This window comes from Uloborus diversus, chromosome 5 (genome assembly GCF_026930045.1).
Source record: "Uloborus diversus isolate 005 chromosome 5, Udiv.v.3.1, whole genome shotgun sequence".
NCBI lineage: Eukaryota > Metazoa > Arthropoda > Arachnida > Araneae > Uloboridae > Uloborus > Uloborus diversus.
The window spans coordinates 55,679,111-55,823,289 of record NC_072735.1 but is presented as its reverse complement, the minus strand read 5'-3'; the positions used below and the strand labels follow the sequence as shown (position 1 = coordinate 55,823,289).

The 144,179-nt window shown below is 32.4% G+C and overlaps 2 protein-coding genes across 2 annotated transcripts; one reads left to right on the top strand and one right to left on the bottom strand.

The window, feature by feature from the left end:
• Window positions 1-40,335: 40,335 nt before the first annotated feature.
• Window positions 40,336-109,420, bottom strand: LOC129222039 (CLK4-associating serine/arginine rich protein-like). Its single transcript, XM_054856455.1, has 20 exons — window positions 109,308-109,420; window positions 107,328-107,426; window positions 93,977-94,074; window positions 83,311-83,409; window positions 79,810-79,886; window positions 77,899-77,983; window positions 77,643-77,794; window positions 76,992-77,088; window positions 76,728-76,806; window positions 63,825-63,901; window positions 63,697-63,735; window positions 62,975-63,127; window positions 62,519-62,797; window positions 60,355-60,591; window positions 52,498-52,537; window positions 49,447-49,507; window positions 45,142-45,200; window positions 44,977-45,023; window positions 42,743-43,300; window positions 40,336-40,874 (listed from the first exon to the last, which is right to left on the bottom strand). Exons 2-20 carry the CDS (start codon window positions 107,424-107,426, stop codon window positions 40,799-40,801), a joined length of 2,412 nt encoding a protein of 803 aa, XP_054712430.1. The 5' UTR covers window positions 109,308-109,420; the 3' UTR covers window positions 40,336-40,798.
• Window positions 109,421-109,922: 502 nt separating this feature from the next.
• On the top strand, window positions 109,923-135,913 carry LOC129222934 (selenoprotein N-like). The gene is made up of 8 exons (XM_054857495.1): window positions 109,923-110,093; window positions 115,076-115,192; window positions 126,804-127,141; window positions 128,233-128,381; window positions 129,164-129,375; window positions 130,917-131,126; window positions 132,440-132,612; window positions 135,826-135,913. Exons 1-8 carry the CDS (start codon window positions 109,923-109,925, stop codon window positions 135,911-135,913), a joined length of 1,458 nt encoding a protein of 485 aa, XP_054713470.1.
• Window positions 135,914-144,179: the final 8,266 nt, after the last annotated feature.

Below are 144,179 nucleotides of genomic sequence, written 5' to 3'. Positions count from 1 at the left end.
GGAGTCATAGGGGAAAACGGCAGTCATATTTGGATTCAGGGAGTCATTTTACATAAAAATCAGCAAATATGGTCCAAAGCATTTTGAAGGTTTTTTGGAACTAATGTCATTTATTCCCCCCCCCCTCCATTAGCGACTTTTTCCTCTTGGCGCCAAGAAAGCGTCGCCAAGAAAACGATGTGTGACGACATATGTCATACATCGTTCTTAGCGATGCTTTTTTAGCGCCAACAGGAAAAATTCAGATAAAAAAAACATGATCAAAACACTTCAGAACACAATATATATAAAAACAACATAAAACCACAGCAAAAAAACATCGCGAATATTTGTTTCAAATATACCAGAAACTAGAAAGCTTTTGTACACAAAGAAAAATTACTAGAAGGTATTGTTTAAATTAACAAATTACTATCACAGCTCACCAAAGAAATATGGTCCAATAGAAATAAAAGCTATTTTCCAACATGCATTTCATCGAACAAAAACTTTTCTTATACTCTACTAAACAAGAGCAAAGCTATTTAATATGCGATGTTTAAAGCGGAAAACATCCCCAAAATATAACAATTTCAGCCCAAAAAAAAAAAACGCTTAGTTATTCAAATTTCGATGTATGAAAAGTAAAAATGTCTCGACAGAACATCGCAAACATAAACTATACAAAAATACCATGCATTAATTTGCCATCCAGAAATGCTTTCAAAATACATACCAAAAATATCTACTATATTTTACATAAAATAACACCTTCATATTTTTATAAAATGCTAGAGTCAACTTATTTTCAGAAATTCGTACCTAAAGGAGGCACATTTACAGAATATGCCTGAATAGTTCCTGGCATCAATAGGAATTAACTTTTTGAATAAAAAAACCGTACTATTTCTGTAAAAAAAAATTTACATGCACTAAATATAAATTTAAAAACTACAAGAAACCCTCAAGATTTTGTAATAACAAAGAATTTCGGAAGTGAGAGATTTTTTTTTTTTATACTCCTAAAAAAAGAAAAAGTTACGTTTTTATTGTATAAATCCTCACACTCAGGCTGAAACACAACCTATGAAACAATGGCTCCTTACAGAGCCAAGTTGGATTTTACTCTTAATTAACGCTAAAAAGTAAGCAAGTTGGAACAGATCTAAGATTGCCTTTGGGTTGCCAAACACAGGTTAGTTTCGCCAGGGATGCCATGCTTAAAAAATTGTCACCACATTGACGAGAAAAATATTTCAATTTCGTGCAAAAAATCGGATGCCGCCAAATGGGGGGGGGGATATCACATCTGGTCCAAAAAAAACCTATTGAAGTTTCTTTGGAATTTAAAACTTTTCATCAAATCATTAAATTAGATTTACAGTTGCTTTAAAACTCTATTTAGCGAGTGAAGCGGTTTTGACTGCAATTTGAAATATTTCGCCAAATAAACAAAGAAAGACATCAAGTTGATATGAGGTCAAATTGCATTTCCGATTACTTACAAACAACATAAGCTACTAGTTTCAAAAACGTTTTCAGAAATGCAAAATTTAAAAAGACTGAAATACGGATTATACTACACTGTTGAAACCAGCGGTGCCAGATGAATGCCCCTTTTCGCCTTAGGGTTCAAAGACGGAACCACAGGATGTAAAGGAGGTTAGAAAATATGGTTATGATGCCTTGGCACCTCAGTGGATGAAAGACGTTAATAAAGGTGCCAACAGTTTATGCAATAGCCAATAGCAGAATTGTTTCCCCCGTAAGGGTGCCTCGCTTGCGCATGCGCTTACAGCTTCGGTATTAGTTCAACCACTTTAATGGCGAATGGCGGACGAAGAAATTATAACGTAGTTATTGGTATTAAATTTTCACATTGAATAAAGAACGAAATTGGGTTTAAAATTAAACATTTCTTGGACAAATTCTGAAAATCATGCGAAAGTACAGGCATTTAATCATGATGTAACATTTAGGACTTTCCAACAGGCTAAGTGTTTTCAGAATTGTGTTTCAAAGTTAACTGACTACTACTTATTGTTCAGTTTACCGAAATAAACATTGTAATGTCTTGCTGTTTCCATGATGTTTAAAATATTTATCAGTACTTTCTTGAGTACTGAAAAAACAACATTTAATCAAAATGTTAAAATTAGCTGATATTTAAAAAACTAAGAATTTTTAGAAATTAAAATTTTTTAAACTCTAGAATTCCTTTTCTAAATAATAATATGGTGCCACTTATGAGTACGAGAGATCTCACAGATTTAAAAAGTTCATGACAACTCCCCGGATTTAATTTCTATATAATTATAAGCTTAGCTCTTGTACTTGGTTGCTTTTTTATGTGTAACATTTATTTACGCACGGTTTATTTACGTGTAATATTTTTTAAGTGTGAATATGTTTTCAGTAGAATATAGGTAACGAGAGAGTAACATCCTGGCCTCCGGACAATTCATAGTCTATACCAGGGGCTCCCAAACTGGTTTCGCGGCATCCTTGGGTACTGTAGGAGGAGACGACCAGAGCCGAATTTAACTCCACGCTGCCCCTAGGCAGATCTAAAATCAGCCGCCCCCCCCCCCTCAAAAAAGCATGCAAAATTTTCGTGTTTAAAAAAACGAAAAAAAATAGTGTTCCCGAAATTTAAACTGTCAAGCTTATGACGAAATGATGCCATTTTATATTCAGAGGTGCCCCGATTGGAGACCTTCCAAAAAATTCCTTTTTTTGGAAAATTTGGAGACGAAATTGCAACATTGATATTCTTTTTTAAACTTTTTAAAATTGTCTTTTTGATTATGCTTAACGTTCCTTCCTATTAGGTATAATAATGTTTGATATTCGTGCACGCTCGTATTTTATCATTCGACAAATAGAGAATTGTTTTCATCTATGGATTACCGATTTAAAATAATTTCCTCTGCGTTATTACGTTCACTCACTTTACGTTTCTTACCACTTCTCGTTGCTCGATGGTATTTCTCTTGTAAATTGTTACTGGATTACATTCCTAAAAGTCCGAAGATTCTGCTTTTGAAAACGGCCCCATTTGAAAAATATGTACCACTTTTTAAAAACTTTTTGAAGACTCCTTTTTGTTCATCGGTTTTTAACCAAGCATGTTTTCTTCATTTAAAATCATTCTTACTTTTTCGCTCGTCACATTTTCACTTGTCTCTCAGACTTAATACTATTAACAGAAGAGTTTTTAAATATTATTAATGTAGAAGAAAAAATACACGTCAATCACTGAAGAAACCATATTTGAATAAACTTTACTTTACCACTAAAAATCATAGTCAAGCTCCAATCTTGTTGGAGCTTTCTGGTCAAACACAATGACAGTTGCTTTTCTTCATTCGACACCGTTTTTTCGTCTTCACACTTATTGTTTTACACAAATCTGTTATCATGCTTCAAAAAAATTTAATTTTTATAAGATGAGTGAAAGTAAACATTATTAAAGTACAAGAAAAGGATGTCACTTTGGAAAATAAAAGAATGCTAGTAGTTCAGAATTTGCCGCCCTGAAATTTTTGCCGCCCAAGGCAGCTGCCTGCTGAAAAATTGGACCTTGCCATGATATCAATGTATGTGTATTACAACAAAAATATAATAGGGTGCCATGAGAAAATTCTAATTCTTCAAAGGATGCCGCGAATCAGAAAAGATTGCGAACCACTGGTCTATAAGCTTGATAAGAAATAAAATTGAAGCACTTTTCAAAGAGTTTCAAAGACTTATTTTATTATTTTGAAGGACTTCAGAACTATTAAACTTACTTTCAACACTTCATTTGCACTTTTCAGTATCCGATATTTTAATACTTGATTGTATAGCGTTACAGAATTGTTCTAACTTTGTAAGTAGCACCTATTTTAAGTCTAAGGTAAGTGTTCTCACTATATTTTCTTCTTTCAATTATACATGTAGCCAGGGGTGCGCACAGGAGGGAGGTTATGGCGCAAGTTCTGCTATAAAAATAGGGGAGGAATTTTTCAATTTTTTTTATTTATTTAAATTTATTTATTAATTTATATTAAATTCAAATCATTCATTTTATTTCAGTATATTTATTTGTTTATTTGTGTGTATGTGTTTGTATATGTCATTGGCGTAGCACAAAACTTTATGATAAAATGATAATAATAAAAATAATTAAAAATAAATAAATAAATAAATAAATATTTAAAACATAAAAATTAAAAAGAGGTCTGAAAATAAAAATAAAAAAAGGGCATAAGGGTTGAGAAAATGGAGAAGGGGATTAGCGCCATTGAAGTTGGGGGGAGGAAAGTACCCTGCATGTAGCGCAGAAAGCGAAAAAGTAATATTTTGTTTCTCGTGCTAAACAAATCGAAAGAATGTGGGAAAATTAAAACAAAAGCAAGCAATAAAGAACTTCCAAAATACTGAATTCGGGATTAAATAAATAGCCAGATGGGAAATATGTAAGTCACAGAAATTTATCTCAAGTAATATGTTATAGAAACGAGAGAACCGTGATTTTTACAATTTTGATGTAGGATATACTCGTAGTAAGATGCTGAATTTGACATATTTTGGAACCTTCCCCAACTTTATCCACTCCCGCATTTATTAAAAAAGTCAAATTCAATGTTTGTCTCCAAATTTTAAAGGTTTTCGAGCACTTGAAAATGAAATTTATTTTTTCAACTAGTACAATCCATTTTTTTAGGAACGAACCTTGCAATTTTCCGGGAGTTAGGAGCCCTCAATAAACAGAGGGAGGGGCTTATATACAGCTCACTTATTACATACCTATATGCAAAACAAGCTATAACTTGTTTTGCATATAGGTAAATCCAACACTGTCCTCTGTCCACCACTCAAACTCAGATCCCGACCCGAAAGCTCTGATAAACCCCGCTGTTTTCCCACATCATAAAATAGATTTCAAAAATCTTCTCAACTACATCGAAAAAGGGATTCTAAGATTTAACTTTATCAAAACCTTACAAAGTTTTTAAAAGATGTTGCTAAATAACTTAATTATGTAATTTCAAAAATTATAGGTGAATCAATCGCATCAAAATAATAAATTTTAATTATTTTATGTTCTATATAATCTAGTACGGCATCTTGTTCGATTTCAATATGTACGGTAAGCAACTTCAATCCCTTTCAAACATTATTTTAGAACACTTAGAATCACTAGAATGAAAGAATATTTTTTAAAGGAAAATACAAAGATAACATATTTGATTGAATTGTCAACGAACCAAAAGAAAAAAAAAAACTTGCTGATATTTTAAATGCGTAAAACGATTTTGATTTTGCGACAGAAGCTTTGGAAAGACAAGGGGAAAGAAAAATGTTTTATGTGATGATAAGGAAAACGTTGCAAAAAATTTTAGGCCGACCAAGGATGAAAAGGTAGTTTTTGATGAAACGTACAGTGCTTTTACTTTTTTTCAGAAAGAAATGTTTCAAAATTTCATAGTGTTATCATTTTTTTTTTAAATTTATTTACTTTCTAAAAGTAAAAAGCATTTATTTTATGTCGAATGAAGATTTACAACGTTTAGGAATTTAGGGGAATATTTACGAATAAAAATAAAAGGGGTCTGGAGGAGAGTTAGGTTAAACTCTTTTGCATCCAGGGTCAACGAACATAAAGGACTCAGAGAAATGTGAAGAGAACAGTTTGAAAGAAATGTACGTAACTGCATCTATAGCATTAATTACGTTAACATGACTCACATCCATAAATTAGTGATATAGTATAGAAAAAATGTTGAGGGATACGGACACTTGCACCAATACGAATATAGGTTTAAATGAAATTGAAAATCTGTGAGAATCTTGTGATAAAATTTGAAAAAAGAAAATGGGGGGACGTCAGCATGAAATAAAAACGTAGGCGGTTGCTTTCCCCCTGCGTTCTTCGTTGGCTCACTACAGTTGTAACAAACTATTTCAAAATCCAAAAGAGTTAAAAATCATTTAAAATCTATGTTCCTTCTGATAGGATTGAGCAACAGCAGTGTTTTGGTTAAAAGTGCCATTCTTGGAGTGAAGCGGCCATGAGGGGCTTAGGGGCTATAGTATTTCTCTTTGGGGAATGGGCACCTCTGTATCTAGTACGGTTGCTCAAAAAACAATAAAAATTTTATTCTGCATTAAAAAAATGAAAAACACCTTAATCTCAAATATTATGCTATTCAGGCCCCACCGCAACGGCTATGGCACATCAACATGTTCAAATATTCAAATGCTCTTCAGCATCCCCCAAGAAAAAGAGACTCCCCCGCCCCCCGAAATTCGACCAAAAACTTCCGAATTACCCCCTCTTCCCTTAAAAATTTCAATGGTGCGGACTTGGGCCTCCGTGGCTCTATGATAAAAGCTTCGCTAAGCCGGAGGTTGCGGGTTCGATTCCCGCCGGTGCCCTGGGTGTTATTTCCCCTCTCTATGTGCTGCAAATATTTCATGTGTTGTCTTATCTGTTAATAAAGAGTCCAACCTTTCGAGACAATGGCACTAATCTTTCCAAAGTAGTATATTGCGGACACAACGACAACAACAATGGTGCGGACTGCGGCAGGGTTCGAAATTATTATGTAAAAGTAGTCGTCATATGCAGTTAGCTTTTTTGAAGCTTAAAAAAAAGACGATTGAGATTACGATCGCCAAATTTTTTTTTTTTTTTTTTTTTTGTGAAATCGTGATCGTAAAGTTCAGTTGCAAAATACGACAAACAAGTTTACTTCGAAACGGGGGGAGGAGGCACAGACTCTGCAACCTTCTCCCTGAGGGCACCCCAACGTTAATGGTACATTAGTTTACTGGTATAATTTCTTATCCAAAAATACTTTTCTTTAAATGTTTTTACATAAGTACGTACAGGCTATTGAAAAGTTTCTTCAATGCACATGCATTTTTCTAAAAGTGGGTTCTGCTTCCTCAAAACAAAAAAAGATTTCTAAAAGTGGGTTCTGCTTCCTCAAAACAAAAAAAGATAAATGTAAGTTGTATTCGGGTTCTTTAAACTGGCAAAGTTTGGAGACCACAGGTATTGTTAAACCCGTTGTTAAACTTCTGAAAAGATGAATTTTAATACCTGCGTGGAATGGTTTCTTTTTCATTTCTGATCTCGAGAAAACTGGCTTTAAAAAGCACATGTATCGCCATCTGTTGGTGGAAAACTTAAATATTGAATTTTATCTTTAATATGTTAAGACAAAGTGCAAATTTGGTTTTATCGCTCGATTTCAAAATAAAATTAGCAGCAATATATGTAGAGAGAGTGTGTTATTTTTTGTACACATAAACGCATCCTTTTACTCAGAGAACTTGAATTACTTGAATTGTTACAAGTCAAAGTTTAATTTTTATTATGTCGGCAAATTATGTGTGGTTCATTGTTTCGGAAAATTTGTGCATCATAATTTTGAAACTTGAAAAGTTTAAGAAATGGTAACCTTCAAGAAATGGCAAACCCCCTGCACCGAAAGCCGACTTTTCAAAACTTCCGTGAAGCAAAAATTGAAATAAATATTACTCCCTATTCAGCAATTAAATTTTATGTTCCTTGTTGCTGATAGAAAAACACTAACAAATTTATTAACCATAAGTTCAATCTTGTGGCATCAGTCGATTCTGGAGGATTAATAAAGATATTTTATGTTTATCCGTTAATTTAAACAAATTAGATACATCACGTAACAGTAACTAGTTATTGTTAGTGTCAGCTGTTCTGAATCTGGAAAAAATTATTGACTGATTACGGGAGTTGGAATGAAGCGAACTGCAGTAGGACCTCGTTTATCTGACACTATGGTTGTCCATCACCCACTTCTTATACCAAAAATAGTACTGAAAATTTCCGTGAAAACGATATTATTTTCTTTTTTTTTTTATTATTTTTTTTAAATATTTAATAAGTCTTCACGTACCACTCTTAATATTTCGGTGTGCCACACTGTAGCACGCGTGTCGCGGGTTAGCCAACCCTGCTGTAAGACAAAAAAAAAGTTGCACTGGACACTACTACGAAAGAAAAGTAATTGATTTTTCTGGTTATAGCAAATTAATCAATTCCCAAATTCCATAAATATTAACGAAAAATGCAACTTTTTCACATTTCTCGTAAGATTTCATATATTTTTTGGCCAATTATTAAACAAGCAGTGACAATATGACTAAGGGTTCTTAACTTGTTTGACCCACATTTTAACTAAAACCATGATGCATTTGAAAAAATTTAGCTGTTACTTTTAAAGTACACGAAAATAATCTGAGAAAGGCTCTTGTTTGCTAAGGATGAAAGTTTTACATGATGGTAAGATACGTTCTCAATATATTGCCCTCTAATTTAACAACCTAAATATTTTTGTCTTTTGTAACGCTTTTGGCTCATAGGATTGAAAAATAGAAAAAAATGAATAAAAATCCCCACTTCAGCAGAAACGTGGGAGGGACAAGGGAACTGGAATTTACAAAAAAAAAAAAAAAATGTTGAAAAAAAAATTTCTTTTTTTTTTTTTAAATATTTTAGAGCGTTGCGCGATCTGGGGATGTTATCCGATTTCTTTCTTTAGTTGAGCAATCACGAATTGCTTATTGTTTTTACTTGACCCGTTGACTGACGTCCACGTCCGTCCGCATCCTTTGATTTATGTGTTTCTATACTTATAATACAAGCGTCCATGTGCCTCGGAATCGAATTATTTATGAACGATCTTCTCGACTTTACACAATCCTTTTTACGCGAGAGCAGGATACAGCACAAAACATCCAGCATACAGCCCCAGGCTGATGATCATTTGAGTTTTGACGTCTTGAATTCAAATTATGGTTGCGATAAAAGCCACTAAGAAACAAGAAACCCAACGACGCAACGAGTAGGGTCCTATCGCATTTCGTGATTGCGAAAAACATTATTTGAGAATTCAAGATCTCAAAATTCAAACTTTTTTCTTTTCGCCAATTTAGTTATCTCCCATCACAACGCTTCTGCTTTATAGTGACTCAAAATAAAAATTTCTTCCCACTCCCCTGTTACAGAGTTATCCACTCCTTTTCTTTCAAGGTTCTTATATCTTTCTTCAAAACCACGAGCTACTCCAGTCATGGTAGGGTCCTGGGCCTTAAGTTTTTCATGTGGACCCTCCCCTTCGCCTCTTTCTACACCGAAACATCATCACCCCATACTAACATGATATTTTAAGCAGTATTTGTTTTAGTATGAATTATAACAAGATGACTGCTGAACTGGTAATTCACAATTCAAGTATTTTTTATTATGACATTAAAAAAATGTCCAGTATCATATCAAAGGAAACTTTTGGTCGTAATATTATAGCAAAATGAAAAATAAAATAACCCATGCATGCCATTTTCAGCAGTTTATTTTATCGAGAAATTTAATACTTATGTTTCTTTATACAGTGGACGCCAGTTAATTCAATCAGCTGCTTTGATGCATCAAATTGTCAAAAATAGAATAAAATCCAGCTTTATTGAATTAGCCGCTCGGGGGTGATCGGTGAACACATCCCATGCTTGTAAACCTGAACTTAAGAGAATTTAAATGTGCAAATAAGTCGTAGTGTCTTTTACGTCACTTGCTTCGCTTGCCTGCTGTTGCTTTCGTTATTCTTATTTTGTTAGTTAAATGCATTTAATAATTTAAAAACAAGCTGCTTTTACGGCAAAATGCAGTGATCATAAGCCTTCTTCCAAAAACAGCATAAGAATCGTCGAATACCACATGACGAAGGCGGAGCTAAGAGACAGACAAGAGTTAGGCGTTGACCTCTTACGCCTAACGGCGCAAGTTCAAACCTGACTCCAGTTGGTTGATTTTCAAGCTGCAGAAGATCGAGTTTCCCTGACGTATGATTATGCGTCAGTAAAACGTTTTCTTGAGTATTCGTTTGACTTAAAATACTCTGAGAAAAAAATTCCTAGTGCAATTTCGCTTCGGAGAGGTCCCCGGTGGCTCCATCTGATGGGAAAACTTTAGCGTCAGAACTCTCGTCGTTATGGTTATTTGCAAATAGAGGTGTCCAATGAAAGAATAGATGCCAACTCTTGTGGTAGGTCTAGGTCTGCAAATGAAGAAAAAGTCTAATACGCAGCCCCAATATAACCAGTAAAAAAATACACAAAGATTTTTTTTTTTGACATTGCGCGGAAGTTTTTATCTGGAAGAAAACTTCTGGTAAAGACATTTCTTGCTAAGTTTTCTCACATCGAGGAGCAAAATATTTCAGCTTTCAGAAAGAATGACCGTTGGTTTCAAAGCTTGAAATATTTTTTATTGATTAACACTTAATACGTCCTTTTTACGTACGTGACTTCCCAAGAAAAAAATTCACCTTTTATTTAAGTAATTTGAATGCCTAAAGTTTAGATATCCATCGAAAGAAAACCAAAAACCGACTCCCAATTTCTTCCTATTAGAACTGTATTGATGAGAACACTTGAAGGGTGAAGTAATTCCAAATCAACTCGAACAATAAAAATCACCTATAAATTATTCATCTCAAATCACTGCCGCATAACTTATAATATTTACAAAATATTCTAGCATAAATTATGCCTTCTGGAATGTTCATTAAAAATTTCGCAAATTACCTATCGTAATTGAAATTCCGGAGGCGCGGCTCAATCGCATCGAACTTTCAGTCATAACAAGACAAAAATCTCACGCGCCGATTTCGCATGTCGTCAAAACTTTGGGCGGCAAAGAAGCCATTTAAATTCTTGCCATCTAGACTCGGCATTAGACTTCGTTGAGATTCTGAGGACGGAGGACCTTCCCGCAGAATGTCCTCCCGTGAGGACGTGGTTTTAAAAATGAATATCGAAGCAAAGGAAATGAGCTGGGACTCCGACCCGCTGGAATCGATATGCAAAGCAACTCTACTCGCTTCGTGTCTCGTGGGGGGCACGCGAGGGGTAGGGTTATTTTTCGATCTGTTTGATGCCCCCTCGGAAAGCAGAACGGCACCCCTTCTGCTTTGTTAAACCGCTTTGCTGTGTTTTGTGACCTGCGGATCATGTTTGGATTCGGTTTTGCGTCTTGTTTTCGCTTACACACTAGTTTTCTTCTTCTTTTTTTTTTACTTGTTCTCGCCGGCATCTTGGGACGTTTCGAGGGGGGGGGGCAAGTATTCCGGAGAGAAATATCAGAGCCTGCAAAAAGTTTCAAGTTTTAACCAGTAATAACTCACGCGGCGTCCTGAGTCTGAGTAACCCCTACGCCAGTCACTTAAAACCGTATACAGGGTGTCCTGAAGTAGACTGACTGTTTTCAAAGATTTATAACAGGAAAATGACTAGTGATAAAAAACAAATTCTTGCAGAACTTCGGGTAGTGAACCGTAAATCCCCCCCCCCCTCTCCCCCACACACCCGAGTTAAAATTTTAGTTCAAAAACGTTCCAATAGATGACGTTTGCACATAGTAAGGCCGTAAATCGAAGAAAAATAGAAAATTGCATCATAATTTTTTGAAAAATGTGTTTAATGAACAAAAACACATAACAACATTTTCAAAATGTCTGCCGTCGGCTGCAATCACTTGTCGCAACCGGAGGAAAAATCTGTGAATTTCAATTCATCTTTTTTTTTTTTTTTTTTTTTTTTTTGACTTACAGGCTTACTATCTGCAGCGCTATCTGTTAAAAAAAATTGACCTAAAATTTGGAACTCTGGAGGGGGGATTTACGGCCCACCACATCAGTTTTCTGCAAGAAATTTTTTTTTTAATCATTAACTGTTTTTCTGTTATTACTTTTAAAAGAAAAATTAGTCTATTTCGGTACACCCCTGTATTTTCAACCGATGTGAACCCGCACTTCAGTTTTCTTTCCAGAGCACCTGCCGTGTAGCTTTTATGAGTTGAAAACCCACTTTTTTTTTTTTTTTTTTTTTTTTTTTTTTTTTTTTTTTTTTTGGAGGCCTAATCCAAAAAGCTTAAATCTCTTGTGTTAAATGTGAACAATTTACTTGCAAGGTTCACTCCAATTATGTTAATTATGTTTGTGATTAATGCATGTAGAACTTAATATGAGTTTGCGGAAATTGTCCTTTCAGTGTTTTTTCTTTATTTTGTACCTTTTTTTTAATGTATCAAATATTTTTGGTAAACGTGATGGAGTAATGAATTTAAAGTCTTTTGTTGTTGTTGTTGTCTTGTGCCAGCTAAGCAGTCAATTTGGTGTGCGCTGCTTCACTTTTCCAACTGTACCGTAACTTGATGTTAAGTCCGACTTCCACAGTACACACATTCCAAAAGGATCCGTTTATGGGGGAGGCCACCATTCACAGCACAACAACAACTCATTCACACAAAGAGAGGAGACAACGAAAGGGGGCATTAAAAAATTTTGAAATTCCCACATTTCCCTGTGGTTAGTATGGAATCCAATGGGTTTCTTCAAATATCTCAACAACTCATTTCTGCCAATCTCTTTAACCTCCCAGGTCAGTATATGTGCTCTTTAGAAAGAAATTGTAAATAATAATAACTGCGATAGCTTGGAAATTGGTAGCTTTTTAGTTATAATTACACGTTGCGTCTTGATCATATCAACTCTGCAAAATATGCACATAGAAATAAATTTGACTAAACCATATGAATGCGTCTCAGTGTTGAATAGTTAGCTTTTAACAATCAACAAAGCAGTAAATTACTTTCCATAGTTTTCTTTATTTCGAGAAATAATTAATTTAAACATTAATTAGTTCTGAAGAAAAATGAAATTATTCCCGCCTAAGCGATTACGTTGAGGCTAACATTTTCCACTTATTTTAATGCAATTGCCTGTAAAACCTGCAAAAGTACAAATTTGTTTGTTTGTATAACATAAACATTTAAATGAGTTTTTTTTATACGTATTTTATTTCATACTTACTTGGTAATGACTTTTCCTTAAGGACCAGCTATTTTAGACCATAAAACTTCAAACTTACCTTGAATATTGTAAAGTTAGCTTTTTTTTTTATCTGACACATTTTATTTTTTCATGCACATTCAGTTCAAAATAAATTTGGTTTGAAAAAAAAAAAAAATTTGAATTCTGTCTTCATCGCATGATTCCCCACGCACTTTATTCAAATCACCATAAGTAAACAATATCAACTTTACATGATGCACCACCTAGTGACAATGTTTTTAATCAGGTAGTACACCAAGCACACTTACGAGGTTTTGTTGCCAAAATTGTCACCAATTTAATCGCCAAGTAATTTTCCAAGTTCCTATTTGAATTCTGTAAAAGTCGTTTTTTTGCCAGTAAAGTGTCAATGCAGAGAAAACAATCTGACTTCGTCGCACTATTTTCCTCCCGAAAGTGTTAAATTGCTGACTGCCAAGAATGTTTGAAACAAAGTTTGAAAAAGAAGAGATCAAAAACTTTTAAATAATTTCTGGAAATAATATCAAATTCTGGTTATGAATAGAATAATATTATAATTGAGAATGCTTATTTGTGGTATATCAAATACAAATCGCAGTTTTGGATTTATTTATTATAAAATCAACGAATTTTTTTCACTTTATTTGTACACACAAAGGATTCAATTTTTAATTAATAAACATGTTTTTTTATTAAAAGATGTAGGTTTAGGTACTTACCCTTGACGCAGCTTTTTTTTTTTTTTTTTTTTTCGGAACATCATTTTTTTAATTAGAAAAATCTAACTTTAAACTTCAAAATAGCAACTTTTTAATACTAGGTAGTCGCTTTTCTTAACCCGTAACATCAATAGAGCATTGAGTTAAACATTTGAAACAGGAAATTATTACGAGGATGGTTTCAATAAGTTTATCTAAAGTGAAAAAAAAAAATGATTCGGGGCCAAATTTACGTCCAAGTCACAAATTTAGTGACAAATCTAGTCCCCGAGAAATTCTCATTGTTCTTATATGAATTCTGTAAAAGAGATTTCTTTGCCAGCGCAATGTTAATGCAGAGAAAACAACCTGGCTGCGACAAGCCTATCTCTGTATTTAACAAATCGTATTTATTAATTAAAAATTAAGCTCCTGGCGGCGCAATTAAGAGAAAAAAAATCGTTGGTTTACAAATTTTATAATTCCAAAACTACGTTCCTCTGTTTTGTTAATAAATATTTTTAAATTTTATTTTTTGCGAACGATTTATTTCATTTTTTTTCCAATTTATAATTTAACTACTATTGACATAAGGTGTTTAGAAAAATGCCTAAATAGTATTAAAAAGTTGTACAGTCGAATTCACTTACAGTGAACCCTGTTTTTAACGTGAACTCGGATTTAGTGAAGAGATCAAACAGATTTGATTGTTACAATGTTAAGTCTATGGGGGAAAAACTCGCTTTTAGCCAGCAAACCCCGCTTAATGCGAGCAAGATTTTTGTAATTCATAAAGCGTCTGTTGGTTTCTTTCTCAGAAAAGAATATTCTGTATTTTGAAAAATTCCATTAACATTATGAATTTAATCGAAAGTACGAGAAGATATAAATCAAGATAACAAGTGACAACACGGCCCTTTTTTTGAAATTCGTGTAGTATAGGAGCATTTAAAAATTATATATTTATTGAAGAGAATGTTGTCCTTTCCGAGGTATACTTCCAAGCATATTGTAGCTGAAAGTCGAGAAAGAAAAAAAAAACATAAAGAGCGACCACCATAACGGCAAATGTGAAGAATTTTGAAGTTAAATAGCCCTCAACAACCGACATACTTGGCTTCTAAAGTGCAGAAAAAACTTCAAACTGTTTTGAAGCCACCGATGCAAATGACGATGTTTTCCGGACACCTCCTTCCTCAAAAACAATAACAAGAAAGAGACATTAAGACAGTTCAAATCAAATAGCCAACTTCTTTGGTTCTAGTGAGAAATATAAAAATAACAAAGAAGTACGTATAAATTTTCATGATTTTTTTTCACGATCCCGGTTTTTACGAGCACTTGAATATAATGAGCAAATATCGTGCCCCCTTACATTGTTCGTTATAAGCGGGTTCAACTGCTTTCGAAGTTAGATTTTTGAACTTAAAAAAAAAAGAAAAAGAAAAAAAGGCCAGTACTTTCATAAAAGGGCTCCGTCTCGAGCAAATACAAAAGTCTATCTGTTTGTATATGAAAAATTGCATTAATTAACTATAGTTGGGGCAAACCTAACTTTTCAGTGTTTTAATGCTGGGATTATAGGATCCACACCTTCATAATACTGGCAGATTAAGTTTGCGCCACATATAATTGGAACCCTTGGCGATGTAAATGGAGAGAAAACGTCGTTGACATTTAAACTAACCTTACAGCAATCGCGCACTTTATATCAGGCATTTAGTTTCAAAACAAATTCAATCCATGGATTTTCCAAACTGTTTTTATTTCATAACTAGCTACGTCACCCTAGAAAATAAAAGTTATGTATAGTGACACGTGATCAACAATCAGGCTTGAACAAAAAAACAAAATCTGTAAAATTTCCCGACAGATCGCGGAAAAATAACCAAAAAGGAAAAAAATTTAATCCCTCCGATTACAGGAAAAGCCTCAAAGAAAAAGCAAGAATTTTATTTGTTCACACTCGAGAAAAAAAGGGCAACAGATCTTTCTTCTCGATGATTTTGTTTACGCTAATTAAAACTGAGCTCGCAATAGACGATAAATTTCCAATTTAAAATTGATTTTCCTTACTTAAAAATGCTTATAACTTTTCTCTTGTTGATTTTACAGCCTTAGTAGTTTGAATAGTAAAAAGATGTATTTTTCGCGGGCTGTCGAATGAGACTCAAATCAAACCAATCAGATAATTATTTCGAGTAGAAAGAGCCATTTAATCTTATTTTCGGTTCATAAAACTAAAATACCAGCAGTTCTGTATTTGTTTGGTTTTTAAAGACCCCTATACGTTCCTTCTCGGGTGCCCAAGAACCTCCCTGCCAAATCTGGTCGAAATCTGACGTAAACTGGATTTGTGTAAGGAACATACTCGCGCATACATACACATATATTCTTTGTATTATTTATGAAGATTTCTTACTTTTTGGCTGATACTATCAAGCTGCAAAGTTATTTCGAACACATCCAGCTCAGCTAGGTCAAAAACTGCTGTCAAAAAAAGGGTTTCTTTTGTTTCTCCTGTAAAATGTTAAAAATTGAATCGAGCTGGTTTTGATACTGAACGCCTCACCTCAACATGAAGAGTCAAGTTTTTTTCCCAGATGCGATAATATGAATACTATTAGCTTGAATAAGGAAATTTCGAGAGTGAGTCGGAAAATAAGTTTTTCTTGGCGAATTTGGGCAGAGTTGCATATGAAAGTCAAACAATATAAGGAGGACATGAAAGATACGACGCAACTTTATTTGTCAACATAAATACCAAGCACGGTGAGACATTTGTTAAATCGCTTGATAAGCTTCAAAAAGCCCGCCAGGAAGACACAAGGTTTATGCACCCATACGAAGCTACACTGTACTGTGACAGCTTGTCGAACTTGTGGCCAAAAAAGTGGCTTGGACGTCTCAGGTTCGGCGGTTTGATGATGGATGACAATGCGATACTACACTCGGCAAAGGCAACGCAAAACCATATTGCAGATGTTCCCAAACTTCAGACCTCCGCGGACCCCCTCCGGAAAAATTACGAACTTCGCCCCCTCCCCCCACACCCACAAAAAAAATGATTTGACAAAGTTAAATCTATTTTTTTCTAATATATTTTTTAGCTTTTTTTCCTTTAAATTTATTAATTCATTGCTCTGTATATATTTCAGAGCTCTTGTCTGGTTTTCATTTCTTACGTTATTATTTTGAGTTATGGAAATAAAATTCTGTCTCAAATTCAATCAGGAATAAAAATGCTATCATTAAATTTATACAACAAGTTTACTAATAAAAATGAACTTTTGAAGTTAGTGCACTGTTAGCCTAGTTTAAGTGTATTAATTTTTCAAATAAGTTGTATTTTTATGCCGTATAAGGGTTTTAATCATTAACTATGGTTCGGGCAAACCTACCCTGGCAGGGTCATAATGCTGTGATTAGGAATGTGCTTTCTTTTTGAATTAAAATATCGTTGCTCGTCCTTCAATCTCAATTATATTTAACGTTTTATCTGAATAGCATCGCGGACTCCCCGGCATGGACCCCCACTGCCCCCCCCCAAAGTTTCCCAAGCTGTGGTCCGCGGACCACAGTTTGAGAAACTTTGCCATATTGCAATAGGAGCACCTTCACCATCCACCATGCAGTCCTGATCTCGCACCGAGTGACTTGCATCTGTTTCCGGCTTTGAAGAAGAATCTCATTGGAAGACTGTTTGGAAGCAATGCTGAGTCAAAATAAGCCATTAAACGCTTCTCCCACAGGCAAAGCCGTGAGTTTTTCGTGGATGACTTTCTGAAGCTTTTCAAGCGGTACAGTCGAATGTCTCAGTGTCCTTGGTGGAAGAAGAAAGTTATATATTTCCCTTAATGTCTAATTTTATTTTTTGAATTTCATGCACAACCCTGATCGCAGTCAACAGGGGAAACTTTTTTTCCGACTCCCCCTCGTATTTTACAACTAGGCGAGAGTTTAAAACTTATTATTTATACAAACCTCGGTCTAAAGATATAAGGTCGAATTCATCTGCAGTATATCTCCAAGATACGTGCCTTCGTGAAAGTTGAACAAGTCTCCTACACACGAGGTGGTTAGTTGAATCAACTTTTTAAAAAAAATGCCTGTGAATTAGTTGACAAACGTTTTTGTTGTGTTCACACGAGACAACTTAGTTCAATCAACTTTTTTCTACTAAGCCAAGTTCACTCGAGCAGCTGCTAAACGGCGCTGTTAAAACTGAATCGAGTTGACTCAAGTAATTTACTCGTGTGTAAAGCGAACGGCTTGGTAATGTCTCAATGACTTGAACCAACTAAAAAGTTGATTCAACCCATTAAGATGAAAATGTTACCAGCACCTGTGCCTGATGAGTTGACAGTCGTGTGAAGAATGCCGGGTGATTCTTTCAATTTTCAACCTGGTTACACACTCTGGTAACCCCCCATTCAAAGTTTGATTCAACTAAGTTTCCTCGTGTGAAGGAGGCGTAACTCCATAACTACAATTTGCATCTATTATATTTTATTATGGTACCCGCACGGCTTCGCTCGTAATAGAAAATTAAAAGGTCTTTTGGTTCGCCTGTGTATTTACAAATAATGTATGGTGAATTTTCTCGCCAATTGGCTTGTGCCCATGTTACGGTTCCACGTTATGATAATTTCGTAATTTATTCATCCATCTTATGAGAATTTTGTTCTTAAAATTGGAATAGAAAAAGAACCACATCGAATTTTTGAAAAATCGCTTCGAGGTGCACACCCCCATGCTACAAACTAACTTCGTGCCGAATTTCATGAAAATCGGCCGAACGGTCTAGGCGCTATGCGCGTCACAGAGATTCTGACAGAGATCCTGACAGACAGAGGGACTTTCAGCTTTATTGTTAGTAAATAAAAAGAAGATAAAGATATCAGATTTTCCACCAGAAAGTCTTCTATAATTAAAATAATTGTTATAGTTTTTCACTGAATAGGCTTTGACGGGTGTTGAATATTAATTTATGCGCAAATACATATTATTCCGTGATTTTTCATGAACTCGACTAATAGTCTAGCACATCTAATAAGTGGAAAGAAATTTACGGCTAGTGGTTATAATCCTTCTAAATGTCAGTATAAATGTAAAAAGTTTCGTTTTGAGCGATCTTTATGTTCTCATTATCAAAAAATTACCCATTATTTAAAGAGACTCAAACTTTCACTTCAAAAAATACTCGTTATTCAAACTTCATCACGGCTTATATGACTGTCTTATTGTAATAAACGCTATTCAACAGGTAGCCAAATTGCTTTCTTTGAAATAAAAGCTAAATATTTAGTACCAATAGGGAATATTCATGTTGTCTTAGAGAGAGGCGGGGGGAAAAAAAACATTCCTTTCATATCCTTTTTTTCAGAAGGAAGAAATTCCAAAGTAACATTTACTTACAACGCCAAAAGAACTGCAGGAAAAAAAATGCTACACACAGTCATTCTATCACTAAACTCGAGCTCCTTTTACACCAAACTTGGAGATTTTAACCCACCCCGTTCTATTTTTTTTCTCCGGAATTTCCGTTTTCTTCCCCCTTACCCTTCAGGGTGCGTCTCAGGAGCATCTCCGGTTTTGCATGCACGTTCTTTCATACCGGAAAAGGACTCCCTCTGTCGGCAGTCGCCTTCGTTATAAAACTAATTTCCCGAGGGAAATTAAGAGCAAGTGTATGTCTGTTACTACTTTTGCGACTCCAACCCTTCTTTGCCGTTTTCCCTCCCTTATTTTTGGCTATTTCATTTTATTTATGTATTTATTTTCTTTGATATAGTTCATATGTTCAAGAGGAGTATTTAATTTTACTTTACTCTTCGTCGTTGTTTTTTGCGATTATTACTGCCACGTATCTTTCCGTATTAGCAGATGCTTCAGTTTGCCGTCAGGTGTCGCTTTATGAGTTAGATTCCCGAAGGATCGGGGATATTTATGTATGCTTTTTGTTGTGTTCGAAATCTGTGAGGAAATTAAAGATGCAAGAGAAATTTCTCCACGAAAACGAGAAAATAAGAAAATCTGTAGCTCAAAAATACACTGCTAATGAGATAGGCAATTATCATGACAGCATCAACCGGAAAAAAATATATACATGATTTTTCTCTTTAAAGATACTGATTAGAAAAATCTTTAATCGCTGTTCAACATTTAACAAGACCTAAGCAATTTTCAAGCAAAACCAACATGAAAATCTTCGGAAATTTCAGACTTTATGCAGAAATATTAATTCAGAAAAGCCAACAATTATAAAGACGACAAGCGTCATTCATACACTTATTTTAATAGCAAATATCAGCAATAGTATTGTTCAGACAGTGCTCGGCTTTTTACTCTTTCATTGCAAGTGGTCAACATAGCGGTTCCAGCATTAAACTAACAATTTGGCATAAACAGTAAAAAATTTTGGAGCAAATTTACCACTGCGCAGTTTATGTACAGCAATAAGTTTTTCCAGAATCATATCCTATATTTAAATTCAATTTTAATAGCATTTCAACAACTCAAAGTGTTGTTGAGCTTATATGAATCGAATTCGTTATGTAGATAGTTGCTTCAGGGTATGGCACAGGCGCAACGTTTTTCTCAGTAAGCGTAACTGTTATTATGTCAAAGAGGAATAAGGGCAAGGATTCTAACGAAAAATGGTGCAATGATGGACCTTATTAATTTTTGGTGTAAACCACTGCAAGGGGTGGCACAATTGAACATTTTCATTGCTTATGTTGACCGATATGTGACAAGAGATACTAATGCAAGGGTTCAACAAAAACTGTTATACATTGTATCTCAACGGAAAGAGGTACTGATTCGTTTTGGATGCCAATTGCTCCAAAGGTGGCAGCACAATCATTTTATTTATTTATTTATTTTTTTATTTTTGAGCAATCACGACTGCTTATAGTATGATGGCTGATATTCTTTGATTTTATTTCTCTATGCTTTTAATGCAAACTCAGATCCACGGGCCTCTGTGAGCATCCCCTTCCCTTGGGCGGTTGCGTCCATGTGCCTCGTAATCGAATTATTTATAAACGATCTTTTCGACTTTATACAATCCTTTTAGCGCAAAAACAGTAAAAAGCATGAAACATCCAGCCCCTGGCTTTCATTTAAACTTTGACGTCTTGAACTCAAGTTATAGTTGCGGTAAAAGCCATTAGTTGATACAAGAAACCCAACGAGTAGGGTCCAATCGCAATTCGTGATTCCGAAATACAAATTCAAGATCTCAAAATTCAAACGTTTTCTTGTTCTCGTTACTTCGAACTGCTGTTCAGCTTCAGCTTCATATATAGCACTTTTATTTCATTTGAACTGCTGCCAAGACACGGAATTGCGCCAACTGGTTTGCGGTAACACATAAATTACAAAATCCGCGAAGACAATAAATCTCTCCAACCTGCATTGATGATGTCGTGTGATGATGTCGTGTCCATAGATTGTGCTAAATATTGTCGAAGGTCCGAAGGACCGCAGCCGCCAGCTTCGATGCCTCAGGACTGTAGAGGGTCTCCTGCAGCATTATCTCTGTCTGGTAGAAAGCCGAGTTTCAAGGATCGCTGCAGTAATGCTTGGGCATTCAAAGATGTGTCTTGGTGTGTGTGTGTGAGTTGGGTATCTGGGTAGATCTTGCAGTAAGAATAAGATCTTGTCCCGTCAAGAAATATTTTTATTCCCTTGTAATGCTCTGCTCTGAGTCGGGCGAGTGTGGTCGTGATGTCTCCAGGGAAGTGGAAGTCGGTTATCAAAGGTTTCTTTAAGCGCTGGTTTAGAAGTTTGCATCTCGCCACTGCGTTCGCATCTGCAAGTGTGATGGTTGGGAGAGGTTATTCAAGACCACGTGCCTCTTTGGACATGACGTCCGTACACTCATTCCCCTCAATGCCTACGTGTGCGGGTATCCACTACAACACGCAAGATTTCCTTTTGCAATGCATCTGATCGAGTAAGTTGTTTATAGTGGAGGGGTAGTGCTTGTCTCTCTATTTCGGATGGCCTCTAGGGCTGATTTAGAGTCTGAGAAGACAAATAGTCCCTCGACAAGATCCACAGCTTGAGAATTAGTTACGTAAAAAGTTATAGCTTCCTTGATCGCCAAGCGTTCGCTGGTGAAATTAGAGAAAATTAATCCTGTGTTAATTTTTTAAGATTGAATTTTTTCCGCTTGGAAGAGTGAAAAGGATGCCTGCTCCACCTCCATTGAGGAATTTGTCTGAAGAATCATTAGTAAAGGCAATAGCTAGGTTCTCTTGAGAAAGCTTTTCTATGGTTTCAAGACCCTTTTGTTTCTTTTGTAGAATTGGATCCTCTTTTTTCGAGCATGGTTGGAGCAAGTTCAGATGAATGGTCGTGTTAGGTGGTGGTATTCTTGGAAAAACAGGTTCCAGTAGGAAATCAAGGGATGAATGCTCCAGATTTGTCTGTCTCTGAATGTATCTATTTAACTGGAGAGTTGGTGAGCTTTTAAGCTTTGTTGAATTATTTCAGTTATTAAAGACTCTGCTTGAGATATCATCGTTGTTGTTGCTGCGAAGTCTATGTATGAATTTTTCAGTAGCAAGATTGCGTCTGCTTTCCAATGGTGGTAGACCGCTCTCTTGTTCCACCTTTTCACTGTTAGTTGAGGAGACGGCGCCTATTATAATTTTTGAGGGTCTATGTTGCACAGAATCTATTTGTTGTTTCGTAGTAGTTGAAGTCGGAGCCCAGATTGTATTAGAATACTCGAGTACGGGTCTGCTGAGAGAGCAGTATGCGTTCTTCAGGGTTCGAGATCTAAAACCCCATGTGGTTCCACATAGCTTCCTGAAAATATTTAATCTTCCAAGAGCTTTGTTTGCCGTATGTTCTACGTGTTTTGTAAAGCAAAGTTCTGGGTCCAAGATCACACCCAGATAAGTAGGAGAATCAGCTTTCTCGATTTTTTGGTCTTTGATGCTAATGTTTAAACTGAAGGTGCCTCTGTGTCGTCTATCAGTCGAGAAGGTGCATTAATTTGTTTTACTAGTGTTGATGGATAGTTTAAGGGCGTCTGCCCACGTAGCGATGCCTTCAGCGTTTCATCCGCATAGCATGCAATTTTTGTGTTAGGATGTATATTGGTGTGTATGGTATTCATGTAGATTAAGAAGAGGAGAGGACTCAAGACTGAGCCTTGCGGGACCCCTGCAATCATCCTGAGTGCTCTAGAAACCACAGCATGGAATTTTACAGGAAACTGTCTACCCCTTAGACAGTCATTAATCCAAATTAGCGCATTTCTTTTGATCCCAGTGCTATGGATAATATGGATCAATTTTGGCACCAAACCCGATCGAAAGTGGCTGAAAGGTCAAGAAACACCGCTACAGTTTTCCTGTGCGGTTTCCTCTTGTAGGCCATCTTTAACAGATTGGTATTGGCAGAAAAGTTGATCAACACTGCTGTGATTTGCACGATAGGCAGTTAGATAGAAATGCAGCTTGTTGTGTTCAATGAACCAGCCCATTACCCTGCATTCTATAATAAGAAAATATAAAATGCCAAGCAAAATGCCGAATCTTAGTACCGTAAAATCCCGTAATGCATCGCAGAACCGGTTATACCGCGGAAGTCATCATATCCCCCGATATTTTAAGGAATAGAAAAGTCCGTTTTCTTTCATTAAGTCGAAATTTTCCGTTTATAGTCTTGCATGCCAAACTTTTTTTTTTTTTTTTTTTTTTTTGTACAATATCTAAATCTGCAATCCCGGGTTCTACGAGGGTTGTAAATTAAAAAGAAACTGGCAGAAGAGCGGGCCTTCGCAAATAGGGTAGGAGGGCAATAGGGTAGGGTGAGGACAGGTTGTTGTGGAAGTGCATAATGCAAAAAACACTCAATCTAGTTAGAACGGTAGTTATTGTGTGGTCTTAAAGTGAAGATTTTTGTTTTCATAGATCTGAAGTATGTTAATTGGTGACAGCGGTAGGGGCTTAAAATTGAGGGTGCCCGTGACAAAAAAAAAAAAGCAACATAATGGTAGCAAGTAGGGATAGCAATACCGGACCAAGAATGCAACACCAGTATTCGGTATAGTTTAACGTGATATTGTAATACTGGTATTAATACCAGTTTTAGAAATTTCCCAAAAAACTTTCCAATATATGTTTCGTTGCCATATTTTATTATTTTGTGCAAAAAAAAAAAAAAAAAAAATGCGTTATTTACCTACAAATATAAAATGAAGGAACAAATATCATAACAAAAAATCAATAATAGCAAGGAATATAATGCATCTAATTGGAAGTCATTTTAGTGAACGAAATTCCTGCAGTTGAAAATATTCTTTCTGAATTCACGTGGACCGATGGTATTGTTAATAATGCGCGATACACCTCCTGTAGTCCCAGACGTCCTCCAACTTGCAAAAAGTCATTCACACACTTGCAAAAATCAATGAAAAAAATCCCAACCCTTCAGGCACCGTGGTATTGTTTTGGTATCTTATTTTAACTTTTACAGATTAAAAAACTATTCCTTTCCAGACTGTTACGACAGTTATAAAACACCCCCACATGGCCTAGAACTTGCGAAAAATCAACCAAAAAAAAAAACCTTCAGGTTCATTCAAAAGAACAAACATCAACTAAGAACCCATCCTCTGGGCAATTACAAAAAAAATCGAAAAACCAATCCTTGTAGCTAAATTGGAAATATTTGAGTTTCTTAGTTTAGCTCTTACGGAATGCAGAAATTGAACTCACTGACTGTTTGGACGGGTTAAACAGGTTACTCCCAAACTACCCTGAATTTTCGAAAAACCAACGAAAATACCCGTTGCATTTTGAGGTTAAGAAACAAAAATATTTCCAATTTGCCTAAAGGAAGCGTTTTTTGATGATTTTTTATTTTATTTTATTTTTTTATTTTGTGTGTGTGTGTAGGATGGGGTTTTTGGTTGATTTTTTGCAAATTCTAGGTCGTATGATGGTGTTTGATAACCGTCCAAGCAGTCTGGAAGTCTATTTCTTTGTTCTGAAAGTGCTAAAAAAGGCACTGAAATGATTTCCAGGAAAATAAATAATGGGTTTTTTGAATGATTTTTACAAATGCCTGAAAGTTTGGTTTTTTGGTTGATTTTTCGCAAGTTCGGGGAGAATTTTATTTCCGTCCCAAGTCTGAGAGTGCAATTTCTGCATTCTGTAAGAGCGAAACTGAGTAACTAAAATATTTCCAATTTGCCTAAAGCATGGGTTGATGATTTTTTTTTTCGTTAGTGAACAAAGGATGGATTTTTTGGTTGATTTTTCAGAGATTCAAGACCGTATGGGCGTGTTTTATAACCGTCCTAAAAGTCTGGGAGTGCTATTTCATTGTTCTGTAAGAGCTAAAATAAGACACTGAAATAATTCCAATGGGTTTTTTGATTGATTTTTTTCTACGTTCGGGGCAGTCTGGCAGTACTTTATGACCGTCCAAACAGTGAGATGCAAATTCTGTATTCTGTAATAAAAAGTAATTATTAAATAAGAACAAAAAACCCGACTGCGTAAAAACCAAAAGAACTAAAAAGAAAAATATATATACCCAGTAGTTTAGAATGTTATTAAGTACTACTGAATAACAGCGCCATTGAAATGGTTTTATAATCGATACACACATAAGACAATTCATAAATTCAAAAGCAGAATAGAAGGATCAACAGTTGAGGCCAATTCAAATTTTACGGGGTTCCTTGATTAGTCTAAAAGGAATGGGCCCCGACTGTTGATCCTTCTCTACTGCTTTTGAATTTATGTTTTGTCTTGTGTGTGTATCGATGATAAAACAATTTCAATGGTGTAGCTATGCAGTAGCACGTAATAACATTCCAAACTACTGGGTATATATATATATGTCTATACTTATATTATAAAAGGAGAGGGCGGATTTTTGTGTGTTTATACAGTGGCTCCCAAAAGTGTTCGTACACCTTGAAATTTTTTAGTAAAACTAAAATAACGCAAAACTGAATTCGAAAGTCCAATTTTTTTAAACATCATTCCTATGTCATTCTAAATATAACCCAGTAGTTTTTTTCAAAATATTGACGGATCTTTTTTTTTTCTTGAAATGGGTCAATAAAGGAAGAGACAGAAATAACACGCCACAAAAGTCATCGTACACTCAAATATTTTCGAATAAATTCATGATTAAAATTATAATCTGTCGTTTTTTTTATTATTTTAACATTGTGTTGACCTTTAAAAGTCAGTTGCTTTAGTCCAGTCAATAGATACATTTTACCTTGCAAAAAATGGGGTCAAAGATTTTTTTCTTTTACTTTGTACATATTGGTGCTGACATGGAAAAACCAAGTTATCCAACACGAAAGACCCCGGGAGAACTTTTGGGGGCCGAAAAACCACAAAAATTTATGACTTTTTTTGTTTTTTCCGAAATATCTCCGAAATGGTTCAACTTAGAAAAAAGTATTAAATGTAAAGTTTAAAGAACATTAAATTTCCTACAACTTTCGTATTTACAACTTTTTTGTAGCACAAATAGCAAGCTTGCAATAGCTCTTTGAAAATAGGCAGTTTTCTTCCACTCCGAAAAAAAAAAAGCTTTCACACCGAAAGCAAGGCGTCACAATTATTAGAACTTCAATAGAAATCTTAGTTTCAGAGAGTTTATCGACAGTTTGAGTTTCTTGCCCCCTCCCTCTCCCCACCGGACACACAGTAGCAATTCTGGCTGACAGATTAGTTCCCACTAGACTCCAAAAACAGACGATGTATTATGAAACTGAAATACATATATACACATTCATTTCAAGCACATACGACGATGCAATAATAAAAAAAACCCTTCTCCATTGCTCACGGACTAACATTTCTGGTCTGACAGAGGTAGTCTTCATCAGACTTCAATAACAGATGATATATTGCAGTTTGTAACTGGATTACACAATATATACATTCATTTGAGGCATATAATTCGTACATTCCAGTCTAATTATTGCAAACAAAGATGCGATTTTTAAATATTAATGTGAAGGAATGAATATTAGGCAGCTAATAAGCAAACCATCAACACAATCATACATCCTATGTTGATACAATAATAATAAACCTTCCCCCACCGCTCACAAACTAATATTTTTGGTCTGACAGAGGTAGTCTTCATCAGACTCGAAATAACATATGATTTATATTGCAGTTTGTAATTGAAATAATAATCTTCACATTCATTTAAAGCACATAATTCGTACCATCTATTCTATTACAAGCAAAAATGCGATATTTGAATATAAATGTGAATGAATAAATATTAGTGTGCTAATAAGCAAACAATAGACATAATAATGCATAAATGAAGGTACAATAGTAATACGTAATAAACACTTTGAAAAAATTCTGCAGACACTGACTTTTTGGGGCATGAAAAACCCGAAAGAATTACCTTTCAAAATGAAAATCCAACTGTAGAAGCTTAATACATACATCTAAATTACAGGGTGTTTCATTCGACCTTAAACCCTTAAAGCAAATAAAAAAAGGGCAACAAAATACGTTGTTTATCTTTTTCGAAGCCGTTTTGAAGGCCCAGGTTCTCCCGGTTCAGAATCTGTAGGGGATAGAAAGAAGCTGTAGTCCTTTAATTGTTAATCTCCTTGTTGGAATAATTCCAAAAACTCCTGGAACAAATCTTCTTCAGCAGTCTCATCCAAAGATGAAATTTCTGCAACATTTTCACAATTTGTGCTAATGCAGTGTTTGCAAGATCTGCCTTGCGACAAGAACAGGCTGCAGTACAATTTTTCTTGTAGGTACAAGAAACAATCTTCAAAAGAGTCTGAGGAGCTGAATCTCTTTTTGTGTCAACAGGCATTAGACCTTGGGTTCTGCGTTCCCAACCCCTTTTCTCTAGATCAATTATGTTGAGTAACCAACTTTGAATTTGGTGGTAGCACCGATATGAGTGATAACATCCAACATCGCACGTTGGAGGTAGCCCTGCAAGATTCTTTTTTATAAAAAGATTAAATCGCAAAGTATCTAAAGATAGGTTCAAATAATTTACGTCACCTGTGTATAATGTTTTCAAAATGTTTTCTCCAGCTGCAGCTACGGCATCATGATGACTGATTGGGTCCATATATATAATTCAATTGCTTCCTTAAATTCGGGAGTTTTTTTGACCATGCTGCACAACTTAATTTTGCCTTGGCCAAAGATTGCCAATGTCGTATCACACCCACTAAACGCGTGGATGAAAAGAATATTTCTGGGGATAAACTTAAAGGATTTAGTGGGAAAAAAACAAATCACAAGCATTCCCTCCTCTAGGTTTTGAAAAGAAAAAGTTGCTAAAAGGCTGTCCTAAAGCTGTCATCAGTACCAACACATCTATATCCTCTCGCCCACTGTAACAACCTTTTCAATTTCCTTCGCCTTTGAAAGAGTAATAAGTAAGTCAGCATCTTCTTGAGTCTGCCTGACTTCAATGCCACACTCTTCAAAATATGTCTCAAAGAAGTTGGATAAGACGATTCTTGTTGTTATAATTTGCCAGAAATCTTTCTTGAGGAATTTAATTAACATGTTAGGTTTAACCATTACTTCAAGGGAAGAGATTGATTGCTCATTAATATAGTATTTGTGACAGGCAGTGTGAATTGTCACTTCTTGTAAGTCCTTCGAAAAACGTTGACGTTCTACATTTTGCTCTGCGTATTTGAAGATTTTCTATTCCCTTCTGCTTCATAATCTTTATTTTGCATTCATTCAAACTGATTTTGCAAATAAAAAAAAAAATTGTAATACAGAACACACAGATTGATAAAACATACTCTCGCTCGAACTCAGAAGTGACCAACATGCGTAGCTATTAAGTCGATGCATTGCATTTGGAAAAAGAGGGGGGGGGGATAGAATGGGGGTGTTTTCTTTAGGTTAAAGGGAATGAAGGCATTTACCCTCAGCTGCGAAAGACAAATCATTTCCAATGTCTGACTGCCGCCACTTCTCCTTTTTTCCTCCGTTACCGATACGCCTTCACGCACTTTGCTGAGGGGTTCAGAAAAAGTGTGACTTTCAAGAAGTTGTAACTCGCTTGCTTTTCATGCTACAAAAATGTTGTAATGACAAAAGTTGAAGGAAATTTAATCCTCTTTAACATTTGTACTGGAAGTTTTTTTGTAATTTTAACCATTTTTGAGATATTTTGAAAATACTACAAAAAGTCACAAATTTTTGGGGGTTTTCGGCCCCCAAAACTTCTCCCGAGGTCTTTCGTGTTGGATAACTTGGTTTTTTCATATTGGCACTAGTACATACAAATTAGAAAAAAAAAATCTTTGACCCCATTTTTTGTAAGGTAAGCCCGTTTTTTTCTACCTATTGACTGGACTATTTATTTTTTTTGTTTATTTATTCCCTATATTTTGCTTATTACTTTAAAATGGCTGGTATTCGTGTAAAACAACAAACACCATTCGAAATTTGAATTTTTTCCTCATGTAGCGGTAAATTGGTTTGAAATGTCTCTAAATTAGTTAAATTATTCCATTCTATACTTACGTGCTTGATAAAATGCTTTAAAGAAAAGAATAGGACCGAAAACAAGGTAAGAAAGGGTCAACCGGCAAAGTTAACAAAGCGTGATCGGAGATTTATAGTTAAAAAATTTATGAAAAATACACATTTGAATGCACTAAAAGTTTCTACAGAACTTAATGAAACATTTTACATTTAATTTTCACGTAAAATTGTTCGCCAAGTTCTCTGATTAGCTGGATTAACATGGGACCTCTTCAAGCAGAAATTTACTTATTCGTGCGAAAAGCAGAAAGCTTACGCTTTTCGTCGCAAAATCAATGATAAATAAACTCAAAACGTTTTGGAATAATGTCTTACTTACAGATGAGAATTAATTCAACCTTTTTGGTTAAAATTTTGAACAATTGTAAATTGAAGAAAAAATAAGGAACTTTATCGTAAGAACTTAGTTGAATCAGTTAATCAGGACGGTGAAGGTGTTTTTGTGTGAGGGTGATGCATATCAGCATCAGGACTTGGTAGTTTGAAATTTTTTGATGAAATGATGAATCACGCTATTTATTTAAATATTTTAAAAAACAATTTTAAACTCTTAGCCAAAAATTTGGTTATCGGAAACAACTTTGTTTTTCATCAAGATCACGATAAGAAGCTCATGGTTTTCAACGGTTTGCGTCTAGTGCCCCGAAAATTGCCCTAAAGTTTAGAAAATATCCCCTCAATTTCATGATTTTAACCTAATGTAACATATTTAGAGATATCTGGAGGCTAGATTACGAAAATGCAGCTTTGAAACGAAAAGAGCTAGAAACTGTAAAACTCGAAGTGCGGTTGATTACTTACTCAGTAATTACACAAAACAAAAGAAAAAAAAAAACCATTGAAATCTATTCTCAGACATTCAAAAGCTGTTGTGGATGTTGAATGGTATTTTACTAAAAATTAACTCCCAGTAATCTATTATGCACATTATGTGTATTACACACATACACAGGTCTATATGCACACACACACGACTACATACGCACACACGTCTACACGGCTTGGGGGAAGGGGGCAGGTAGCCGTTTTTAAAAACATTTAAGATCCTGTTTCAACTCGTGATTACAAAACCCATAATTTGAATTCAAAATATATATTCAGTGTCTTTTTTTCTTTTCTTTTTTTTTTTGTTGATTTTTCGAAAGTTTGGGGACAGTCTGGAAGTATTTTCTTACCGTCCAAATAGTCTGGAACAGTCTGGGAGTGCATTTCCTGCATAGTATAAGGAGCTAAACTGATAAACTCATGTACTTTCAATTTGCCTATGGGTTTTTCGAATGGTTTTAGCCAACGCGTAAAGGATATGTTTTAAAAATGGTTTTTCGCAAGTTCGAAGACGTCTGAGAGTGTTATTTCTGCATTCTACGAAAACTAAACTGGTGGGATAAAGTATTTCCAATTTGCCTAAAGGATGGGTTTTTTTATTGGTTTTTGCAAATGCCTAAAGGATTTGTTCTTAAAATGGTTTTCCGCAAATTCGAGGACATTTGGGAGCATTTTATAATCGTCCACACAATATGGGGAGAGCTACTTCTGTATTCTGCAAGAGCTAAATTGATAGAATAACGTATTTCCTACTTGACTAAAAGACGTTTTTTTTTTGTTTTTTTTGCAAATGCCTAAAGGATTTGTTTTTAAAATGGTTTTCTGCAAGTTCGAAGATGTCTGCGAATATTTTATAATCTTTCAAACAGTCTGGGTGTGTAATTTCTGTATTGTGTAAGAGCTAAACTGACAGAATCAAGTATTTCTAATTTGACCAAAGGATGGGTTTTTTAATTTATTTATTTGTTTATTTTATTTTTTTGCAAATGCCTAAAGGATTTGCTTTTAAAATGGTTTTTCGCAAAGTTTGAGGACGTTTGGGAGTAATTTAATAATATTTAAGTTACTTCCTCCAAACTTTTTGCTTGGCAACTACATTATCATTCATTATTGTGTTGCTTGATTAAAAAACTAGAGAGCTCCTCCCTCTTTCTCACTGCCGCTCACCAACCCGTGAAGCATCTTATTATACCCCTAGCAATCTTATTTGTTTGAAAATATTTAAATTGCCTGTTAAGAAAAATCAGATTAAAACACACGTTACGAATGGAACAAAATAAAAATCGCACTCCTCTTCCAGTAGAAAATAAGTTTCAGTAAAGAGCTCATTAAAAAGAAAAAATATTAAAATCCCACTCCAACCCGAAAACAAAAAGACAGGGTTCGTACTCAATTTCAGAAATTAAATGAAGGTGTTTTGGAGGAGTTTTGAAGGAGTAAAATGATTTGAAGGAGTACATACTAATAAGCTGTCCTTAAATGTTGTCGCTTTTTTTTTTCAACATCTTTGACCCCCTACCCCCTTTGTCACAAAGTGTCACACTTCATCTTACTCCTCTTGTCACATGTCATTTTTATAAATATATTGTTATAATAACTGTATGATGTCACACCCTGTCACCTTCTCTCTTCCCCTTGTCACAATTTCGTGAACCAGTCTCCCCCTCAAGGCATGACATCACTTGTGGACGGCCCATTTTACAATATTATAACTGCCATTTGCTAAACAATTATGTTTTTAACATAATCACTTAATATAGTACATCTGCTTATGGATCTCATTAGAGAAATCGACTTTTGCAGCTGAGAGTGGGGTGGAAGGAAATGCAATAATCATAAAACTTGAAAAATAGTCAAGTCCCCATTTAAGCATGGTTTACTTCAATTATGAAATGTCTTAGTCATCTAAATAATATTTTCACCCCTTCATCACCCTTATACCTTCGCCCTTGTGACAAAGTTAAGTTGTCGATCAAAGTATGTATTTTAAGTTACTGTCATAGAGAAAGACTATGTAGTCTTCAACTAAAAAAGAAGGAGTTTTGAAGGAGTTCAAACCAAAATGAAGGAGTTCAAACCAAAATGAAGGAGTTTGAAGGGCCCTTCAAAAAACTTTCCCAAATGAAGGAGTATTGGAGGAGTTTTGAAGGAGCGTACGAACGATGAAAGAACATTTTTTTAAAGAAACGTTTGCTTCAAAAGGCGCCCCTCCCCTAGGGACCAAACTGATGTGTACCAAATTTTACAACTTAATGGGGGGGAGACCAGTTACAGGTCAGAAAAATCCACTTTTTTATGTCATAAAATGTTAGCAAAACTGTTTAAGAATATGTTGCCTAAATTTCGATTAGATCCAATGCTTGTTTTTCCCCGATACTTTTTTTTTTTCAAACGCGTTTTTCTCAAAACTTTTTTCCAAGTTGCAGTACTCTTTGAAGAATTAGAATCTTCTCACTGCACCCCAGTCTCTACCTACCCTGGTCTAAAACACTAAAATTTCAACCTTTTAAACTGGTTCCCCCCTTGAGTGCCTCCTGAACAAAGCAAAACGGAACGGCCATTTTGAACGTTTGAAAGTCTAGGAATATTTTACTATCCTTTAGCTCCGGGCTCGAATGAGCTTAAGACTTTTGCTAAATTTGAATCCCGTTTATCTTCTGCTCTAATTGAAACATTTAACCGGATGAGGAAAAAATAAAGCTCTTTCAAATGATATAAGACAGGGGTTCCAACTAGGAGCAACGGCACCTTATTTTTTATCCCTAAAGAAAACAATTTATGTGGAATTTTAGCTTACAAAAATGACTTAGAAAAAAAAAACTAGTTCAAAATAAATTTTTTAAAAGAAAAAAAACAGGTGCAAACAAACCCTTGAGGCTCAGTGTAATTTTGTACAAAACTTCAAGGTTCTTAGTGTAGGTGCTATAGAGGCCCTTGGACGTCGCTTTCCCCCCTCCCCCGACACAAACAGAATTTCACAATTTCTTTGACTTTTATTTATAGAGAAGATAAGCCTAGTCATTAAACACGTAAAGGTAAGAAGTGGGGTGATGCAGAGAAAAGCCATTAAACAGGACTAAAAGTTCCATTAAGATACAAAATAATTTGCGTGAATTAAAGCGAAAAAAAAAATAAAACGAGCAGGCAAATAAGCCATTGAATAACATAAAAAGTACCATTAAAATAATCCAAGTAAAATAAATAGTAAAAACTGCATTAAAATGAAAAATAAACATTTAAAAGAAATTAAGGTATTAAAAATAATTAAATTAATTAAACAAAACAAGAGACATTTGCGTAATTTTATTATAAATGTCATTTTAAAAGTTCTCTACACATAAAGCCATCTGAGTGAAGTAAACTAAATATAGAAAATTACAGACATTTGAGGTATTATGATCATAAAAACAGTAACTACAATTAGTTAACAAGTCACATTCAAACAATGTGTCCTTGAACTCCATTTAAACGCCAGTAGACTTTTGATTAACCAAGATTGGATTATATAGGACGCACCCTCCCCAAAAAAGGAAATGCAAGGAGTATTCTTGCAGAATGCAATGGAAAAGGTCTTTTTGTTGAACAGCAGAATACCCCAGGTGCTGGACCTTCGATTTTCTGAGCCGGGGCAAAAACTTGGAACTGTCACCCAAACTCATCATTTTTTCAAGTTTTCTGTGAAGGGGAAAAAAAAACAGAAATAGGGTAAATTTGCCATCCCTCAGAGGTCGCGGTATATTCTAATTCAAAATGAACCCCATTTCATGTCCAATTCAAAACACATGTTGTGCTTTTTTTTCAAAACTATTCCTAAAAATTTGCATAAGTAGGATTACCCAGGATATTCCATAATCCAAGTTGAGGCATTTCTTGACCATCCAGGTTAGTCAAGAGTCTACTGTATCATAAAGAATATTTAAGCAGTGCACAGAACTAATATCAAACAGAACTTGAATGTTAAATATTTATAAGATTTATCATAAAATCTGCCATTCTTTTGCTGGAAATCTCTAGAATTCAAACTAAAAAATGTCATCAGAAGATGTCTTCAAAACTATCAAACCAAAATCACCCTTTATTTGTTCCAATAAAAAATAAATAAAAAAAACAGCTTTGCACTTAATTACTTCTTTCAACTTTTCGACTTTTGTAATTAGAGCAGCACAGAACTTTTCAAAACAAAGAAAAGTTAAATAATAGTGAAAATTAATATTAGATACATCCAAAATATTTTCAAAAGTATATACATAAGACCATACAAGAAGTTTAACAGAAATAACTAATCTCCCATCCAAAGAAAAATAAAACTACAAGAACTCATTAGCAATTTTTCATGTTCAATTTACTTTTAATGCTTCAACATGCATAATACAAAAAAATATTGTTGAAAATACCTTCATAGCTACTATCTGAACAAAAAAAAAAAAAAAAATGTTACTTCACTCAAGCAAAATATTGTGCTATTTAAGATATTACAGAAAAATCAAGTATGGTTCATGTAGCTATGAATTACTTTTGCTTTGCTAGCAGCAGAAGGTCTCTCTTTAAGATTTGTATTTGTTGATAATCTAAGTGTATCAGGGCATATTTTAAGGAAATTTGACTGTGTGAGCAACTCCAACTTCCTCAGAAGGGGGGGGATTGTAAATGTGCAGTTTATGTTAGTTGAATAATCGTCAAAAAAAGAGTTGGGGTGTGAAAATTAGAATTAGGGAAATTATTGCTAATGGTCGTTTTGTTCGATAGGAAAACAGTGTAAAGAACATAAACGCTGTGACTCAGCGTTTAAAATAGTTCAAACAGTCACTGAGTTTTTGAATTTTTTAAATTTCATTCATTATAATGCAACCATTCCATCATAATACAACTGGTTAGGGGTAACGCTTTCATTTTTTTACAGAAAAATTAAAAATATATAGAAACACAAAACCGATGGAAAAATTTAGGAAAATGTAGATGGGCAATTTTATTTGACTGTGGGACCAATTTTATTTGACTGTGTGTGCAATTGCCCAAAAAAAAAAACCATTAAAATATGCCCTGAAGTGTATTGGACATCGTGTATGAGAGATTACATTATGTTAAAGGCTTAATACAAGATTGAAAAAACATGATATAACTAAGCATCGACTCAATTCCATTTAAGTTCTTAAAAAATATTACTTTTTGAATTAAAGAATTGCTTTAAAGAATAATGCTAACAACTTGAAATTCATCATCCATAAAGCGTTTAGTACAATTACAATTCCGCACCAAAAGTCTGTTTACTTTGATTGCAGGTACTGTCAGCCCGCTTAATCGGATAACAGATAAACGAATACCCCGCTCATACGAATACCCTGAATATAAACTATCAGAACCAAATATTTCAATATAGATCATTTTTTCTTGTTAGCTACTTTTACAGTTATATGATTCAGAAATAAAAAAAATTGCATTTGTTGGTGCACAGTCATAAGACTTTTTTTCTGACCAATGTTTAATATTTAATCAGGCATTTTTAACATCAATTAAAACTGTTAAATAAATATTTTTATGAATATAAAATAAAAAAGGAATATTATATTACTTTGTTATATTAATGATGTATTAATACATCATAAAAATATAGTACATAACTTTTTGGTTGTTTTCTTTACTAATAATAAAGCTGAAAGTCTCTCTGTCCGGAGGATGTCTGGATGTCTGTAGGATGTCTGTGACGCGCATAGCGCCTAAACCGTTTGGCTGATTTTCATGAAATTTGCACAAAGTTAGTATGTAGCATGGGGGTGTGCACCTCGAAGCGATTTTTCGAAAATTCGATGTGGTTCTTTTTCTATTCCAGTTTTAAGAACATTACGGAATTATCATGACATGGAATGGGAGAGCGAATGAACATAACCAATTGGCGAGAAATTCATCATCCATTATTTGTAAATATACAGGCGAACCAAATGACCTTTTAATTTTCTACTACGGGCAAAGCCGTGCGGGTACCACTAGTTAATAATAAATGAACAATATTACTAAGATTAATACACATTTTACACAAAATATCATATTTTAAAAAATAAATATTGAAAATATCAAAATATCATATTTTCAAAATAAATATTGGATATATATAGTGATATATATCGACTAATATATATCATGATATATATCGGCGAACCCTGGAAATAATATTCAAAAAAAATTTCAAAAGATTCATAGCAAGAAAATATTTTTAAGAAACAACTAAATATTTTAAGCTCTACAAACATGGGAATTGAAATTTAATAATTTTCTTTATCATTCATTAAAATGATACGAGGGGCGACCGAGGGGGACGCAAAAGAAACCGGACTAATAGCCCGCTGCCGATCCTAGATGTAGTAAAGTGTTCTGCAGCTAGATGGCTAAAATAGAGACTTCATAAAACAGCTGTGCAAGTGACATCAGTGTAGTTGATAACGTCTGATCAGTGTTGGTTTTCTCAAATGCTATTGCTTTCCACCTGCGAACTCATTATTGCAGAAATAAAACTTCATGCAAAGAGCTTGCATGAAATTTTGCTTCCTGCTTAAAGTCAGCAACAGAGTAGCTTACTCAATTTTGAAAACAATGAGCCGTACACAAATTTTCGAGTGGTTTGGGCGATTTAAACGTGGTGAGATATGTGCTGAAGATCATGCTCTTTCTGGGCGCCCTTCAACATCTCCAAATAATGAAAAATCCGTCAACAAAAAAAAAAAAAAAAACGAGAATAGTAATTTACAATTGACGAAATTTCAGGAGAAACAGGAGTGAGTTGGAACTCGTAAGGGCGATCAGGTGAGTGTTTTCTTCACCATGATAATGCTCCAGCACATTCAGCCTTCACTATTAACCGCTACTTGGCCTCTCAAGGGTAGCCAATAGTTCCTCGACTCAGTATTCGCCAAACGTAGGCCCCTGTGATCTTTTTCTGTTTCCGAGGATTAAAAAAATTCTGAAAGTGAAGTGTTTTGATGATGTTGATTCTGTCAAAACAGCTTCGCAGAGGGCACTGAATGTGATCAAAGTTGAAGAGCTTTAGAGGAGCTCCAAACAATGGTAAAAAGAATTGACAAGTGTATTGCTTCTAATGGTGAATACTTTGAAGGAGACTAAAGAAATTTTGTCAATAAATTGATAAATAAGTATTTACGAGCAAAAATTCCATTTTTTTTAATTTATTTTATTTATTTATTTATTTTTATTTATTTATTTATTTTTTTTTGGTTCCCCCTCGTACACTACTCCAAAACTTTTTAGGGCTATAAATCACCAATTTTTAAGTTACCTTGATACATTATAGGTACTTAGGATCAGCATGATTTCTTGTGCATTTCTAATGCATCTCAACTATTACCCTATGTTGATATTACTTTTCCTGCCATAAAGTTTATCTAACATAGGCCTTCTAGACCCAGGGAGAAAAAAATCAAAGTATTAAAAAAAAATTCAATGAGCCAAAGCAATTTCGAGATTTTTAGTACAGAAAGAAGCACAGAGCATGTGCAAGATCAAGTTGAGCTATACGCAGAATTCTTTATAAATCTAAAAGCTAGGATTTGGTTGAGCTGAAAAGAACTTTATAAATACCATCGAAGTTAAAGAAAACATTTACACAAAATAAACAAATTTTAGAATTTTTCAAAGCAGTCAACAAAAATATTTTCTTAGTGTGGCTTACAACAGGGGGTGGGTGGGGGGGGGGGGTGATTTAAAAATTAAATGAAACAAAAAAGTTCAAAAAATGGAGTGTTACGTTTTTTTTTCTTTAATAACAGTTGTAAAACTAAGATAAAGAGGTTTTAAATTCAGTTACATTACAATAATGTGTCATGTACTACTGTGTTACGAATACACTGAAACCTTGGGGTCTAGTCTTCGCATAGCTCCACGGCTGTAATTGGATAGAAGGAAATCATACTGTAGGAAATGGCTGATGTCATGCATTCCAGGTAAAATATTTTTCTACTACTTAACACCATAAACTAAAAAACATAGTCGCATGGGAACACGGAGCAGTTTTAATTTCAATTTACGGCTCCAAAGAGCCTAAACAGAAATGACTTAGCCAGTTTTTCAACCAATTTCAACTGACAGGAAGTTTGACTAATAAGTTAATAAGGCAAAACCAAGCGGTACCATTTGGAACCAGAAATTATCACACTAAAAACATATTTTCCCTTAAAAAATTTAAAATTATGAAATTTTGTTTGCACCTCGTATCCAATAGCTTTAAAAAAGTGAAAAATCAAGCCAACCAGTTAGCAGCATTTCAATACTATTTGGACTGAATCGTGTTTCACGTGACAAAGGAAAAAAATACAGGCCTTGCCAGGTCAATGGGGAATTCGCAGTTACTCCTAAAAATTTGGTGACATTTTCTATGATTACAGTGTAAAATTAAATTTCAAAATAACTTGATTAAAATCATTGAGCACGCAAAAAGTACCAAAAAAGTTTACGCAAGTTTTCATTCAGTCAAGCCTGATTCATTGTCCCAGATAGAATCTTGAGACAATGAAAAAATTAATTAAAAATATACTCACGACTAATAATGACACTGAATATTGCCTGAATACCATTGAGTTCACAAATAAGGTATACTGATTTTTTTTTTTTCAGAAAAAGATTAAACAGTGTTAAAAATTATTGCTTTTCTTTGAAAAGGTGCTATGCATTTGTGTACATTTAATTGCACTGACTTAATTGCACTGCTCGTCAATACTAACACTGCTGAACTTAAACAGCTTTCAAATAGAAGTCCCTATTTTTATCATTTAACCTTAAATAACAAGCACTCAGAAAAATCACTTAAAACGCACCTACATTGAATTTGTTGGTAGCCAAAGCTCAAAAAAGCTGATACAAGTTGTAGTCCATCAATAATGTTCAGATCAAAACTCACTTACACAGTCAATGCTCTTTTCGACAACCCATCTGTTATAGCGACCAATATATGAAGTCCCGTTTGCTATTCCATAGATGCAATGTTATTTTAACATCCATTAGAACATCCTAACTGAATTGTTTATTCCAAAGTAGCGTCCTAAATTAACTTTTTATTTTAATTTTCAAGACTATGTATTCAAAAACTAACATGCAAAACTATCTTATGTTTCTAAGGTAAAATATTTCCATTGAAAAGCATTTTTTGTTGATGAAAGAGCCAAAGAAATGTTGAGAACTGCAAAAAATATCAACGTTAAGATTTTTTTTTTAGAAAAAGTTTAAAAAGCGGAAAGCTTCTACAATATCTAAATACTAAAGAAAGAAATTAATATTTGAAAAAAATCTCAAGCAAAGCAGAAGCAGAGGATTATCTTTAAAGTAAAAAAAAAAAAACAATTTCTGTCAATTATTTTCTGTGTATTTTTTAGCTAAATGTATGGTTTTAAAGCTATGTGAAATTTAGTTTAATATTTATAAATTTGTAATCGCAATTATTCACCACTTTGTCAGTGTCTTCATCCTGTTTTAAAATAAAGCATAATTTGTAAAGCTATTCTAGTATTTTTAAAAACATATATCTCGTACACTTGTGTTATAGTGATCTCTTGTCAAGGCAACCAATTTTGAATTTATTAAAACAAAATGGGCCGTTATAATGAACTTTGTACATTTTGGGTACAACTGTTGATTACTTAGAATGGGGGGAATTCTTGTTACCCATGAAGAAGAAAAAAACACATGCTAATACATGAGTGTTTTAAATGAAATTGAAAAAGTTTTAGCTTCAAAGTAAATAATCACATTACATTTCAAAGACCCCAAATCATAATAATAACTGCATTTGACAACCTAAAAATGTTACAGCATTTTAAAAAGATTATCTGTAGAGAAAAAGCAGCGAATGGATGGAGGATAACAAAAATTCTTTGATGATATTTTGCCAGCATTGTTACTACCAAGTATAAAGAATAGCTTACAGAAGATCATAAAAATTGGGTTAAAATGCTACAGAAAATAGAAAAATTGAATTTTATTATCTTGCAGTATGTTTAGAAGAAAAAAGAAGGTTCTTCCATTAAAAAAGAGAGTTGACAGCAATTCAAACATAGAACTAAAAATAAATATATTAATTTACAATTCTGAAAAATAATTTAATTAGGAATACATTATGAAGAAATTAATAATTCTGATAAGTCTGTAAGATCTTTACATAAAAGTAGAGACTAAATAGTCATATTCTTAAATAGTCATATTCCATAGCATAGTCTTTATTACTCAGACACAATAGTAATTAATTGCTATATATGTGTGTGTATATAGCAATTACTTAAAATAAATTTAACGAAAACTCTACTAAATTGCTTCATCTGCATATTAAAATTTAAAAAAATAAAAAAGCAATTAAATGTTTACCAGCAAAAACTTTCTTTTATTGCATCAAAAATTCATTTCACTTTGAGAACTTTATCCTATTTACATCATAAAACTTATTGCAAATAGTATAATTAACGTAATTACATCACAAAATTTGATTTTTTTTTTTTCAAAAGTTTTTAAACTTAATATGGTGTCAAAGAGCTAGAAAACTACTACTGTATTTTTTAAAAACAAAGATATAAAATAATGCAAATTTTTATAAAATAAAAAGTTCAAATGAGTTAATGTTCTACTTTACACAAAACATTTGCATTTATTTTTTCATTTACTGTACTAATAAATAAAAAATTTAATTTTATCACATTATTCCATAAAATATGTCAATCAAAATGAACAAATAACACAAAAGTTTTGACAAAGGCCTAACTTGAAATATGATCAATTTTCAAAGAAACTTTTGTCATATTGAAACATGGTAGATTAAAGAGCACAAAGGGTTCCAAAAAAATCAATAATCAACAAGAGGTCGTGTTCCGTAAGACCTTGAGGTAGATCTTGATCTTGATCGAGAATGGTTAGATCTCCTGAAAGAAAATAAAATTCTTTAAAGAACATGGAAGTTCAACAACATTTTTGAAAATATTGTACATTTTTTTTCCATTTTTACAATTATCGTGGGAAATAAAAGAATTTGTAACACCTGTCAACCCCCTCCCCTCTAATACTAAAACATTTTTTTAAAAGGAGATTCAATAATTTTAATTCCAAAAATTAAACTGAATTTTTCATTTTTTTTCTTTACAGAAGATTGGCAAATCAGTCAGTAGAAAATAGACACAAAGAGGGGAAAAAATCTTTTAAGGACTTTTTATGTGTACAAGGTTTTAAAAAAATGAGTATTAGTAAACAAACTTTTATTGATTCAAGATAAGTAGTTTTAATCAAGATGGAAAATAATTCAGCTGTTAACCGTGGTTAAAATTCATGGTAGGCTGTTGAGATTCCTCTCAAAATTTCTCAGATCCCTCGATGAAAACTGTCAGAGTGGTAATACATAAAACTTGGAAAAGGGTTCGTTATGAACTGTTTTAGTAATTACATATTTACTTGAGAGCTTGCTTTTTTTATGGTTTAACTCATCATGTTCAAAAGTAAAAAAAAAACATTAATGTTATACAAGGAAAAGATAATTCTTTCTTCACAAGTTACCTTTGTTCTGGTTAGAGCTAACAGATTTAAACCTTGTAGTTTTCAATGCAAAACTCTAATGCTTTGACGGATAAGCTAAATGCCAATTAATGTACTTACAACTTAACAAATTAAAATTATTTTTCAGGTCTTGGAAGACAAAATTAACTCTTAGTATGCTTTAAGAATTTAATATATTCCAACAATTAACGAAAAATTCAATATAACTGAAGGTTAATCACCAATGATGAAAATTTCATAGATTCAAAACTAATCAGTATAAATCAAAGTTTTATTAAAGAAATAGGTATAAATATGAACTTGAACTTATGTTTATTTAAGACAAAATCTCCATTTTTTTCAAAAATGTCCCTTAACGATTTTCATCACTTTAGCGTCATCAACTTATATTACAAAACTAGTTCCTTTTAAAATTATAGGTACAATGAAACCATAATTCTTATTCAATGAAAATTCTTGCTATGTCGTTTTCAAACTTAAAGGTAATTATAACAATTTTGTTCTTTGTTTTTATCTTTAATGTTCTTCAAAATTCATTATGATTGTACATGTTATACATTATAAAAATTAATAAAAGAAGTAATGAAAAGCAATTGCAATTTAATGTTTACTTTTGTGGTACTTGAAGTCAACTCTTTTAGGGATCTTGAAAACCCTTTATTCATATTTTTGGTGTTTGTGATTTTTTAACTATTTTTTCCCAATATAATGAAGTTTTTTTTAAAGCAAATGTTAAGAAACATAGATTCTTGGAAAATTTACATTCTATAATCAATAGGGAAAAGCATTACTTTAATCATTTTTAATGAAAGGTAAAGTATAGATAAATCAATTATAATAAAAATTCAAATCCAATTAAAATTCAATACATCAGAAATAAAAATAGTAACAGAAAAAATGAGCAAATTTAATTTAAATTCTTTTTTACTTTTAAAAGCCACATAAATTAAACAATCATTAAAATGAATAGCAATATGAAAGAGGTTGAATGGATTATAGTGCATTATCAATATTATACATGACTCTGCAACTAAAATATTTGAAAATAAGAGTTTTCTAGCATTATCAGTTTCCGATCACAACAAAGTTTAGAAAGAATCAAACCAACTGTAAAAAAAAAAAAAAAAAAAAACTTTCAACATATGCTGAAGAAGTTTTTAGAGCAGGTGCATAGAGGATACAAACAGCTCATATCAGCAGTTACACTCAGTTGCATGGAAATGAATTCATCATGGCAGGTTACCTATAATGTCTTGATGATGAATATCTTCTACTAGGACTTCTTGATGGAGAACGTTTTCGAGGTGGACTACGACGATAATCTCTACTACCATAATGCCTTCTCTCAGGAGTTCGTCGATAATTCCTCTGAGGACTTCTAGAGTTTCTGCGATTAGGACTTCTAGAGTTTCGACGAGGAGGACTTCTAGAGTTTCTACGAGGAGGACTCCTAGAATTTCTACGAGGAGGACTCCTAGAGTTTCTTCGGAGTGGACTCCTACGGTTGACTTTTCGAACTGGAGAAAATTTTCGTCTATCATCTGGACTTCTTCTATTTGAGGAACGTTGTGGAGACTTTGTCCGACTTCTTTTACGACCCGTTGAAGAAGTTGTTCGAGAAGGACTGTGTTCTTGGCTGCTAGAATAGCTAGAATCACTGCCACTTGATGCTGTATCTTTTTTTCTTGATGTGGGTGGCCCATCAGATGCATGTGCACTATACTCTGGATTTCTAGTCCAAGTAGTATCACTATCCGAATCATAACCATAGCCACGCTGTCTGTGTCTTCTTTCTCGCTCCCTTGGTAAAAGAAATGGAAAAGTTTAAATGTTGAACACGAAATGCATATTATTAGAATAATAATTTCATTGTTTAGCAATAAAAGGGATACTTTTTCTACATATATATATTCTTTGTTCAACCATTACATTAAAACTTAAACATAAACTTTATTTCTTTGTTCTGTGTAATATTTAGTTAAGAAATGATGCAGGATTAACTTAACAGATTATTTTTACATAGCATGCATGTTATTGTAAAAAAAAAACTGAAAGCTTTTTTATGAATTTCATAAATGTGAAGATTGAAAATCGCAGAATTTGGCTAATTAGTGGAAATTGGCATAATTACTTTATTAATTCTAGAGAAACAAACCTTTTTAAAAAAAAAAAATATGAGTTTTTTTATCAACAGATTACAGTTCTGGAACTGCTTCCTCTTGATTTATTTTTATTATTAGTTGTTTAAATGGTTTGTAACTTTTTATGGGACATAAAAACTAAACTATATTTCCATACCAAAATGTTAATAAAAATAAAAAGATTAAATTTATTCTTGCGGTAAAGAAAATTTGAGAATTGTTGAGATGAAAAAAATTATATTCTTGCGAAATTGATTGCCCATTGAAAACAATCCATCAGGGTTGCCAACCTTGTATAAACAATTTGAGGAGCACCCGCGGAGATTTTGAGGAGCATTTCGAAATTTTGTAGAGCAGTGCGATATTTTGATCCCTTACTATTCATGGCCTATCTGAGAATGATTGAAAATCAGCTCATTAGGTCGCTGATATCTATTGAAGTTTTTCTGATATTCAATAGGATTTTTTTTTTTTTAAGTTGCCAAATCTATTGTCCAAGAAATTTTAAAAGTTATAAATAGCTATCTTTTGTGCATGAGCAGGGAGAAATTAATTGCTTTGAATGCTTATATTTCACAATATTTTGAAACCTTTTGTTTCAAATTTTAGTAAAATAATTCTCTTCTATGCTGTTAAGTTTTTTGAAAAGTTTAGTCAGCCAGGACGGAAAACTACGTGTGTTATAAGCCAAAAACCTGCGAAAAAAATTTACATTTTTGAAAGAACTGCTTCTAACTTTGAATATAAGTGATACTTGCACAAAAATGTATAAAATTACTGTACATAGTAAGTAAACTAATTGCTAAAATTTAGTTTCTTCTCAGCTGTTTAAAATAAAGGTTGATCAAAAAGCTTTTTGTTTCATCAATTGTTACGTGTCCCCTAAATGCATGGGTGATTTAATTTTCATTGAAACATGTCCACTAAAGCATACCTTTATGTGATAAAAGTCACACAACAATTGTTCCCTTATTTCTCGAGAAATTTTTTAAAATGTGAATTTGTTCAAGTGATTGAATTCTTTTTTGTCCGCCTCTGTATATATATCTGCAGGTTGTGGCATATTTTGGCCCCCTGAGTAAACATTAATGGCAGATATTATACTCTTTTTTTACCATTTTGTCAGTATTTTAAACAAACATTATGGTAGCTCCAAAATGAAAAAAAAAAAAAAAATCCAGTACATATCCAGCATTTCACGTGTTACCAACACCAGTAGACACCCTGCTAAGGCACAAAAATGTCTTACACGTAAAGTCCTATTTTCCTCCCAAGCGATCAGAAAAGACTTCATTCAACCATGTGTAAAAGTAATGATGGAATTCTAGAGATTTACCTTTGTCTTAGCTTAATTGCCATTTCCCTAAGCTCTTCTGCCCTGTCCTATTTGCAAGAGAAAGAAAACTTTTAAATAATAGAGCATTTCATATGTCTGAACTGTTACTTGAGAAGAAAAAAAAAAGAATGATATATCTGAAGTAGAAAAAGAATTTTCAAATACCTGTCGCTCTTGCAATTGTTTTTCAGTTTTTTCCATTTGAGCTTTTTTATCAGCTTTATCTGTACATTGGAAAGAAAAGTTTTGTTAATCTACCAGAAGTAAAATATCAATGACACAAACAAAAGACAAATTGAAATAATTTACTGAGCATGATACACAAAATGTCAATACATCCTTTAGAAAAGAATAATAAAAATTCAAGTATTTTAGTAAAGACTTTCCTGAAAACTTAAAAACATAATGAAATAATTTTAATCAATCACAAAATTCATAAAAGTAAGTATTAACTTAGTATATTTGGTTTAAAGTTTTTCACCTCTCTCCCACAAACTGTTTATTTTCTTAATTATTTACTCTTAATTACGAACTAGAAAAGCATTTCAGTAGGTGTTGAAATCAGCAAACTTTTAATATGATGGCAACAGATAATTTAAAATTATAGGATAATGTCTTGATGTGCAAATGTTTTAGACGAAAATGGTCTTAGAAACGAGACAAAGCATTTACATATAATATAAGTTCATGATTAGAGTCAGACATGGGTACTTTGGTTTCGGAATGCCATTCCGATCTTTTCTGGAAAAGTATACTTGCCTTTCACATCAAGTGCATCATAACTCAGAATTCAATTGGCGTTTTGATACTGAAAATGTTACGAATTCACCTCTGGAGTCAGATTATATGCACTAAAAGATCATTCAATATGAATGCAAAAATAAAGTAAGCAGGCTCGGATCTATAAATTTTGGGACCCCCTGAAACAAAATCTGTAGGGGGGGGCAGCAGGGTATATTTGTAATGCTAATAAGTCTTAGTGCTAGGTTTTTTCCCCAACAGGTTTTTTTTTTCCTATTTCTTGGGTTGTTGGGTCCTTTAATTATGTGCCCCCCCCCCTCACTATGGGGTATACAAGTATGCAGATCTAGGTAAAGAATACTAAAAGAAGTAAAGTAAGAATATTAAAAATATGCACTAGTTATTATTATCAAAAAATAAGAATTGATACATAATATATGACACAAGAGCTTGAAATATTTTTATTATTTAAAGACTCAATTTTTGCTGACTGTCTATGTTTCTTAAGCTTTTGTTCCTACTTTCTAGAACATTAAATTTTAAAACAATTTTTAAGTTCGTGAGGGGGTGCATCGAAAACCATGGCAGCTTGCATCAAAAGTTGTCTTAACCAGGGCTGTGGAGTCGGAGTGATTTTGGGGTAAAGGAGTCGGAGTCATTCGAAAACATGTCGACTTCGACTCCGGTTTTTTTATTTCTTTAATTTTCACTGACTCTCTGCATTTTTTAAAAAACTGACTACTAATAAGAAAATGCTTGTCATTGTGGCAACCAGCTGGCTTGATGGTTTATCGAGCTCTCTGTAACAGCTACCTATGCCGTCTCCTAGTTTGCTTATTTTTTAACTTGATTTAAGTGATAGCAACTGTCAGCAAACAGTTTTGTAGCCTAACATTTCCTAAGTAATCAATTTCAAAAAAAAAAATAATCCGATTAAATATAATTTTTTTTATAATCTAAAGACCTTATCTAAGAAAGCTTGGTTATCACTAAAAAGTTAAAAATAAAATCAGTACATGATTTCTTGGTTACAACACTCAATAATTGTAGTTAATCCTAAAATCTTATTATGGTTAATTCTAAAGCTGCCAATAAAACTAAAATGAAAAATTGAGCCAAGAAATGTAGCTATAGTAAAAGATATTCTTAGAAAGCTGTATAATGCCGCATTTTAGGTAAAATTTGCTCCAGACGTACATGTATCTGCCCTCTCCCCGCAATAGTGTAATATTTTCATTGAAATTTTTAAGATGCAATTTAAGATTTAGGGGGATATTATTGGGAAAAATTTTCAGAATTAAAGTATTTCAATTTTTATAAACTCTGAGAATAAGTTGAGGTGGTTCCCACCAGATGGGTATCACCCGGGAGGAGGGAGGACCGCCCCCTGCCAAGAAAAGTTTTTTGACTAAGCAACAAAAAAAAATCCCAGCCAAAAAGTTACAGCTTTCAAAAATTTAAAGCACAGGATTTGATCAACATCTGTTAGTTAAGCATTAAAGGGGAGCAAATTAATCCTATTCAATTATTTTTAAAAATGGGATTTTTAAGTAATCTAACTTCAGAAATCGCAACTGTTGGATAATTTAATTTTTAAATAGAATTTCTAACATTGTATAGCTACATCTTATATTTACAGTAAAATACAATGTGAAAATTTCATGAAAAGGAATTAATGTTTCAATCTCTGTTTAGAGGTTTCCCCCCCCCCCCCCCTTCCCATGAGGAAAGGGGATTTGGAAAAAGAGTCGGAGTCAGACATTTAGAAATCCAGGAGTCAAAGTCGGGAAATTTTTCTTCCGAATCCGCAGCCCTGGTCTTAAAAGGAGCAGAGTGCAGTAAAAACCTGAAAATGCCAGGGGGAAGGAGGGGAGGGGGGACACTTGTATGAGGCAATTTGACATATTGTTATACTAATTAAAAAACAGATGTTTATTTTATCCCTAATTGTTATACAACGGCTGAAGCTCACATAGCAGGAGGGGTGAAATCTAGCATATTTATTCCAGACCCATACTAGACTGATTGAAACTATTTCCAGTTTTCCACCAATCACTTTCAATTTCAACTAACTCCCCAGTCACTGGACTATATTGAGTTCATTGGGAGTTTTCAAAAGTGACCATATATGCAGGGAGTGAACTTATAAAGAGGTTTGGATGTACACTGCTTGACAATTGCTAAGGAACAATTACGTTTTTTGGAATAGTTAAGAATAGATAACGATTAAAGAAACAGAACGAAATATATAGTTAGTAGGAAGGATGTGCCTTTATTATAAGTACAAAATAATACAGATATTACTGCATCAATGAAGTAAAAATGTAAAAATAAAAAAATAATCCTACTTAGATGATTTTCATACAACACTAAAAAAAAAAGATCTTGGTCAGAATGATGGAGACATGAGTACTTTATATATGATGTATGATTACCAGGGACACTGATGCATAATTTACATCTGTTTTCCACTAAGTATTGAGGAGTGCTTGGGGAATGTTTTTCCACTCCTCTCTCAATGCGGATTTGAGTTCTTGTACTGTTCTGGGAAGGATGGTTCTTTGCGCAACACGTCTCCCAGGCAAGTTCAATTGAATTTAAGTCGGAAAAGTAAGCAGGCCACTGCATACGGAGAATGTTTTCACTTTGCAGTGTGTCTGACACTTCAATGCTCCAGCGTGGCCATGTATCGTCGTCCGTAAAGAGAAAGTCTAAACCTACAGCCCCCTAAAAAGCTGAACATGGTCCAGCATAGCATCTCTGCAATACATTTGTGATGCATTACTTTCTTATTCAACAATGTAAAGCGGTGTTCTGCGATTGTGCATGATGCCTGCCCGCACCATGACGCCTGGGACGTACCGATCACGTTCGCAAACAAATTTTGTGAATAACGTGTTTCCACGCTCTCTCCACAGTAGTTGGTGACCAGAATCACTTGTCACACTGAAACGAGATTCGTCAGAGAACATCACTCTAGACCAATTTTGATGATCCCACCAACATGTTCCTTACACCAGCAAAATCTCTCTTGACGATGGCGTGGTTGAACTTAGATGCAACATACGGGCTTCCGTGCATACAAACCGACATTATTTACTCGCCGTGAGATGGTTCTTGCAGAAACATGGGTACCGGTAGCGGTTGTTAGAATTGCAGCTATCTGTCCAAGAGTGAAATTTCTGTTCCTTTTTGCCACGAGGGCTACATAGCGAGCCTCTGAAGGTGTGGTGCTACTACCACAACCCCCGGCATGCTTTTGCAAAACATTTCCACCTTCAGTAGCCGTCTTTAATTGGGAGATGGCACTTTTTGATGCACCCATTGCAGCAGCCACAGTGGTGACACTTTGACCTGCTTCCAGTCGTCCAACCGCTCGTCCACGATCGTAGATACTCAAATAATGTCTTGCTGACTTTTTACTCTTAAGTATTTCAAGAACTAAACAGAATTTCAGAGAAAAACCTTTTTTAACATCCAGTAGTATTTTTGTTAAAAACCAAACTGCGTGAATTTTCGTGCGAATCTTGAGCGTGTATGCACTGTCTTTTATACAGATAAAGAACATCTGAACTTGAATTAATTTCCATTGGCCCGGTGGTTGAGGTGCAAATTTGTATAAATCACATGTTTCTTAGCAATTGTCAAGCAGTGTATAAACATACAATACACATTTCTGAATATGATACAACAATAAAAGAAAATAGTGATTTTAAACATATTTCTTACATTGTCTCTTTAGGGCCAGCTGCATTTTTCTTTTAAGGCGTTCTTGAGGTGTCATCTTTGCCTGAAAATTAAAGCAAAATTTAATATCCTTAATCTAAAATAAGAGATACTAAAATATTCTGATGAGAATAAAATACAAAAAAAAAAACCTTTAATGCTTATCACAAATTTTCTTTTCATGTGTTAACTTTCAACTATTGATCTATCATTTATTATACATTAAAATCAGTTCCAGTCGCAAAGCAAACTACGATGGGGAAATAATAGGTAATAGAACTTAGTAAATGGAGAAAGCGAATTTACTAAATCTAGCATTTATTTATCAGCATCATATTCTACAATAATATGAGTTCTACAATAATAGCAGTTAAAACCTCACTCGGAAAAAAATCCGGATGAATCATATGCAAAATTGTTTGGGCAGTGTGATTTTAAGTGAAAGATGCAATGATAGCTTACATGCTCAGTTAAAAGGTCCTACAATGAGTAATATTTTCCATGCTGATAATGTTTACCAGGGCTAAATTTGCATGGGAGCTCAAATGAGCTAAACTGCTGCACTTTTCTTTAATTTTATGTAAATTTTGAAATAGTACGAAAAGTTCAGCCCATTTAAGTCTAAAAATAAAATCAGAAATTTTGAGGCAGCGGAAAAAAAAAGTTATTTGTTTTTTTCTGGAAAAATTTATTTTACGCAAATAAAAATGTCATTTACTAGTTATATTTTCTTAGAAATTTTAAAATATTTTTGAAAACATAAATGTAATCTGTATTATTCTTCCTATTAAACAAATATGAACAAAAATTTTTAACCTATTGAAAAAATCAGCATGTATCTCTCATTGTTCAAAACACCAAAAAATTATCCAAATTATTATAAGCATCATTTAACTGTTATGTTCAAAGAAAATGTGATTTTTGAGAGTATTTTAGTGAATTTTTTTGACAGAAATTCTGTGCATATAATAATTTTTATTTGTTTATTATTATTATTTATAAATTAAGATTTTAAACAGAGAGCAACTTTTTTGATATTTTGGCGTTTCATGCATTTATACATGTGAGTGTACATAGATACACACCCTTTAGATGAAAATATACTAAATTTTTTTACTAAAACCTATCCACAAAGTAATAGTATTGATATATTAATGCTGTTATGTGTACACATGACAAGTTTTAGTTTAAAAAATATATATAACAGGAAATAATACTGTGGTGTACAGTGAAAAATTAAATTATCTTACAGCTTGTATTATCAAATTTGGTGTTATAATGTAGGATATTGAGCATAAAAAACATTTTTAACAGAAAAAAAAAAGCTCATTAGAATGTAAAAATCATAAATTTCAAAAAACTTCATTTTGGACCAGAAATATTAAAATTTTCAATTTTTCCCCCCGAGTAGAAATAAACCCTCTTTGGTTGGCAAAAAAAAAAAACGGTGTTTTCCCAAAATTTCTGGTTGTTTCCGACCGTTTCCATCGCTACAAAGGAGGTGCCTGTATTTCTTTTGCTACAAATTAAGCCCAGAGGTTCGTAGTAGAAATAAGTCATTTTTGACCGATATAGAAAGTGAAGCAGAGGAATAGTTTTTAAGTTAGATGCCGAAAAAATGATTGATTCAGAAGTATTCATAGTAATTGTGAATTGTTTATGATATGGTGTATGAATGAATTTTAAGTTCATTTTTTGCAAGTTAAATTTATTATTTATGCATCAAATAGCTATATTGTATTTCTGTACTTTTAGGTTACACATGTATTTACTATGTTAAATAAAATAGATTTTAAAAACCTCAGTTTTTCCAGCGTGCTGGAAAGGACCTGGCCATGATTATATAAAACCTGATGACCCCCCCCCCCTCAATTTTGTGGCTTGCCTACTATATTTGGGTTGCATTATCCTGCATTTTTAAACAATTTGGGGTAATACCATGTTCCCAGTTTAAAGTCCTAAGAATCATAAACATTGGTAGAACACCATTTATCATAACATAGCTGAATTCTGCGCAATGTTCTTCAAGATATTTTGTGGCGCATTGGGGATTTATATAAATTTTGTTGCAAAATATCTGCAAAAACATGGCGAAGAATTCAGCTGTGTTGCGACATGGGTGATGTTCTACCGGACCATTTTGATGTTCTACTATAGATGAAAATAAAGCGGAGACACAGTAAATGCTTTAGTTTTTCCTTTCTTATACAAATGTTATAACTAATACTGAAACAACTTTAGAGTACTTAAATAAGTTTTTATAGATCCAGCATACATAATTTTGAGAATACTAAAACTTGAAAATGTATTATGAAGCTACATTTAAAATATTTTACCCGGGAGATTCAAAGATTTTATTCGATAAACAAAAGGTTTTTTTTTTTTTAATTTAAAAAAACAGAAAAATCGTTGCACTTGAGAAAAGGTAAAAATTCATCAATAGAGCGGCTCAGCATTTATTGTTGGCACTTGTCCTTAGACAGACCCACTTTGAAACAGATAGAAAACAAAAGAAGCTCTCACTACTATATTTTACTTTTAGATTTGAACAATTTTCGAATTTTTAACTGTTCAAAAAACTTATTATCCCCTACAGGGAAATTTAAGGCAAATATAAATCCTCTCACCAAAAAGGCAAATTTGCTTCAAACTTGGTTTGAAAAAGCTCTTGATGAAGAACTTATACAGAAAAGATCTTTTTAATTTGAACATTTTTTTGTTCAATTTTGAACAGTTCAAAAACACTTGTACAAATAGTGTCTACAGGGAATTTTAAGGCAAATATAAATCCTGAAGTAAAGACACATTTCATGCTTTTGACTTTTTCGCCAAGGGTTAACAATGCTGAGTAGCACTACAGAGGGGAAAAAAATTAAAGCTGAATTATTATGTTTTAAATAATTATGAACATACATTTAAAAATATAGCTTGTGCCTAGCCATAAAAATTATTTCGTTTTTCTTCAAAAAAGGGAGGGGAACGAAACCATTTCAAACTAATATATATTACACTGACTAACAGGATGATTGATAATGAATTAAAGTTCTTACTGACTTTGGTAGCAGGAGCAGCTTTACCAGTAAGGGCTTGTAACCTGAAAAATCAAATGATATGATCACAATTTCATATTTGAAAATTTTTTAATGAATTTTAAATATTCTCAAAATTCTTACCAAAAACTAATCTACTACATAAGGATTTAGAAATTTAAATTGGGCACAGAAAATAAATGTACTAAGAGTAGAAGTCAAGAGAATATGTCATACAAGAGCAGAACATAACAACCTTAGCATTGCACTCAGAACTGTAAAAAGCATAGAGTAGTTTATTAGAGTGGCAACCACTGTTGAAAGGCAGAACAATCATGGAGCCATCTTCAGACTGTCACACTGAACGTAGTCTCCAATGCATTAGCATAGGATTAGCTATGATAGCTGTATTTTTCACAAAAATTTTTATTGATTTAGGTAGCAAATTATTGAATAAAGTGTTGAAAGGCTGAAAACCCATTTAAAATCATATCTGAATAAGACTGAAGCCATTTGAGTATAATTAACATTGTTTAAATATAATTTATAGTATTTACAAAGCAAGTGCATAAAATGATTCCTATTGATTAAAAGGAGGTTTTCGTTATGAAATGATCAAATGCTCTCAGAAATTTTGCAAATATTTTTGTAAAATAAGCCTCCATTACCTTGAATAGTAGGGCAATAAAAATATGTTTAATTTAAAAAATTCTAAGACATTTTTTACCTAATAACTTAAACAAAACAAGTTTTTATTGATATAACTCATACAGTCTGTCAGAATTTCTAAACAAAAGTAAAACAGTTGGTAAATAGGGCTAAATTCTAAGCCCGCCTAAATGTTTACAGTTTAATAAAACACCAACACGGGTGCAGAATATGTCTGATCCGGCGATCTAGGATCGGGGAAAATTTGAACATCTAGGGAATTTTGAATATTAATGAATATTAAATTACATCACAAGTCAATTTGTGGAGGGATTAACTCGAAATACTGAGACAAAACTAATATCAATTATCAAGCTTTGTATCCTATTATATTACCAATTACAGACAAAAATTACTTTTTTCACTTAATAAACAAAAACACGAAACATGAAACTATCAAGATACATTTAATGATACCAGAAAATTTGAGACAAACAAAAGAAATCAATTTCAGGTAGTATATATGGATGAACTACTTGCCAAATCGACTAACTTTATCAAATAAAAAGTAGAAAATAGTTATGAAGAAGATGGTGTTATCCATAGGAGTAAATAGGCCCTTGTGTTAACATTTTCTGCCATCACATGGTCAGAAATGTCCATGCCACCAAAACTGTAATATAAATTCACATGCTAAGTATTGATAAAGCACTATTAAAGCAGAAATCAGGCTTTTTTTTTGAAGTGGAGTTAATCGATACGGCAATTGAGGCATCCATGTACTCTTCCTGCAAATAATACAATAAAAATATACATAGCAATTAAATTAAGACATTTAGCTTCCTTTTTATAACTGAAAAAAAAGGAAAAAAACCTAAAGAACATTAGCACAAATAAAAGCTGAGTTTTTGATGAAATTCAAGATCATTTCAATTAAAAAAAAATCTAAAGTAAAACAATTAATTAACACACACACAATCTAACCACACACACACAAACATAAACAGGGTCTGCATTAAGCATTCACCGCCATGGCAAATACGATAAAACCATAAATTCAAAGAAAGAAACGATTTGGCAAAAATATTGGGGCACGGATAATAAATTTCCATAAACAAAATTCTGATCCTAAAAATTATCAGAAATTCTTCAAGAAGAAAATTCAGCCAAATTGGGAACACAATGCTTTAATAAGCATTGTTATCAAGTGCATGGGTGCAAGTTTGGTGATGTGTTCAAGACGGAAAATATTTTCAGCTCCCCCCCCCCCCCCCGCCCGCATGTGGGCTTAAAGAAAAATTTGTATGTATAAATGTTGCACATTTTAACAATGCAAGTTTTGGAATCTATTTGATTTAAATTTTAAGCCTTAAAATTGTAATATTTAAGTGTTTTGACATCATAATTCCAAAAAATCTAAAATCCGGCAATAAGGGGGGGGGGTCTGGGGGCTCTCCCCCAGAAATTTTTTCAAATTGAAGTCCAAAAAACGCTGTGGTAGGCCATTTTGGTAAAGTTCAGGGAAAGGAGGGGTACAGGGACTCTTACATCAATTATTTCAAACTGAGAGACCCAAAATCACAATATTGGGCAACCTTCAAAAAATATTAAAGAAAGGAGGGGGGGAGGGGACACTATGGGCTTTCCCGAAATCGAAGATTTAAAAAGGAAATTGTAATTTAAATTTCATAACGTTTATACGCTTTTTGAATGCACTATTGAAGGGATGGATTTCAGGAACCCTCCTTCAGCAATATTTCGAAATTGAAGTTTCAAAAACGCAAATTTTAGACGATGTTGGATAATGTAAGGAGTAAAAGCGTTTGCAGCACCCCATCATTAGTTTTTTGCCGATCCTAAATATTTTTGTTGCAGCAATAAAATCGCTTAGGACTTAAGATTTTCACTTTTGCAACATAAATCAGTTCTGATTCGAAAGTCTACCCAAGGTAGCGCCAACAAACTAGAAAAGAAGGAAAGGTGGGGGAAGGGTAAGGCCGACTAATGATAATGAACTGTCACCATTCCCACAGTCTTCATTTGAAAAAGAATTCTTTTATAAGATAGCAGGTGGTGAAATTAGCAATAAAAAATCGCTTCAGTGAAGTATATATATTTTTTAAATAAGGTACCCTTTCCAACATTCATTAATTGAAAAAGAAATAGGGGAACTGAATCCTAACTCCAGGCAGGGTTCCCGAATCGCATCCCTCTTAAGGCACTCAAATATAGCCTAAAGTGGCGCTTTAAATATTTCAGCATCAAAGATTTTTCGGAAGAGAACTCCCGAACCCCTTCCTCTGAGTTCACCACAAATGTCCTAAATTTCAATTTTTAAGGCTTCACTTTCTAAATTGTTTTGTAGGGAATAGCACCCCTCTTACCTATAAGCATTACTTATGACCGCCTAAAAATTTTAATACTTTAATTTTGGAAACTTTTTGAAAAAATCTTCCTACACCCTTCCCCCTTAAGTCATCCAAAGATAGCCCAAAACAAAGCTCTTAAAATTTTAGAAACTAAAATGTTTCGGGCTGGGGGTGCGGAATACCCCCCCCCCCCCTCTCATTGTGTTTACTAAACGCAGTGTAAGTTTTTGTTTAAGATTTATTTTTCTATTGAGAGAGCAACTCCCTTCCAAACATCGCCAAAGACAACCCAAAGTTTTAAGACTTCAATTTCGAAAATGTTTCGAGAAAGACCCCTGAATTCCCTAACTCTTAACTCACTCAAAAATAGTCAAAATAGCATTTCAATACTTCCGGAGAGAGAGACCCCCCCCCCCCCCCCCCCCGAAGTCTTTCCTCTAAGTTCATTAAATTTTACTAAAATTTGCGTTTTCCCCTTTTCATCACCGAAAATTTAAGAATTTAAATTCTGAAACGTATTGAGAGAAAGCCTTCGAATTCCCTCTTCTTAAGTCTTCCAAAGATTACCTAAAGCTGAGTTCTGAATATTTCAGCTTTGAATATTTTTTGGGAAAGGAGAACCCCGAACCCCAAGACGGTCCAAAGTTGCGCTTTTAAGACTCCAGTTTCGGAATTTCGCCTAAAGAGAGCCCCCTCCCTCCCTCTTGACATTGCCAAAGACAGCCTAAAAGATTTAAGACTTCAATTACAAACAGTTTTCGAAAGAGTGTCGCAAATGCCCTTCAACTTAAGTCATTTAAGTATAGCCTCAAATAGTTTTTAATACATCAGCTACAAAACATTTTCATGTTAGTACACCAAAACCATCTCTCATAAATTCACGAAAGATTGCCTAAATTAGTGTTTTTAAGACTCCAGTCTTCGATTCTTTTTAAAATCCACTTTTATACCATTAGAGACAGCCTAAAACTTTTTGACTTTTAAATTTTTAAGAGTTTGCACTGGAGAAATATCGAACCACTCCTAGCTTCAAAAATATTTTCAATTCAGTTTTTCGATATCTTATACTGTAACCCGTGAGTACCCCCCCCCCCCCCTAGATTGTCCAAGATATCAACGTTTTAAGACCTCAGTATCGTGGGTTAATTTGCGGACAGATTACCCTCTTTGCAAGAGCAGCGTTTTTTCGCAAACTCGTGCTGCCGTTATTTTTCTCCTTTCCTTTCTCTCCCTCCCCCCACCCATATTTCCATTCTAGCGAGTGTTCGAATCAATGACATTAGAATTTAGTGATTCCTCAAGCCATTGTCAAAAATGCAGGAACGGTTTGCCCATCGATGTTTCCAACCAGCTTGAAATCCCCCCCCCCCGAATATTTCCAAAATTCCCATTTTCATTAAAATCTTCAAAATCCTTGATAGTTTCTGTTTTACCTGGTATGTGGACGCCCTTTGCTGTGGCGAAAATATTTCATCTTGTCAGCAATTACTCTCAATCGGTGATGCAGATTCAACTCTTAAGACATTTTAAGAGCGTACATAATTTTCATTTATGCGTGTAAAGTTTGCAAAAAAAAAAAAAACACAAATGAAAAAAACGAAAGGATAATCGAAAATAGCATGAGAAAAGGCTAAATTTTCAATTAGCTTCGAAAAATCAGGGAGAATAGCGAGCAACTCCTCGGTCTGCAATGCAGCGAGTTGGAAATAAAGCTATACTTAAAAAAAGTCAAACAGCGCGAGCCGAAAAGCCACTCCTCCAAAAGCACGTTGCAAACAAAACAAGCACATGGCGGAAAACCGAGAGAATGTCGATGTAAATTCGTGGTTATGGAACGGTCTAGTAATATTAAAGCATATTTTTTAAACACTCAATTTTTCTTTTTTCATTCAAAATTAAAAGAAAGTCATTGAATTTCTTTCCGTCCCGACCTCCGTCTCGGAAATTTTGTCAAGACGGAAATCCGTCCTGAGACGGAAGGTCTTTCACCCATGATCAAGTGTCTTATTTGTCTTAAGTGTATGCTCTATGCTGCATTTCTTACACTGTATTGAAAATTACTACTTTGAGTTTTCTATAAAAAAAATCAACAGTAAACTTATTAAAATGATAAAATTTAACTAATTTGCTGGCTAGCAATATGAAATCCCTAGTCCAAGCATTGATAAAGATTATATAAAATTAAATAACAAGTTTTTACAATTAATGGCATCTACTGTGAAGATCAACGTAACTAACCAGCTTAATCACAACTCCCAACCCACTAATCCACAGTAGAACCATTTCTGCTCCACCTGATCAACTGAAATCTTTGATACTTGGATTTTTTTTTTTTTTTTTTGAATGATAACCAATGTATAATCATTGCCCTTGCTAAACAGATTAGCATATTAAAGATTCTTTAACAATATCTTTTCTGACATACTCTCCATATCATAACTTTCCATTAGAAAAGAATCACAACAGTTCCACTTGGCTACGAGGAATCAAAATTTATAAGTATAATGACAAACACATGATAATCCCAAATATTCATAAATCATGTAAATAAAAAAAAAACATGTATAGAACCAAGATACAAAAACTTAAAAACATGAAAATGTCAGAAAAGCATCTTTGTCACCTAATACAACCCTAATTCCCATTGAAGAAACTATTGGTGGAAAAACATGGCTCTATACACAAATATTCACTATTCTTGTTAAATTAGATAGTGTAAAACAAAAATATTAAATGAAGGGGAACATGAAAACTGTTAAGAAAAATAAATTCCATTTCTAATGGCGCAAGAAATCTTATGTATACAAAAAAAAAATCAAAAACAAACTATGCTCATCAAGTTCTATGAAAAATTATCAAACAAGCTCTGTGCCAAAATATGACTAAAATGAAAAACCAACATAAATAAAGCATAAAATCTCATGAAAATACATCATAAAGCTCATATGATAGCTCACAGTTATTTCTCATGATTTTCTGGTTGTGTAGCTCAGTTTTTTCTACTGATGAAGAGTCTATTGTAGCCTTGACATAGTTATATGCAGTATTTTCTTAAGAATTTGTGCTTTTATTAACATTGGTTTTCCACTTTAATCATATGCTCATCAAGGTTGATTGTCAAATTTCAATAATGGTTTTGTATCTAACTATACAGTTTTAAATACACAAAATTGTAGAAGAAACATTTTGAACATTAACCATCACGTGACAGTTATAACTAGGAGGACGGGGGGTTCAACATGTATTGTTTATGGAAAAGGCAAATGAATTGCAAGATTAATAAAGTTTATCTTAAATTAATTTAAGAACACTGAGAAGATGCACATCTATCAATCATCAAAATGACACTTGATAATAATCAGAGAAACTTATGAAAACAATGAGTTTTTTCAAAATGAACAAATCAGAAATTCGTTTTAAAAATTACAGGACATAATGAAAGATTAAATTGTATTTTATAATAAAACTTGGATTTAAACAGTATTTTTTATTTTTTGGCAGTAAACTTGAGTCTTTTGAGTCTTCAAAAAAAAAAAAAAAAAAGTGGAAAGTTTTCACTCTTTTTTTATGGGGGCAAAGTGAAAAATAAAACAATTTTTCTAATGAAATATTTTCTATTTGATTTATAAAAAAAAAAAACACATATTTTTGATCAAAAGAATCAGTAAATAAAAGGTTGAATGAATAAATGAAAAGATAATGAAACAGTAAATGAATAATTAAAGGAATAAATCAATATATATGAAGAAAAATAAATGAGCAAGTAAAAGAATGAATGGATTAGAAAACAAGTAAATTAATCAATACATAAGTGAATCATTAAACGAAGGAATGTAAACGAGTTAATTAATAAATGAAAATGTAAGTTACTTAGATTAAATGATTGAGTGAGAATATGAAACAAACTATTTCACTTTGCCCCATATGTACTTGACTAACTGTACAATTTATTTAAAATACAAATAAGCTTAATATTAACTAAATTAATATTGGATTGAATATTATGAGGCCTCAATAATTATTTAAAATGTTAATAACAAGAAACTTTATCATTTTATAATAATAGAAATAATTTTTGACTTACAACAAAATATTACAACATGAATATCATTTTTTTTTAAATTGTCTGTATTACCAAATGCTTAAATCTTCGACAGTATTTTTTTCCTGACCGCTGCATGTAGATATGGTACTACATGCAGTGGAATACCTTTATAACGTCGACCTGTATAACTCAATTCTCTATAAAGCACACAACTTTTCAGGCATAAACAATTAAGTTTTGCAGTTAAAAAAGGCACTTTATTCCACTTTGCAAACATAAAAATTCTTACACAAATTGAATTTTGAAAGTTTTCATCTTTCCATTCAAAGCTTTTAAAGGGAAGTTAGTGCTCACAGGGAGGGGGGGATGCCAGATTGCTCTAGAAAAAGCATCTGTTATGCAAATCATGAAACATGCAGAAGTGCAGAATAGTTCACTTGTGAAAAAGATTTATTTGTGAATGATGCATATGTATACTAAAATGCATAATTAATGCTGTAATACTCATTGTAATTAGAACTCATTCTGCAGAGAAAATATATAGATATTCTAAATATTATTTTCAAAATTTGGTAAATGATCTATATAGCGCAAAAACCTGTATAACGCAAAAGCTCAGATTCCAAAGTGTGCATTATAATGGTCTTTTACTGTAGTTAAAATCAGATAGGTGAAGCTAAAATCGGAGTAAATATTTCACTTTGCCCCATGTTCCCCTAGCATATTTTATATTAAAAAGTACAAAAAGAATTTTGTGACAATTTTAGAATTTAATTATTAATCATTAAAAATATTTCAAATTTATAAATTAAAAAGTTACCGAGGAACACTTGAAAAATTTGTTAAATTCATGCTGCTGCTGTTACTTTTTTCTTCTTCACTATCGTCCGAAACATCACTATTTGAACGAGATAAACTGTGGCGGTAATAAGACTTTACAGGAGGAGGGGGAAGCTCGGGAGATTTTTCAGAATTCATTTTAGTATTTGATTTAGATCGAGATCGAGATCTGGACTTGGTTTTTGCTCGACTCCGTGATTCAGAGTGTGACCTAGACCTGGAAATAAAAAGAAAAATTGAAAAGTTAATCATGTATACATATTACAGGATAAGAAATCTTAAAATGCTTTTGGACCAGTAAGCACTAAGATGTACTCGCCCACAAAGAATGACTGGCCACTTTAACATGAAATATGTTTTTTGTGCAACCTTAAACGTGTTTTTGCTCCAAAATTTTTTAACTTCAACTAACAATTTCAAGTTAGTATTAAAGATACTAAATTGATCTTGCAGTCCTGTAACTAAGATAAATTTATCAATGTGCAAATGCACAGAATTTAGGCAAGATTGCAAAAAAAAGGCAATAATTATTACTTGTTAATATTATAAAATGATGCAATTGATTTTGAACTGCTGCTGGATCCTGCAAACTATAGTTACTTTTCATTTGGTAGTGATCTGAACTAGTCCTTAGCAATCTCGAACCAGCAAACCACTAATGATTTGAAGCGCTATATTACATTACTGCTGGATTTGCTACCTCATATGGTGATGATGCCATATCTTTATGAAGTCTACCGGCCTCGCGAGAAAATTAAAAGATATTGACAAATTGGCAAAATATTTGGTATCAAATTTGGCGAACAAAATTGCTGAGTTAGGCAACATTTGGTCATCAGTCATGTGAACATCATCAAGGTTCCATGACACCCAACAGAAACAATTTTTAGCCAGACGGGCATATATGCATAGATATGGATGGACTTTAGGTAGATGATATAATTTCTTATGAAATGAGCTCATTTGAAACGATGGGAACAAATACGGGCGAAACTGATGGGCAAACAAATTTGTAGACAGTATTGAAATTTTGAAAATATGAATCACATTAAGAGTCTTCAAAGAAGCCAATGTAGTAAGATCATTTTTTAATACTTTCTGATTTTTGTAAATTGCATTGAATGCTTTGTAAAATCAAGTAAAATTCAACAATATGAAGCAAATGTTCATATTTTTAAGTGGCTAAAATTGAACTTTTTTTTTCCAAGCAAGTATATTTTGTATTTCTGGATTTTTTGATCTGACCAAGAGGTAACCAACAAACAAACGCACATACACACACTTTGCTTTGTTTATGTAGATGATAGAAAACCTGATGCCGCTTTTTGAAGGTTGTAAATAAATTCTTGTTAGTGAAGCTGTGGCAGAAAACTTTGCTACTGAGCATTCCAGTAAGCTCTGTCAGAGCCAAATTTAACACTAAGCCACCTCTAGACAGATATCTCTACAATGACCAGTAAGATAGCTAGTCTTCTCCTTCTACATTGTGCAAATGCTCAAATTATACAAGCTGGTTTGATCAATCCTTAATTAAACTTGGTTAACTACCAACTTTAGAAGCTTGAAGTATTTGAAAGCAAGCCACAGTGGTCGCTATTTCTCAAGCCAGGAATCTAAAGTATTTGAGTTTACAGAAAAATATAAGTGCAAATATGTAAGTTTATTAAGCGAAGAACATTGCTTCTTCAACTGCTATAACACATGCAGGTAAAAGAGATCTGAGAACACATATCAATAAAATAAAGTAGAACTAAGACAAATTTTGCTTCCATTATAAACCTTTGATGCTCACAGTTTTTTCAACAAAGCATAAACATACTTATTCTTGTATGACATTTTCTAGATAATTGGCGGGTTTTTTCTTCCCTCTTTTAACAGTCAATACTAAGTTTCAGTTAAAAACAGCCAGCTGGTCATAAATGAATCTTCAAAACAAGTCATAGTAAAAATAAGGTGCAAAAATGTCGATTTTACAATTTTCTATACAGCAGAAGTTTAATGCAAATGACAACTATTTCAAATGATGTGAGCAGTAAAAAAAGGACCAAAGCAAAAAGTATATAATTAGAAATTTCTAAATATTTAAAGTTTGTTCACAACATTGGAACAACGAACAAATAATTTTCAGTACATTAAATACATACCTTGACTTTGATCTTGACCTATTTCTACGTTTATTTTTACTGCTAGCCGATTTTCGGGGCAAAGAGGAAGACCTTGAAGATGAACGTGAAGAATGCCTTCGATGACGAGAATAACGTTTACGGTCTTTGGAGCTTTTTTTCTTCGAATGACCAGAAGATCGAGAAGATTCAGAAGAGACACTATATTTTGATGCATGGGAATCAGAGAAATGCTTTTCTTCATCTCCATTTTTAGAAGGAAGCTGCGGGCCAATAACTGAGCTTGAACCATCCTTTGTTCTAAATGAGGAACATAAACATATAAAACCTACACTACAGGCGGCCACCGAAAGTGGCTATTTTTAGTTCTAATTCTGAAACTAGCAATAATGTAAATTAATTAATTGATGCAAAAGGCATTTTTATCCAAGAAATTGTTATGTAAAACAAAATAAAAGTTATAAAAAGGAAACTTACTTTGAATTTTTCCCTCGTTTCACAATGACTGCAGTATTTACGTCAGTAGATTTACGATGTTCACCATCAGATACTTCATCGCCAAAACTTGTAATGAACATAATTTTCCCAGCATCAGGAGGAGAACGGGAACGAGATTTTGAAGTTGAATGTCTAGCAAAAATTAAAACAATACATCATCATGAGTTTTATAATCAAATTTAGTATTACTGAAAACTAAGGGCAAAATCTAAACTGTTAGATGATATTATTTCGGATGTTTTCACACTATTGCTACCAAAATGGAAATAAATGGATTAAGAACGTTTAACTAATGGCAGTAAGTAATAGTGGTTTTGATGAAATTTATCATCCATATAATGCTTAACTCTTGGACAGCTCAATCACAGGATGGTTCAAGAAACAGGTACAATATGCAATCTACCACAGTCAGAATTTTCTCCTGTGGTTTTGCTTTATAAAAAATTCTTCCTTCACATGTATGTACATTAACATATTGATTGGCAATATAGCTCAAAACCAAAAGCTCTAAGGGGATTTTAATCCTTAACTCCCCTGATGTGAACCAAACACAAGAAATCCATAACAGATATTGACTCAAACAGATAAGTAATTGCACTACAAATTACTAAATCTGAGCATGATAATTTTTATTGAAATATATTAAAAATAACTTTGTCAAAACAAAACTAACATACTGTAGTTCTTTAAATCTTACTAACCTCATAGGAGTATATGTGGGACTATCTCTGGCTGCATAGCTAGTATAAAATAGAGAAAAATTAATGTGTGTTTGAACAATAATGCATAGATTAATTATTTGCTTTTTAAATTGAAAAATAAAATTTACCTTGGGGGACTAGTAATTCTTCTACCAGCTAGTTTCTTCTCTCTTAACGCTCTTCTTTCTCTTCTTGATTTTCTACCCTGGAAGAATAAACAATAAGAGAATATTTAAAATATAAACAAATGTTTAGAAAGTGGTTAGCAATCGAATACATTTCTTAATAAATAATATTTTTTTAAAACACTGTGTGGTAGTTTAATGACTAAAAGGGCATGACCCTGATCAATTTAAAAACAAATTAATTGAAAAGAAAACAGTAGAAATTTCATTTTTCCCCCTCATAATAAATGCTCACGAAGTTATACAGTGGACACCGGTTAATTGAATCAGTGGTTAAGTGAATCAACCCCTTTAATGAATCAAATCATCAAAAACAGAACAAAATCCAGCTTTATTAAATCAGCCACTTTATTAAATCAGCCGCTTTGTGGAATCAAAACTGTTTGGAACAAACGTGATTCATATAGGCGACGGCCACTATACTAATAAAAAATGATGTGCCTACCGTATGAATATTTTGCACACTTATTAAATGATACTTCAATAACAGAAAAAGAAAAAAAATACTTCCAATTGAAATCTGAAAAGAAATCTTTTATGATTACAAATCTCTTATTCCATTTTGACTTCCGGAGATGGATTGAGAGATATGTTTTGGATTAAAATAGCTGGCAAAGTAAAATTTGATATGAATTTCGACTTATATAGAATTATCATTCAAAATTTTTAGGGACACATCTTTATTTTAAGAGACATTTTTAGGGACTGTTACCTCTTTTGTGAACTCATATCCTTTCATGCTTAAATATACAGTTAATATATATATATATATATATATATATATATATATATATATGTGTGTGTGTGTGTGTGTGTGTATGTGTGTGTGTGTATATATGTATATATATATATATATATATAGTCGAACCTTGTTATCATGACACCTTTGGGACTGTCAACAAAGTGTCTTCATAGCCGGAGTGACGTCATGACCGGAATAGTTTTAAAAATTCATAATTAAACATTAAACATTAGTTAACCATAAAATTAGATTTAATGGAGAAATTAATACTGTTTATTTCTTAATTAGTATTAACTAATGTAAATTTGAATTATTGGTGATTATAACAAAAATTATTCAAAAAAAAAACCCTTCACTTATTATTATTGTTATTATTATTTTTTTTTCAATTTTACAATACTTTCCAATGAAGTGTTTGATAAATTTTTGAATAACATTTGTCACACTCCTTCTGCCACGAAATTACCAGCAAGAAGGGAACCAATTCAAAACTCTTTTCACTTTTGTCCGCAATTTGATTAGATTTTGAATTAGCTAAGCCCCACCTTTCGAAGGTGAAAAAACCCTTTCTAATCCTTTTATCCACTTTAAGAGTTGTGTGTCCCGTTCAATCTAATGAGGAGCCCCTTATCTCTTTTTCCCTCATGGGAGAAGCTTGTTGTGACCACCTACAGCTTAACGTAGCTATGGTCTTTCTCTTCTCTTGCTGTTTTCCTCATCCAGTATTGCAATCCACCTGCTTTGAATTCCTTTCTATTGTCCCTTTACTCAAAATCTGAAACCTGTACTTTTCAGAACTTATCTACTCGCCCCCCACTATTCTCGAGGTGTCATGCCTGGTCAAATCTCTTGTCAGAGTCCGAAGTTCCTACAACAAACACTTCTAGATGTCTTCAATATTTTACTGAACATTTTTCAATTGCAAAAAAAAATTTGATCCAGTCTGCACATAAATAAACACAAACATTTTTGCAAAACTAGAAAAATTCACATAAAGCTGAAAATTGGTTCAGACATTTTAAAGATTTTTTTTTTTTTTTTTTGACCTTGGACCTTGCATAAAACTTTAAGTTCAAGTGGGATCGATAGGTACTTTTGACATTTCATTTATAATGATGTTTTTCAGGCCTATACTCATTTTCAGCTCACAAACACACAATACAGTTTTCTTTTTTCTTACATTTTGTTCATTTTGACTTTTGACCTGCATAAAATTTTTAGTTCCACTGGGATCAATGAGGATTTTTTGACAATTCATTTCAAATGATGCACTTAAGGTCTGTAGCAATTTTCAGCTCATTGCAATTTTTTTTTGACCTCGAATGTCTATTTTGACTGGGATATTATTTTTGAAGTTTTAACTGTAAAAATGATGCCAAAAAAAAAAAAAAAAAACTATAATTTCACTCAACATCTTATTTTGTCTGGAATTTCATATTTAAATTATCTTCCGAAAAATTATTATTTGTACTTTAAGTGTGAATTTTAGTACATTTTATAAAGTATTTAAAATAAATAACATGATTTTGCATTAAGCCATTGATGTAAACTTCTAATAACATAACATGCTTTTCCTGTAAAACAACACTATAAAAAATATTTTTTAAATACTGCTCTGTAATAGAAATGTTTTCCTAGGTTAGTATAATACATATTATGTACTTACCACAAAAATACTACTTTGCTAATGTGTGGTATAAAACTTACAGCATTAAACAAAACAAAAAAACCTTGATGCACATTATTAGCCAAAAGATTTTTGGAACATACATTGAACTTTTAAACCAAAAGACTAATAATAATAATTTTTATTATTATTATTACTTCATTTACTATTCAGAAATAAAATAAAATACACTAGATTCTTGTTAGACTGAAATTCAAGGTTCACAAAAATTATTTTTAAAGTTTTTATTCTAACACAAATCTTAAACTTTAGCACAAAATAAGAACAAATAAAGAAGAAAAACAGTTTCTAGAAGAAAAAAAAAAGAGAAATGCATATAGTTATTTTAAATCAACAGATGGGTATTATTATGAAATTAACTTGTCAGCATTTTTATGATAAAAAAAACATAATGGGAAAAAAATCAGTTTCAGCATTGAACAAGTTAACGTTTTTTTTCTGTAAACAATGGACATAAATAAATAAATAAATAAATAAAACGGATGATGCTGAAACATTTCTCAGAATGACTTATAAACAGCAATATCCAGAACTTCATATGCAGATTTTAGAATTATTTTTCTACTTGCTTTTAGAATGCAGCTCTTTCAAATTATTATCCAAGTCTTTTAAAAATATACACACACAAAAGAACATTTTAAAGTTAGGATGGTAAAGATAAAGAAGATGCAATTCACAGTAAAAGAAGGGTTTTTTTCTTTTTTTCATCCCTTAGTAAACATCAAGAATAGCTTCGGGAGTTTTTTTTTTCCCCTCCCCATAAAATTCCTTTTTTTAGTTACAATATTTTTATAACATAGCTCTAAAAAGCAAAAATGTTTGATATTACAGAAGAAAATAATAACTTTTTTTTATACAAGAAATTGAATAGGGTTACTCTAAGACATGGTTTAACAAAATTTGCAAGTTAGTGTTGCAAAAAACTATATGGGGAAAAAATTAGTGGAGGAGTTTCTCAGAAAAACCTAACCAAGGTAACCTGGTGAAAAATTTAATTGCAGTATATTCATTAAAAATTAGTGAATCTAAACTATTTTTTGAAACTACAACTAAGAGTCTCATCTTTGACTTTTGCTTTTATTTTATCTTCATTATTACTTTACTCAAGAGTAAAAAAATCAAGTCTAAACATGATTGGGAAACAATTATATTTTAAAAAATGTTTTTTTTTTGGGGGGGGGGAATAGTATTTAGACTGAAAACAGATAAATAGGGTATTGTCTGTTTACCAGGGGAAGGCACTTGGCTCTGCCTTCATCACGTGGTATCTGACAATTCCATTTCGCTATTTCGGAGGAAGGCTAATAATCATAGCATTTTGCCATAAAAGAAGCAGTTTTTAAAATTTAAGAATAACGGCTGCAGACAATAAGGTTCATACTCATTTTTAAAGGTGAAAATGAAGAACTTTTTAAGGACTCTCAAAAATTTTAAAGGATTCATCATAATTAGATAATTTTAGGTACAAAATTTCAAAGTTTTCCCGGGGGAGGGGGAGGGAGGGCTAAGTACTTGATACATATTATGCACAAATGCATAACATTGCTCCCAAAATACAGGGAGAGGTGCCATTTACTGAGATGCCCCATTATCAGTGAACTATGTTTTAAAATTTCATACATCACGTGGATGACAGTAGTCAGAGAGCAAAAAGGGGGAAATCAGGGGGGGGGAGCATTTTTAAAGTCAAGCAGAAAAGGGGTGAATTAAAAATAGGGGAAATAGTCCCTAGAGTCCATGACATTCCAAAATTTAACAAAAAACGACTAATTTACCAGTTTCAATGGTAATACAAAATTTTTCCCCTGCGAAATATGTTTGAAATAATTGGATAGTAATTAATACAACGCATGGCATATATTGTTCTTTAAGTATAGTTTTCATTTCTCAAATTTTAGTTATAAAAAGATCAGAAAAATGGGGATAACTAAAAAATTATTTGTACCTATATTAAAGCATTATTTTTTTAGTTTTTTTAGCATACAATATTGGAGTGAGAGGCAAATTTAAGGAAAAGATCTAAAATCTCTATTCTTCAAGATATTTAAACTATGGTTTTCTTATTATTGCTTTTCATTTGTTATTTTACTAAAATCTCATTTTGTACAAATTTGCTATAATGCACCATTTCTTTCAAGTTTGTTTATTTCTATATGAATTCAGATTTTGAAAGAGAGGCAATTTCTAACTCCCGAGTCCTCGAATAAAAGGGTTGGTTTAGCCAGAGTTCAATCTTAGCAGCATCACTCAACAATAGCAAGCTTTTATATTTTTTAGAGAAAAATATCTTTTTTTAACTAAAAACATTTTAATTTAAAGTATTAAAAATGAGAACGTAAATTGTAACGTTAGGTTTGTTAGCAAAGAAAAAATAACAGCAGAGTGAAAATTTTCCTTGTGTGGTAGAACATAGTTTTCATAGCGAAAATTGAAAATATATTAGTATAAAAATAATTGCTTATCCTTTTTCCTTGTATTAGAACTCGAAATTTGATTTTAAAAACTTCATAATACTATTTCAGGATCAAAAGAACTTAGAGTTGCTTCTTTTAATCATGAAATTCCAAAAAATTTTACAGGCTGTAAAGCCTAAACCATTGGAGATTCACCATAAATATTTTGAACGCTTCTTAAATACATAAAGAAAGTAACCATGCCAAGTTTCAATACAATCCGAGACTAGGAAATGGACCACATTTTTTTGACTGACTTTTGCATTTTTTCTAAAATAAATTTAAGGAATAAAAATACAATTGAAATTTTTACTAATAATAAAGCTGAAAGTCTCTGTGTTTGGATCTCTCTCTGTCTGTTTGTCAGGATCTCTGACGCCCATAGCGCCTAGACCGTTCGTCCGATTTTCATGAAATTTGGCACAAAATTAGTTTGTAGCGTGGGGATGTGCACATCGAAGCGATTTTTCGAAAATTCGATTTCATTCTTTTTCTATTCCAATTTTAAGAACTTTTTCTCGAGCAAAATTATCATTAGATGGACGAGTAAATTACCAAGTTACCATAACATGGAGCCGTAACACGGGCAAGCCAATTGGCGAGAAATTAACCATACATTATTTGTAAATATACAGGCGAACCAAAATACCTTTTAGTTTCCTACTACGGGTAAAGCCGTGCAGATACTACAAGTACTGAATAAAATAAGCAGATATAAAGTAGAATATGGTGAAAAAACCTTCCAACATAAAAAATGATCGAAATATTTACAGGATGCAAAGAGATTGAAATCTCAAACTAGGTTTGCAACTTTCGGTGAAACACATGTTTGACATCGTTGGCATGTTTCCAAACATAAGTTTTTGGCATATATAGCAGAGTATGAAGATTTGAGGGGGAGGAATAGAAAAAATAAGAAAATGGGGACTGAACTTAATACAGTTTTCAAAACGTTAAGGAAATTTTCAGAAAATTAAGGACTTTTTAAGGGTTTTTTTAGGGACCTTAATTTTGTTTGATGAAATTAAGGGTTTCTTAAGGGTTTTTTAAGGAAGTACAAACCTTGGACAAGCAAAACTAGTAATGTTGAGGACACTAAGAGTTTTTGCACATTTAAATGCGTGTCAAAATTAATCTTGTTTCAATCACAAGCACAGAAATGTGTTCATCTATCACCCTCTTGATTAAAAAAAAAATTTAAATTGACAAAATCTGCAGTTTTGTAATTTTATTGTGAATACACAAGAATTTATACAAAAAAAAATGCACACTCAAAACACTATCATTCGGGAGAAATGTAATTTTCTCTAACAAATTCCAAATTGTTCTGACAATTTGGTGAGAAAAATGCTGTTTTAGAATTTTAAAATATAACTGAAAACACATAATGAAGCATGGTGGTGTAAAAAGCAAGGCCTGGGGTTGTATATGCTACAATACAACCAGAAATTTCCAGTTAATTGGTGAAAAAATGAAAGCCCTGTCACAAATTGATGGATCGGGGCATAACTTGAGAAAACAGGGAAGAAAAGTGCGATTGGGAAAATATATTTATCCTTCACCCAGATTCAAATACTATAAAGCCAACAAATGACTTACATAATGCTCTCTACTGGAAGGCAGGAAATCTCACTACAATTTCACACAAATGACTTTTAAAATGTTTATGGCACTTTCTGGAGCAACAAGAAAAATTATAGCAACATGAAAAATATGCCTAAAGCAAATTTTTAGGGTGAAAAAAAACTAAAATTTTCAAAGAACTCTTAAATTTCAGCGGACAAAGATTTGTACTATATTTCCTGGGTTGTGGATAGATTCCATAAGTAACAGGTACTTGTTTCTAATTTTAGCAGTTTATTTTTGTGCATTTCATGATTAAACTAATGTCTGTTCATCTCACCTCACAGACATGTTGCAGACTGTTAAAAATAAGTCTGCTATGCAATTGATATAAAAAATCATTTAAAAAATTTATTTCTTACTTAAAAAAAACATTTATAAAAACTAGGTCATATTTTAAGTATAAATTACCTTAATTTCTCACGTCAACACATCTGTTAATATAACATTGAAGTAAAATATAATAAAAACAGAAAAGACTTGTGTGTGACTACTATTAAAAATTATAATAAATATACAAGAAGTAACAATTAGCATGTTGAAAAAAAAATCTAATTAACAATTCAATTAAATTCAGGGTTGGCAAAAGCAAATTTTGCCACAGGTGGAAAAAAAAAGCATAGAAAAACCATGGTTTTTCCCCCTGGCAAAAATAGGTTATTGCTAAATAGGCAAAAACTGAATTTCGACTTACAACTTACAGACGCAGTTTATTTCTATTCTTTTCTTCAGCAAGTTAATAAAAAGCATTAAATACACTTTGATAAAACTTAAATTTTGCTTTATTTGTTTTAGTTTAAAATAAATGCAATACTTAATTTGCTTTAAAAGTTAAATATTTTAAAAATATTTGTTTTAAATTTTTTCGAATTTATAGACAATATTTACAATTGTATTTATGACAGGAAAATAATTAACTCTTTCCATGATAAGGTTATTGATTGTCTTTTAGAACTAGAGATATACAAATCACTTTTCTGTCCTTCTTTACTTTCCTCAGATATTAATTCCTCAATAAATACTAGGGCCGACTCCAAGGGGCTTGAGCCCCCCCCCCCCCCAAAAAAAAAACGTGTGTGTGTGCTCTAGAGGAAGAGGACTGTACTTTATTTGAAGAGGAGTTTCTTTTTACTTGAGGAGCGTCAGTGACAATTGCAAAGTTCAAAGGAATATATTGACCTAAAGAAATTCACAATGTCAAAACAAAGAACCTATTTAACTTACTAAAAGACGTTCTCGTGCACCTAGACTTGCCCTTTCTGGATTTAAGAGGACTGTTATGACGGTGTCTTGGGCCAAATATGAGGCGGAAGTTAGATGAACTGAAGTTGGATTAAGATTTATAGTAACAAGCAATACATGTCCACTGCACTGCTTGAACCAGAAAACTTGTATACCAATTTTTAGAATCTTTTATCTTGAAAGCACCATTACACATTGTTACATATTGCTGGTTCATGCAAATTACACAAATAAGAAAATAAGCAAAATGACATGTTAAAAGTACAAACATCTGAAAATGTTTCTGTTCCCCCAGACCCCCTTTTAAGCGGGGGATTTGATACCTCCTTGACCTCCCTCGCTCCCCCCCCCCACAGCCTCTCAATAATTTTTGCATGTTGGCGCGGCACCCCTGCCAATAAAGAAAAAAAGGTATTCCTTCAGTGAGGAAGAAAAGAATCCTAATATTTCTCTAAATTATTCAAATACTTCTATCAAAATTGAATAGCTTAAAAATTTTAAAGCAATCATGGGTGGGGGGGGGGGGATCTAAACAATTTTACAAATTTTAATAAAGGGATTGATTTCAAAGAAAAATTTGTTGAAATATTAAAAGAATTGGACTTGATTATAGATTAATAAAATTAATAATTGAAATACTCATTTACAGTGTATTACTTATACCATTACTAAGAGAAAGGACAAAGGGAATATTTACTAATCTGGGCAGAAATTCAGAAAAAACAAAATCTTACTGAGGAGCTCTACTGAGGGTATACTAATGAAAAAGCTTATAGCACTAATTTTATTGAATGATAAAAATGATTTTTTAAAAAAGAAATTATTTTTCATGTTTCAATTTTTATATTTATACTTTAAGCTAAGAAAGTTCCCTTTTTGATTCACATATTAACAAAAGAAAAAGGCAAAAATCAAAGTATGTGAATTGACACCAATGCAAGTATCTCATGTGATCTCTAAGGAAGCATTTACTAAAATTTGGAACTAAACTGGACATTCCAAAAAAGACTTTGTTTTGATAATAATGAATACACTGAAACATTTTTGCAACATAAAATTGAGAAAATAAAATACTTGGGCAATTTGAGCTTGAAGAGATATATCATTATTATAACTACAGCAGTACCTCTATTAACCAAAGTGATTGGGATCAGACCTCTTAACACACTGCTTGACAATTGCTAAGGAACAACTGATTTATGCAAATTTGTACCTCAACCACCTGGCTAATGGAAATAAATTTAAGTTCAGCTGGCATGGTAGACCAAGACTCGTTATCTGTATAAAAGACAGTGCATACACGCTCAAAATTCGTACGAAAATTCACGCTGGTTGGTTTTAACAAAAATAGTGCTGGATGTTAAAAAAGGTTTTTCTCTGAAATTCTGTTTGGTTCTTGAAATACTTAAGAGTAAAATGTCAACAAGACATCATTTGAGTATCTATGACCGTGGACGAGCGATTGGACGACTGGAAGCAGGTCAAAGTGTCACCACTGTGGCTGCTGCAATGGGTGTATCAAAAAGTACCATCTCCCGATTAAAGACGGCCGCTGAAGGTGGAAATGTTTTGCAAAAGCATGCCGGGGTCGTGGTAGGAGCACCACACCTTCAGAGGATAGTTATGTAGCCCTGGTGGCAAAAAGGAACAGAAATTTCACTCTTGGACAGATAGCTGCAAATCTAACAACTGCTACCCGTACGCATATTTCTGCAAGAACCATCTCACAGTGAGTAAATAATGTCGGTTTGTATGCACGGAAGCCCGTACGTTGCAACCAAGTTCAACCACGCCATCGTCGAGAGAGATTACGTTGGTGTAAGGAACATGTTGGATCATCAAAATTGGTCTAGAATGATGTTCTCTGACGAATCTCGTTTCAGTGTGACAAGTGATTCTGGTCACCAACTACTGTGGAGAGATCTGAAAACACATTATGCACACAAATTTGTTTGAGAACGTGATCGGTACGGCCCAGACGTCATGGTGTGGGCAGGCATCATGCACAATCGCAGAACACCGCTTCACATTGTTGAATAAGAAAGTAATGCATCACAAATGTATTGCAGAGATGCTATGCTGGACCATGTTCAGCTTTTTAGGGGGCTGTAGGTTTAGACTTTCTCTTTACGGACGACGATACATGGCCACGCTGGAGCATTGAAGTGTCAGACACACTGCAAAGTGAAAACATTCTCTGTATGCAGTGGCCTGCTTACTTTCCCGACTTAAATCCAATTGAACTTGCTACCCGTACCCATGTTTCTGCAAGAACCATCTCACGGCGAGTAAATAATGTCGGTTTGTATGCACGGAAGCCCGTATGTTGCATCTAAGTTCAACCACGCCATCGTCGAGAGAGATTTTGCTGGTGTAAGGAACATGTTGGTGGGATCATCAAAATTGGTCTAGAGTGATGTTCTCTGACGAATCTCGTTTCAGTGTGACAAGTGATTCTGGTCACCAACTACTGTGGAGAGAGCGTGGAAACACGTTATTCACAAAATTTGTTTGCGAACGTGATCGGTACGTCCCAGGCGTCATGGTGTGGGCAGGCATCATGCACAATGGCAGAACACAGCTTAACATTTTTGAATAAGAAAGCGATACGTCGCGAATGTATTGCAGAGATGTTATGCTGGACCATGTTCATCTTTTTAGGGCAGCTGTCGGTCCAGATTTTCTCTTTACGGACGACGATACACGGCCACACTGGAGCATTGAAATGTCAGACACTCTACAAAGTGAAAACATTCTCTGTATGCAGTGGCCTGCTTACTTTCCCGACTTAAATCCAATTGAACTTGCCTGGAAGGCTCTTGGCAGACATGTTGCACGAAGAACCGTCCCTCCCAGAACAGCACAAGAACTCCAATCCACATTGAGAGAGGAGTGGGAAAACATCCCCCAAGCGCTCCTCAATAATTAGTGGGGAGTATGGAAAACAGATGTAAATTGTGCATCAGTGTCCCTGGTAATCATACATCATATTAAGGTACTCATGTCTCCATCAGTCTGACCTAGATCATTTTTTTGATGTTGTATGAAAATAATCTAAGTAGGATTATTTTTTTATTTTTAAGTTTTTACTTCATTAATGCAGTAATATCTATTATTTTGTACTTGTAATAAAGGCACCTCCTCCCTATTAACTATATATTTCATTCTGTTTCTTTAATCATTATCTATTCTTAACTATTCCAAAAAATGTAATTGTTCCTTAGCAATTGTCAAGCAGTGTATTTATTGTGTTATTAATGGTGTAGTTAACTTTACTTTTTGTTGTTTAAACATGACTACCTACACTGCATAGTTGAAGAAAAATAATTACTTAATAAAACAATATTCTACTTTGAACTAGCATTTAAAAAGCTAGAATGAATTAAAACTCCAAAAAGTTACTTTTTGGTCTATGTTTAAAACAAAGAAAGCATTTGAAATTATAGTTATCTAAAAATATAGTAAAAAAAGAAAACAATTTTAATGAACTGACGTTAAGCAAGGTTACAGTTAGCAGAACTTCAGACAATTGAAGTTTAACTGTAAGATAATTATACCAGTAGAGGTCAGTGCTTCAGTAGTGGCTAATTTAAGGTTTAAAATGCACTAGTAATAGTCAAAATGAAGTATATTTTTAAACTGTGAGTCTACAATATTAATTACATCTCTTGAAACTCAATGAGCGTTTTTTCGTTCAACTCTTCCTTAATCGTCCCATTTTCTAAAAATGCCAGAATTTCAATTTGTTCAATTTTTTATCCATTTTTTCCCAAACCTCAAATTTGATCCTGCAGTGGCCACTCCAAAATCTGAAAATTTTAGTAGTGCTCATCTGATGTTCTCCCAGCTAAAGAATTTACATTACTTACTTAAAATTCAAATAACTGATGAATAAAATTGATTCAACATGCTAGTTACATTAAGTAACAATAAAAATCACATTATTATTGTTCATTTCATTCTTTAAAGTATATCAGTAACCTTGAAGTGGCCACTACTGAAACACTGGTCACCACTGGTGTGTTTACTTTTTTATATGTTTCTAATTATAAAAAGGTAAAATAACTATTTTGTAGAAATAAAAAATCATAGAAAAATCTTAAGAATCAATCTTTCAAAAAGATAAATGAAATACACAACTGTTAACAACATTAAAACTTCAAAGCATAGAAACAATTGACATGATGGATACTGAAAGAACAGTTGAACTCACTTATAACGAGCTCCTGATTTAACAATTAACAAATACTCAAGTCTATCAAGGAAAACAAAAAGACTTAGCTGGAATCTAAGCAACTTAGCAAGTTGCTTACTTAGCAAGACACCATAAGCAAGATAGCATAACTTGCTTTCAACGAGCAAAGTTTGCTAAAAGCGAGCAATATTTCTTTGATTCATAAAATTTTAATTGACTTCAAGAACAGCTTCCCCTTTCTTAGAAATATACCTTTAACATTCTGAAGAAACCCAAAGTTAGTGATAAGTCATAAATACTAAGAACAAGTGACATTTTTTTCCCTTTAGTTTGTGGAGTAAGAAAGCCTTTGAAGATCATATACTTTGGGTTGCAGCCAGTGGTTTTTTTTTTTTTTTTTTTTTTGAGGATATTGTAGCTCCTATTCAAGGTTGACTAAAAAAATAATATAAGCAACAACAATGACGACCCTCAACACACTCAATGGTTTCAGGTATGCAGAAACATTTCGAAATTTTTTCGAAGCCAGAGGTGCAAATGATTCTTCTTGGACCATTCCTTGAAAACAACACAGAGGCAAAAGGATAGTCAACGTATATTAAGCAATTTCTTTGGTACTGTACAAGAAAACAAAGGAATTATGTACGAATTTTTATCATTTTTTCATGAACTCTTATTTTACAACCACTCAGTAGTAATGATCAAATATTGCAGTCTCTTGGTATTGCTCAAAAGCGAGTTCCAACTGCATAGCAAGCAAATGTCTGAAATTACCTTCAATCAAAACAATCTTTTCCTTTAAATGTCTAAACTAAATCTTAAAATGACTTATTATAAGTAATTTTCCTCTATAAATATGAAAAATGTTGTTGATTTTTTTCAATGTAAGTGATTAATAACTTACCGAATACATAGCCTTTTCTTCTTCTATTTCTCGTGCAAGTTTCAACTGCTCTGCTTCCTCTTTGTCCTGCAGTAGATATCTGTTGAAATGCCCCCAGCATTACTAACAACAAATAGCTCTAACAATAACACATAAAGACATTTTTCATCATCCAATGAATAGGAATGAAAATAACAGAAATTTAGGCTCAGGAAGGTGCCAAGTTCATTGGCAGTTATGGAAAAGAGGTAACCAGAACTTCTAAGAGTGGTTAAGATCTCTTACGTTATAAAATCATCATCTACCATCCCATATTTGATAGACTGTGAATTCATTTCAGCACACTGTGATGGCGTAAGCACACTCACATCAACAGTAACATCTGAAATGAGAAAAATTAATTTAGTAAATGAAAACTGCTACTATAGCATTTAATAATAATAAATAACATTGAAATTGGATTCATATTTTCTAAAGCATAAGGTTAGAGAAAGCTGTTATTTTTTCAAAACTACATATAGAGATTTCTTCACTAAAACTTACTACTTAGAATTTAGAAATAGTGTTGTTTGTCAAGAATTGTTCTTTATACACCAGTGGTTAAAAACCTTAACTACGCTGTTAAAAAACTTCGAATTTTTGCTTCATAAATGCTCAGCTTTATTACAGAATTATCTTTGCGGATGGTACAATGGTAAGCCATTAAGTTGCCATGTTTTTACAAACTTGTCACGTGGAATATTTATCTAACTTAGATTACATTTCCAAAAATTTAATTAGATAAAAATTTCAAAAGAAAAATTCAAAAAACATTAATGAACAAAAATTGATGTAAAAATTGCACCGAAAATAATTATTCTAATTTTTTTACAAACTGAAAACATAACTCTTCGATCCACACTGCAGAGAATAAAAGAAATATTCATTTTTACTCGCCTAAATCAATATCGCTTAAATCTTCTTCCTTTTCTTCTTCATTTTCCTCTTCATCTTCCTCAGCATCAATACTTTTTACATTATTAAGGTGGGGTGGAGATTCTGTACTGTCTTCATAAACATAACCTATTGCAGCTTTTTTGTCCATCAATCTGAGTGATTAAAAAATAATTATTATTATTATTGAAATAATGACTAGTTCCACCAATGCTTACATGTGAAGCATGTTTCTCTTTTAAATTTAAAACAAACTCACTTTTTCTTTTCCTCTTCATAACCTGGTTTAAAAATTCCAAATCTTTCTTCCATGAATATCTGATGCAGAAATTTGTCTTCATTTACTGTAATACAATAACAATTAATCACACAAATAGAAGTAAAAAACTTAGTGTATTAAACATTTAAATATGAATTTTAAGAAGTTGCTGTTCATTCTATTGCAATCAGGAACTAAAGAAAAAATGCCAAAGGTTCGACGGGACTACTAGCTGAAAAGTAGCAACAACATTTTAGCTTAGAAAAATTGCAAATACAAGTCCATATTTTAAATAATCAGAAGATACAGATACATCCAATTTACTGATATTCTTCAACCTTTGTAGCAAATGCTTTCTTTATTTTATTAACATTTTTGGAAATTCAGAAAAAAATAGAGTTTTTATAATCTTTGAGAGTTTGGGAGATTGAAACTAACAAAAACAATACATAAGAATATGGCAAACTAGTAAAAACCCTGTTCATTACTTGCATTAATATGATAAAGTTACTTTTTAAATTTACTGTGAAAATGTTCCCCATAATATAATTAGGGACACTCTAAACTCAAACATGGAGGTAAAAAAAATCCTGGGAAAGAAGTTCTCTAATTTAGCTCCAAAATATTCTGATTTTATAATCATAACTTTCATACAAATCTAAAATAGAAGCATTAAATTAATATAGCATACCTGCCATTTTTGCATGAAATACCAGCAGTATATTTTAGTTCGAAAAATAGTAGATTCTTATATCAAAAAACAGGAGGAAATACAGTGAGATTTAAATTCAAAATACTTTGAGTTTTTTTTTTTTAAATTAAATTCTATTTAGTTCAATATTTAATTTCAGGACACTTGAAAATGTCCATTAAATATTTCTGAATTAAAGTTAAAATGAAAATAAACACTAATTTTATTTAAAAATCTCTTAACACAGCTTAAATTGAAAATAAAAAAAAAGCAAATTTCAAACACAAATGCAAAAATATCTCATTTTTTACCAACTGTATGAAATAAGAACTTAAGTCTGAATAATTAACGACACCATCGTTGAACTTTTGAGCAAATTAAAAAACTACTGAAAAGAAAATAATCAGATTTGGGGTAATGTTTGCAATTTTTTATCATTTTTAGACAAGCTTAATCTCAAGGGTTTGTTGCAATTTTTAAAAATAATTTTAAATGTTTAGCAAATTTTATTTTAAAAAAGAAACTGCTTCTTTCATGTATGAATGAAAAGGAATTTCAGGGAGGAAAACTACAGAGGTTTGGCGATTGCATACTATAATTTTTAGTGATGTTTCGAGAAATTTTTATAATACTCTGATAATTATCAAAAAAGAAATTAAAATTCCACGGAGAATTCTCTGATTTCTTGGTTGTGTTAGCAGCCTGTTAAACTCTTGAGAGAAACTGGCAATTTTACTGGACGGATATCAAGCATGAATGCATATGTACATACATATAACTAATGAGAACACGCATTTAAAAAAAAAGCAACACTATATCCAAATTTACTGACAGTATTTGTCGAATAAGGAATTTTTTGGGGGGTCAGTGCTCTCCCATCAAGGCCTCCCTAAATATTATTCATATTTATTAGTTTTTAAAAATTCAAGTATATGACGCTAACATTTTAAAAATTTCCTAACAGTGTATAGTAAGACTATTATGGAACAGTTTTCCACAAACAACTAAACACTAACCTAGGTTTTTTTTTTTTTTTTTAACAGTGTAAATTTCACAATAAGCAAAAACATTTATGTACCTTTTATAAGGCATTTTTTTTGAAAACAATCATTAAAAGAAATTCATCAATTACTGATAAAATATTTAAATAACAAAATTAAATGCTACATAGGTAAACCAATGGTATTGGTACAGTAAATCACAAAAATGCACCGACTTACCACTTAAAAAGTCATTCTGCACTAAAGTTCGATAACTTTCATATGAAGTTTTTCTATCATCATCTTCATTAAGCACCCTAAAGAAAAAAGGTAACATTTTCATGTATCAAAACATTTTTTATACATTACTATTAATGATAACATAGTATAAAAATTGTGATAATGTACAGGCTACTGATTCCAAACACTAAAAATTACAACTGAAACATTGTCAAATCTATTTTCAACCTAATTTTTTTTAGTATTGTAATTTTTAGAAAAGTTTCTTATTTTTCTACTAAATAAAAATACTGTTTCAGGGTGTGAACCTGAAATCGACAAATAACCGTAATTAAATAAAATATAAAAACACATTCGATAATGATTAATAGTTCAAATTTCTACTTTACAGCAGGCATGAGAGCGAGCAAAGAGCAAAAAAAAAAAAAAAAAAAAGAAAATCCAGTTGACTCAAAAATCATGCAGAATTACATCCGAACACAAATTTTTAAAATGTTCAGAAAAATAATTTAAATTTTCAAAGCTTCAACAAAATATTAAGGCTGATTAAACAATTTTAAGGATATTGCCAAATTTTTACCACAATATGGTAATTACGCTTCAAATATTTAGAAAAGAATTTTAATATATTGCTCTTAAAACATAGTACAGTAAACTAAAAGTTATTTGCGGAATACTGTGGAATACTAACCGCGGATAAGCCACAAATTAGGTTAAAACGAAGCTAGTTTCTGCAACAGCTTAAAAAGATCAAAAACGCATACATTGAAACGATAGTTAAAACGACAACAATGTATGTAAGAAACGCATGTAAAAGCAAGAAAAGGATCGCTCTCTATTTCAAATGGATTACACACAAACGCAAGCACATCAAGCAAGCAGATTAACTGCAAAAACTCAAGCTAGGTTACACCAAAAACGCAAAGGGAGGGGAGAGGAATTTTTTTCAAGACAGGTTTAGTCGCTCATTTATGCACACAAGTAAGGTACATTTAAAAATCAGTGAGTACGGTATGGCTAAAAATCAGTAAATAGTGAAGATCTGAAGCAGTAAGTAATGTAGCTCTACAAATTAGCTTTCAACCAGTCAGGTTTCGGTGATCTTAAAAGGGTGATATCATTGGAAGGAAGAGGAAAGCAATGGGAATATCTACAAAAAAAAAAAAAAAAAAAAGCACTTAATAAGTTAAATGAGATTTTTTCTTTTAAGGCCACAGATAATCGAGAGTTTATTGTACTCTAATGTCCTTCAAGTTTTGATGCTAAAAAGGAGCCAGAAAATGCCCAACACACATAAAGTACAAGTAGAATCGACTAATTTAGCATGTGCATAAATGTGGTACTTTTACAGAAATTCTAAGAAAAGAAATTATATTCAAAACAGTGAGACAATTCAATTAGAAATATTTAAAATTCTAGACCATGCATTATTTTTATTTATTTATTTATTTTAGTTCCCAAAATTTGAATTCATTTTCGGCTTTTAGTGAAAATTGCTACTTTCTGAAAAGGAAACAAGTTTTAACCAATAGATGAATTGTGGATCACTGTTGGAGTGAGAAGCAAATTAAAAGGAAAAAAATCTCAACTGCTACCTTATTTTCATCAAGATGCTTGACTATTTTATTTTCTGATATGTGTGCTTTGCATTTGTCTCTGTTATCACAATTTGAACATTCCACCATGTTCATAGATTGACATATATATATATATATATATATATATATATATATATATATATATATATATATATATATATATATATATATATATATATATATATATTAATTTTTTGCAAGCATAGGGACTAAGAGGGTAATTTCTTACCCCTTAGACCCACTGAATAAGAGGCCAATAGCTATCTCAGCTGCATTATTCAAATATGCCCATTTTCCATATTTTTTTAAGCAAAAATTTTGTATTTTACTTCAAAACGAATAAAACTTAGTGTCGAGAATGAGAAATTTTTTTCTAAAACTACATTTGCTTATAAAATAAAAAAAGTTACAACAGAATGGAGAACTACTACCTTTTTCTAATGGTAAAATACATCTTTTAGAACAAAAAAAAAAAAAAATTTAAATTAAAAAAAAAAATTTTTTTTGTTTCTTCTTTTATCTTGTTGATATTTTATTTAGAGCAGAACTTCATATATTTGGTTCATAAGAATTTCCTCCAGAAATTTTTCTTGACCAAAAAGAAAAGGGTACTTAATGGTTAAAATAGTGTTTCTCTTTATTAATTTTTCAACACTGGTTAGTTAACAAAATAATAATTTTCTTTCCATAAAAAAACAACTAATAATTTCCACATATGATCAAGAAAAATCATGAACACTCAAAAACTTTAACAAAATGTTAAACCACATCAATAATATCTTGCATGTTTTCTTATATATGCAAAAACAGATATGGAATTTAGACTATTTACTTACAAAAGTTCAGAAGACTACTGGGTTAACACGCTCTTTTCATTAAAAAATCCTATACCATAATTCTCATACTCATCTTACAGGAATAAGTCAGCCTGATAATGTATCAAATAGAATGAAAGGTACAAAACCTAGTTTAAGCGGAAATTTGCCAAAGAATTACACACACCTGTTTTAAAAAGACATGTGCACAATATTTTCAAATTTGTACCTCTTACTGTGTCACTTGAATAATTTATATCCTATTCTTAGCACATGAAGGTAAATATTTTACACCAAACTCAAATTATTGCTTTAAATACTATTGCTGAAGCTCTCATTGAAAAATTATATTGTTTTGAAATAAAGCTAAAACAATATTTTAAACTCTAAAGTGTTGAATGTTCTTAAACTTTAAATTCAATATTCACAAGACTAATAAGCACTGACAAAGCAGGGGTTGATCCAGGTTTTAATTTTAAAGTCTGCATTTTGTGGAAAAAAAAAAAAATTTTCTGCAAACTTCTTTACTTCTGTGAGAAAAAGAACTCTTTTTTAGTAATATTTCTTATTATTTTTCATGAAAAAATCCTATCGTATTGTCATGTTAAGCTATCAAAAATCTTATTTGATATCCCTTTGGGCTATAGGACTTCACTGGGAATGATTCAGAACATAGGTTTTTTTTTTTTTTTTTTTAGTGACGTTTTAATTTTAGACGAATTAATAGAGTTTAAAAGCATGAAAAAAGCTTTTTCTAGATAAATGTTGTGAAAGCTCTAATTTAAGACATGGAATTTTGTGAAGTGACCTTTTTACAATAGAGTATTTTGTAAAGGGGCCACTTTTACAATGTAGAATTTTGTGAAAGGGCCGCAAAACGGACTCAATTTGTGCCTAAAATTATCCATGCTATGTTATAATTGTAACATAATATGTGTAAGTTATGAACATGCTACTGGTTAAGACACACACTTTGATTAAATAAAGCATTTCAAGTTAATAAATTTGCAATACAAGAAACAACATACATATGTTCTTTCACAACTCATTACCCAGTTATTAACATATAGCAATATGAATTGGCATACTTAATCGACTCCACAGGTTTGTACTCAGGAATAATATCTAAATGAGCACGAACATCAAACCTATCAATTAAATTATCCGCATGTCCTTGCCAAGGCATCCTGGAAAAGGAGATTAATGATAAATTGTTTTAGTAATGCAGGATAGTGTGCTTATTTTAAAAATATAAAAAGGTAGTTAAAAAATATATTTAAAAAAAAAAAAAAAACAAGAACATGAGAATAGATTCAGTAAGTTACCGCCCTATAGCCAGGGCTAAGGCAGAAATACATGAAATACACCGCCAGCTCAGTCAATTCCAGCCGAGGACTGCAGTTTCATGCTTATTAGCACTCATCAGCCCGGCATAGGACTAACTGAGCTGGAGGTGGAAACAGTGCCGGATTAAGCCAACGTGGGGCCCGTAGCAAATGTTTTCAAGGGGCTCTCGTTTTTACATGATATAGTAAAAAATTGTGCACTTCTTCATGGATACGGGAGATGGATTTATAACATGCATGAACACATAAATATGGATATGATTTTAGAGCTTTACGAGGGTTATAACCCTTTTTCGACTTATATTGCCCCTCGTCTTTCCCATCACATGTTTTTAGCTTTAAATTCCAAAAACGCAATTTCTGAACGATATATAAAAAAAGGGGGGGGTCAGGTTCGGAGGCTTGCCCCCGGAAAATTTTTGATATTTCAATTCTGAAAACTCATTTTTAACGACTTCTGATGACATTTGGAAGAGAGAAGGTTCCGAGTTCTTTATTCGGAGATTTTTTGAAACTGAAGTTAAAAAACACGATTGCATCCCATCTTAGATAAAATTAAAGGGAAAAATTTGGATTTACAGCGACACTCCTCATGCAATTTTTAAAATTGAAATCTTAAAGAAAACTGTTGGTTATCTTTAATGATGTTGTAGAGAGAGAGAGGGGTGTCCAAGGAAGCCCCATTAGAAAATTTTCAAATTTATTAACCATTATTAATCTAAAAACACAGTTTTAGGTAGAACATTTTTAGACTCTAAAATGGTAATTTTATGCGATTTTTGCTGAGTTTGGGGCGGGGTTGGGAGTTCACGAAAGTCATCCCCTGGAGATTTCTTGAAATCGAAGTGTTGAAAACGTGATTGTAGACCATCGCTGGTTACGTTTGTATGGGATGGAGTTCAGGCACTCTCCAACGCAACCCGGAAAATTTACAAAATTGATGCCTTAAAAGTACATTTTAGCCCATCGTTAACAATGCTGGAGGGAGAGAGGTACAATCCCAAAGAAATTTTTTGAAATTATAGTCCAAAATACGCATTTTTAGACCACCTTAGATGATGTTATAGGAAGGGATCGGAGCTTGGGATTTCACTCATGGGCATTTTTCAAAACTTGGTTCCAGAAAGCAGTTTTAGCGGGTTTTCGATTATGTTCAATAATTTTATCCCTGAAATTTTCTGAAATTTAAGTTCGAATAACAAATTTTCAGCTTCCTTTGGTGATGCAAAAGAAATGGGTTTGGTTCGGGGCATTGGCAGCAGCTTTTTAGTTCCCTCCCACTCAGAGGAAAATAGTTAAAAACGAGATTTAAAGTCTTTCTTCCACGCACAATTATTTTAGTTCTTCAACAAATTATACTCTATTAACTATTTATTTTGCTCAGCATACGTGTAAACATTCAAAGAATCTTTTCTTCTCTTATGTCATAATCTCTTAATTTTGCTCCTTGTAGTGTCGCGGGAGGCAATTTTTGAGGGCAACAAACTGACATGAAGTTAAGCGAGCAAAGAGTTTAGGATGACTAATTATTACCTTTTCAGGACACCAATTTCGAAAGCTTTAAGACGAAAGACACTTTCAAACATTTTCTGGATGGTAACCCTTTCCTCCTTGTCTAATATCGCCCCAAAGACTGTTTTTAGGATTTGTGCTTGGGGAATTTCAAAATCCTCCTTCTCTTGCGTTCCCCCCCAAAAAATTGCTTAAAGTTGCATTTTAGGCACTAAATTTCGAAGAGAATCCTTGAACCGTCTCGATTTAAAAAAAAATTATAGCCACCTATTTCCCTAACTTATCCATATTCGGAGGAAATGATCCAAACCACCACTCTTTACCTAAAGTTAGAACTAAAGATAGCATGCGTCTTGAAGATTCCAGTTTCCAACATTTTGTGAAGCAAATCCGTACCCCCCCCTTCCCAAAGATAGCCCGATAACATTTCCAGTGATAATCCAAAATCGCGATTTGAAAATTTAAGTTAGAATTTTTTCCGGCTCCTCATCTCTTTCTCTTAACTTCTCACATAGCTTGAAACTTTGTTTTCAGCTATATTATAGGTAGATCCCTCAAACCCTTTCTTCCCAAAGATAGCTTGAAATTGACTTCAGTTTTGAACACAATTTCAGGAAAGAACCCCATCCTCTTTCCTCTACTCTAATCAAACAGCCTAAATTTGCTTTTTTTAGGCTTGAACAGCTGAAAGTTTCAGGAAGGATCCCTAAATCCCTTAAATTTAATAAAATACTTTTTGAAAAAAAAAAAAAAATCTAAGAGAAAACTTTATTATCCGTTCTAATAAAACTACCAAACATTGCCTGAAATTGTAATTTTTAGGTCAGTTTTTAAAATTTTCTAACCCAACTGAGTTTTTTCTCCTAGCACTAAGAAAGATTAACTAAAATTGCGTTTTAAAACTTCAATTAAGAGAAATTTCTGGAAAGCAATCAGCGATATCCCCCACATCCCCTTCGTGCTTCCTCTGACGTGACTAAAGATAGTGTTACCTACCGTCTCTACATGATGCAAAAAGCCCCCCCCCCCCCTCCCACCTTCCTCTCTGCACCAATGATACTGGTCAGCATGGTATTATTCCATATCGAGTCTGCGCTTTAATGAAAAATATAAAATTTTTCATTTGCTTGAATATTTAGAAAAGTTAGATCTAAATAGAAAAATGTGAACGGGTAAAAGTACGGAAAAGTAGTTTTTTTCTGGAATTTTTTTCTCATGGCGCGGGGCCCCCAGAAGCGCGGGGCCCGTAGCATTTGCTACTTCTGCTCTATGGCTAATCCGGCCCTGGGTGGAAAACCTCTTAAGGAAGCCAAGAGTGCCACCGAACCATTGTTTCGGTCACTCGTCTGGTCAGTGCTAATTTTAAATTGCTACCAGTTTGTTTGGCACTCTTGGCTTCCTTAAGAGGTTAAGAGGTTTTCCACCTCCAGCTCAGTTAGTCCTATGCCGGGCTGATGAGTGCTAATAAGCACGAAACTGCAGTCCTCAGATGGAATTGACTGAGTTGGCGGTGTATTTCATGTATGAGAATAGACTTTCAAAAAGAAGACAGCGCAGAACTAGAAACAAAGCATAGTTTTCATAACACTAATGTATTGCTAGTGATGCAATGGAAGTAAATTTTAATTTTAGCAATTACATTAAGAAAAATATGTATTAAAAATGAACAGATACATTATTAAATGACAAAATCAAAAATATTTAGTTTGTATCAAGGATTGATATAAACAAAGGAGGATTATATTGCTGTCTGGCGAATTCATCTAAATCCGTTTTTGAATTTTTGTGAACAAAACTTAATTTATTGCACTCATAATTTTGAGATAAGAGTATGAAATGGACACAATTTTAACAGTTTATTTATTTTATTTTTTTTAATATGCTTTAATGTTAATATTAACAATTTTTCAATTAAAATATTTTTTAAGGAAACAAACTTTTTTTTAAAAAAAACTTCTTTTTGACATTTCCTACGTCAAAAGATCATTCTCTGAAAATAGAACTTTTACAAATTCTTTCATATATTTTGATGTTACCTTTTTTTTTTTTTTTCAACTTACAAATTTGAAAAAAAAAAAAAAAGTTGGCTACTCAAAGAGTGCTAAAATACAAAGAGTTTGTTTCACATAGAAATATTCCTTGCAAAGTCCGGGAAATCTCTTACCTTCAAAATTTTTATTTTCTAATACAGTGAAACCTGTGTAAGTTGACTACCTGCGGTGCACTACTTTAGTGGTCAACTTACAGAGGTTGAATTATATGATAAGATTTAGTTCCGTGTCTGAAAACAGCGTTCAACTTAGACAGGTGGTCAACTTACGAGGGTGGTCAACTTTACAGGTTTTACTGTATTCATTAAATTAATTGATTTTTTGTCAAATTGTATTTAATCTTAGTGTCATTTTTTAGACATTAAAATTTCTCTCATGCATTTTAACACTTTTTTGTAAAAAAAAAAAAAACTACACTAAAAAAAAACATATTTTCACTTTCTAAGATATTTTTAACCTCTATACAAGCAATATTCAAGAATTGAATATTGAAAAAAAGCAACGCAGAATTTGGACGTTGGCGGATTTGAGGCGCTTTACTGTATTTCTTTCACCTGAAATTTTTTATATTCTTATAATGTAATAAAAATGAAATATTATATGGTTAGTTTTCTCATTCTTTGAAAACTTTACTTTTGTGAAGATTCTAATAATGGAATATTGCCCCTAAAGACTTTTATGCTCTTAAAAAATTTTAACAATAGCGTTTTGTGTTGCTAATGTTGCATATTCTTAGGAAATTTTACACTTATTCATTACTGTATTACATTTTATGCTACCTTTATTACATTTCATGTATTTCATTTCATGCTTTTCTTAAAATTTATAACAATTCACTGAATTGTAATAAATTTAAAGGAAATGTGTATTTCTCATCTGACAAATGATGGCCAAAAATTGCAGCCACTTGATATCTTGGTATGTTTACTAGAGTGGGCCAAAATAAGCCGAAATTTTTTTTGTTTTCGAAATTGAATTTTGGATAGAGCGCAAAAGTTGTGTAGTGAGCTAGTTAGCACTCACAAAAAATTTCTTGGATATTCAAAAATAATATCTAGCCGGCGCTATTTAACACTAAAAATCCAAAAAAAAAGATAAAAATGAATTTTTGTCAAAATTTTTTTGGGCAGTTCTCAAAAGGTGGGAGCAAACACAGACTTCAACTTTGAAGCTTCAACACCAAATAACTTTCGTTTTAATTAACTCTAAAATTTTTGAGGTAAATTATAATGCTGTATAGAGACAAGAATTGACATAAATTATGGAAAAAAAGCTCTTCAAATGCCCTTAAAAAATATTTTCTTTGCTAAATGGCACAATTTTGGACATACCAAAACGTTAACTGAGCAAATGTACCATTAAAAAAAATTTTTTTTAATTATTTCTATACATTTCAAAAAAAAAAATTAAAGGCATGAATCTTACACTGAATAATTTTTTGTTAATATTTTACACAAATAACAAAAGTAAAGACAGATTATTTACTTTGTAAACGATTTTAGAAAAAAGTAAGTTTGAAATTTGATGCATGTCCAAAAGTTGCGATCTTTACAATGCTATTATTTGAGAACTAAGTATATGATGTTTTCGTCTTAAAGGTATTTATCGATCCTCAGAATCAGTTTTCAATTGTTTAAAAGTGTTTTCATAAGCTTTTATGCAGCATCTTAGAAGAAAAATAATTTTTCTTAAACATACATGTGAGATGTCCAAATCGCGTTACGATCTTGACGGCGATAATTTTGTCCGTTTATTTATAATTTTTTTATAATCCACTGTCTTCTAACATCAATAAAAAAGATTATTATGATGTTATCTTCTGTAATCCATTGGTATTTTGCATAAATAATACGTTACACGTTGAACAATACATAAATTACAGTAGAAACATGGCTGGTTATGATCGAACGAAAGCCATTTTGCGCGAAAATCGCCAAGCAAACCTCCGTTGGCGAGAACACAGTATACGAAAAGCTAAAGGTTACCAGAGGGGGATTCCAGTTTGACAAATGTAGTTAATCGTCAGCTGCACCAGTTTTGGCGCCTTTATCACCTGCGCTAGCAATTTTTTTTCCCCGCCGCTTTTATTATTTTAGAATTTTTTTTTTCTCTTCTTTCTTTTAAACATAATTTAACAATCTCTAAATAGAAATACGAATTTCTTTTTTCAATAATTTTTTTTAGACATCGTTTTAATTCTTATGACATTAGAAGAAATATTCATTATTAAAACTGATGTCAATTTTTACATTCTTTCTTAAAGCATATTTTGTTTATTTTTCCTTTAAAAATATATATGTCGTATTTATTTGTCTCTATTTTTACTCCTTATTTGTCCCAATAAATCAAACTACAAGTTTGTATAATTATTTCCATGAAGCTTTTTTCTACCTTTCATCAACTTCTTCAAAATCATTCCAAAACTTTATTATATGTAAAGAGCAGTATGTATATAGAAATTCAAGTACTTCATTAATGTCCTCTTTATCATTAAATTGCAAAATTCAAAAAGTAGTAAATAAAATTTTCATTGGAAAAGTTAAAAATCAGATTAACAGTTGTCAAAAATGGTGAAACTTACATTATGATGATGTCCAAAATCCGTTACCTACAGGACAACAATGTCCAAAATCTGTTATCTACAGACTGCTGATTTAATTTGCTAATTAACAATTTTTACGAATACCTGCTGTCTTTTCATGTTCATATATTGTGTTCTAGGTATGCATACTATAGAATAAAAGCAAAATTGATATCAAATTCGAAAATTTTTGAAATTGCTCAAAGTTAACTTTTTTGTTCCCACCTTTTGAGAACTGCCCTTTTTAAAAAATTAAATTCCAAATATTTTGCAGGAATGCACCGAAAATGTTTTATAATGAGCCAGTTCGAACCCATAAAATGTTTCATTGATTTTGATGAGCATTTAACCGCTCATTTCCAACATCAAAAATTATAGAAAAATGGAAAAAAAAAAGAAATGAATTTCTTTAAAAACCAATGTGAAAATTATTTTTCAAAATTAAATCATAGACTGATTAATTAAATAGCACTATTAATCATAGTAATTATTATAACGCAATAGTATCATACATTTCCTAGAATTACATATAGAGATAATAAAATTTTGAAAAGGAAATCTTCAAATTTGATTTATAATACCTCATGCATAATGAATATTATTTTTTAGAATAATATTGTTCCTTGTTATCAAATGATGGAAGTTCTTTCCTAGCTTAAAGTTTGGCACGAATGTATCCATCTCGTGGTAGTTTCACCACGAACTTTTATTGCAGCTTCGGTTATTAGTTTCACATAATGTTTCACAGCTTGCGTGTGACAGGGAAATTTCTCGAAAGTGAACTCTGTAGGCAGTTCTTTGCACATTTCTTTCAATTGTTAGTCTTTTAGATGCATTGTAAGAGGTGGTTCTGTTATAACACATTTTGCCCAATCAACTAAATCAACGGCTTCAAAATTGAGTTTAGGACGCTTAAAAAATCTTACACCATCCGAGCTCTTCATGTTCTTATTTCTAGAGTTTAGAATGCGCCTAACAGTTAATTCCCAAATGTATTTTCTTGAGTCAAACAACATTGTCAACAGTAGCTGTTCAGGATGAGCGAAATATGCATTATTTGAGAGAACTTTGAAAAATATCTCCTTAACGTTGTCTGGAAATTGCCTTGCAAGAGAAATCATTTTCCAGAAATGTTGGGCACCATACTGACAGTTCGGTTTCATTTTTATTTCAAACCACATTGGAGCATAAACTAACATTACATACTTTACAAGCATTGTAAGATTTTCTGATGGAGTTGGAGTGCCTATATACAAGTGTAAAAAACGGTTTGCAGTTGTCAGCCATTGTGCATGACTGAGTTTGCCTGGGCTACTGTCAGCCATGCTAGAAGGACAACTACCATATTTTACGGCAAGACAGATTCTATACAAATATTGTTGTTCAGTACTTAAATATTTTATATCTTCCATGTCCAAAACCAGAAGATTGCAGTCAATTTTATCAAATTTGACCATTTTTTTCACAATCTCTAAGAAGTTGTCCGATAGTTCCAGAATAAGATGCCTCAGTGGCAGTATTGTCTGCTTCATTAGTATGCAGCAAACATATGTTCCACTGTAAAAGTCTTTTGAGATATGTCTCAAGTAAACGAATTACACCACCTTTCAATCCCGTATTTACATTTGTTCCGTCGCATCCAATAACCGATAAGTTAAGCAAGCTCATAATATACTCTTTTGCAAAGCCTTATAATACCTTGAAGAATTTCTTTTGCACTTTCACCAACTGTTAGTGATAAATGACCGATGTACTTGTTACCTGGTTCTTCTATCAGTGCTACATTTGCTTCAGATGCTAATTTTTGGTGGCCAGATGTCTTTTTAAGGGTGTCATCCTTGCGGCCGTCAAAATACAAATTCTTTATAGCTGTCCCTTTAACTGCTCTTAAATCCCTTTCTCTTAGCTCGCTTCTTTTTTTATAGACCTCCCTCCTTACTTTGTTTTTATCGACTATGTATTTTCGTTTTGTTTAGCAGAAACTAAGTCGAAATCAGCGTGAACTGCTGTAGTAATTTTAGCCACTGCTCTGATTGAAGCGCCAGTTAGATCCACTGCTAAAGCTGTATGAGGCATAGAAAGTCTCATTTGACTTGTCGTTGCTGATGGCACATCAGTTCGCTTACGTTTTCTTGAAAGCGGATAATTCAATTTAAAATTGTCATCTGAAATTTTTTTGCTTTCTATGTTTCAGGATAAAATAGTTATAAAATAATCTTAGGAATAATAGAAGCAGTTGAGTGCCGTTTATTATCCAGGAGAAGTAATTGAACCGAAGATTTAAAAAATTACCATCTTATGTAACTATTTTTTATTTGAGTGTATGCATTTTTTAAAATTGGCGTACAAATGTCGCATGAAATTGATTGAATTTTCACTGTTTTCTCTAAGTAACGTATTGCATAACATTTCAGTATTTATTTATTTCGAAACTACTTTTTAAAAAAAAAATTTCCATTTTCCCCATGTTTCAGTCTTAAAGGAGCGTACCTAAAGATTCTACGAAATGTATAAAAGTCTTTGAGGATTTCAACTAATTCACTGACAGATATTTCTAATGTTTGCTGAAACTAGCTTCAAACTTTTATTTTTGACCTCCCCCCCCCCCTTTTTTTTTGAAAATTTGTGCATTTTTGCCCCTTTTTCAGTTTTTCAAGGTCAAATAGTGCCGGCTAAATATTAAACAAATTTAGCGAAATTTTTTATAGGTCATAACGGGCCCATATAGCAACTTTTCCGCACTATCCAAAAACAAATTTCCAAAAAACGTTTTTTCAACCCACCCTAATGTTTACTTCAGCTGTAGTGGATGACTTATTATCAATCAAGATAGGAGTGTAGTTGGAAACATGCCAATACACATATTTTTTCCTGCTATCTTCCACTTCTTTTAGATTTTTAGGGTGTTGATTAGGGCTATTCTTAGTTTTCTGTTTCTGCTCCTAAAAAATGAATTTTAATTCTCTAAAACAATTTAAGGAATATTTGCCACAAAAAACTCCTAGCTTTACCTCTGCTGGCTTTATTGATTTAAAGAAAAAATAGCTTATTAATTCCTGGGAAGGGCAGCACCCCATTACCCTACCTGTAAAACAACCACTGTTTTGTATAAGTAATTCCAAGGAGTACAAGTTCAAAGAGTTGCAAGAAGCTTAGGTGCAGAAAAAATTGTGAACTTTTGATACTAAGCAACATTCAACAAAAGCAAAGAGCATCTTTTTTCTGAACGCTGTTTATCCCAAGAAACAAAATATTTTTCATCAATAAAAAACAGGTGTTTTACATCCAAAAACTTTGGAATGCAATATTTTCTACTTTGGTACATCAAAATAATGATTACAATTGTATTTGTTTTATGTGCATAGGTTAGAAGTAAATATTGCATTGTTAAAAACATTTAATACACTCTAAAAAAACTCTTCCAGGGTTGCCACAAAAGTTCAAGAATAAAATTCCCTAACATTTCCAGGTTTTCCCCAGTTGCTTTTTTAAAAAATTCCAGGTTAATGAATGCCGACATATGTTATGAAATATTTTTAATCTAAGTAAACCTATTTCATGAACCAAATAATGCTTAAAAATTATCAATAATTGTAATCCATATTTGTGTTTTAAGTACTTAAAATTTAACAATGTTGATTACACTGATTACAAAAGGACTGAAATCTCAAATACACTAAGCAATTTTTGGAAAAGCCTCAATTTCAATGTTGGCATGCTTTCAAAAAACGTTTTAGCCTATAAAAGCAAAATTTTTGAGACTTTAAATTTTTATAAACATTATTCATTTCAAGAAAAAAAAAATAGAACATGCAGAATGAAGGCTATTAAAATACTAATGAGACCACAGATGCATTGTGGATTATACTAGTAATTTCCAGCTAAGCATGGCTTGGATTTTTTTTTTTTTTCAAAAGACGCAAAAATGAAATGTAAAGATATAAATCAGAACTTTATGATTTTTGTATGGATATTTCTTTTCTTTCTTTCTTCGTTTTTATAACCTTATAACATAACGTCTTCAAAAATGAGCTTCAATTTTTTTTCTCGTGCCTATCACGAAAATTCGCATATCCAGCAAAACACTTACCCAACTTCAGCATTTTTGCCCAAATGGTGCAGCCGTTTCACTATTCAGATCGAAAATTTGGGAAGAAATTTCAAAAATGTGATATTTTAGGTAATTTTCATTTTCCCTAACAATGCCAGGTTTTCCAGGTGCGTGGCAACCCTGCCTTTTATGGAAAAAAAACATAACACATACATGGTAGCTGGGCTATCAGCAGCAATTGCAACTGCTGGATCAAGATGAATTTTAGCTGGTCGACCATGAACTTGAAGAAACTGTGCAGGGTCTTGTTTCTATAATATAAAAAATATTTTAAACAAGAGCAGCACAAAATATTCCATCCATGAGTTCAAGTACTTTTTCCAATGCAAAACATTTTCATATCAATTCTCCACTGCATAACATTTAAAATTACAGTACAACCTCGATATCTCAGGACAGGGATAAAGTTCGAGATATTGAGTTTTTGAGTCATTAAAACATATACGTTATATACATTTACATTAAATCATGTGTACTATGGGACAGTGGCGGATCTAGAACTTGAGCAAGGGAGGTGGCTTACCTCGGTCCAAGTGGAGAGTCACTGTTTTAGAGGGTCTTTTTCGTCGTTTTTGTGAGTACTCTCAATCTCTGAGGGGGGGGGCATTACTCTTACAATGACAAACACCCCTGTTTAAACAATATGAAATTTTCTCTACAAAGGGTCCCTCTCCCGAAAAATTTAGGACTTTAAATAGTTTTTTACTTGAAATAAACTTATATAGCATATTGAAGAATATAAATAATTTTGCGAACATTTTAAATGTCTGAAAACACTATAATGCAACTCAGTTGATATAAAGCTACAAATTACTGCAACATGGCCAGAACTAAGACGGAATTTCAAGCAAACACACACCGAAAATGTCAGTTACAGCACCCAGACAGTGCAGCTGCACTCTAGCTTTATGCTCATGAGTCTAGAGTAGCTCATGAGGCAATGTTCAGGCAAAAACCTCATATAAAGTTGAGTAAATTATCATAGGCAGTTTAAAAATATATTCACATAGCAGAAAGAGGTGTGCAAACATAGTATGGCTCCCTATATAAAAAGTGTAGATAAAAGCTAAGGTATAAACATTATACCCCAGCTATTACTACAGAAAGATAGTAAAAAGAAGCAGATGCGTGAAGGGGGTCAAGGACCCTCCCGTAAAATTTGAAAAATTGATGTCAAAAACACTATTTTTTAACGTTTTAGTGGTAAGGTTAGGTGAGATGGGGTTGAAGTTCCTTCCCAAGTATTTTTCCTTACTCTCGTCAATTTCAAGCTTTCTTTAGCAATATTAGGGGATCGAATACTCTTTCCAGAAATTTGCAAATAAAAGGTAAAAAACGCAATTTTATGCTATCTGTGACAATGTTGAAGTGATGGGGAAGATCCAGGGGCTCTCTGAAAGTTTTTTGATGTAGAACTTGGGAAAGCAAGATTATAGGCTATCTTTAGGGACGTTAGGCGAGGAATTATTTGGTGATTTATTTTGAAAAAGTTTCAAAATTAGTCTTTAAGGAGTTTTATGCAATTTCTGGTGAATTTACATTACTAGGCGGCTCTCCTCCAGAATTTTTTTGACATTGAAAACTGACATTTAGGCTATAACTGGTGACGTTTAGGAAATGAAGAGGTTTCGGACGTCCTCTCTAGAAAAGTTTCATCAGTGAAGTCTGAAAGACGCAATTTTAGTCAATGTTTGGTTAAGTTCAGGAAATGGGAAGTTTTGGAGGCTCCCTATGAAAATATTTTAACAACTTAAGTCTTCAAAAGGCTCTCCTTGGTGTCCTTGTAAAGAAAATGCTAAGGCAACTATCTAAAAACATAAATTAATTTTATTTGGATTCTACATACAAAAGGGCTTCCAAATTGCCCTTGCAATGCGAACTGCCACGAGACGACCGACATCAACAAAAATCAAGCTATCGAATGCCACGAATCCACGATACATGAACAGAAAGACATCTAACTAAATTGAACCAACAGGTGGGAAATTTGCATATCGAAAAGCGCCCCCTTGCGCACAGGTATACTCGAGGATTTTTATGGAGATTTTCCACAGCTCCCCACCATGAACTCTAAGAGTTCATCAATAGAACCTATAAAAAGAACTATAACAAAGGCAAATACATAAGGAAATTCTTCTCCTCAGTAAACAATAACGAATGCAATAACTATAGGTTGCTAAATATAAAGATTAAAATAACATAAACTATATGGTTACAAACTTATATAAAATATAATTTCTATTTTTGAATTTTATGTTCAGACATATTTACAATTTTAAACTTAAGTTAACAAAATTAATTTTACTATAAACAAGAGGTTTTTTTTTTTTTCCAAAATTAATGAAATATTTAAGCAAATTATTTTAAGAAGTTAATTAAAGTCCAACAACACAAATACTTCAAAATTTTGAAGGAAAAAAAAGAGTTTAAAACAAATTATTTTCAATAAACTTTTCGACTGATTAATCATAAAAAGGATACGTGAAACCAGTTCATTCACAAAGTTCAAGGGGATATATCAGCTGCACAGGTTTTCTGAAAAGTCCCTTTTTGGTTTTGACGACACAAGCTTTGATATGTCCATCTCTACCTTGAAAAGTTTCTTGAACGATTCCCAAGTCCCATAGTAGTTTAGATTTTTAAGTCCCTTCGACGAGCACTACATCATTCATCTTTACTTCTTTGTGAATGTTAGGCGATTTGAAATGGTGAACTGTTTTCAAATTAAGTAGATATTCTTCTTTCCATTTAACCCAAAAATATTTCAAAAGTGTAGTTTGATACTGCTTTCTTTTTAATAAGGACTCTCTAGTTGACACTCTATTAACTAACTCAGCAAAATTAAATGGATAGTCGTGATTTTTCCTTCCATATTGCAAAAAGTCAAGAGGAGTTAATGGCTTGGGCTCAGAAAAATTATCAGTAACGTATGTTAAAAGTCTTGAATTAACAATGTATTCGATTTCAGTCAAAACAGTTGAAAGTTCTTCATACGTGAGAAGAGCTTTCCCAAGAACTTTTCTGAGTGGATCTTTCACTGATTTTACGAGACGTTCGTAAAATCCGCCCCACCAGGGCGCCCTTTCTACGATAAACTTCCAATTAATGCCACGTGAAGATATAAAATCTTTAAATTCCGAATCTTGTAGAATGTTATAGAAGTACATTACATCTTTATTTGCGGCTTTGAATGATTTTGCGTTATCCGAATAAACAACGCTGCAACTACCTCGCCTGGAAATGAATCTTCTAAAGGCTAGTAAGAAATGCTTTGTAGACATGGAGGACACTAATTCTAAGTGAATTCCTCTAGTTACAGCACAGGTGAAAATTGCAAAATAAGCCTTTTTAACTTCCTTATCACATTTGTAAAGTATAGCTCCTGCAAAATCAAGGCCACAAATTTCGAAAGGTGGATTTTCTACAATTCTGTCTTTCGGAAGTTGCGCTGTTATCTCGTTTGCTGGTTTGGATTTGTATTTTCTACAAATGAAGCATTTTCTAAGTACTTTCTTCACGAGTTGTCTCCCCTTCGCTATCCAAAACTTTCTTCTAAGCATTACTAAAGCAGCTGTTACTCCGATATGAAAGTTCTTTGTATGCTCAAGTAAGATTAATACCGTAAAATCCCGAAAGTAACCCCCCCCCCCCCCTATTTTCAAAACAAAACTTGTTGATTTCAGAAGGGGGGTTTATAATCGAGATTTTTCTGAAAAATTAGCCAAAATATTTGTTTTTAGTAGTATTAATTTTAGAGTACAGAAAAGAAATAATAAGTAAATAAGAGTTAATATTAATGAAGAGAGAGAAATTAATAAAAACCTGTCATAATTTCTAGTAGTATTAAATTGCATGAGGCGCCATTTTTTTTCGAAAGAAAGGATTTTGCACCTTAAGTTGACAAAACCCCTATAATTTATCGCTTGAAAATTCATTATGAACTGAATGTGATAAGGTTACAGTAAAAGAAGCAAAATCTTAATGTTCTTGTTTCAGAATAGGAGCAAAAATCTCAATCACGGCCGCCAATTTCGTTACGAAGATCGGAATTTCGAAAACTGAGTTTTACAAAGTTCGCGAACGCAAACACAGACAAATCACAAATCTCTTACTCGATTTAGTAAAATTTACATTTCTGATGATCCTAAACTCGTTCAATTACATTATTTCTCCTTTAAAAATGGTTATTTTTAAGTTTAGCGCTACTTTTTAAGCAACACATTTCCAAAATGGCGTCACGTTTTCAAAATGGCGCCGTGTTGAAGATCGTTCAGTTTCACAAATCAGAACAAAAATGCTCCTTCCAAAATGAATAAAAAGCAGTACAATCGTATAAATTTCTTTTGTAATACATATGAACAAAAAAAAAAAGAAAAAAAAAGGCGCCCTTGCATCAAAAGGAGTCTAGACATTTTGGAAGGAATAAACCGTGGAGACCTTTTTTTTTTCCTCTCTTTTGTTTAAACCATTGTTTTTTTGTTTTTTTTTTCTTTTTTTTTTGGGAGGAATAAACCGTGGAGACCTATTTTTTCTTTTTTGTTTAAACATTTTTTTTTTTTTTTTAAGAAAAGCAAAACTGCACAGGGAGGGGGAAACTAAATCTTCGTAAATGCTTTCCAAGTAAAGCAGAAAATGTTATCCTTCTTTTTTTGGAGGGAGTGGCTAATGAAATGCATCGTAAAATTTTCAGGTGAAAGGGGGGGGGGGTACATTCAGGATTTTAAAGAGATTTCACTTTCCACAAAAAAGAGGGGGGGGCTATAATCGATAGGGGGGTTACTTTCTGGATTTTACGGTAATTCCGAAAATTTAGAGTTTTTTGGTAAAAGGATGGGTTGTTTCTCGTCTAGAGAAAATTCTGATTCATCTAATCTCCCTTTTATTCGCAAAATATTCCTGAGATCTAAGAAAGGTACTAGAGAATGAATTTTTGAACTATCACTAACTTTTTGAGATCTTTCCAAATCGACTATTTCTAACCAATAAGCTTCTTTCTGGGTTTCTTTAATCCAGTATTCTTCAGACAATTTAAGCTCATTTGTTTCGAGAGCACCTTTATTTTTCGACGTATTTCTTGCGTTGTGTATAAATCGAAATACGAAGGCAGTTACTCGCAATAGTTTGAGATAACTGCTAAATTTATCAATGTTTATGAGCTTTTCGCGATTTTCGAGGATTACTTCATTTTGCGAAACTTCTCTAAATTTACTCTTTAGTTCTAGATCATCCCCAAAACAGAATACTTTACGATGTTCTGCAACGTAAAATCATTTTATCAAAATTGTTCTGCAAGTTCTTCAAGCATTGTACGCGAAAAAACATGCCGTTTCCACAAATTGGGTGCCAAAAGTCAAAATCGTTTCATATAGAATTTTTTTTTTACTGGACTGTTGCTATTTATTTCTGTGGAAGTGAGATATTTCCGGAAACATCACAGCTTTCAACCAAATGACTAGTTAAAGAGCACTGAATTTGGAAAATCAGTTGATCACGAAAACTATAAAATCAAAAAAACTATAACAGGGTGTCAAATCTAAACAGATTGAGATTCTCTAAAAATAGTTTATATGCTTCCTAAAATCCATAGAAAGAGCAAAGATACAAAACTTTATGAAAATTCGAACCTAGGTGTCAAACCACATTTTTATTTGGTTAATTTTACATGGCATGAAGGAGCAATTAAAATAATGTTACTAAATAAAGAAACTATTGAAATAATAAATAAAATGAGTCCAGTTTGGGTTGCATATAATAAAACACTTCAAAACTTTCTAAATTTAAATATTTTCTGGATGCAAAGGGATTGAAATCTCAAACAAGACACGCCAATTCCGGCCATGGACGTGTTGCAATGTTGCATGTTTCCAAAACGTACGTGTACGGCGGAAATTGCAGTGGATAATGATCGATTAGGAAAGTTCTACAAAGGACTTATCGAATTCAACATCGGGAGCTTTCCGCCAAATTACCGTTATTTCGAGATATTATAGTTATTTTATCGCAATTTGCGAGAATTTTAGATTTTCTTCTAATTTTAAGAAATTTGCATATTTCTATCTTGAGTTGGAAGACATTTGTAGAAAATCTGCAGTTTCTACAGTTTTCTGCGCCGCGGTTTCTGCAGATTTTCTGCCTAAATTTCACTGAAATTTGCAGAATTTCTGCAGAAAATTAGTCAGTTTTTCCTCTCCCATTTGAACAGAATTGTTCTGTAGCACAGATATCTGTTCTGCGACGTACGTCGCAAATTTAGTAGTATTCTGCGTTGGGGTAGGTCATGATTGCTGACGTTTTGGGCCTCTATTTTTGGCCAAAACTGCTCTGTTTGGCTAAGCCAGGGTGGTCCGTGCCACCACAGTTGACTATCTTTCAATTCCCGAACAGATATTCCTCTGCTTACAATATCGCTTGGATTGTCCCTCCCAGGACAAAAATTCCATTTCGGTGGTTCAGTCAGTCTTTGAATCTCCTCTATCCTATTTTTGACGAACGGTTTGTAACAGGACGGTTCTCCTCTAATCCAATGGTAAACTATAGAGGAATCCGTATGAAAAAAGCAGGACTTCTCAAATTTTAAAGCTTTAGAGACTTTAGAACACAACCTCGCAGAAAGCAGTGCTCCCATCAATTCCAACCTCGGCAAAGAAAAAGTCTTTAACGGGGTAACCCTGCTCTTGGAAGTGATAAAACTAGTTGTTATAGTCCCGTCAGTCTTAATGACTCGAAAATATATTACAGTTCCGTAGGCTTTTTTAGATGCATCCGAAAAGGAGTGCAGTTGCACATCAACTGTGTAAGAGTCCGTTAAATGATAAAAGCGAGGGATTTCAACTAAACTTAAGTCCTTCAGTTCAAGACACCATTGTCTGAAAGGCTTTTTGATAACTTGGGGCATTTCCTGGTCCCAAAGAAGACCCATTTCCCAGACGCGTTGAATGAGAATCTTCAAACGAATTATGAAAGGAGCTACAAATCCTATAGGATCAAAAATTCGACCAGCAACTTGCAACAGGAATCTTTTTGTATCAATTCCTTTCGATACAAGGGATATCAGATTTTCTACGTTAAAATAAAATAAATCCCTGTCAGTGTCCCAGGAAATGCCTAATACTTTATAGTTTATCATGTTTTGATCAATTGGGTTTGATGACGTTTCAGTAGAAAACACGTTCTTCTCCCAAAGTTTTCGCGGTACAGATGTGATATACCCCCCCCCCCCCATTTGGCGACATTCGATTTTTTTTGCACAAAATTAAAATATTTTTCTCGCCAATGAGGCGATAATTTTTTATGCATGGCATCCCTGGCCAAACTAACCTGTGTTTAGCAACCCGAAGGCAATCTTACAGATCTGTTCAAACTTGTTTACTTGGGTTGTTTGGGTTTCACGCAGGAGAGATACGTGGTGTTGTTTCGTGCAATATACCTTACAGGAATGCTTATTTTGTGTTAGTTTAAATTCAGTAGTTGTGTATTGAAGTAAAAACATTAGAAAATGCCAGTTTCTTCAAACTTGAAGGTTAATTAAAAGTTAATTCCAACGTGGTGTGTATCTGTAACGTGCCATTGTCATATGATGTATTGTTTTAGACTGAGTGTGAATATTTATACCATATAAAAAGGTAAGTTCTTTATTTTAGAATTCAAAAAAAAACCTCTCACTTCCAAAATTCTTTGTTTTTACAAATCCTTGAGGGGTTCTTGTAGTTTTTAACTTTATTTTTACGGTATGTAAATTAATTTTACAGAAATAGTACGGTTATTTTGTTCTAAAAGTTAATCCTTATCGATGCCACGAATTATTTAGACATTCTATTAACGTGCCTCCTTTAGGTACTGAATTTTATGTTAACAATTGAAAGTTCTTTCGGTTGTACTCTTAAAAATGCTGAATTTTATTAATAAATCTGCACAATAATGGTGCATATTTCGCACTTAAAACTGTGTCATAATTGTACACTGAACAGAAGGAGCCACCCTTGGGTGTCTCCATGAAAATATACATAACTGTGACCATACTCCGACTGTAATGTATATTAACAGTCGGAGGGATAACGGACCGAGCGGAGCGAGGTCCTGGCGAGCCAGAGGTCTCATAGTACTTTCGTAATGAGACCGAGGCAGGGCCGGCGAGCCGAGGTCTCATTACGAAAGTACTATGAGACCGAGCGCTCGTATCCCGGAGAAATGATGAAAAAAAAATTAATGCATTAATTTCGACTTGTAATTAATACAATAATTTATTTCATTGTATTTTAATATGTTTACAAAAAACCCCGGCCCTGTACATTTTTGAAGCATATATTCGTGATGTTTTTTGTTGTGCTTTTATGTTGTTTTTATATATATTGTGTTCTGAAGTGCTTTGATCATGTTTTTTTATCTGATTTTTTCCTGTTGGCACTAAAAAAGCATCGCTAAGAAAGATGTATGACATATGTCGTCATACATCGTTTTCTTGGCGACGCTTTCTTGGCGCCAACAGGAAAAAGTCGCCAAGGGTGGGGTATATCACATCAGTTCCGTTTTCGCAATTCAGCAGAATTAGTAGCCCACTTGTGCAAGGGCATATTTGCTTCTCTAAAGATCTGGACACATTCTAAACTAGTTACGTATGCTGATGCAACAGTATTTTGACCTCCTATGATGTCATCGACTTAACAAAATTTGTTTAACAGTTCGTGAGTTTGCGGAAACATAGAAGAATACTTCTTTAAATGGTGTTTAATAGTAGCACATAAGAGAAAGGGGGAACTATTTATTCCGAAGAGAACACAATTGAACTTTAGAACTTCTAAAGAGTCTGAAAAGGAATATGGATTTTCAGTCCAAAAGAACTTTGTCACATTTTTATCCAACTCGTCAATTGCTACATTCAAAAATGTCTGTTTAATATCAACTGTGAACGCAATCGGATGCTTTCGAAATGATAACAAAAGTTCAAACAAATCAGGATACAAATTAGGTCCAATATGCAAACTATCATTTAATGAAAACTTGCCCTTTTTATGCGAAGATGCATCAAAAACAACTCTGAGCTTACTAAACACCCTATCATCTCGAATTATTGCCCTGTGGGGCAAATAAAATTCTGTGCTATCTGCTACACTTGATTCAGGAACACGCTCTACTATGTTTTGCTCTATGTAATTATTTACAACCTTCCTATACTCGGCATACAAAGAATGATCGTTTTGAAACCTGTAGCACAATTTTGAAAATCTTTCATATGCCACTTCGTAATTGTTTTCAAGCGATTCTTTAAAATTATCCTTCCAAGAGAGTTTAACTACATATCTACCATCTTGGAAGCGAATACTATCTTCAAATTCTCGTAAAATTTTGTTAACATTACAACTTACATCATCGTTAGCTGGTTCGATTCCAAGATTTTCTAGTTGCCAAAATGTCTCTAATTGTTTTGAAATGTTTTCCTCAACCATTACTTTCATGGCGAAAGAATCACCTGAATTTTTATTTGGAGAGCCTGATATTCCAATTAAACACCACCCATAGAGCGATTCAGCAGCTACAAGTTTTCGATTAATACGTTTAATTCTACCTGTCATGACGTCATAATAGTTATCAGCACCGATTAAAACTGAAACACTAGCGTCCTTATTCGAGGTATCAGCTAATTTCAAACCTTTCAAATACTTGCTATAAATGGAAATATCTACTGTAGGCGGCGGAATATGTGCCGCGGATATTTTTTCTATTTCTAACGCCTCGATTTCCAAATACGAATTCGGATCTTCTTTATTTTCCAATCTTATTTTAACTACATTAAACATTTTTTCAATAGGAGACTTATCTCCGAAGGAATAAACTTAGATTTTCTTTTCGAATAATGGGAAGTTTCAACAATCTTGAAAATTTCCTATCTACAAAACTTCTTTGAGCCGCTGTGTCGGCTAACAAACGACAATTTCTATATTGATTTTTATAACGAGCAACGACCGATGCGGTTTGCAATAAAACCCTTTGCGATTTGTTTTCAGTTTGACAAGAAGAAACGTTAGTAACATTATCATCAGATTCCTCTTGGGGCGGGGTGAAAGTTGTTTTATCCGAATTCTGATAAAACCGATAACAAAGTGTTTTGGGGTGTGATTTTAAACCACAAAACGAACAACCTTTTTCTTTCTTAAGCTTTGGACAAGAAGAAATTGAGTGTCTATTCAAAAAACAAAAAAAAGTAAAGTCTATTTCTTTTCAAATAATCCCGTTTCATTTCTATGCTTACCGAGTCACACGAAACTGAATCATGCAAGTTCGAGCCACAAAACACACATTTTGAACTAGCAACTGTATGATTGACTAAGAGTTCAGCCGCTGAAGAATTGAAAGTTTTCTGTTTTCAAAAAGTATCTCTGGTAAAAGATTTTGACCCGGAAGCGCCTTGATTGCGTTCTTGGAGCTGATGGGCCAAATTTTGTTTTTCTTTTATGGGAGAATGAAAAGATTGAGCTCTTTCGCGACTTTGTATTTCTTCACCTAAGAACTCGAGAAGAGCTTTCAAATCACAATTATCACTTTTATTCTTTCTACTAAATTCAAGAGTTAATTCAGAGGGCAATACCTTCAAAATTATCGGGGTTAAAAGATTACCGTATGATTCTGAATTTATTCCCAAGCTTTCTAAATTCCTGATTTCAGTTTCAGCTTTATCGCATAATTTTCTCAAACTGTTTGTATCACTAGTGTTTTTTATGGGAGTTATGTTCAAAAGCGATCCTAAATGCACATTAATGAGCAAATTCTTTTGTCCGAATCTAGATTTTAAAAGTTCCAAGGCCGCATCATAATTACTTTCTGTTAATGCGAATCCGGAAATTGCTTTAGCTGCAGCACCACCTACTAAATTCTTAAGGTAAATAAGCTTCTCAATTTTAGATAAGCCGCTATTTTTATCTATTGCATTTTCAAACTGACTAATGAATTCTAGCCAATACCTGTGGTCACCATAGAATTTATTAACAGTTAGTTTTGGCAATTTAATCGACGACCTAGCTTCTTGATGTACTAGACCACTAGTTTCCAATGTTGAATTGGATAAATTAGCAGGGTTAATAGTAGGAGGTACAGCCGGAGGTGTTACAGCTGCTATTCTTTGAGTAATTTGACATTTATAAAAAAATTAAATTTTCCGTGAAGTCTTCACATTGTTGCACCTCTTTTTCGATATCTTTTGCTTCAATTACATTAAGAAGCTCATTATCAGCCACTTTAAGACAGTCAATTTTATCAATTAATTGATTGTATAATACTTCTAAATTACGAACATTAGTTTCATTTACTAAAGTGACGTCTAAACTTTTAACGAACTTAGTGGCACTGCATTTAAGCGCTTTAAGCTTATTTTTTATCCTTTCAGCATCCATACTAATTGACATACAAATTGAAAACAAATAACTCACCCAAATTTCTTCAGTTACTATGTCCAATGGTACGAAACAACAACGATGTCAATATAACATATCACTATTCGACGAATTCTAACTATCATATGGTTGTGCGTACCTTGCGGCCGATGCACCATAAAGAAAATGCTAAGGCAACTATCTAAAAACATAAATTAATTTTATTTGGATTCTACATACAAAAGGGCTTCCAAATTGCCCTTCCAATGCGAACTGCCACGAGACGACCGACATCAACAAAAATCAAGCTATCGAATGCCACGAATCCACGATACATAAACGGAAAGACATCTAACTAAATTGAACCAACAGGTGGGAAATTTGCATATCAAAAAGCGCCCCCTTGCACACAGGTATACTCGAGGATTTTTATGGAGATTTTCCACACCTTGCATTTGGGAAAAGGAAAAAGTTCAAAGGCTGTCTCTGGAAGTTTCTTGACCCTAAAGTTCGAAAAAACCTCAACAGTACGCCTTCTTCGTCAACATTAGGGGGGATCTCTTAAAGTCACAAAAGTGATGTCAGGTCTTTATTTTTGAATTTTGCAAAATTGAGATCCTAAAGATGTGACTTAATGTTTAGGTTTGGGAAAGATAGAGGAAAGAGGACACCCTGCCTCCTCTTGACTCTATTGGCCTCCTTCCCTCCCAAAATCTCTTTCAAGAAGTCATTTTTAGGTTGTATATGAAAAAGAAGATCGGGGATTCTCCCAAGGAATTTTCTGAAGTGAAATTTAAAGTTCCGTACTGATAATAGGAGGAAGGTGCTCGGGGGGGACCCTCTGGAAATTTATCAAAGTTTAAGTTTTAGAAGCACAATTTTTGGCTGCGTTTAAAGACTTTAAGCATATAGAGAAGAATTAAAGTATCTTCTTCAACTAAATTTGGAAATTGAAGTTTCAAAGACGCAATTTATTCTATCTTTTATAGCAATATTAGGAAAAGAGCGAGCGTTTAGAGATCTTCTCCAGAACTTTTTTCTAAATCGAAGTCTTTAAAACGCATTTAAGGCTCTCTTGGACAAAGCTAGAAGATGTGTTGGGGTTCTGGGGCTGTCTTCGGAAATTTTTTGATATTTCAGCCATCCACCAGTGCTGGATGACTGGAGGAGTTCAAGACCAGACACAACTTTGTACTCAGAACTCTTCATGGAGAAACCGCATATTGTGCTTAAAAACTTTTAAGTTCTGTAATTTTGTCTGTATATGTACATAATAAAATATTCAATAGTTTTTAATATTAAAATGTCAAAAACCGAAACTAGCAGCAAATCGAACTTTAAATTAGTAGATGTTTTTCGTCGGTCGCTATAGATTCGAGTTATTGAGAATTGACTGTATATTGGTTTCCATGATTATTGGAATATATTGAGGGGGAATAACCTCCCCTCCCCCTCGAGAGTCGCTCGACTTGGTCTAAATGTTCATACTTTTGAACTTTGCACCTTTCTAGCCTCTCAGAAGAATGTTAATGGCTAGTATAACACTCCCTTGCCTTCCAAATAAAAATAATGACTATGAAACTGGGAAACTGAAAAAAAATAGGGGGGGGGGACCATTTCCAAAAAGTGGGATGTGTTGGGAAAAAATGGAAGTCATAGTTGGATTCAGGGTGTCATTTTACATAAGAATCAGCAATAATTATGTCAGAAGCATTTTGAAGGGTTTTTTTTTTTTGCACAATGTTATTCATTTTATAAAACATGTAACAAACCTGTGACAAACCTGAAATCCCAAACTGTCACACACGTTACAGGTTTAATAAATTTAATGATTATAAAAAAAACTGAGAATAATTATATTGTGCATATAATTGCACAATAGTGTACAAAATAAGACACAATATTAACCAATGCTTGACCTTTTGTTGCTGAGCTAATGAAAAAGAACTTAGGAAAGAAAAAATAGTAAAAATGTCACACTACAGTGGAATCATATAATAGTACTCCCTTCCCTTCTCCTTCCCCCACAGCCAAAAAAAAAAAAAACCATCAATGTCTCACCCCCACCTATTTTACATTTGCCATGTATTTTCATTGTGTTATTGTAATAAAAAACATTCGAAATATAAACAAAACTCAACTATTTTTTCATAATATTCTCGCCTCCTTTCTGCCCTTCTTTTGTAGTCCACCATCATTCCTCTAATCTTCTTCTCTTGTTTTCTTGCTTCATGCCACATCTTTAACAAACATAAGTGAAGATAAGAAACACATTAGCAACTCAGGATAGATAAATTATACTTCAAATCAGCAATTCATACTGGCTAACATTCATACTGTCTGAGAATAGAATCAATTTATTTGTTTCGTTTTTTGTAATTATATACACTTTTACCTTCAAATTCAGTACATTGAATTGTTTTTTAATATTTTAGATGCATAATTTTCTTATACTTTTTTTTAAAAATTATCTTGTCTGTTGGGCAATGGGTTGCAGTTATTTTTAGTGGCAAATGGTTCCCAGTTAACTATCATTTTGTAAAGTACATTATATTTGAAATTGATTGGTTTTAAATGCAATGTGTCATAGGATGATAACTAATTCAGACCTTAATGTGCAGGTGTTGTTGATTCAAACCAAAGTAATAGTCTGAGAATCCACATCCTATGCCCGGATCAAAAACAAAAAGTAATTTTGTTGGTCCACAGAAGAGGACAAGCACGTAGCCACAGAAGAGATGTTATGCATTATTAAAGATCCGCCTATACTCATTTCTCGTAGCTATTTTTGTTTGGCAAAAGAGGAACATAATTCGGTAGAGAAACTCGCAATATCTGTATTTAATGCAAAATAAATACATAAATAATGAAGTCATAATATTTTGCTTTGAAAAAACATTAATTTTACTGTATGTTAGCTTAAAGTTATTTTAAACATGTATACGGGCAGTTCTCAAAAAGTGGGAGCAAATACAGACCTCAACTTTGAAGCTTCAACACCAAACAACTTTCATTTGAATTAACTCAAAAAATTTTGAGTTAAATTATAATACTATATAGAGACAAGAATTAACATAAATATGGAAAAAATGTTCTTCAAATACCCTTAAAAATATATTTTCTTTGCTAAAAGGCACAATTTTGGACATTCAAAACGTTAACTGAGCAAATGTACCATCAAAAAAATTTTTTTATAATTATTAATTCCATACTCTTCAAAAAAAAATTAAGAGTATAAATCTCAAACTAGATAATTTTTTGATAATATTTTCTAAAAATTAAAAAAGCAAAGACATATTATTTATTTTGTAAACAAGTTTAGAAAAAAAGGAAGTTGGAAGTTTGATGTATGTCCAAAAGTTACGATCTGGACAATGCTATTATTTGAGAACTAAATATATGATTAATATGTTTTCAACTCCTGTCCTGCGGACGCTTCTCTATTGCGGACAAAAAAAATTGTCATGTTAGTGTCCGCATTAGAGGGATTTTACTGTAATTTGTTTTAATTCCAACTTGATTAATCAAACCTTTTATTTATTTATTTTTAATTTAAAAAAAAAATTTTTGTAAAATTTTTGACATAAACAAAATTTTTTTAATATTGCGTAATTGAATTTCAGCAGGAATTTAGTTTTAAAAACTATTATATGGACAAGGAGATCTATACTACTATTCCAATAAGTTCAAAATTTATCACATGTGTGTCGGTGGTTCTTTTTAAAACATAATTGGTACTTGGTAACTCGGCCGAGTAGTGAAAGGTTGAGTACTCGGTACTCGGCCAAAGTGCTACTCGGTACGTCTCTAATTGCAAGTATTTACCCCTGAAATGTTGATTGAATTTACAAATGCTAGGAGGAATTGCGATACAACAAAATCAAGTACTTAGAACTGAATCAATGATAAACAATTTCTTCAAATAATGCACATCAAAACAAGAGAGATTTTAAAATGCTAACCGTACTTGGGGTAAAATTATCGCGAAGGTTTCATAGAAGTAATTTGTTAAAAGTAAATGAGGAATTTCGTTGAAGAGAGAAGCCGACCTTAAATTTCTAAGCATTTCATAAGCACGTTCAAAAAACTGAACAAGAAAGAATAGCAAAATATGGAAATACCTTCGAATCATTCACGTTACAAAGCCAAAAACGCAAATTTCTAAATGAAAATTTATAAACAATTTATAAATTTCCCCAATGGCGTTCAGTGAATTTCCAAACAGATGTTTCAGTTAAGTTGAGTGAGAAGAAATGCTGCTATAGTGCTAATCGTTTAGAAACTACAGGCTATAGCGCTTAACCTGTTCGAAAATTAAGCTCTGCTATTAAAGCATATTTTGAATATTTTTTCAAGTTTCTTAGCACTGTAAACTAAAGAAGATTTTATTTCCCCCCGCCCCTCCTTTTTTTTTTTCAATCTTTCTAGCTGTAAGAGAAACTGATACTGGGCGTAACCGTAAAAATTTGTAAACATTGCACTAGTAAATTCGTAGATTTAGACATGTTTATTAATTTTTTTTTATTCTTTTAAAAAAATTTAAACTTAACTAGGCACTAAAATTCAATTTGTAAATTGCTATGTTTTTCAGAACCTAAGATGAAAACATCAAAAAATATTCCTAAATAAGGATGAATATATGTAATTGCAAAGTGAAATATGTATTGACTCTTCTGTTCAGTATTTCCGTATTAAGTTTCGTTTCCTGGTATTTTTCTACTGTTTTAGAAAATGAAATGTCAGGGTATGTACGAGATGTTACACCTCAGGTTGGTGATATATTTCAACTGTTAGATAAGAACAAAGATGGGAATTTGGACATAGCCGAATTTGCGAAAATACAGGAAGATTACAAACTTTTTCAGTATGTGTCGCCAACAAATTCTGATGCTGATAAAAATCCTGAAGTAGGTAACGAAATGAAAAACGTTTTCTGCTTTATGGTTTGTTTGTTTTTATTTTGTTTATTTTTTCTTTATTCATGTACTGATTTGAAAGGTAAGTTCTCTTTTATATAGGACTCTCAGATGTCCTGATTTCTTCTAGATTGTCTTGATTTGAAGAATACAATTACAACAAATGTGACAACCAGCAACAGGCTTTGGGCCCAGCTACGCTGGTTCTAGTCAGTTTATTAGTCTCAAATGAAGTTCAATGGCTATCTTAAGGCTATTCACCCCTTGTTCATTACCGCTTTCCGATAAGCTGTTCTAAGTGCCCATTACCCTACTAAAGCACTAATTTTTTCCTAATTTCCAGGTTAGCCTGATATTTGAATAGCTTTAAACAATCACCCCTCATCCTGCTTTCTGTGCAAAAATTCAATGCGTCTTTCATTTTGATAAATTTAACCAACTGCATCATGTCCCCACTGACTCTCCTTTGTTACAGGCTATACATACAGACCCCGAAGAGTTCCTATTTTACCTACTTTTTACAGCTCTCTCCTTATGTTCCTACTTTTTCCCCTTTTTTTTTCCTACTTTCTCTTTCTTTAGTATAGCACTTCTAATTGTGCATTGATTCTTATTTTTACAATGCCGCACGATAATTTTCTGCATGTTTGAATTTGAAAAGGAAACAAGTGGATCCTGAGCTTTTCATTGACTGACTATAGTAATTTCTGGAAGGAACGCCGCGTCGTCTGAGTGTTTAAAAGTTACATTTTTGCAAGTGACTTTTTTGCCATTGCAGAGTTTATGGTTGACTTTTCTTTCTGTTGCCCCGACTTCAGTCCTACTGTTTTAACGAATCAACTAAGAAATAGAATCTGGCACATTCTGATGTAGTTATATATTGTTTACTCGTCAATTAGAAGCTTCAATTAAAGTAAATGGCCGACTGTTCAAAGTGTGGAAAAGCCGAAAATTTCCCATTTGCCAATTTTTTGTATAGATGATTAGAAGTGAAATAGAGCTCTATTTAAACAGAAATGCAATGTAAAACCTTATAAGGAACATAAGGAAGCAAAAATAAAAATGAAAAACCTGTACACTGTACATTAGTACAAAAAAAAGGGACAGATAGCAGAAATTCACAAAAACAGACCACTTCAAAAATAATCGCAGAAACCGACTTTTTTCATGCATAAATATGATTATTGTTCTTTCTAAATCGTAAACATAATTATAAAATTTATAAAATTTCATTTTCTTTCCTTGCAAAGAGATATTTGCAAAAAAAACAAGGCAAAACCTTAGATGGGCAAAACATTTCCGATTTTTGGAGAAAAATCGGAAATCAATTTAAATTTATATTTTATTATTTCTTCACAGTTTTGAAAGTTGTTAAGGATAGAGCCACAAGCAAATGGGTACTGTTTTTCTTTTTTTTTTTTCTTTTTAATGGGTATTTTCTACTCTGATATATTAACATCATCAATATTGAGGAGTTGCTCATCATTTTTATGTGCTGCGTTTATGGCAATGTGGCATTTCTGAACTTCTAAATTTTTTTGACCAACTCTTTCTCCTTTCAGGGCGCGGCAATTATACCAATGTGGCGTATCTACTGTAAGTTATTGTACTCGGGGCACCTGATCAAAGGGGGGGGGGAGAGATTTATGCAGGCATTTAGCTATTGTCAGTGTGAAGTTCACAATATTATCAGAAGAATAATAGGTGAGGAATATAGTTTGGACTGGGGTATTCTGATGAAAAAGGGGGTAACTATTGCAAAAGATGGTGTTTACCCGTGGAAACATTGTCAAGGAATGTAACTGGGAAAAGTGCTAAAAAATGCTAAAAGTGCTAAAAATTTCTGGATCACTATAGGGGCATTCCAAGGTATTTTTGACATTTATGTAGAGTCCGTAACGTGACCTTTTTTGCCATAAGTTTTTAATTTACTGTTCGATTAGCATATTATTTTATTTTGATCTTTTCCTACCAACACACCAGCTCAAATTAAAATAATTTGCAAATCAAACAGTAAATTAAAAAGTTATGAGAAAAAGGTCACATTACGGACTCTACATAAATGTCAAAAATACCGTGGAATGCCCCTATAGTCAATCCTCTAGCGTTTAGGGATCATTACAAGCATTTGAAAATACATTAATGGCATAGGGCTTCAGTTGGGACCATTTAAAATTTTCGCTACAACTGGGGGATCATTATGTCCCGTGTTCGCTATAGCAGGGCTCAACTCTATCACTGTCATAATACTCACTTGCTACTGCATTCTGTGGACTACATGCTATGTTACTAGGAAAAACGTCTTTTACTTTTTAAGGATCGTATATTGCAGTAAATTCTTGGAAGTGAATCTGTTAGGCACTGAAATCATTCAAAGAAATCTGACAAAAGTGACTTTATAAGCGATTAATGTATTATGACCTGACCATATATCCAATAAATACGTAACATAGAATTCCTATTCAGTGAGCCGAGACTTTAGAAAAGTGACCTTATATGCAGGGTGACCTTATATGCAGGGCGATCTTATATGCGGGGTGACCTTATAAGCGGGTGACCTTATATCGAGGTCTGACTGTAATCCAAATGAGGTCTTACCAAACTTCCATTACAAAAAGGCAGAAGAACCTTACTAGATTCGCTTGAAATCAGTAGCGGATTTCGGGGGGGGGGGATTAATTTCACTATTTCATGCATTATTTTTTGTTGACTTCTCAAGACATAAAGATTTTTCTTTTTAGTTATTTAAAAAGAACACAAAGCATATTTGAATAAAAACGTTTCTGTTAGCTAAAGAATAATACTGGAGAGCACATTTAACTCACTGGTTTCGAACTCAAGTGGACGTAATATCGCGATTCGTCCATTAATTCTTCCTTGATGGAATCAATAATTAATATTTCAAAAAATAAAAAATTGTAAAACAACCATTTTGAACCAAGAAGTTATTTGCTAATTAATATATTTATTTTTCAGCCTATAAAAATACAAAATGAAAAGAAAACACATAGTAGTTTCTTTGCAAAACCATAATATTAATGAAAATGTCATGTAGTATCAAAATGTTATCTGAACTGTATTATGGCTTTAAGAACAAATCAGCAACTATTTTGAAATTCTGAAGAGAAATAATTTCCGAATTCTTAATTAAAACTTACACATTATGAAGCTATAATTTTCTTAATTACTTAATTTTTTACATTTAAATTATAACTTAATTTATAGAAACTCCAGGGTGGCGACAGATCAGGGAAATCAGGGAGATCAGGGAAAAGTCAGGGAACTTTATTAATCAGGGAAATATCAGGGAATTTTGAAAAAATAACAAAAAATCAGGGAAAATTAATTTTATGAAGTAAAAAATTTTTTTTTGCTTTACAAAATTGAGTAATCTAATTCCCTAAGCATTTTCCGCCAATTATCAGTTTAAAAAAAGTAAAATTAATAAGGTGCGATTATACACTGCCGCAAATTTGTGCATCTTTTTTCCTCAAAGTCAAATTATTGAACCTTACTTATTAACCAGAAGATGAACTTCCTAAGATTGCTTCTGTGTCTGTTAGATTGTTTATTTTACGTAGCTTGAAATTTCCTTTTACGCTTTCAATGCTACGTAAAATAAACAACCATACAGGCAAAGAGGAAGCATTCATTAATGCCTTAGCTCCTTTGCCTTTATTCCATTGTCTCGAAGTAATTAAGTACTTTAATCACGATTTCAAGAAGAAATCTTTGATTTTTAAATTAATACTATAAAAGCTCAAAAGTTATTACTTCTTCGGGTTTTAATTTAGTTGCTAAAATTGAACTTTTAATTAAAAAAACTTTGTCTTTTTGCCGTTATTCTATTTGTGGTCACCGCAGTTTATAAAGGTTTTCTTTTCTTCAGACTTAAGTAATTTTTTAATTTTATAACCAAGTTGTGTTCTTCTTTTATATATTTTGATATTAACTAATTGCTTTTGTTTTCCTTGCATTTCAAAGTTGTTTGTTACAAAAGCAATCTAAGATTTTTTTTTTTTTTTTCGTTACATACTGAAATCATTTGAAATAGAATTAGCTTGTGTACTTAAGTAAATATCTTTATTTTTTTATTGTTAAAATGCTGTATTCATTCATTAAAACCTATGTTCTTGATTAGAGAAAAGCTCCCTATGAATGGATGTCAAATGGTTTCATCTGTTTTGCATAAATATGTCAATTAGTTATATAAGAATAACTACATTACTTCTATTCTTTCACTATTACTTGTTATTCTTGCAACAATAATTATACTGTTTGAAAACATAGTTCAAAATAATTTCAATTACTTTTTAGTTCTATCATAAATACACATATATTTTTAAGAGTAATTTTAATAATTTCTTAAAATTCTTATGCTAAGTGGTTTCTGGAAGTAAAGTATTTATTTTTTTTAATTTTCTATAATCTTTCCAGTGTACAAAAATTCAATATACTGTCTTGTAGGTCCCCCCCCCCCAATAAAATTGTCATTTTTAAACCATTTTATTAAAAAAGTAGCATCTTTTAAAAATATATCTTTATTTTAACAACTTTACACAACTTAAAACGTTTAAAATACTGCATTTTATGCAAAAATACAATGGATTTCAATTAGAGCAAGGAAAGAAAACCATTATTATTGGTAACGTAAATCAGGGAAATTTGGTGAACTTAATCAGGGAAAAGTCAGGGAACTTTTTTTCGCAGTTCCTCTCGCCACCCTGAACTCAAATGAGGTATGGGTTTACTTAATAACTTTCTATGTAAATATATTTATATGACAGTTTATTTAATAGCTCTCGTGTTCTAATCATTATGACAATGTTCCTAATTAAAACCACTCATTTTATAGCATCTTATAAAATCATTACCGTTCCATCTCATAGAGAATTGTGTTCTGAATGTGCTAGCTTTCATTGAAATTTATGTATGCATTTTGCTTATTCTTTACATTTGTATATACATTGCAGGTACAAAAATTTCCTAATATTCCTGTAAAATTGGGAGAGCAGATCATCAGTATTGAAACAAGCTTTCAACCTTTGATATTAAGTTCAATGAAAAAGAATGTTGCAGCAATCCCTGAGGTATTATTATTATTATTATTTAATTTAAGTATTAAAAGAAGCAACAAATTTGTAATCTGCCCTACATCTCTTAAAACCTAAAACTTCAAAAAAAAAAAAATATTAATGATCTTTCATCTCTTGCAGACATCTAGTGACCCTAGCAGAAGATTTTTTTTTTTTTTTAGTGGTGGGCAAAATAGATTTTAAAAACCCAAAAACACTCGTAGAATAAAGCATTAAATCATAAAGCTTGATTTAGCTCCAAAAAAGACTTAAAGCTAAGGCACAAGTTTAAAAATTAAAATAAAGTGTAGGGTTAAAAACAAAATAAAAACTTTGCTTATCTTCAGTTTTTTATTTTAATTTCAAGCATGGTAAAATGCAAGTTAAATCATCTAAAATTCTTTTACTTTTGTCTTTTTTAGTTCTGAGTTGTATTTTCTCAGCATTACATTTTAATATATTCATGTACTATTAGCGTTGGAGTTAGGGGGACAGTGTGAGAAATAAGTATTTCATTTTGAGGAGCAGTACTGCTTTTCAAATTCTGATGTTGAGAAGCAGTTCTGTAAAATTGAGGAGCAGTTTTATGACATTTGCTAAATTACATTTTCAGCAAGAAAACAAACAACTTTTAAGAAGTGTAATATTAATGTATGCATTTAAAAAGTTTTTAACAATAACTTCAGTTACAAACGTTCATCACTTATTTTTGATAAAATAAGTGAACTGTTTCAGATGGATGGTTCTACAAATAAAGGAATATTTAGGGTATGAAATTTTCAAAAAATTAAATTTTTACCATTAAAGAAATTATAACCATTTGCATGCTGTTTATTATTGAAAATAGTCATGTAAAACCATTAAGTTCCCTGCATCAAGGTCTAGTTTTGTCAGTCATTTTTCAAAGGTGTTCAATTTTTATTATTATTTTTTTGGGATCGCAAAGTTTTCAACGCAATGTATTACATTGTATCATCTTTCATAGGTTTTGACTCGCAAACAACAATGCAATACCACTTATTTCCTAGGCTGAGGGGGGAGCGAGCTCGTGCACTTGCCCTAGATAGCAACTTTATAGGGTGGAAAACTTTCCCTATTTCCATGTGTTTTTTTTTTTTTCTTCTTCTTCTCATGAAAATTTAGTATAAGAACTTGGAAAATGATGGGTAAGGGCAACAGTTTAATGTTTTTTCCCCTGCACAAGAAAATCAATGATTCGGCACTATATACCTCATCTTCCAGACAATAATCTATGGATGAAGTTATAAAAATTTAATCTTTTCTCTGTGTGTATTATATTGTTATTGAAATTAATTTTTCAACCATATTGATTGGGAAGATTGTTGGATAGAGATATAGTTAGGAATGTTTTTGTGGCGTAAAAATTATCCTATACTTTTTTAGAGATGGGAAACTCATGTTTGAGGATCGAAATGTACAAAACCATTGAAAACTCAATGGTGAACAACTGTCTACGGATTAAATAGAAGATGGCAGAGGAAGAAGAAATGTGCACTACTTTGATTTTTAGCATTTAGAATGTTTGAAATCTGGTATTCAAAAACATGAAAATGTTCAAGTGCAGTGTTTTTTTAATTCCAAATAATTATTTTTTCCTCGTGGTGCTAAATTTCTATTTAAAATGAAAAAGATAGACATACGCAAAGTTCTTAGTTTTCCTGATAAAAAATTTCTTTTCTTGGTATTTCACTTTTTTTTAAATGTATATTTGCTTTATTTCTTTCCCAACTGAAACATATTAGTGTCAATTCTGCATTAAAAATAACTTCTTTTTCCAAAAAACAATGCATTTTCTCAAAATTTGTGCCATGCCACCAATTTTTGATTCTGCTGAAATGCATTCAGGTGGTTCCAAGGATAAATCTAAACTCTTTGGCTTCACAATTGTTGTTTATTTTTTAACAGGGGCATGCTTAGAGTTTTGTGGCCCTGTGCGAAATTTGTTTTAATAGTCGATAAATAATCATTTTTGTTCATTTTTGTTATAAGTTTAGTTTCTCCTAAAACATAACACATTTCATTATCGCACACTACAACAGGCACTAACCTAAGCACATGAAAATCGTCAATTATTTTGACATATTATTATACAATTGCTATATTATGTGAATTTTAAGAAAATAAAAAGAAACAGATGCAACAAAATTTGCCGAAAACAAACATTTATTTTGGAGAAAAAAAAATCTACAGACAAGTAAATTAAGATATACATATAAAAAAAAAAACATACTACTGAAGATTATCTTTTCTAAGTAGTATTTTTAATCGATATTAGTGCTAGAGCATTTAAGATGAGCTTTAGTCATAGTTGATCTTAAATATGTTTTAATTAATTTAAGCTCTGAGGATAAAAGCAATTACAACATTTGGTAAAGCATCTTGGAAACTGTTTTCAAACAAATATTTAAGCATTGAAGTTTAAGTTTCTGGAATGAAATTTAAAAGAACTTTTAACTCTGTGCATAAATTAGTTCCATTCACATTGTCTAATTCCAATGCCAAGTTATTAAGTCATGCTCTTCCAAAGTTTTTAATGCTGGAATATTGCAAAGAATCCAAATTTCTTCTTGAAGATTTATTTGTTAAAAGTGTTCCTCAGTGGACAAAATAGCTTGATCAAGAAGAGCGTTGAAAAAATTATGCGATAATTTCTCTCTGCATCGTGAATTGACTCATCATTTGACTTGTAAGAAATTTGTTTCTTTACACCCCTTCTAGGAAGATATGTCGCAGGAAAAAATATTGGCTGAACTTTGTTTTATTTATTTTTTGAATAATCAATTAAGGAAGAAAGCTTTTCATGCTGTATGAGTTAGTTTGAGATTTTTATAAGTGAGTAAAAAATTAATGTTAAAAAATATGACACAAAATATGGTTGCAAAGAAAAGTTTTGAATCCGAAAGAGGTGTAATTTATGAAATAAAACCTCGTATCCCCAAACTTCGTTAGTTTCAGCCCCTCCCCCAAGGGGAGGGGTATGAAGTACGAAATTGAAATCTAACTTCAGAACAACATTCAGAAAAAGATTGGAAATTTTTGTCCTTTATTTGCTTTTTCAGTTACTTTTACTTCTAGCAGTTATAGAAGCAAACGGCACACGCGATGAAAAATATCAAACGTTGCAAAATGATCAACAAAAATCCATGACACTAAAGGAATTTATTGCATGATAATTTACAATTTTCTCAATAAAAGTTAAAAGTTAGAAATTTCTCTTGAAAGTAAAACACTGAAAATAAATTTTAAAAATACATAAAAAGACAAATCTTCTATCTCTTTTATCTTTTCAGAATACAATCGCAAACACTAATAAGTGGCACTATGTCATATAGAAATATTTTATTATCTTGTAATATTTTAGTGGCCCTGTGTGGCTGGACAGTTTGCCACCCCCTAAGTAGGACTCGACCGATGCATCGGCCTGGCCGATGCATCGGCGCCGATTGTTCAACAATTTATCCATCGGCATCGGCGGCCGATGCTAAATTGCAGGAAACATCGGCCCATCGGCCTTAAAAACATCGAAAAGCCGATGGAACTGGCCGATGTTTTTGAAAAAAAAAAGGACCTTTGATGTTTTACTTTTTAATACAAAGTAAAGGTTGTTTTCATATAAAATTGTTTACTAAATTTCAGTATGAATTTCTATTTTAGTCACCCCTGAAAGAGTTTTTAATACTGCATTCAAGTACCAAACAAGTTTATTATTGCGTTGTTCCTTGCTGCTGGATGTACGTATGTACCTCTCATAAGTCATAACTCAAAAATCCTAAGCTATAGAAGGATAATTTTCGCATGTGGGGTGTGCACTTCCAGTTGTGCACTTCCCTTTTTGTTTTCGATCGGGTGTTCTGAAAAGCCTGTTTACTCATTTTTTGTGGCTATTAATTACTTATTTCAATGCAAAACTAATATAGCGTCTCAGACTGACGATCATTTGGTAATATATTGCCGAATTGGACACCTTGGAAACAAATATGAGATTGCAAAACCGGTTTTTGTGTCATTTTGTTAGATTCCGGTTGAGCCGACGGTAATTCTTAATTTTTCGATATCTATATACATAAATGGCTACTTCTGTGGGGATGTCCGGGGTAAACTTCAAAACTACTGGACAGGTTTTTACCATTTTTTCAACATAGATAGCTACATCATCAGGGAGCATTTTAGGCTATAATTTATTCCTTTAAAACTTAGTTTTAAAAAGTTATGGTGGAAAACATTAAATTTCATGTAATTTCCCCATGTTATGATTAAATATAAAACCCATTGTTAGGAAAATTCGTTGCCTAACAACAGCAATATTAAAAGTAATCACAATGAAAATTTTGAATCAAGGCTTCTCCGGAGCAAGCATGACATTTATTGCTTTCTTAGGAGTTGTATCTTCATCTTTATACACAAACTAGCTGTACCCGACGCGCGTTTGGCTGCGCCAACAAAAAAATACATCATTATACTGATTTTCATGACAATCGGTTGACCGGGGCAGAAGTTGCTACTCTGCAGTGCCACCTGGTGGTGAGTGGCTTCAATGAGCATATTATGCACCTTCTCCGTGGAAAAATACACATATATAGCAATTTTCATAATAATCGGTCCAGGTATCAAGTGAAGCCGTGACTATACTCAAATTTTGTACTAACGCAGTTTGCAAGATTAATCAATCGCTAAAAATATCAAATAGAAAAAGTTTTAAATCCCCCCGTTGCATGAAAAGCCATAAAACAATAAAGAAAGAATTTATTTGTTCAAATTCAAGAAAAATAGCAACAGTTAACTTCTTATCAATAAGATCTTTCACGCGAATTAATTTCTGCAGCCGATAATTTTATTCGTATTTATCCAATGGATTGTGACTTAAATTGGAATAAAAAAGGAACTATCGATCGGATTTTTTTCGAACTGGTCTATAAACATTCCCAGTACCAAAAATAACAAACGGTGAAAGTTTCAGTGCTATTTTATTTTATGGGTAAGGAAAAAGCTCGATTTTTAATCACGTCAAAGCGATGTGTTTTGAGTTCTTTCAGTTAAAACAGAATACGAAAGAAAGTAGCGATTGTTTCTCGCAATTATGACTGACTCAGGCAACGCCGGGTATTTTTGATAATTTGTAATATAAATCACAGTAATGCAGTCTTTTCTGTATCGATTCGGCGGAGTTACAAGTTTGGGGCCCGTCGAAATAGATTTTGGGGACCTATTTCCCTATCACAGAAGTTGTAAAACATTTATCACAAGCATTTTTCTAACTCCACGGTGCCACTATGGTTATGGTGCCTCTCGCGCAATTGCAACATTTGCTATATTTTAAATCCGCCACTGAACATCAAAACAAACTCGGGTGCAAGTTTTGAAAGGGTTTTTCTGCTCAATGTTTATGATTATTTTGAACTCTATTTTTTACGACTATTTTTTGAATTGCGCGTCCCTCCTCCCACTCCCTCAATTTTTGAAATTAAACTCTAGTTGTACTTTTGAGTTGTTTAAAACTAACACCATTCATAAAATTAGAGATTTTTTTCAAAATCTTTATCTATTGTTTAGAAAGAACTTAGAGCATTAATTTTAGAAATTGATTAAAGACGTTTTGAATGGTGACATTATTCGGAAATCGAAGAGACTTTTGAATTTTTTTCTTCGGAAGTGCTGAAATAGATTCAGAAACTCTTCCAATGCGTTGGTTTTAGCGGTTCTGTACTAAAAAAAAATTAGGCCGAGGTTGGGGCCGAAGTGTGAGTTACTGCAAAATCAGAGGGTGACCCCCCCCCCCCCCCCCCCCCCATTTTGTAATGCGCCATCTTTTTTGCGATCGATTTTTTTTCTGTCGTAAGTAACTATTTTAATGTATTTATATAAAATCAATGAATAACTTATTTTCGTTTCTTATGGAAAAGTTTCAAGGATTTTCTATTATGTAATTTTTTAAATTTCAGAAAATTATTGTTATATTGAACAATTTAATTTGAACATGTTTGTAAAGCTTCATAAAATATTAAACAATCAAATTGTTTAATATTATGTGTGCAAACAACAGATCAAGTAGTATATGTATTCAGTTATTAACTTGGTGTAAATATTGAGTTTGTTTATTGTAGCTGCGTTTAAAGAACCTCGCTCTTTTCATGGCTTTTTCTTTTTCAGCAAAATTTATGTCACTGTTTTAGTTTTCTGAAAAATGCAAAATTTTCTATTCATAAATTTTAAATAAGTATAAAAATATTCCTATTATGATTTAATATTGTAATTTATCTGTTACCTTTTTTGTTTAATTTGATGACTAAAAAATGTCTACGTGCAATCTTTCCACTTTAATTGCGTAATTTGTTGAAGGTTTCATTGTTTTATTATTATTATTATTTTTTTTTGGGGGGGGGAATGATTAAACAACATAGTTTAATGTTTTTTAACTATGTTTAGTGTTCCTAAATCCATACATCATTACAATCTTTTTCTGAAATCTTAGTTATATGTTCAATTTGTATATATATAGGTGACTACTTTGTAGATCGATGTGCTTCGGTAATGTGAACTATTCAGGGTAAGGTTTTATACAACTTGTCCTCTAACTTTTAGATCATAATACGTACATATGAGTTTTCAACTTACTATTTCATAAAGTTTTTGAGTGACGCAAGTTTACGCGCATGAAGACATCACTAGAGAATTTGCGATAATTAACTGAGGAGGCGTTCAAAATGGATATTTCGGTCATCTATATGTTCTTAGGTACATATGCATGTACAGCAGATGTGCCGAAAAAACTTGTGAAGTTTAAATTGGGTGATCGTAAAATAGAAATTTAGGTCAAAATCTGATTTTTTTTTTTTTTTGTGATTACAATTCCTTATTCGTAGAACGGAAGTAAAGTGAAATGAATCAACGATCTTTTAAATCCCTGACAATTTTATCAATTTATTTCTGTTTGATTTTTTTTTTTTTTTTTTTTTGCCATCGGCCAACGGCATCGGCCATCGGCCATCGGCAATCGGCCATTTGGAGGAAAACAATCGGCCATCGGCCATCGGCCATCTTTGAACAATCGGCCAACAATCGGCATCGGCCCATCGGCCAAAAAATGCCATCGGTCGAGCCCTACCCCTAAGCACAGCCCTGCCTTTTAAAATTCAGGAAAAAAATTGGAACACTTTTAATAGTTTTCAATGTTTGTCTGAAATTTGCTGCATTTGACTGGCATTATTCTCCCCCCCCCCTCCCCCCAGTTTTCTTCCACACTGGAGACGTCAAATCTTAATGCTTGAGTTAAGGTTTTCAGGGGCAGAAATCCAAATTATTCATGTAAGTTCACAGTTGGGAGCCACCTTTTTATTTCCATGCCATTTTTTTAACCAACTAATATTAGAATGAAATAACAGAAAACCTATTAATAGGTTAGAAATCACATTTTAATAAACTGAACATGTTCTTCACTGGAAATTACTTTCCATCTGAATCAGACTCATTTTGTAAATTTTTGATTTGTCAATTGGAGCAATTTTCAGAAATTCTTAAACTAAATATATAATACTTAAATTTAATTTTAATAAGGGCAATAATATGTATGTAAACGCTCTGAAGAGATTTTCGACATTGAACAAGTGTGTCACCAAAAGTTACGTGCTGTGGTAGATATTTCAGTCTTTTTTGCAGTTAATAAATGTTTCAATACTATTTTAAAGTTGATAGCTTAATTTTATATTTGCTATCTTGTATAAATGTTTTTTAGTTTTTATTTAAATAACTAATTTATTTTTCACCTCAAGTGTAAACTGTTGCTTTTTTTTATTATTATTAACTAAATTTTAATGTTATAAATTTTAATTTAAGTTCATACTGCTGCAGTATATTTTACAAAACTGAATGTTTGCCGAGGGGCATCATTATGCATGTAAATTCCAATAGGTATATTTGAAATACAAACTTCCAATAAAATAAAAAAAAAGAATAATTTTTTTTGCAGTTGTATATCCGAAATTCTTTTAGAGTAGTTATACTAGTAATACTGCTGTGTAAATGGAGTCTGTCAGTTTTGTTTTTTATCATAATGCATTGGATCTTTTATTATGTAAATGTTTCCCATTAAAAAAAAAATACACCAGTAAACTAGATTAGAATATGAAATAATGAAGTACAAAGATATACATGTGACTTGTATTGATATGTGGAGATAATATCAAGTTTTATCAAGTTATATCAAGTTCAATATTTATTTTTGTCCACTACAAACATTTAAAACTATTAAAAGTGTTCTGGTTCATGTCCTAGATTTTTTTTAAATATTGTATCCTGATTTTTTTTAAAGCCACTTCAAAGTCTGATAAGCACGTGGTTTAAGCTTGAGCCTCACATTTCGGGTTTTCAGATCATGTAGAAGCAATAAAAAATGACTTTGATTGCTGATGATTTGTAATTTTTGATGAATAAAACACAATTCATTTAACTCATATTCTTGAATGGAAGTAAACCTGTCTGCAGAATTGCAAAAAAAAAAAAAAAACTTTACTTTAAATTCCCTTTTTTTATTTAAAAGAGTAAATATAATGAATTGTATTGAAAATTTATTACTTTTGATCTTTTATAAGTAAGATTAATTTCTTGATATGTGTTTTTTAAAATATGAAGCAGCATGTTCTCCTCAAGTGTGTATGATATATATATATATATATATATATATATATATATATATATATATTAGGGTGGTTCTTATTTATATGCAAAAAGAAATTTGGAATTCAATAAGTGACGCCCCCTAGTTTTGTGACACTATAATAAAAATTAACGTGTGCAAAATTTTAACTCGATCGGTCAGTAATAACACGTGCGCCCCTAGGCCATTGAACTTTAACACTTTTGATAATTTTCCCACAAATCTTCGAAATTTTACTTCAGACTCAGTACATCGTTTCTCCTTAGGTTTGCAAAATATTTTTACAGTGAGGTAGCACGAAAATTAATCTTTATAATTACTTTATATCATCTAAAGATTTTACGTTGAATAAGAATGAAATAATACTTTAGAAATTTTCCTTAATCGTACGCCTCAATGTGTCTCGATAGTGTGTATTTTTTTCCGATAGTCTTGGATGGTCTGTAAAATAAATTGTTTGTTTAAATGTAATGCTTTTGTGACTCATGTTCGGTTAATTAGTTGCAAAATTCTTCGATAAATTGTGCTCCTCTTTCAGTTGTATCATTCACAATTTTCAGTATTTTAACGATCTTTCTTCCCTTTAAAGAGTTTCCTTCATTTTGCCATGAATCAGAATCAAATAAGAAAAAATCTTTTAGTATTTGTAACTTATCAAACAATTTTATTGACTCTATAAAGAGGAAGATCTTTACTAAGAAAGTATTCCAAATTATCTACTGTTATCTTAAATTTATTAAACAGTCATCAGACACGTCTTCTTTATCACAAGCATTTTTTGGACTAGTCTTTTCCTATCTTCAAAGTTAATTCCTTCATCCAATACGGACAAAGCTACTAGTTTATCCCCTAAATACCATAACTGATTTATGAATTTTCCAATCACTGCTTCTGCTGCATGTTTGTCATCATTTTGTACGCCGCTATTTTTTCAGACATATATTATTCAAAGGAGCTTCAATTGGGCTGCTGCGAAAAACCATATCTTCATACAGCATTTATTTGTAAAACAGCTTTGTAAAACAGTATTGAAGGGCTTTCTTTTCATGTAAGGTCAATTTAAATTGTTTCCTAAATATAAATATTTGTAAACAAACATTCCTTTTGCCACCTATGTGGCTCTGGGATAAGCTCCAGGTTGCCGAAAACATATCTCTGTAGGAGGAAATTCACCAGGGAATATTATTACAAGTTATGAGAATTATCTGTAATCTTTCTCAATTCCGCTTTTTATGAACAATAAATAATATGTCATCAACTTCGTCTTTTAGAATTTAAGTGGTATATGTACTTGATTGAAATGTTATAAATTCTGAATGATGGAGATCTTTCCACAAAATTTTGAAGCGCTTAAATAATTGAATATCCGATTTAGAACCAAGAAAGGCAAGAACTTCTTTAAGGACACACTCTGCAGTACGATTTCAAATGCATGATGATGGCAATCCCAAATGTAATGATAAACCGTTCAGTTTTTGCTCTAAAAAATTGCATGCACAATTCATTGGTATTGCAAGTCGTTTTATCAAACATTACAGCTAGAACAGTTAGTAATAAAGAGCTATCATATAAGATATCATAAGCAACTGAAGAATTATCTAAGGAATTCCGTGTCGCTGTTCAATATTAGGACCTGAAGCTATCACGGTAATCCTGTCGGCATTCTTTTTCCAGTTACATCTGGATGTAGCTTTGTATCCCAGTGAATAGTTACAAAGTCTAAATTTAAATTCATGAAATTTAATTTTACCTCTCGAAGATTTTCTCTTGCTCTCTTAAGGAATGTACCATTGATCACTAGCTCATTTAGATTCAAATTTACTGCATCTATATAGGCTGTAAATAAATGAAAAACATCTTTATCCCTAATATGGCATTTGTCTAACAGTGATGAAAGGCGAGCAAATATCAATAGTTGTCAAGCTTTTTTGCATTGAGGTAGACCAGCTGTAGAAAACAAAAGTTCAACAGTTTAGGATAGATATCCATTTCGGTTTCTAAATCTTGTGAATCGCAAGAATTTGATGATAATTAAGGACTATGTACTGAAGTAGAAGAAAATTAATTTAAAATATAGATTTCTACATTGTTCTGATCTGGATATTTTTTTTAAATTTATATTTTAGCTATGGAAAATACAGTATATTTTTTATGTTAGGAGTAATTGAGGATTTTTCGAAATTTATATTTTAAGAATTAAAAATTGTATAAGCATTTAGGTATGTTTATAACTAAAGAACAGCAAATTAAAATATAATTGCAATTACTTATATTTATAGCATTGAAACCTTGTGACTGTATTTGCCACACCTATTACATACACACGGAATTTTGTAAATCAACACCCCCAAAGCCTCGAGGAGGCAATTTGTTCCTGTCAAAGATCATTCATTAATGGCCTAGACCATTCATTAATAGAATATAGGATCCCTTGTGTCTATCTTGGTGGGAGGAAACGTTCCCCTGCTGCTTGGTTCGAACAAACGCAGATGAGCAGTACGCTTGACCCAAGGCCATTGGTGTAAATGTATCCTCTGTAATATGTTAAATTTTACAGAATGAAGGTGAGAGAATGGTCGGTCTGGAAGTAGCAGCACCTATTGAGGTTCAAAATTACTTTAAATATAAAACGTTAGAATTATTTTTACATAAAAATGAGAAAATCCTCAATTTTTTCTTCGAAACTCAAAAAAGGGGGCCCTAGGAACGTGTGTTAATATTCATGGATTGACTTAAAATTTTGCATTAATGGAACAAATTGAGGGGGCATCGCATAAAATATCTACAACTTCAAAAATAAGGACCACCCTAATATACATATATATATATATATATATCTTTTTTTTAAATGTTTCAAAGTATACTTGTCTAAGTAACAAGCTTTCTGTAATAAAATTTGAAACTTACTTTTTGTCAAAGTTTTTTGAACATGTATGTTGTTTATCTTCCTATCAGAATGAATTAGGACCATTAACTGGATTAATAAATTGGACTAAGCCTTTTAAGAAAAGTCATGCTTTTGGAGCCCAGAGCTTCAAATTATTCCTTTTGAGCAAGAACGTTGAAGAACCTGGCATGTCTTGGTGGATAATTGAACCAAAACTTTCAAAATATTCAACTCCATTGTCAAGTGAAAGGTACTTTCCGCCAATTGTGGAGGAAAAGTTTCACATATTGTTTGCCCTTCTCAGTCTTTTCCATCCTCAACCTTTTCTTTGGGGTCGTTTTGGTCCTCAAGGAACGGTAGCTGTTTTGAGAGCTTTCACTGGAGATTTTTATGACATAATATTTAGGTAAGATAAGATATTTCTCTATGCCCAAACTTTGATTAGTGTTATATATGTCATTGTGAAAGTCTGAAATCTGGAAAATGTTGACATTAGCTAGTGAACATTACCAGACATCAGTATGTAACCGAATATTTTCATTGAATCTCTGGTAAAAGTTGAGTTAGTCTAATTTTGGTTTGTCAAAGTAACATTTATGTGCAGGCGTGTAAAAGAAGAGTATATTTCCAGATTTGCATATTATAATGATGAAATGAAACAGAGCCTTCTGCTTACTTACATATTATCGTCATACGTCTACTCTAGTAGTAACAATGTCCTTCTCCGCACAATTACGTCTTTTTAAAACTTCAAATTTGGCAAATATTTTATGGAAGCGACTGACCTCCTTACGTCACCAAAAGCAAAAACTGACTTCAGTTTCAAAGAAAAATTGAAAGAACCCAAACCATTCTTTCACCTAACATTACCAAAAATTGGAGTTTTAAAAGTAAATTTTTAAAAAGTTCTGACCTGAAACCTAACTTCCCCCTCCTCCCTCTTTTTGTAAAAAGAATACAAATTAAATTAATTCTTTTTCCTTAAATAAAGTTTTCAATCGAAGTTCAATAATTTTCGATGGTTTAATGTCTTAATTATGCCTCAAGTAGAGGAACCAGCCTGGGTAGCAGAAACTAGCTATGCTGCTCTGATCAGCAAATCTATCCATCTCTATCATCATACATTTGAAGTATGAATGGAATTAAATTTATTTACTTTATTGATTGAATATGAAAACTGATTAACTGTCAACTTTTATTGATCTGATATTTTGTTTTTTTTTTTTTTTTGGGGGGGGGGGGGAATGCATTTATTTATTTTGGAAATGAATGTACACTATCACTTCGATTTAATGATTTCCTCAATTTAATGATATATTTCACTGGCCCAGATTTGACTGCATTGAATGTCTATGTTCCTCGATTTGACGATAACTTTTTCCAGTCCCTTGACAATCGTTGAATCGAGTTATACTGTATTTGTTAAATGTTGTAATAATTTTCATGCTTGTTTAACATATTGTACCTATTTTTTGCTTAAAATCTTGTTTCTTCAAGGGTACATGCAGAATTTCAGTTGAACCAACCACCTCTTCATCCTTTCTGGTTTACACCATCACAATTTAATGGACGAATAATCATCAATAAAGATGCTTCTGTAGTTAAATTTTTTCACATGGAAGTGCCAAATAAACGATTAAACGTGGGTATGTTTCAGTACTCTTTTCAACTAGGTTTAATTTCTTCTATTAAAAAAAACTGAAAAAAAATCTCATATTTGATTTGAGCATTGAGTTTGAAAATCTTATTAAAACTTGGGTTCTCAGGTTTTGTAATAATTTAAGAAGAAAAGAAATGAATGTTTCTTCAAATATTCTTTCGTTTTGTTAAAGTTTAAAATTAAAAAAATCTGATTTTATTTTATTTTTTTTAAATCATGATTTTTTTCCAACCCTGAGAATGAGAGAGAGTTTTTGCTTCCATCATCTCTTTCACTTTTTAGATACTTGTTATAAAACCTTGTTGTTTAGTTTCTCGGTAAATTTTTTTAACTGTCAAATTTAATAAACTTACAATATTTTTGTAAGACAATATCAGAGACCAGAATCTGACAATCTGCCCAATTGGAAGAATATATTGCACTTGGCTTTCGCCATCACACAGTGACTAGCAAGACACAGAGCATATGAGTAGCCATAGCAATGAAGGGGTTAAATGATTAGATTAATTCAGCCTCTTTACAAAAACGTAATCCCTTTTTTCTTTTTTCTCTTTTATTTCAAGTTTAATTTTAAAATTTTCATTTTTAAAAAGATCAAAACCCTGAAAAGCATGCTGTGATACTTATATGGGATGTCCTCCTTAATGATTTAAAACCAAAATATGTAGTTTCAAACCTCTAGTTTTGTATTATTCCAAAATGCAGGAATTGTTTTGTTTAAAGTAACATGTTTTTGTGTTTGTTACATTTTAATATTTATCTCCTTAGACATGGAATGGCTTAATGGTCCTAAACAGGAGAATATGGAAGTTGACATAGGACATATTCCTCAAATGGCTCTGATATCTTCTGCCATATCTGCTGCTTCTGATAACAAAAAAGGAGCTGACCAAAATATATCAACAATCAAATGGGAAAAGGAAATTGCTGTTGATGAAGCTTTACACATCTTAGAATTAGAATTTTACCCATTTAAAAAAGTAATGTATTGGTTTTATGAATACAATTATTTTCAATGTATTGTTTTCATTTATCAGAACAATTGAATAAGAGTTTTAAAAACTGTAGGTTTTCAAGTTGCAATGTAATTTATTCCTAAATTAAATTTCAACATTTATTTCTTTATGAAATACAGTGATATTAATTGTCCACTGTTCTCTTGCAATATTAATTTTCTAAAAATTTGAATTTTAAAATTAAAATATCTTCTGTTAAGGATAAAATACCCTCTAATTTAAAAAAAAGTTGGAAAATTTAAGCTAATTCACGCAACATTCGTTCAATCACAAAAATTGTGTGTTTCCATCCTGCCTTAGGGGAAATCCACCAGATTGTGCCAGTTTTAATTTTTTGATACAGTCTGACAAAATCAAAATTGAAATACAAATTTCTGTGCTAAAATCGCAATTTTGGTGGTGTAGAATGTTAATTTTCATTGCTTCCTCCTCTTCATTGAATAATCGAATATTTGCTAACTTAGCTTATTCTAGGGGTCAGGAAATGTAAATTGCGAAAATTTGCCTGGTTACTAGCTGAGAATCCTTGAGCTCCCACACTCTAACGTTAGCCCATCTCACATTATTGTTGACACTCGACCAACTATGAGAAATAAATTATGTTACTTTATGTTGCTTGTAAAATAGTAAACAGATGTCATACTCCAGGAAGAAACATCTCTTCCAACAATGCTTCATTTTAGCATCTCTGGTTTCTATTGTTTTCAATCATTTTTAAAGACACATGTCTAAAAAAGACTGTCAACAATTGTGAAGGGGTCTATACAAATGCTGACCTGCAATCACATTTTCAAGATTTCAGTTTTGAAAATTTTCCGAGGGAGGAACTTTGAGCTGCTCCCCCTAAATCGCCAAAGTTTGTACTAAAGTGAATTTTTAGAGCCTACAGTTTCAAAAAAATTTACAGGAGCATTCTTTTCCAAGCATAATTGAACATAGTGTAAAATTGCGTGTTTAGAGTTATAGTTTTGAAAATTTTCCTGAGGTTCTACCCTTCTGGGATTTTATTTTTGTTTCTAAAATTAATCTCACATTATATTTTAGACTTGTAAGTTGTGAAATAAATGTGAAAATGAAATAGTAATGCATTGGGAATCAGATTTTAATAAACTAAAGAAGTGTTTGGTTGGATATTGTTTTTCTTCGTAAAACTTTGATTCTACAAAAATATTTTCTACTTAAAATTTTCTAATGAAAAATGGAAGAAGGCAGAAAAAGGAGAGATGTGTACTACTTTTGGTTTATGCATTCTAAGTTTATGTATGCAAAGTATTATTGTTCTGTGTATGTGCTTTATTTTATTTTTATTTATTTATTTTTTAGTTTTTCACTATTTATAGTTCAAAAATACTTGTAATAAGTAAACAACAGTTTTTTTTTTTTTTTTTGCTTAATATTTCATATTGTTCCCAACATGTTGCTTTTTTTATTTAATGCATTACACCCCTCCCCCTCAACCCTTTTCTAGATGACCTTTTAATGTATTTTGATCATGTCTCTTTTAGGTGAAATACTACAATATAATTGAAGCTTTCCAAATTGCCATGAATGAATCAAAATTAGTTCATGGCATAATTTTGTGGGGAAATCTGGATGATCAATCCTGCTGAGGATCAGGGCGGACTTTGCGAGAAACTGCACTTGCAAGTCCGCCTATAATAAATCTTTTACAAGCTCACTTTATTAGTTTTTGGTCACTTGTTGCTGAGCTTGAGGTATGTAACTGTCTTGGTAAAGTCACTGTTATACCAACAAAATTGTCAGCTTTATTATTCTAATATGTCTGATCAAATATTCATTTTTTATTTATTTTCTTAATCATGTTATGCTTTGTGATATCTTTTGATGGCAAGTTGTGCACTATTTAGGTGTATAGTTTATTTTGATTAATTATACCAATGAAGTTGTTAGTTTTATTATTTTGCGTTTGTAATCACACAAAAATTCGTTTTCTATGTATATTCTTAATCAAACTATGCTCTATGATATTTTCAATGACAAATTATGCACTAATTGGGTATATTTTCATGTGCACTGTATGTACACTAGGGCATCCCAAAAAAATGAAAGTTTCATCTTTCTAGTTGCACATCCTGTTATATTTTTCTTTTTATGTCAAAACAATTGTAAAAAAAGTTTCTTCTAGAGGAAAGGGGGCACATTTGAACATTTTTTTTTTTTTTTTTTCATTTCTTAATTTCTCAAAAAATATTATTGCTTTCTCAGAGAAAAAATGTCCCCATGATTGAGTTGACATGTGTTTTCCTTTCCCCTACATCCAAACCTGTTTTTGTGCGGTAGATAGGGACTGCATTAAAGAAATTGCACACAAAAAAAATCATTCAAAACTTCACCAGTAGCTATAAAGAATAGTTTTCGCAAAAACTCTACCCTTTTCAACAATATGCAATATTGATATGTGCAAATAATTTTTTACCCCCATATTTGGGATTTTGTGTGAAAATTGGGCCGCAATTGGAATAAAAAAAGAACTACTCGTTAAATTTTTTCAAACCAGTCTGCAAACCTTTCCAATGCTAAAAGAAAGATACTGTGAAAGTTTCAGCAAAATCAGCCGGGTAGTTCTCGAGTTTTGTGCATTCACACAAACAAACGCTTTTTGGAGACTTAATTTTATACTATGTAGAGATTTTTAGGGTAAAAATTAATTTGAGATCTTTTACTGTTTTTTGGTGGAATAAAAATTTTAAGAGTTGCACTTAAAAAAGCAACAAATTTAAATGAATAGAAAATATCCATTGTAATGAATGTCTGAAAAGAAAAGATTTCCTGATAAATATGATTTTTTTTTTCTATTTCAATGATCTTAATCATTGTAACCTTTACTTTTTCGAGTGGCCAAGGAAAAGTGAGATGTATATGAATAAAAGATATTATGAAGGGTTATTGTAATGCTAAAGCAATCTGCAAAAAAAAGCATTGTTCATAAAAATGATATAAATGAACAAATGACTTTTTTTTTTTTTTTTTTGCAATCTGATATTATTTGTATTAAATTTTTATTTAGGAATACGTTCATCATTCTGATCCCAGAACTTCTAAGCTTGCGAGCACTTGTCTGGATACTTATGAGTTCCCTGTTGAGTCTGTAATTTTTCACCCCAATGGCAGTCTTATTCATCATGCCAATGCCAATAATTTGATTGATATTAATCAAGATTCCCAATCATTTTTTACTATGTAAGTACTTCTCTTTTGTATGCATATTTTCTAAAGAAATGTATTTGAAAAATTTATTTTTATTGAAATATATTTTTTCCAATAACATCCATGAATAATCTAAAACCCCCAATTAATATAATTTTTAGAAAATTGAAAAAAAAAAGCTAAATATAACTAAAAAGCTTTTTTTTTTTTTTTTTTTTTGAAGGAATCTTATGTAGTGTAATTTTGAATGTCATGAAATATAAAATTTAGTACAACAAAAGACTGACATTGATTAAAATACAAACTATCTTTTTGCTGTAATCAGGAAACCTTTTAGTGAAGATATGATAAAATGTTTTGAAACAACAATTTGAAAAAATTATATATACTTCCAAAAAAAAGCCATAGAAATTTTTTACAGTGTTACAAAGATACAAGTCATGCTGTGAAGGAATACACTTTTCTCAAGCAGAGAACACAGGGGGATGGGAGCAGGGGCGTGCACAGAAATTTTGAGGCCCGTCACAAACATGGGCGGAGTTAGACTTTTGTCTCCAGAAGGGGGGCTAAGCCACAGATTTGGAGAATTAGCCCTCTCCCCCCCCCTTCCTATTTCATGAACATATTGAACATACATTTGTTTATGCATTTGTTGCTTTCTTCCTATGATATTTATTGAATATGTACCATTACGCCCCCCTCCCCCCTATAGAAACCTTTGAAATGACAGTTCTGCTAAGCCCCCAGCCAAAAATCAGCGCTAAAATTAAAAGATGAAAATAATGTGTGTGTGGCATGTTCGGTTAGATGATTAAAACTTATAAATATTGAAACTGCTTTATATCAAGGCTTTTCACAGGAAAAACAATCAGGTGAACTTTTAAAAAGAAAGATTATTTTAATATGAAAACTGTATGTGCAATTCATTGCTCTAAAGGAAGAATATCCTTTGTGTCGTCAAAGGAAGGATGAAAAGCGTGTTAGATCTATCAATACTCCTTGGAAATTTTTCAAAATTGAAGCCTTAAAAACGCAGTTGTAATCAATTTTTGGTGATGTTAGGAGAAGAGAGTCAGTGTGGGTCAGGGGAGGGGGATTCAGGAAAATTTCAAATTTACAGTAGAAATCACTTTCAGCCAACTTTTGATAATGGAGTTCCTTTACAAAAATTTTTTCAAAATTGAAGACAGTTTAAGTTATCTTTGATAACTAAAGGGAGTCGGAGGCTTCTCCTGAAATTTTTTCTCCATAGGAATAGGTCTAAAAAACTTAACTTTAGGCTATGGGCTATAATTGGAGACTTTATGCTACTAGTTAGAATGGAGTGAAAGGTAGTGATGCAACAAATAGTGATTTGGCCGAATGCTATAATCAAAGCCGAATAGTTAACTTATTTTTGTCAAAAAGAAAAACCTAGGTTGCATTTAAAGAGTAGTTTGCATGGTTAACAATTAAATATGCATCATAAAAGATTAATAACAAGGATTTGGTGGACATTTTGAAAACAAAAAAAAACAAATAAATTTTTGTGCCTTTTAAGATACCAATTCAACCTCAGATGATCAATTTACGAATATGTTTTGTAATTGTCAGCAAGCTAAACTTTTAACTGAAGTGATTTTGGGGCAAATAGATAGCCATCGGAAATTCGGATGCAGTGACAAATAAATTGGCTAGAGATTTACGTTTTTAACTGAGAAATGAATTTGAAAACAATAGAGAAGTTTTCGGTTTTTCAATTTTATTTTTATATGATAGAGTAACATGTATGAACATCATAGGTGAAAAAAATTTTGCGATACGTTAAATAGTTTTTTTTTAATTAATTTTTAAAGTTCAAGCGATTGTGACGTCAAATGGCACAGGAAGTAACTTCATGCGCTTTTCCGCCGCGGGAGAAGCCGAAGGACATGCAGTTGGCTTTGAAGACGAAACATAAGGCTTACCTCCTCGCATTTAACTCCTCGCGTTTCTGGAACATTAAACCTTTCATCCTATCGGAAATATTCGAATACCATCATTGATGTTACTCGAGGAAGATTATTAGATTGTGCTTTAACGAATCCGGCCTCCATAGTGTTAAAAAGGATTGTTGAATTCTAAAAAATAAGAATATCAGCTTGCTCAGAATGTCCACAGTGAAAACAAGGGATCTTCGGCGGAAGGCTGCCCATTAGTGCCCTGTGACGTAAGCTCGTGACGTTTCAGAAGAGCACACTTTTGCGCTTGGATTTTTAAAAATTCATTAAAAATCAATCATGGTGTTTTAAAACTCGGCGATGGTGAATTTTTTAGTTTTGAGGGTCAATTAACAATATCCAATAGTCAAAATATGAACATTTAATAGGTTGCAACTTCCCTATTGTTGGAGAACAGTAAAAACTTAGTCACAAATTGTATCCTTTCTTCAAAAAATGTACTGGTAAATAATAATCAAATAAAATACTATTTCTCCCTTAGAAATGTCTTAAACTTCCTTTAATGTGTTGTACTTGCCTAGATTATGTATTAAAGTAATTATATTCAACTGTAACAAAAACCCTTTAAAGCGGCCACCCTCTCTGAATGGCCAAAATGTTTCGGAATGGAAGGGTGGCCGCTCAGAGAGGTTTCACTGTATAATCATGTTTGAAGGCATGTACCAAAAATGATGAGCAAGTTCAAGGGATACCAAGCTTCTACTATAATGATCTAACTTCATTTTAAATACCACTTTAATTGTGAATCCTTTTAAATAGAAAAAAATTTTCTGCTATGTGTTCGAGCACAGAATGGCAACTTTCCTGGATACAGTTTTGTTTATTTGTGGACAGTATGCAAGCAAAAGTTTCTCAATCCAAAACTCCTTGAGACTTGTTAAATTTCAACTTTCAATGTGCTCTGAAAAATCAGAAATTATTTTACAGAATTCTAATTCTTGCAGTAACTTATTCATGTAACTTTTATGTGGTATAATTAGTTGGTTTACATTGTGAAACAACTAACTTTAAAGTCTTAACTCGTTGCGATAAGTCCTCGATTTTTTTTTTATGAACTTAAGTTTTTTGCCAGGAAACCAACATTTTTATCTTTAAAGTTCTAATGTTCTGTTTTTAAATTTTCATTCAAAATGATTTCAATTTGATTTAAAGCAACTTTGCTGAAACAGAAATGCAGTAAAATATTTTTCTTTTTTTCATAAATAACAATTATAAATTCAACTTTTGCTATTTCTTAAAAATTAATTTTTCTTTTTATGTTTTTTAGGTTTAGTGATCCTGTTGACTTCAATTATCAAAATTTTCTTGAAGTTGGGCTAAAAACTGGTAACGTTGTAAGAGATAATGAATTTTAAATTTGTTTAAATGCTTTTAATAACAAATTGTTAATCTATTTATAAATATCTGTTTGATGTGTCCTGTTATATATTATTCATGCATATTAATCAACATGAATGTTTCTTCATGTTACTGTGATATTTTCTCATGTTGTACAAGACTGTCCGATATCAAATATTCGTTATGGATTTTACTCAACTTTCAAATTAAATAGCTATTTTATTTTTGCTTACTAACTGTTCAATCAGAGTTATTCTCTGCTAGTCTGCTGCTTCAAATTGAGGTAAGCTTTGAACCGTATGCTGTAAATTTAATATTTGACCAGAAATTTAAAATTTGCTCAAAGTTATTGATAATTTTAAGCTTTATGCAGTTAAGCATGTGAACTTAACAACCTGTTGCTGTTTCACTATTTTTTCTATGCATAGTTGACACTGCAGATGCTTTTTATGAATTTTACATAATGTATAAAGTATTGTTAAATTTAATGAAATAGTGATATAAAATATGCCTCCATAATTTACAAAAGTTTCAGAGCAGTGTTTTTCTATCACTATTTTATCACTTGAAAATTTTATCTTCTATTGCAACATTTTGCTTGCTGCTTTTTACGGGTGCTTCTTTGTACAGTGCAATTTGTTAGAATTTTCCACTTTAGAGCATTGCATTAAATTATTTCTTCAATTAGCTCACTAAAGTTATTTTAACTTTTGAGAAATTCCATTTACAGTTGCACTTTCTCTTTGATTTACATGGCATTATGATATGTGATTCTATGGAGCAAAGATCTTCTAAAAAATAGTAATTGGATCACAAATTTAAATAACAAAAAATATTTTTGAAGGAAAAAGGACACATTTTGCAAAAAATAAATTCCCTTCTAAAAAATAAATAAATCATTCCTGAATTCTTGGATCACCTGTGTATAATGATACTGCCCATAATGATAAACCTGCCTACAACGATATTTTTGTTTGGTCCCCGCGAATTTCTTTTTTTCTCAATGCATTTTAAACCTGCATAGAACGATAATCATTTTCTAACAAAACCTGTCTACAACAATATTTTTTTCTCTCTAGTAAGCTTAAGTTACAAATATAATTTTTGTATCCACTGTACTGTTACACTGCAGCACTTTATTATTATTACATACTGTACATACCATAATGGTTTATTTTATGCCTCTCTCTCCCATTGATCATTGATTTTTGTGCATTGTAACAGTATTTTATGTTGAATAATGCAGCTTTTTTAAAAATTAAGCTTTTTATTTAAGAAATGGTAATATATAATTTAAAATGATCTAAAATAATTGGGTATGTTAATAAAAAATTTGTATATGTACCCTTTTACACAATGCGGAAAAAATATATTCCTCGCTTAAGTCAAGGCTCGACTGTAAATCAAAGAGTAAGTGTAATATGAAGTCTATGTAAATTTTATTGCAATATTTCCACTGTATCAGTGTTTATTGTTGAATACGTTGTTTGACAAAAATTAGAAATGGATTTTTAAAGGTGCAATTAAATGTTACTACATATCTTTCTACATATTTAAGATGTCTGTGTGTTGCACATGTGCATCAAATAAAAGTATTCATGTTTGTTTACATTGAGTAATGCATTTTTTCTAAAAAAAATTGTATATATTAATGTAAAAATATCAATATTTCTACTGTAGTTTTTTTTTATGTATTTATTTACTTTTTAAAAGTATAAAAACAGGAAATATGTTTTTGTATTGCATTTCGAAGTTAACTTTTCTATCCATGCATAGTGTTAAACAAATTATGCAATGTCATTATGATACTACACTCTTAAAACACGTTGCTGATTGGTGTAGTGGATGTTTAAATTGCTTATTAAGTTTAAATATGCATGGATAAAATGAATTGAAAAGGTTTTGTCATTATTCTTTCTTAATTAATTACTAGTTTTAATTTTTGTGCATTAAATGTAATCTATTCAAATTTGTATTGGTGAACAAATTTTACTTGAGTCTTCCTACAAAAAAACATTTTTTTAAAAATAAAGTTTTAAATTTTTAGTTTTTATTTTCTTTATTTTTTTAAAAATAAAGAAAATGAAAACTAAAAATTTAATGAGAAATGGCTTTAAAATGTTTTATTTATTATGCTTTTTATGAATATGTTATGTAAAAGTTCGTTTTGGTTTCAATCTAAGCTCTTAAGAACCAAATTCAAATTCAGTGAAGTTATTTTTAAACTTTATTTCTTTACTACTTCCGTAATAAGAGATACAGATATTGTGTTTTTTCTTCTCATTTTCTTTCCCAGTGAATGAAAACAATTTCTGAAAATGGGAATTAATTGTTTTAAACTTCTCTGTTGACAATTTCACAGAACAGTTTCAGTACTACTTATACAGGGGGGAAAATCCCATCTTACATACCCTTTTTGTGTTGCTGTAGTTTACAATTCAATAAAAGCTATTGATGGGGAGGGGGATGTATTCTCAGTTATTTTTTAAGTTTTGCTGTATCCTTAATTCAATGCCAATTCATATTTTGTAGCTTTTTAGCCTACTTTTCCATAAAAGTAAAAGAAGAAGAAGCTTGAAGGAAGGCTTAATGCACCTTAAAAATATTGTTAAAAACAAAAACAAAGGTGACAGATAAATAAAATATTTAAATGAATATTGAAAAATTAAAAATCAGAAAGTAGTGCTTTGAGATGGTAAAAATGTGAGTTGGTCGATCTGTCTGACTATCCGCCTTCCCTCTCTTAATAACTTTTGAGTAAATATTCCATTTGAAACAATTTTTTTTTTTCGTTCAAAAGATTTTGGCTAAGATATCTCATTCCCACAGGGTCGCCGAAAGCTCAACCCGGGCCCCGGGGAAAAATAGTGACTTGCGGGCCCCCCTCCAACCACTAAAAAAAATCCTGTAGTGTACCTTCTACACCACGACATCTGCTTCATAGTAATCTTAGGCGTCATACCATGAGTCAGTGTACAGTGGAGAAACGGAATCACATTTGGCAGTTTCTCTTTGTAAAAGTACCAAAAAAAGCTTTTTAAATTAAAAAAAAATTAACCACTCTAATGTTAAACAAACATCTCCACCTCGATACTTTCCAAATTCTTGAAGTCACTCAGTGTTTTTTCAAACGTATATATAATGAGAGAGAAAGGGTCAACATTTTTGTTCCAAGGGGGAGGGACTCTCATTACTAGTACGCGCAATCAAATTTAGAGAATTGCGTTCAGTGGGGAAAGAGAAATGACCATATGAACATACAATCATAAGGTCCTCCTCCCTTGGAAAATGTTCGAAACTATAGTTCTAAAATTGCAGTTTATACAGCACTGGTAATGTTAGAAGGAGGAGAGGTTCAGGGACTTTATGAAGGGTTAAAGTTCGTAGACTCTGCCTTTGAAATTTCGCGAAATTGAAGTCCTAAAAATAAAATTTTTGACTATTTTTAACGAGAGCTAGGGGGGGGGGCAGAAGGATCGGGGATGCTGTCTAATTTGTCAAAAATGGAAATGAATATCCTAAAAAAGCTTTGTTGCAAACCATCTTTGCTAAAGTTTTTGAAACGGAAAAGGTGCGAGCAACCTTTCCTCAGAATTCTTTTTAACTATAGGTCCTAAAAAACGCATTAGGGGAAATGTTTAGATTCGAAGCCCCTCCACCGGAAGTTTTTCGAGATTGAAAATCCAAACCGAAATCTTAGACGAGTTTTTATCATGTGGAGGGAGAAAGGATTGGGGGTATTCTGAAGGATTTTTTTGGAAATTTAAGTCCCAAAAGCAGAATAGTAAATTATCTTTGATGACAAGGAGAAAAGTTGGAGAACCTTCTCCGGAATTTCTTTTGAAATTTAAGTCCTAATAAAGAAGTTTTATATGGTCTTTAATTATGTGAAGAGGACAATAGGCACTCCTCTGAAATTGTTTTTTGATTTTAAAATAATAAAAACCCATTTCTTGGCAATTTTTAATGAAGTTAGGAGATGGGATTTGGTTTAGGACTTTCCGGAGTAGTCCCAAAATTAAGTCCTAAAAATGCAATTAAGGACTTTACAGGACTTTATTTAAACAGGATATCTTTCAGGATAAGGACTGGGGCTTAGAGAATCTCTCACTGAAATTATTCGAAATTGAAGTTCCAAAAACGGAATTTTAGATGATAAGATAAATAAATACCTTTGTGCTGAACAGTAAAGTAAGACAAAAAAACATTAGAAGAAGCACAAATTTGCAAATTACAGCAGACACGTGTTTCGGCGTTACAGGGAACGCCTTTTTCAATGCAAAAAATAATGAGCTTATGGATGAAAAGACATCCGATGTCTTTTCATCCATAAGCTCATTATTTTTTGCATTGAAAAAGGCGTTCCCTGTAACGCCGAAACACGTGTCTGCTGTAATTTGCAAATTTGTGCTTCTTCTAACGTTGTTTTGTCTTAATTTATTTTATATGATGTTAGAGGAAGGTGAATTCGGGACTCTTTCGTTTAAATTTGTAGGAATGGAAGTCCTTAAACCAAAATGAAAGATTTTCTTAGAGGATATTCGATGTTGGAGGATCAGGTATTCTGGTATGGGGGGGGGGGAGGGACATGCTGCAATCCAGTAGCTTTTTTCTCTTGGATTCGCCACTGCACCCAAGTATTGATACTACTCTAAAATGTTATTTTCCCCCATGTATTTTAATTTTTAAACTGTGCAGTGATATATTTGTAAATGTAGGGATAATGTAACGACCCCATTAGAAATGCTTGGGTGTCTCGACCCAAAGTTTGGGAACCCCTACCTTGATGACACCCAACCGTGTTTTTGGCCCTGGTAAAAGGAGGAAATTGTGCTTTGTTTATCATTGTGTGCCACTACTGGTCGCTTTCTTTCCAATAGAAACGTTTCTTTAAGACAGCTCCGTAAGAAACAGGTCCAAGCATTTGATGCTGTGAACATGCAGATGTTGAATAATGAGCAAAAATGTTGATTGAGAGATATTTTTGCTCTTTCAACACCAAAAAGAAGTTCAGTTAGCAGCATATACTTTGAAAAAAAAAAAAAAAAATTCTTTATGAGGAGGCACTGGGGCCCCCTCTTGGGTCCCGGAGGTTTTGCCCCTGCTGCCCCCCTCCCTCTCGGCGGTCCTGCATTCCCATACTTCCTTATGATTTGAACACTTTTTTGTTCAATTTTCAACAGTTCAAAAAAACTTAACATTAGCATCTACAGGAAAATTCAAGGATTTTGCAAATCCCAAACTTAATGACGGATTTGCTTCAAACAAACTTTGTTAGAAAAAGTTTATTTATAAAGAACATATGTATAGAAAATATTTTTTTAATTAGGTATTTTCGGGTATTTTTTGAACTAATCAACAGTTTTCAACATTGATGCCTACAGGAGGTTTTCAAACGTCAACATCACTAATAAAGAAAACAACATGACTTTATTTCTGTTAATAGAAACAGGGAAATAATTATTGGTAGAATATGGAAATAGTTGTTGATAAAAATTGAAATACCAAACCTCGTAGAATTAACATTGACACTAGTCAATGAGGAGAGAGAATATGATTGAATAAAAGTGAAATGAATTCAAATCACAAATGTTTTTACCAGAGCTGCGGAGCCGCAGGGAAAATGACCAGCTCCCTACTCCTACTCGTAGCACTTTCGGGAGATCAACTCTAACTTCAATCCCTGTACCCCACAATAGGCCCGACTCGGACTTTGACTTTGCAGACATGGCAGAAATACAAACTCAGAGGGAAAATGACCGATCCCGAATCTTGGAATTTTAAAGCTTTGACTCCCCGACTCCGAATCTTTAACCCCAAAATCACTCCGACTCTGCTGCCCTGTTTTTTACCAGGGTGGCGACAGATCAGGGAAATCAGGGAGATCAGGGAAAAGTCAGGGAACTTTATCACTCAGGGAAAAATCAGGGAAATATCAGGGAATTTTGAAAAAATAGCAAATATTCAGGGAAAATTGATCAAATGAAGAAAAAAAAAATTTCCTAGCAAAATGAAGTATTTTTGATTCCCTACGAATTTTCTGCCAATTATTTGCTTTAAAAAAGTAAAATTAATGGGGTGGGATTATACAGTGTCGCATATTTGTGTATCTTTTTTCCTCAAGGTCAAAGTATTCAATCTTAGGATGAGCTTCCTAAGATTGCTTCTGTGTCTGTAAAGTCTTTTTTTTTTTTTGAAATCTAGCTTGAATTTTCCATCATGCATTCCATGCTACTTAAAATAAACAACCCTACAGGCAAAGAGGAAGTCGTCATTAACGACTGTGCTCCCTTGCTTTTACTCATTGTCTTGAAGTAATTAGCATACTGTTATCACAATTTCAAGAAAGGATCTTTGTTTTTTAAATTAATGCTGAAAAAATCTTAAAAGTTATCACTTGTCATTTTTAATTTAATTGCTAAAGTTGAATTTTGACTTGAAATCAATTTTTTTTTTTTTTTTGCCATTTTATTATTTGCTGTTACTTTAGATTAAACGAAGGTTTTTTTTTTTCAGACTTTAAAACCATACACATATACATTTTGAAATTAATAATTGTTTTTGCATTTCAATGTTATTTGTTACTAAAGTAATCTAAGATTTTTTATTTTTTTTTTTTTTTTGACAACTAATGGAAATCATTTGAAACTGAGTTGTGTACATAAGTAAATATTTTTATTATTATTTAATAGTTAAAATGTTGTATTCATTCATTAAAACCTAAGTTCTTAATTAGAGAATAGCTCAATATGATTAGTTGTTGAAAGATTTCAATTTGTTTCACATGAATGTGTCGATTCTGTCGTGTGCAGGTAAAGGGCAGAAATTGCACTTTTTTTTTTTTTTTTTTTTTTTTGCATTTTTGTCATATATGGTACGTTACCTTTATTGTACATACTCGCTTATTTGGTTTCCGCTGAAAAAGAGGTGCGAAAAAACGTCTAATTCCAACATTTTCCTATTGTTAGTACTGAATCCATCACACATTTCTTCAAGTATCTCGAAAACTAATTTCTGCAGATACTGCTGTTTGCTTGCACACGGTAGTATTTACTTAAGTAAAACTACATTACTTCCATACTTTAACTATCACTTGTTCGTTATTCTTGCAGCAACAATTATACTGCTAGAAAATTCAGTTCAAGATTATTTCCATTTTGTTAACTGGTTCCTGGGCATAAAGTATTTGTTTTAGATTTCCTACAATATTTCTCTGTCGATAATTTAATATACAATTTTTACTTAAAAAAAAAGGAGCATTTTTTCAAAATATTCTTTTAATTAACAGCTTAAACCGTTTTAAGCACTGCATTTTATTTATTATGCAATGCTTTTCAGGTAGGGCAAAGAAAGGAAACCATTATCATTGCTAACGTAAATCAGGGAAATCTGGTAAACTTAATCAGGGAAAAGTCAGGGAACTTTTTTTTCCAGTTTCTGTTGCCACCCTGTTTACTGTGAAATAATGTTTAGTGAGATTATTTATTTTTATCCTCATTCTAAAGTTTCAACTTAATTAATTTTTCATTTTTAACAACAAAAATGAAAAGGGAATTCGGAGTGCTCTACTTCAAAACAGATAGAAAGAGCTGTGCAGACGATAATTTCTGATGAAAACTATTAATTTCAGAGGACATTTTATTATTTGTTTTATTATTATTACTAGCTGCATTGCCCGGTTTTGCACTGTCTACCTTGAAGTTAAAACTTTTATCAAGTGACGCATGTTCAACAATCAGGCTTCAATTAGAGGGAAAAAAATGCTACAAAATTTCCCGTAAAAATAATCATTCTCAAAGAAAGAAAACGGCAAATCAAAAGTTCCCAAAAAAAAATAAATGCAACTGATATCCTAAAAAAACAAAAGAAGATAAATCGCCAAATAATAATCAAAAGAGGAAATTTTTACCTCGAAACAAAAACAAAATTTTATTCAGTCACAGCCGAGAGAAAAAAAGGTGGCAACCTTCTAAACGCTAATTTAAAATAAAATCGCACAAACAATAATTTTCCGATTTAAAATTTTCATTCCATTAGGCTTAGCAGTACTTTTCAACTTTTCCCGGTGATTTTATTGCCTCTTTTTTTTTTTTTTTTTTTTTTTTTTGAGATTCGAAGGAAATGAATTAACTTTATAGATGTTTTTCACTTGCTTTCGAATGAGACCTGAATCAAAGAAATCAGATAATTATATTGGGTGGAAAGAGATATTTAATACCATTTCCGGGTCTTAAAATTAAAATTCTAATCGTTCGGATCTTTTTTGGCATTTGAAAAACCTCC

Coding starts and splice junctions, on each gene's coding strand:
- LOC129222039 (XM_054856455.1), bottom strand. CDS start 107,426: ATGTGGCATGAAGCAAGAAAACAAGAGAAGAAGATTAGAGGAATGATG. Junction 94,075..107,327: donor GAGAATATTATGAAAAAATA/GTTGAGTTTTGT, acceptor TTTATATTATAG/AAACAAGACCCTGCACAGTT. Junction 83,410..93,976: donor GCTGATAGCCCAGCTACCAT/GTATGTGTTATG, acceptor CTCCTTTTCCAG/GATGCCTTGGCAAGGACATG.